This window comes from Zalophus californianus, chromosome 5 (genome assembly GCF_009762305.2).
Source record: "Zalophus californianus isolate mZalCal1 chromosome 5, mZalCal1.pri.v2, whole genome shotgun sequence".
In the NCBI taxonomy this organism is placed as follows: Eukaryota; Metazoa; Chordata; class Mammalia; order Carnivora; family Otariidae; genus Zalophus; species Zalophus californianus.
Genome location: NC_045599.1, coordinates 18,158,308 through 18,302,486, shown reverse-complemented (window position 1 = coordinate 18,302,486; position 144,179 = coordinate 18,158,308). Strand labels below are relative to the sequence as shown.

General features: G+C 40.5%; 2 protein-coding genes across 9 annotated transcripts; one reads left to right on the top strand and one right to left on the bottom strand.

Moving 5' to 3' along the window:
• The first annotated feature begins 42,024 nt into the window (after positions 1-42,024).
• Positions 42,025-112,603, top strand: CEP120 (centrosomal protein 120). Of its 8 annotated transcripts, XM_027605596.2 has the most exons (21): positions 42,025-42,134; positions 42,410-42,487; positions 46,137-46,293; positions 47,640-47,754; positions 50,095-50,236; positions 54,241-54,389; positions 58,714-58,911; positions 67,205-67,432; positions 68,670-68,886; positions 69,981-70,158; positions 72,987-73,136; positions 73,865-74,047; positions 76,089-76,185; positions 76,285-76,437; positions 76,961-77,050; positions 85,360-85,452; positions 86,766-86,927; positions 88,985-89,107; positions 95,175-95,273; positions 107,779-107,924; positions 110,477-112,603. In XM_027605596.2, the coding sequence occupies exons 2-21, from the start codon at positions 42,439-42,441 to the stop codon at positions 110,712-110,714; spliced, it is 2,967 nt and encodes a 988-aa protein (XP_027461397.2). In that variant the 5' UTR covers positions 42,025-42,134; positions 42,410-42,438; the 3' UTR covers positions 110,715-112,603. The 8 variants fall into 8 exon arrangements, with proteins under 8 accessions (XP_027461397.2, XP_027461399.2, XP_027461398.2 ...); XM_027605597.2 differs by having other exon boundaries at positions 42,120-42,487; positions 54,244-54,389; XM_027605595.2 differs by having other exon boundaries at positions 42,120-42,487.
• Positions 112,604-136,614: 24,011 nt separating this feature from the next.
• LOC113929500 (RNA-splicing ligase RtcB homolog) lies at positions 136,615-138,147 on the bottom strand. The gene is given in 2 exon segments (XM_035727753.1): positions 136,615-138,107; positions 138,109-138,147. Coding segments are annotated over 2 exon segments (1,518 nt in total). The 3' UTR covers positions 136,615-136,628.
• Between the last annotated feature and the right edge of the window lie 6,032 nt (positions 138,148-144,179).

The following is a 144,179-nucleotide window of genomic DNA, read 5'->3' as shown; positions in this document are numbered from 1 at the left end:
CAGACAAAGTTGGCTGGTAGTCTCTACCACTGCACCTGCCAAATCATCAAAGCGTAGAATAGATTAAGCGCAAATATGTGAGCCAACTTTCAAGGGCTAAGATTTCTTTTTCCTTTCACATCCTTTCTCCTCTCCCCCTCTTCCTACTTTAATGGAAATACCAATAGAAATTTGACAGTGATGGACAGTCTAGTGGCACCATAACAAAATTTGCAGGTCTGGTGCAGTGTCTCTGTCTCTAACTGCACAAGATTGGAAGAGATGATCCTTTGTATCCACTTGCACATATTCAGATGCACTATGGTGTCCAAGGGTGGTGGCCGCATCTTCTAAAATTGTGAAACTTTAAACTGTTAGCTCAGTCATCTGGAAGAGTCTAAGTGAATGTTGGCTTATGTGCTGTAGTTCCTAGCCACAGAAAGACCGCTAGAAGTTTCCAGTCATCCCCGGGAGCTGAATCAGAGAGGATGGATAACCAAAAGAGGAACATTAGCGATCTCTGAATGACTAGGGTAGTTCCTTATGGCCTTTCTTCTTCCTTTTACAGCTTATACAGAACATATCCTTCACTATATCATAAAAATCTCATTTTATGTTAAATCAAGCATCCCGGTTTTTCTGTGCACAGGTGATCACCATAGTACTGGAAGTCCTAGCCTCAGCAATCAGACAACAAAAAGAAATAAAAGGCATCCGAATTGGCAAAGAAGAAGTCAAACTCTGCCAGTCATTTTTAAACTAGAAATGTTTGCAAAGTGGTGTCAGTGCCTCAGTGATGGGGCAGTCCTAGTGGTTTTAAAAAGCTTGCGTGGGAATGATAGTCCTCTTCACTTGTACATATCGATTTTTGGTTTCGGGCTTGCCCTGCTGCTTATACAGCCTGGCGTTGATGGTAAGCAGGGGTCTCTCATCTTAATAGCTTTCCCTAGCCTTCATTTCAGGCAAGCTGCCTTGTTTCCAATTGCTCCATGCCAGGCTAACCCCTTATCTGACAATACACTTGAATGGCACAAAGTTAGAGACTCAGGGAACCTCTATGCGCATGTTAGGGAAACACTATACAAAGCATTCTTTCAACATCCCCAGATCCCTGGCGTTAAAGGGGGAAATGTACATTATTGAAGTACGGCAGTAAATAGAGTTCCGGACCCAGGTTATTAGGAATGCTTCGGGACATTGCCATTTTCTGTTAAAGGTGATTCAGAGATAAAACTCACAAAACTGGAAACACCACCAGATAGGACAGCAACTGAAGGTTAGCTGTACTTCGGGATATATTAGCAACTGCAACCATAAATTGTATGGCAGTATGTTCATGGTGAAAGGATGAATGGTGGGAGCCAGAATTCCTAATCATCAGTGTGTGGCAGATTAGTGGGGGGTGGGGTGAAGAGAGGGGCTTACAGCTTAGCCTTCCGAGTACCATCTACAGCCTGCAGCCAAGTGTACCTCAGTTAAGCTTGTAGAAACAGTGGGTCTATATATTTGTGCATATAAACATTATCTGTCAGGAAAAAAAGAAAAAAACAGTTTACTATTCCCCACTACCATGAAAGCCTTCATATTTTCCCCAGAGCTTTATGCATGTTAAATTCCCTTTCTTTTTCTTTTTAATTTAAATTCAATTAGCCAACATATAGAACATCATCAGTTTCAGATGTAGATTTCAGTAATTCATCAATTACATATAAATTCCCTTCCTGTTTGCCATTTTGAGTCTCAAAGAAAAAGGCTTCTAGGTAACATTAGATCAGTTGATTGCCTCACCTGATAAAACATTGAACTGAGAACGTTGTTACTAGTTGATATTATGGAGAAATTTAGTACTTTTGATGGAAAGTTGTTTAAGGAAGTAGACACATATGGGCCTGTCTTACCAGCCATGCACACATTTCAGACTTTTACTGTCCTCATTCAGCAGCATGCTAAAATCACAAAAGCATATGGAACACTTCTCTTTGTTTAGAAAATGTAGTTACTGAAAATAGTGCAGGAATTGCAGAAAAGGAGCATTAAAGGAAATTCTCTCTTACTGGTTGCTCAAAGAGGGTGTCAGGGTTTCATGAGCATCTTTGTGTAATCATGTAGGGGGGAATTCAGAGTCCTGGACGGAGCCTGAGGGAAGATTTGAGCCCACCAAGCTCACGTGAGGAACTGCTGGACGGCACTTCCGTGCTTCATTTGCAGGAGAGTTTCTCACTGAAGACGAAGGAGGGTGTAGGAACACAAGGGGATTTGGGCCTCAGTTATCACTATCTCCCGCCCCCCGCCCCCAGTCAGGGCCCCAAGTGTGAAGCTTATGGAGAAAGAGGCAGAAGGCATGAGGCATAAAAGCAAATTCCCTGAAGCATACCCTCCAGAGGGCAGAACATGACATCAGGAGGCGGGAGAGGTATTCCTTTCCAGGTGGAACAGACCACAGCTTCGGTGCAGTGGGAATCCAAGATTGGATGTGTCTAGAGATGGCACCCTTGGTAAGGCTAATCAGGCTACCACAGGGCCAAAAGCACATGAGTCAAATGATGCCCTTGGTTGGCTTAGGCCAAAGTGGAAGAATATGAGTTTTTTGTGAGCTCATGGGAACCATTACTGGAAAGTTCCAGAAATAAACTGGTGAGACTTTAAGTGATGCCAGAATTCCTGCAACCACAGGCAGGGGAATAAGCCAGTGTATTCACATGAATATTAGCTCATGTGCAGTCATGACCAAAGACAACATTTCATCAATCTTAAGAGATAGATACTATTGTTATCCATGATTTCTTTTAGATAAGCAAACTGAGGCACAGAGAAGGTGAATGACTTGCCTAAGATCACACAGTGAATAAGTGGGAGAGTCCCAGATCAGACCCACCGAGGCCGTTAGACCCCAGATCCCACTCTTGAACCCTTTATCCCACTGTCTTACCATATTAGCCCACAGTCCGAGAACATTCAGGTTACATATGTGGTTTTCTATTTTATTTTAGAAACATCCCCGAGCCCTTATATATAATCTAAGTAAAAATTTTAATTTTTAAAAATTTAAAAAATTCTCTCATTTTTAGAGACTGCTTCTACTACTATAAATTACTTAGGGTTGAGGAGGCTGGGTGGCTCAGTTGGTTAAGCGACTGCCTTCGGCTCAGGTCATGATCCTGGAGGCCCAGGATCGAGTCCCGCATCAGGCTCCCTGCTCAGCGGGGAGTCTGCTTCTCCCTCTGACCCTCCCCCCTCTCATGCTCTCTCTATCTCATTCTTCTCTCAAATAAATGAATAAATAAAATCTTTAAAAAAATTACTTAGGGTTGAAAGATTTCTAAATATAGTTTGATTTGAAAGATAATTTATTCTTTAACTCAGGGGGGGCTAAACACTGGTATTACTTATTCCTTAATTTGAGCAGTTTATCTAAACACTCACGAAAAACCCTCAAATCACTGAAGCAAAATTTAAAATATAAAGAGGTTCGGTGAGGAAGCTTGATGTATGGAATGAACCTGAAGTGAGACAGAACAAGTCCCATATTGATTCTTCGGCCGCACTTTTTACCATTTCCACTTGGATTTCTTCTCTGAGAGGTCCTATAGACGATAAGAAAGGAAAGAAGTAAAAAAAAAAAAAAAAATCACCAGAAACACATAAGCACTGTTGATAGTAGTAAGCTAGGAAATGATGGAGAGTACGTAGAATAAGGCCAAACTCTGGGGACTAGGGAGGCCAACCTTCTTCCCTTTGAATCATTATGCCTTCGGAGAGAAGGATTACACCTTGAGGATGGGATGTGCATCTGATGAGAGAAAATTCTGCCTGATCATTAGGAATGCTGGAGAGGTCTTTTAGACATAGTTTTTGTTGTTGTGCTTTGTTTTTTGTTTTTGTTTTTGTTTTTGTGAGTTCTGGTCTTTGAGAATTTAGCCTGTTGAGTGAAGACCATCATCTTCAACCTTCTCATTGAGGCTACATTTTGTGTTTGTGTGTGTAAGTGTGTGTGTGTGTGTGTGTGTGTGTGTTAAGAACACAACATGAGGGGCGCCTGGGTGGCTCAGATGGTTAAGCATCTACCTTCGGCTCAGGTCATGATCCCAGGGTCCTGGGATCGAGTCCCGCATCGGGCTCCCTGCTCCTTGGGAGACTGCTTCTCCCTCTGCTTCTCTCTCTTTCTCTCTCTCCCTCTGTCTCTCATGAATAAATAAATAAAATATTTAAAAAAAAAGAAAAGAACACAACATGAGATCGATTCTCTTCACAAACACTGAAACCCCCAATACCATATTGCCAATTATCGGAGCTATGTTGCATGGCAGATTGCTGGAACTTACTCATTCAGCATAACGGAAACTTTATATACTTTGAATATCAGCTCCTCATTTCCCCTACCCTCCAGCCTCTCAACAACCACTATTGCACATTTTGCTTCTCTGAGTTTGACTATTTTAGATACCTCCTGTATGTGGCATCAGGCCTTATTTCAGCTAACAGAATGTCCTCCAGGTTCGTCTGCATTGTCACAAATGGCAGGATTTCCTCCTTTTTTTTTTTAAGGCTGGATAATATTCCATTGTATGCATATGTCATATTTCTTTGTCCATTCAGCTGTCAAAAACAGTGTGGTACTGGCATAAAAACAGTCCAGTGGAACAGAGAGTCCAGAAATAAGCCCACACATACGCAGTCAACTGATCTTCGACAAGGGTGCCAAGAACATACAATGAGCTACTTTCTGTTTAAGCTTGACTGCAGGCTTAGGTGACAGAGGCCCAGTGAGTTTACGTTGCTTTCTGCCTTCCCGTGATAGGCAAAAGATTCAGGGGCCAAAAACCTGGTCTGGGACTAAACTCTGCTTTAAGTTTGAGCCTCCGCTCAGAGGACCTTGAACAGGGGCAGAGATCAGAAGGGAGATAAATACCAGTAAGTTCACAGTTTACTAATACGCTCCGTGCCAGATTTCTGAGTTCTTTTTTTTTTAATTTTTTTAAATTTTATTTACTTTTGAGAGAGAGAGAATGACTGAGAGAGAGAATGAGCGGGGGGAGGGGCAGAGGGAGAAGCAGACTCCCCGCAGAGCAGGGAGCCCAAATGCGGGACTCGATCCCGGGACTCCAGGATCATGACCTGAGCCGAAGGCAGTCGCTTAACAACTGAGCCACCCAGGCGCCCCAGATTTCTGAGTTCTGAGTGCCTCATCTACAAAATGATGATGGCATTATATATTCTACTTCCCAGAGTTGTTTTGAAGATTAAACGAGATGATGTACATGTAAGTTCTTAGAAAGCCATAAAGACCTTTTGTTTTTAAAAGCAGTTATTGGGGAGGCGGAGCAAGATGGCGGAGGAGTAGGAGACCTGGATTTCGTCTGGTCTCAGGAATTCAGCTGAATAGGGATCAAACCATTCTGAACACCTGCGAACTCAACAGGAGATCGAAGAGGAGAGTAGCAACAACTCTCTGAACAGAAAAGCGACCACTTACTGGAAGGTAGGACGTGCGGAGAAGTGAATCCGAGGCGATATTCGGGAGGATAGACGGTGGGGGAGGGGGCCTCCGTCGGCCGCTTCTGGCAAGTGATAGAGCCGCGGGGCACAAAATCGGAACTTTCAGAAGTCGGCTCCGCTGTGGGACGTCGCTCCAGTGGCTAAGCGGGAGGTGGAACCCTCGCGGGACAGCGTGGTCTCAGGACCCTCGGGGTCACAGAAAGACCGGGGGTGCCTGAGTGCGGCAGAGCTCCCAGGGATCGGAGCGGGGAAGCCGGCTGCAGAGATGGAGCCGAGGCGCAGGCTCTCAGCTCAGGGTTGCCGTAAACTGTGATCTGTGGCCCAGTCGGGCCACTGCTCCTCCAGCAGGGACCCAAAAAGCGGCAGATCCGGGGAGACTCCCCTTCCTCCCCCGGGAGGAGCGGCGCGGGAGCGCACCGCAGGGATCTGCTGGGTTTGGGGACTCCACACGGGGTCGGGTGCCAGAGATAGAAATGCTCGGTCACAGGCCGGGTGAGCACGGAGTGCGGCCGGAGGCCGGGGAGACGGGAGTGATTGACTGCTTTTCTCTGGGGGCGCACTGAGGAGCGGGGCCCCGAGTTCTTGCCTCCTCTGGGGCGGAGATTGGGAAGCTGCCATTTTCACTCTCGTCCCCCAAAGCTGTACCCAAAGCTGTACCGAGAGCTTGCAGGGAACAAAAGCTCCTGAGAACCCGAGCAGCTTGCTTAGCCCGGACCGACAAGGGCGGGGCAATTCCGCCTCCGGCAAAGACATTTGGGAACCACGGCAACAGGCCCCTCCCCCAGAAGATCAGCACGAACAGCCAGCAAGCCAAGACCAAGTTTACCGATCAAGGAGAACGGGAGAACTCCAGCGCTAGGGGAATACTGCACATAGAATTCATGGCTTTTTTTTACCATGATTCATTAGTTTTTCAAAGTTAATTTTTTTAACTCTTTTTTTCTAATTTCTCTTTCCCTTTTTCAACCAACATCTTATCAATCCCTTTTTTTAAAAAAACATTTTTTATTTTTCATTTTTCATTTTTAGAGTCATATTTTATCCCTTCATAGTAGTTACTCTTATTTTTGGCATATATATGTAAGTTGTTCTCTCTTTAAAATTTTGAGATACAGTTTCTTCTAACAGATCAAAATATACCCTAAATCACTAGTGTATGGCTTTGTTCCAGTCTCCTGCCTGATCACATTCTCTCCCTTTTTTTTTTAAATCTTCTTCTTTCTTTTTTCAAACAACTTCTTATTATACCAATTCCTTTTATAAAATCTTTTATAATTTTCATCTTTACAGTCATCTTCATCCCTTCATTGTATCAACCCTTATTTTGTACATATATAAGTCTTTCTTCCTTTAAAATTTTAGGAGGCACTTTTTTCTAACAGACCAAAATACGCCCAAAATCTAGTGTGTGGCACTGATCTATGCACTAGCCTGATCATATTTGATCATAAAATGGTTTTTTTGTATTGTTCTGTTTCAGTTTTTAATCTTTTTCTTTTTGTTTTTTTTTTCTTTCTTTCTTTTCTCTTTCTTTTTTCTTTCTTTCCCTTTCTTTTCCCCTGGTTTCAGGTCTTTTCTGATTTGTATAGAGTATATTTGCTGGGGATGTTGTTAACCTGTTAGCATTTTGTTCTCTCATTCATCTGTTCTCCTCTGGACAAAATGACAGGACGAAAAAAATCACCTCAGCAAAAAGAACAAGAGATAGTACCGTCAGCCAGGGACCGGCTCAATACGGACATTAGTACAATGTCGGACCTAGAGTTCAGAATCATGACTTTAAAGATACTAGCTGGGCTTGAAAAAAGCGTGGAAGTTTTTAGAGAAACGCTTTCTGGAGAAATAAAAGAACTAAAATCTAACCAAGTCGAAATCAAAAAGGCTATTAATGAGGTGCAATCAAAAATGGGGGCACTGACTGCTAGGATAAATGAGGCAGAAGAGAGATTCAGCGATATAGAAGACCAAATGATGGAAAATAAAGAGGCTGAGAAAAAGAGAGAGAAACAACTACAGGAGCACGAGGGCAGAATTCGAGAGATAAGCGATATGATAAGATGAAACAACATTAGAATAATTGGGATCCCAGAAGAAGAAGAAAGGGAGAGAGGGGCAGAAGGTATATTGAAGCAAATAATAGCAGAGAACTTCCCTAATGTGAGGAAGGAAACAGGCATCAAAATCTAGGAGGCACAGAGAACCCCTCGCAAAATCAATAAAAATAGGTCAACACCCCGACATCTAATAGTAAAACTTACGAGTCTCAGAGACAAAGAGAAAATCCTGGAAGCAGCTCAGGAGAAGAGATCTGTAACCTACAATGGTAGAAACATTAGATTGGCAACAGACCTATCCACAGAGACCTGGCAGGCCAGAAAGGACTGGCATGATATCTTCAGAGCACTAAATGAGAAAAATATGCAGCCAAGAATACTATATCCAGCTAGGCTCTTATTGAAAATTGAAGGAGAGATAAAAAGCTTCCAGGACAAACAAAAACTAAAGGAATTTCCAAACACGAAACCAGCCCTCCAAGAAAATTGAAAGGGGTCCTCTAAGCAAAGAGAGAGACTAAAAGCAGCATAGATCAGAAAGGAACACAGACAATACACAGTAACAGTCCCCTTACAGGCAATACAATGGCACTAAATTCATACCTTTCAATAGTTACCCTGAATGTAAATGGGCTAAATGCCCCAATCAAAAGACACAGGCTATCAGATTGGATTAAAAAACAAGACCCATCGATATGCTGTCTGCAAGAGACTCATTTTAGACCCAAAGACACCCCCAGATTGAAAGTGAGGGGCTGGAAAACCATTTACCATGCTAATGGACACCAAAAGAAAGCTGGGGTGGCAATCCTTATATCAGACCAATTAGATTTTAAACCAAAGACTGTAATAAGAGATGAGGAAGGACACTATATCTTACTTAAAGGGTCTATCCAACAAGAAGATCTAACAATTGTAAATATCTATGCCCCAACATGGGAGCAGCCAATTATATAAGGCAATTAATAACAAAAGCGAAGAAACACATTGACAGCAATACAATAATAGTGGGGGACTTTAACACCCCCCTGACTGAAATGGACAGATCATCTAAGCAAAATATCAACAAGGAAATAAAGACTTTAAATGACACACTGCACCAAATGGACTTCACAGACATATTCAGAACATTCCATCCCAAAGCAACGGAATACACATTCTTCTCTAGTGCCCATGGAACATTCTCCGGAATAGATCACATCCTAGGTCACAAATCAGGTCTCAACCGGTACCAAAAGATTGGGATCATTCCCTGCATATTTTCAGACCACAATGCTTTGAAACTAGAACTCAATCACAAGAGGAAAGTTGGAAAGAACTCAAATACATGGAGGCTAAAGAGCATCCTACTAAGGAATGAATGGGTCAACCAGGAAATTAAAGAAGAATTAAAAAAATTCATGGAAACCAATGAAAATGAAAACACAACTGTTCAAAATCTTTGGGATACAGCAAAGGCAGTCCTGAGAGGAAAGTATATAGCAATACAAGCCTTTCTCAAGAAACAAGAAAGGTCTCAAATACACAACCTAACCCTACACCTAAAGGAGCTGGAGAAAGAACAAGAAATAAAGCCTAAACCCCGCAGGAGAAGAGAAATAATAAAGATCAGAGCAGAAATCAATGAACTAGAAACCAAAAGAACAGTAGAACAGATCAACGAAACTAGGAGCTGGTTCTTTGAAAGAATTAACAAGATTGATAAACCCTTGGCCAGACTTATCAAAAAGAAAAGAGAAATGACCCAAATCAACAAAATCATGAATGAAAGAGGAGAGATGACAACCAACACCAAAGAAATACAAACAATTCTAAGAACATATTATGAGCAACTCTATGCCAGCAAATTAGATAACCTGGAAGAAATGGGTGCATTTCTAGAGATGTATCAACTACCAAAATTGAACCAGGAAGAAATAGAAAACCTGAACAGACCTATAACCACTAAGGAAATGGAAGCAGTCATCAAAAATCTCCCAAGAAACAAAAGCCCAGGGCCAGATGTCTTCCCAGGGGAATTCTATCAGACATTTAAAGAAGAATTAATACCTGTTCTCCTGAAACTGTTCCAAAAAATAGAAATGGAAGGAAAACTTCCAAACTCATTTTATGAGGCCACCATTACTTTGATCCCCAAACCAGACAAAGACCCCATCAAAAAGGAGAATTACAGACCAATATCCTTGAGGAACATGGATGCAAAAATTCCCACCAAAATACTAGCCAATAGGGTCCAACAGTACATTAAAAGGATTATTCACAATGACCAAGTGGGATTTATCCCTGGGCTGCAAGGCTGGTTCAACATCTGCAAATCAATCAACGTGATACAGTACATGAACAAAAGAAAGAACAAGAATCATACGATCCTCTCAATAGATGCAGAAAAAGCATTTGACAAAGTACAGCATCCTTTCTTGATCAAAACTCTTCAGAGTATAGGGATAGAAGGTACATACCTCAATATCATAACAGCCATCTATGAAAAACCTGCAGTGAATATCATTCTCAATGGAGAAAAGCTGAGCTTTTCCCTAAGGTCAGGAACACGGCAGGGATGTCCACTATCACCACTGCTATTCAACATAGTATTAGAAGTCCTAGCCACAGCAATCAGACAACAAAAAGAAATCGAAGGCATCCAAATCGGCAAAGAGGAAGTCAAACTCTCACTCTTTGCAGATGATATGATACTGTATGTGGAAAACCCAAAAGACTCCACCCCAAAACTGCTAGAACTCATACAGGAATTCAGTAAAGTAGCAGGATATAAAATCAATGCACAGAAATCAGTGGCATTCCTATACACCAACAACAAGACAGAAGAGAGACAAATCAAGGAGTCGATCCCATTTACAATTGCACCCAAAACCATTAGATACCTAGGAATAAATCTAACCAAAGAGGCAAAGGATCTGTACTCAGAAAACTATAAAATACTCATGAAAGAAATTGAAGAAGACACAAAGAAATGGAAAAGCGTTCCATGCTCATGGATTGGGAGAACCAACATTGTGAAGATGTCAATGCTACCTAGAGCAATCTACACATTCAATGCAATCCCCATCAAAATACCATCCACTTTTTTCAAAGAAATGGAACAAATAATCCTAAAATTTGTATGGAACCAGAAGAGACCCAGAATAGCCAGAGGAATACTGAAAAAGAAAAGCAAAGCTGGTGGCATCAGAATTCCAGACTTCCAGCTCTATTACAAAGCTGTCATCATCAAGGCAGTATGGTACTGGCACAAAAACAGACACATAGATCAATGGAACAGAATCGAGAGCCCAGAAATGGACCCTCAACTCTATGGTCAACTAATCTTTGACAAAGCAGGAAAGAATGTTCAACGGAAAAAAGACAGTCTCTTCAACAAATGGTGTTGGGAAAATTGGACAGCCACATGCAGAAGAATGAAACTGGACCATTTCCTTACACCACACACAAAAATAGACTCCAAATGGTTGAAAGACCTAAACGTGAGACAGGAGTCCATCCAAATCCTAAAGGAGAACACAGGCAGCAACCTCTTCGACCTCAGCCGCAGCAAATTCCTCCTAGAAACATCGCCAAAGGCAAGGGAAGCAAGGGCAAAAATGAACTATTGGGATTTCATCAAGATAAAAAGCTTTTGCACAGCAAAAGAAACGGTCCACAAAACCAAAAGACAACCGACAGAATGGGAGAAAATATTTGCAAATGACATATCAGATAAAGGGCTAGTATCCAAAATCTATAAAGAACTTACCAAACTCAACACCCAAAGAACAAATAATCCAATCAAGAAATGGGCAGAAGACATGAACAGACATTTTTCCAAAGAAGACATCCAAATGGCCAACAGACACATGAAAAAGTGCTCCACATCGCTCGGCATCAGGGAAATCCAAATCAAAACCTCAATGTGATACCACCTCACACCAGTCAGAATGGCTAAAATTAACAAGTCAGGAAACAACAGATGCTGGCGGGGATGTGGAGAAAGGGGAACCCTCCTACACTGTTGGTGGGAATGCAAGCTGGTGCAGCCACTCTGGAAAACAGTATGGAGATTCCTCAAACAGTTGAAAATACAGCTACCATACGATCCAGCAATTGCACTACCAGGTATTTACCACAAAGATACAAATGTAGGGATCCCAAGGGGTACGTGCACCCCAACGTTTATAGCAGCAATGTCCACAATCGCCAAACTGTGGAAAGAGCCAAGATGTCCATCGACAGATGAATGGATAAAGAAGAGGTGGTATATATACACAATGGAATATTATGCAGCCATCAAAAGAAATGAGATCTTGCCATTTGCAACGATGTGGATGGAACTGGAGGGTGTTATGCTGAGTGAAATAAGTCAATCAGAGAAAGACATGTATCATATGACCTCACTGATATGAGGAATTCTTAATCTCAGGAAACAAACTGAGTGTTGCTGGAGTGGTGGGGGGTGGGAGGGATGGGGTGGCTGGGTGATAGACATGGGGGAGGGTATGTGCTATGGTGAGCGCTGTGAATTGTGCAAGACTGTTGAATCACAGATCTGTACTTCTGAAGCAAATAATGCAAGATATGTTAAGAAAAACGAAAAAGAAGAAGATAGCAGGAGGGGAAGAATGAAGGGGAGTAATTCGGAGGGGCAGACGAACCATGAGAGACGATGGACTCTGAAAAACAAACAGAGTTCTAGAGGGGAGGGGGGCGGGGGGATGGGTTAGCCTGGTGATGGGTATTAAGGAGGGCACGTTCTGCGTGGAGCACTGGGTGTTATGCACAAACAATGAATCATGGAACACTACATCAAGAACTAATGATGTAATATATGGTGATTAACATAAGAATAAAAAAATTAAAAAAATAAAAATAAAAGCAGTTATTGAGGGGCACCTGGGTGGCTCAGTTTGTTAAGCGACTGCCTTTGGCTCAGGTCATGATCCTGGAGTCCCGGGATCGAGTCCCGCATCGGGCTCCCTGCTCGGTGGGGAGTCTGCGTCTCCCTCTGACCCTCTTCCCTCTCATGCTCTCTATCTCTCATTCTCTCTCTCAAATAAATAAATAAAATCTAAAAAAATAAAAATAAATAAAAGCAGTTATTGAAATATATGGCTTTATTTTTAATTAATAATCTTGATTATCTTTTTAAAAAAGATTTTATTTATTTATTTGAGAGAGAGAGAGCATGAGCAGGGGGCAGGGCAGAGGGAGAGGGAGAAGCAGACTCCCCGCTGAGCAGGGAACCCTATGTGGGACTTGATCCCAGGACTCCGGGATCATGACCTGAGCCAAAGGCAGACACTTAAAGGACTGAGCCACCCGGGCCCCTCCCAATATTGATTATCTTAATATAATAAGATTGTACATTAGTAGCAAAAGCAGGGATTTTCAAATATATTTTAGAAAGTGAAGTTCTTAAAACATTACGGCTCTGCACTCCTAGTCAAGCCAGGTGACTTTTTATTTCTGTATTTTTTATTCTTTCCGAGATTTTGAGGCTCTTGAGCTCAGGGAGTATCGGATTTATCTTTATTCTCAAGTCATGTCACTCAGTAGGAGTATGTAACACAGACGAATGACGATGCAGTCAATCAGTGATTCATTAATAGACACCAAGGTGAATATGAGACACAAATATGATATGACAGAATTTTCATCAAATGAAAAGCGTAGGTTCTCAAATAATTTAGAAGAGGACAGAAGTTTTGGATTATTTGTCAAAGTACTAAAGTAAATTAAATTATTCAATTCTGGTTTAATATACTTTGAGGAACATAAATTCTTTCAAGCTACTAAGATGCCTTTAGTTAAACTAAAACTCTAATTTGCTAATGGCACCCTAATGACCTTTAAGCATTAATGAAAACTGCCTTATTTATGCCTGAGGCTAACTCACTCGTCAGATGATTCTGCCCGGACTACAGGAATGAAGGGAAGGGTCGATCGATCACTGAAGGAGCAACTGAGCATCTGCCCAGTGCCCCAGGAGGGAGGATACTGACAAACACCTCTGAGAAGGAAGAGAAGTGAGTCCCAGTCCTGACTCCGCCACCAGCCAGCTGTATGACCTTGGCCCATCGAGGCTTGTTCCCTAATCTTGAAACTAGCAGCGGTTCTCAACCAAGAAAAACAAAGACATAGTAGAGGGGGGGAGCCTGCGTCTTCTTGAACACATTCTAAGACCTTACCATACTGACAGAAAGTACAAAACCTCCCCCAAGAAAATCTTGTATTTTGCTTTTGTTTCTGTGGTTCTTGTTATAGTGGGACCCTGGAGCTTGTGGATTTATTCCATGTAAAATGTTGAGAACGACCGGAACTCCCTAATGCATCTTCCACATTACGGTTCTGGGATCCAAGTCAACTGCCAAATATTTGTGTGGAAGGAGACAAAGCTGACCATGAGCCAGAACTGGTTCTAGTGATCAAGCCAAAGCCTGCCTCTCAAAATAATGAGCTTCTGAAGAGGCTAAAACTGTTTTTATTCTTACAGTGAGCAGCCTGCTTAGAATGAAAGAATAACTGACTTCAAGGGATGAGTCAAAGCTAATATCCACATCAAATGAATCTGCCATAGACAATTACAGTGGCAAAAATTAGAAATGATTGTCACAATTTTTCCCTTAGAGTTTAACCATTTGTGACAGGGTATTTCTTCAGGGTTACCCGCTGTATTTGACAGGATTACACTTCCTCTGTATAAAATGCTAAATGCTTTTTTTTTTTTTTTGGAAAAGAAATTAAACAAGATAAAATTCTCCCTTTCTGCATCTCATTGAGAAAAAGAGAACAAGACCATATGTTCCAGTTAACATAAAGAGACAATAGAGATTTTCTTTTCAACTGTCCTGTCAGATCTCTGATAGGAGACATTATGTCTGGGACAAGTTATCAAGGGAGCATCAGAAGTATTTTGTAGCAGGACATAAACAAAAGCTCAGCAAGCAGAAGGGAGAAGAAAACTGTGAGCACAACAGTAATAATGAAACAACGTAACATTTTACTAACCTTTCAAAATATGCAAGATTCAGGAGTGGCTCTAAGCTAGTGAGTCATTCTGCTGGGTAAAATCAGAATCAGAATATTTCCTAACAATTCTAAAGGCAAGAAAAACAGAAATTATAAAAACTTGCAATGATAGGAATATTAGAAATATCAAGGGGAAAAGAGCTGGTATTTGAAAGGGCACGACCTGAAGATTTTATATATATATAGCTTCTGCCATTTTATATTACATATTATAACAAATCTGCCTTTATCTTGAAGTAGACTAGCCTGGGTAACAAGTTTTACCTAGCTCTAATTTATATGAATAGCATTTTGGAAGAACAAGATTTCTAGAAGAAAACCATTTATCTATGAGCTAATGTTTTCAGGATGGGAAATTTTGTTATACATACTTGTTGGGAGACAATCCTCTGTGGGTCTTTCACATTTCTGCATGTATTATAAGCGAGGTACTGACTACCTTTTGTTCTGGTCAATATCAAAGATATTTGTCGAGAGAACACACTTGGAGAATAGAGAAAGTGTTGCCCTTTGGAGCAAAGGGCAGGTTTCCTTATAGCCCAGAAGAGAGGGATAGTATCAGCTGCTGGCAGGCATCATATCCAGTATAAAAAAGATAACCCCTCCCTCTAGAGCGAAGGCCAGGCATGCTTACTGCCCATTATAAAAGACCCTCTAGGTTCAGGGTCTTTCTCCTGCAGTCACCTGCGCTTTACCATTGTCACCTGGCCCTCTTCATGTTGTCCTGTGGGAGGTGGGGCTCGGAGAACCCGCCCAGAAACGCTTATACTCTGGCTATTGCTATAGCTACCCTGAAGCTCTGATCTGGGACTCTAGTGTTTTCCACCAGCATCCATGACAATGCGGCGGCTATCTTGTGAGCTAGCAAGTAGAGTACAAATCTCAGAACCGTCACGGTTCTTGACAGTACTCACCTCGGTAGTTACCTTGGAAACATAGTGGTCTCTTCTCTGGAGTTTTGGTAGGTAATGAAAGATTTCATGTGTTTAAAACGGATGATTTTTCAGGATGTGTAGTATAAGGACGAGATACAGGTGTCTGTATAAAATCGGACTGACCAAACCAATAGGCTCTCGCAGATTCAGAAATTCTATGCTGTCTGGGTCTGTAGAGCCGATGCAGCCTAGGGACTAAGAAAACTCCTTTGAGTCTGAGATATAGTCCAGAAGGCTGATGTGTTCATTTATATAAAAAATATTTCCAAGCAGATCAAAAGTTTGCTGGAAAAGGAAAGCACCGCCATGTCCCTTCTATATGCACATCCGGTGTAATAATTGCAGAGATAATGAAGTGCTCTCAAGGGTCAGTGTGGTCAAGTCTGATATATGCATGAGCACTTTAGGTCTGATTCCAGGTTGACCATTAATAAGCATTAGTCAAGGTCGCTCTTTTCCGGATACTGCTGAAGCACTACAAATATTACTCTAAAGGATTGTCTTTTTCCAGAATCTATCCAGACCGCTTCTTCTCTGTGGATGACTTTTTTTTTCTTCAGATGCACTGCAATTCAACTAATCAGGTTTCAACTTTTTATGTCACTATCACTTTCTAGTAATTCCATTTCATTGAAAAGAGCAACCTTTGCACATTGGCCAGACTTGGTTGTTTCCCGATCTTCTCTGTCACACATTGACAGATAATAAAACAACCAGTTTCACTGGTTGTGTTTTCACTCTCGGAGAGCTCAGGGTTGCTCCACTTAGTTTCTAAACATGTGGAATGAGCTGTGGTCTCTGTGGTTTTCATCCTTCGGTTCTCAGAGAGAGGTGCTTGGGCCGCCATCACCACCATCCAGCATCTGCTGGATATTTATTACAACTGCAACTTCTAGGAGTCCCCAACCCTGGTGAATTCAAAATTTTAGGGAAGCCCAGTAGTCTCTGTTTAAACGTGTTCTCCAGGTGATTCTGGTGCACGTTATAGAAGCACCACATTAGCTAAATCCCATTGGGTAGTTAGACTGAATTCCAGTGGGTTGTTAAAATTATTGAAAAGTATCCATTTTGCTTCATGAAAACTAAATTGGCCATCGAACTAGAGCTTGAAATTATTTTATTGTGTATAAAAGTTGATGTTAAACTTGATTGTTGGAGGAAGCTGAATGTAGTATGGTATCTCTCTGTACTACTTTTTTTTACAACTCGTTTTGAGTCTATAATTACTTCAGAATAAAGAGCTTTTTTAAAAAAAATTGAAAATGTCGGACTTTTAAAATGAAGAGAATTTTGCCTTTATTTGAAAAGAGTAACAGGGTGCCTGGGTGGCTCAGTTGAGCATCTGCCTTCGGCTCAGGTCACGATCCTGGGGTCCTGGGATCAAGTCCTGCAGCATTGGGCTCTCTGCTCACCGGGAAGTCTACTTCTCCCTCTCCCTCTGCTGCTCCCACTGCTTGTGCTATCTCTCTCTCTGTCAAATAAATAAATAAAACCTTTAAAAGAAAAAAGTAAGATGGCACATAAGTAAGAAAGCAATGATGCTCACTAAGCAAACTGCGTTATCTTGAAATCTCTCTTTTCCTCTTGTTCTTCATACCCATGAGAGAAAGAGAGAAATACATGAGTTCCCAAGACACAATGGCTACCTGGGAACTGTGTGACAAACCATATACAATTAAATTGATAGTCCTCTGATTTAAAAGTTGCATGGAATATGTGATTTTATTCACAGTTTTGCAATTTCTGGATATCAGAGTTTAATTCATAAATGTGGACACGCAAGCTTTAGAGATTTTCACTGACATATTATGCTTCAAAGGATAAAAATGACCACGTGTTAGAGATTGGCCTTTGTATTTGTTCAGGTCCTCTGAGAAGCAGATGCCAAGATGGGATGAGACAAGCAAGAAATTTATTCATGCAGGATAAAGGGGAGGAAGAAGGAGTGAGATGAGGGAGATAGCAGACGGCAAGGTAGGTCTAACCCCTGTGAAAGGTGAAGGAAAGGAAAGAGTATTGAGAAGAAGTCTCAGACGGAAGGGGGCTAAGTGAATGGCCACCCCAAGGGTGAGTCCTGCAGTGGAAGTTGCCTTCTGGATGAGTTCCGTGTCTGGCAGCAATATGTGTGCTCTACCAAGCCCTCTGTGCTTAGTCACAGGCTGGGGACAGCCCAGGGCCAGTGTGTCCTCAGCTCATACACTGAAGTGCTTCCAGAATGCTGTGCATCAACTATGCACCCAGCAGCAGGACATCCGACAGGTGCATTTTCATGGCTACCGGAGTTTTCAGCCAAGTTGTCCCGAAAGCACAAAATGCATAACTACAAAACCAGTATATTCTCTCCCTTTTCAAACTACGTTGGTATCTAGACATAGTGGCATCACGCCACGGATCTTCGAAGTCATCTTTCTCATCCTTGGAAATCTCTGAGATGAATTACAAAAAATGGTACGTATATTTTTAAAGTAATTCAGGGCTGAAGTTTTTGAAAATATGGGTCGAGACCTGAATATTGTAATATATCACGAGAAACAATGGGCTTAAGAGCCTGCCCATATATACAATGCACGATGCACCCATTGTAATTCTCATTCTACCATTCAGATGGTATGCTGTATACTACAGGACACAAAGGCACAAGCCAGGACAGGCAGTGCCTTTCAGAGCCAAGCTACAGATATTTTGCAGAGCTCTATGATGGGTCCAGAAGTTCACATAAAAGTCATTAATGACTTTTTTATTTTTATTTATTTCTTTTAAGATTTTATTATTTATTTGACAGAGAGAGAGAGAGAGAGAGAAAGGAGAGAGGGAACACAAGCAGGGGGAGTGGGAGAGGGAGAAGCAGGCTTCCCGCCGAGCAGGGAGCCCGAAGCGGGGCTCGATCCCAGGACCCTGGGATCATGACCTGAGCCGAAGGCAGACGCTTAACCACTGAGCCACCCAGGCACCCCTGTTAATGACTTTTTTAAAAAAAATTAATAGACTTTATGTTTTAGAGAAGTTATCGGTTTGTGGAAAATTTGAGTGGAAAGTACAGAGAATTCACAAATACCACTTCTCCTTGCTTCCCACCTCCGTGGTTTCTCCCATTATTAGTATCTGGCATTCGTGTGGTACAGATGATGAGCCAGTCCTGATACATTATTATTACTAACTAAAGCCCATAGTTCACATTTGGGCTCACTTCTCTGTGTTGTGCATTCTATGAGTTTTGACAAATGTCTAATGACATGTATCCACCATCATAGTAACATACAGAAGAGCTTCACTGCTATAAAATTCCCCTGTGCTGCATCCACTTCTTTGTCCCTTCTTCCGTTCTTTCCCAACAAACCCCCAGCAACGACTGACTTTTTTACAATCTCCATTGTTTTCATTTTTCCAGAAAATTCTCACGTAGCGGGAATTATATAGTGGGTAGCCTTTTCACATTGGCTTCTTCCACTTAGCGATGTGCGTTTAAGATTCTTTTTTTTTTAAAGATTTTATTTATTTATTTGAGAGAGAGAGAATGAGAGATAGAGAGCACGAGAGGGAAAAGGGTCAGAGGGAGAAGCGGACTCCCTGCCGAGCAAGGAGCCCGATGTGGGACTCGATCCCGGGACTCCAGGATCATGACCTGAGCCGAAGGCAGTCGCTTAACCAACTGAGCCACCCAGGCGCCCAAGATTCTTCATATCATGAAAGCTCATTTATTTTTGTCATTGTGTGGACGTACCACAGTCTCTATATCCATTCACCTACTGAAGAACATCTTGGTGGCTTCCAAGTTTTGGCAATAATGAATAAAGCTCCTGCAAACACTCATGTGGCAGTTTTTAACTCATTTGGGTAAATGCCAATAAGTTTAAAGGTTTGAACCATTCATATAAATACCAAGGAGTATGTTTGCAGGGTCACATGGTAAAAGTATGTTTAGTTTTGTATGACATTGCCCATCTGTCTTCCAAAATGGTAGTACACATTAATGACTTCTTTTTTCCCCAAATAAGAGAGCTATTGCGTGACCCATTTAAAAAACAAAAATAATCCCTCTGTGAATTACTTGCTGTGATTTTCTCCTGTGGCAGTGGAAGGAAATGATAAAGCAAGGAGGACAAATGGCGATTTTCTCTGTTGGACTCACGAGACCCCCAAACCTTTCTAGTACAAAACACACCTTTAATCACCAGTGGGACTTTCTGGAAAGAACTTAGTCATTCGTGGCTGTTTTCACCTTACCCTAAGCTATTAATTAACATCTTTTTGGCAAGTAAACTTTGACACTCTGGCCTGAATCAAAGCACGCATTTGCAAAACTTCATGAACAGCATTGTTGGTTGTTTCTAAATACATGTTCCCTGAAAAAAAACAACAGAAGGTAATGCTGGGTTGTAGGAAAGGTATTAATTTTCTTTTTCTAGCTTTTCAGCCAATGAGGATATATTTTAAATCCTTCTCCATCCTCTGAAAAAAAATCTCTAAGAGGAGAAACAGATGGTCTACCCCACCTAGCACACCTGTTTTATTGGTTACTCTTAGTCAGACAAAGCTTCAAACATAAAAGATTCACACTCATTTACTAAGAATAACTGCATAATTCTAAAATGCATGTACCTCTGCAGAGTGGGAAGGAACTGAGGGGTTTCCCATTTTTAAAAAAGTACCATTGTCATTAATAAAAAAAAGGTTTTTCCTGAAAGTGAGGAAAGATCGTCTGCTTTTCTGTTCAAACTCTAAAAGTAAAGCATATTCAGTGTAATAATTTGAAGAATGCAGAAAAAAACATGAAGAATAGGACAAAAACCGTGCCAGATTTCCGCACCTAGAGATAATCGCTCTTCGTATTTTGAATAGCATACTTCCAAGTGTCTCTCGATGTAGAGGATTATAGAATTAGGACAATACTGTGTAGGTTGTACCGTTATCTGTATTTTAAAATCTGCGTTGTGTTTTGTACATCTTTCCATGTTAAATACACATGCAATTACTCATCATTTTTTTGTTATGGCTGCATGGCATTCTGGTGTGTGACTATATCCTAATTTATTTATAAACCTCTTATTGATGAACCATTAGACTATTCTAAGGATTTAGTGTGATATTCCTATAAAATATTCTTGAGGATTTATTTTATTATCTTCCCGAGACATATTACTAGTGACATAATTATCAAGTTAAAGTTTATGTAGTTTTTCGAGATGGTTGTGTTTTGCCAGACTGCCTTCCAAGAGGTTTGTACTTACCTAAATCCTATCAACATTACAAAAGAGTTGGCATTTTCTCTCCAGCTCATCAACCATGGGCATTTGAGAGATTTTTTAAAAGTTCTTGTAGGTGAAAAATTATATGTCAGTGTTGTATCTACTTACATTTCTTTAAGTTTGAAGTAAAGGCTATTTTCATTTGCCTGCTGGCCATTTGTATTAATTTTATCCATTACCCATATTTCTGTTAGAGAATATTTTTCTTACTGACTAAAGATCCCACTATATATTAGATTAAGCAAAATGAATTTATTGAATTTCTAAAGGAGCTGCTTTTTCTACATTTATGTTTGGAAGCTGCAAATGTAAAATGTTATCCTTACATGTACAGACAAACCGCTAGAATTCTGCTAAGAGTAAAAAAAAAAAGGCAGTTTGCTAGGACAAAATGCTTTAGAAAGCTTTATTTTCTCCATTCAGGAGAGGGTTCAAACGACAGCTGCAAAAAGTAATTTCTAATAGCATTATGTAAGGAACTCGGTTAGTCGGGAGCAGTGAAAATCAAGGCAAACGAAAGAACACAAAACCAATCTAGGTCTGGTTCCGCATGCTCTTAGGCTACGGTCCCCATGAATTCTTGTCTAGCTCCCTAAAATGGTAGGATGCAGTATCTACTCTCTGTCTCATTTACACAAAAGAACCTGAAACTCAAGAAGTAAATGAGGGCAACGGGATGCTGCCTTTGTGAAAATCATGTAGCCACCTGTGTCCCCACTTAGGCTTTAATTAGGGGGATCACATCACATCATGTTAGGAGAGCAAGTCACCCTAAATGAATGCTTCTCCACTGTTTCCTGAGGAACGCGGTGAATTCAGACATCTGCTTAGCTAAGTCTCGCTCGAGGTTCTGCATTTTGCCAGGGGCTCTAAGAATGTGATGCAGAGGCAGACGAAAGGTTTTCTTACTCTCTCCAAGCCTTAAAAATCACCCTTCCCAGCTTGCAGACCAGAGTCAAAAAAAAGAAGAAGAAGATATGTAGTATGTAATACAATGTATGCAGATTTCTTACGTAGAAACAGGAGTAGAGACTTAGGTTTAAATTCTAGGTCATCGAGAAACAGATGTACAAGAGAATTTCTTAGACCATATCTCAAGGAGAGAGGAAGCATCTTACTTAATTTGGCCCTGCTTTCACCCCTTTCAGTGGAAAGAATGAGCTCTTCACTCAATGATACGGTTTTGACACAAAACACCTTCAAAGAAGGATCCTTGAAAGGCATGGGATCATTCACGTGCTCAAGCCACAAGTAAGGCAAGATGAAAAATGAAAGTGCAATTTTCTTCTTCCTGGAACTCTGTCTTTTAGAGAAAAGTTGGGGAGGGGGACCAAACATTTGTATAAAATCAGAATAAAATGCAAAATATGTGTGTGTACAAAATGCTATCTTGTTCACAAGGTCACTGCTGGTTTTATAAGGATATCTTATTTCCTAACTAGATTGACAACTCCTTTTAGTTAGGGATTTATCTCATAATTTTCTTGTATTCCCGCACAACATATAAAACAAGTATTTGTTAATAGATTGCTTTGCAAGGCTTTGGGCAAATGAGCTAAAAGCATCTACAGTTGTGTGACACAGTTTGCTTATAATTATGCCTTGAAGAATATATTATAAACTCCATCAAATAATTCTGCAAGACAGAGTTGATTTCAAAAGAATTGAATAAAGCCACATTTAATAATTTTCAGGGAGTATAGTGAATCTCCTAAAAACAGGCCATTATGTATTTTATATGTATCGAGTGTGTGTGTGTGTGTGTGCGTGTGTGTGCGCACACACGTCTGTCTGCTTTCCCTACCATGGTGGAAAATCAATTGTGGTCCCAGACATGATAAATAATCAACAGTATAAACACAGCATTTTGTAACAGTTTGATTCCCAGGTAAGAACACATGATGAAGAACCTTTATGTTTTCTGCAAAAACAACAATCAAAATGGCCAGTTGACCGTCAGTGATTTGTTCTTGCTTGACAGGCTGTCATTAGACATATCTCTAAAGCTAAACTGGAACTTCTAGTTTTGTTAGCCTCCCTTTGTAAGTACAACCCTTTATATTCAGAGGACCCAAGAGTGTCTTATGTTCCTGAAATATACACCCACACGCCCACACTTGCTTCTAGATAACAGCTGATTACAAGACATTTACTGCATGCATTTCTTTTTGTTACAGAAGGGTTTCATTTAGACACATATAAATCAGTTATAATCTGAAGTTGTTGTAATGATTTGCTTTAACGTCATTATCCTTTATGGACATTTCACAATGGATAAAGATATGGAATGCTCCATTAAATACAAAATAATCTTTAAAACACTGAAATACATTGTAAGCTATAATAGAATGTTTTCAATAAATACATGCAATAGTCTATATGTTGAATTATGCATTAACTATCAACAAAATATGTTGACTAGATTTGAACACCAAAATTCTAAAATAAAAAAAATAGACTGATTCTTATAACTATTACAGTATAATATTGTGAGAATTTCCAGACATGTTTTGGCTGTCAGGATTTCAGGATTTTTTAAAAAGATTTTTATGATTTATTTGAGAAAGAGAGAGAGAGAGAGAGAGAGAGTGATTGTGAGTAGGGAGGAAAGGCCGAGGCAGAGGGAGAAGCAGATTTCCCGCTGAGCAGGGAGCCAGATTTGGAGCTCGATCCCAGGTCCCGGAGGTCGTGACCTGAGCCGAAGGCAGATGCTTAACCAACTGAGCCACCCGGGAGCCCCAGGAATTCAGGATTTTTTAAAATAAAAATCTACAGGGCACACATTAAAAAAAAAAGTAGTGAAACCAATGAGTAGTATGATCTACTTTTGCCCAAACACTCCATTCTCTGTCAATTACATAGATTCGGTTTTTATGTTATCTTACAATAATTATAATGATATTAATATTTATTAGGCATTTATGTGCCAGGTGCTGTGCTCTACTGATTCCTTAAATTAGCACTGTGAAGTATTACCCCAGCCATTTTACAGATAGAAAACTGTGGATTAAGAAGAGTCAGTAACTTGCCCAGAGTCACAGAGCGACTTGAATGACCTGGCTGAGATTTCCATCTAGCTTCGCAGTCTATGCCCTTGGCTCTCATCATTGCTTCCAAAAAGTACTAATTGAGCATAAACTATGTGTCATGCACCCGGCTGGATGCTGAGGATAAAGCAGTCGACTAAAAAATTCTCGATCCCCTCCCCCCCAAAAAATTCTCGATCTCAATGGGGATTAGCAGGAGGGACAAAAACAGAAAGTTAAAAAAAAAAAAATGGCTAAAATAATCCCCTCTGTATGAAGTGCTGTAGCCCAGGCCTATATACGTCCTGGGGAGGTGGTATTGCTGAGTCAGATGTTTCTCCCCAGTAACACCAGGTCATTGAATTCAGCATCTCATTGATATTCTACTATCCCGCACCCTTGCAGGTTGAAGTAACAGAATACAGAAAAATCTTTGATTTGTATTGTTGGCCAGTGTATCATCTGGCTGGTCCCTTCCACCGTGAAGGAAGCTAGAGGGAAACATGCCTGGAGGGAGGATCCACACTCCGTATCAGAGGCTCGCTGCCTGCCTCAGGAGTCAAGCTTCCGCTCAACGTGGCCGGACTGCGTCTCAGATCCACCTGGTGGACACTTAGACCTTTAAAATTTGTACACCAGAACAGATGGTTATCAGTTGATAGAGACAATGCCTATCTCATTTATGGATTATTTTATGATTTTATGGTGGCCATATTTTGGAATAAGTTCCAATTACCTCTCGTGGCAAGGGCCACACCTCTGAGAACACCATCAGTCAGACTCATGGCTCCATTTTAACCTAAGACTGTTTCCTCCCTTCAAGTACACACTTCATGACATCAACAATATTCAGGATTTTTTTTTTAAGATTTTATTTATTTGAGAGAGAGTGCGCACATAAGCAGGGGGAAGGGGCAGAGGGCGATGGAGAAGCAGACTCCCTGCTGAGCAGGGAGCCCAAAGTGGGGCTCCATCCCAGGACCCTGGCATCATGACCTGAGCTTAACCGACTGAGCCACCCAGGCGCCCCTATAGAATTGCTTTTAATCACTTGACTTGAACAGGTACCTTGTACTTGCATCCCTGGATGGCCCCCAATACATAATTCGCATTAGTAGCCTTCAAAATACCCATTACCTCCTGGAGAACCAAACCCAAATGGTCTCCACGTGTGCTCTAGACAACACTACCTTTATAATATTCCAGGAAACAAGCCACAGCAGTTGCACGAAGTCTCTTTTAAACTTCGTCCCACTTGGAAGATGCCTTAGCGTGCTAGGGCTGCTGTAACAAAGTACCACAGACTAGGCGGCTTGAACAGCTGAAGTTTATTTTCTCATGATCCTGGAGGCTAGAAGTCCAAGATCAAGGTGTTGACATGGTTGGTTTCTTCTGAAGCCTCTTTCCTGGCTGGTAAGTGCCTATTGTCCCTCTGTGTGTTGGGCTCTGTGTGGGTCCTAAGTCTGTCTTCTTGTAAGGACTCCAGTTATACTGGAGTAGGGCCCACCGTAATGACTTCATTTTAACTTAATTACCTCTTTATAAGCCCTATCTCCAAATACGGTCACATTCTGACATACTGAGGGTTAGGGCTTCCAACATATGAGTTTGGGGGTGGCCGGGGTGAGAGCAAATGACAGGGAATAACAGCAACGTTTACAAGATATGAGAGCATTCCCTAGCCAATCTATCTTTCAGTTACAGCGTATATAGGATTTTACGTTAAGTCCTCAACTCCTAATACCTCCTAAGGTTGGCCCACAGGTGGCATGGGGATATTCTCCCTACCCCTTTACAGGGGAGGGCGGCTTCCTCCAGCACAGTGTTTGCTAGAGAGGGGTGTACGCCACTGGACGGGAAGCTAGGTGGTATAAATAACGTTGAATCACATAGTGAAAGTGACCGAATTCCCTTGCCGTTCTGAGGAAGTCATCTGGCAGTCTGAGTTCGTTGGTAATGTTTTTAACACCAGCTAATTCCTCCCTACCCGTTGCTCCTCCCCGCCCTCCCCCCTTTTCCTAAACAAACAGAAATCAGGCCTCAAGCTCAAGAGCCTAACTGAACAGCCATCCCTAACTAAATACTATTTTTGTTACATGTTAGTTTTCATTGAATGCATGAGGTCACCCACCATTCCATTTGTGGCAATTCTGTTTTCCCGTTAAATTCACGATTTTTTTTTTTTACACAACATCAAGTCTTTAAGTTAAAAAAAAGGTGACTCAGTTGAAAGAAAAATATTAACGATTGTGCTCGCGATAGGTGCAAATGGAAAGATCGGGAAGGCGGTTTACAAAGGATCGAAAGTCTTAATGCCCTCCCACGTAAGATGAGCACAACTAGTGGTCTTCCGGTGTTTGAGTTGTCCACGAGGGGGCGCTCCCTTAGAGCAAAGGCACTTCTGATTCCAACTCGAGCCACCACTGTCAGTTTGGTGGTCAACGCTGGTTTCCAGGGTCCTGCTCCCCTCCCCAGAGTGACGGAGATAGTAGGGGCACAGCTGTCTTCCCCAGCTGTTCTCCTGAACACCCGCATACCCAGGATCTAAACGAATCGCTACCTGCAGGGCAGGGGCTCCGCCTCTGGATCCTCTCCCTTTGGCTTCAGTTTCCAGCGTTGACATCGGTAAGGCCCTCGCCTTGGTAAAGGAGCAGCTCATAACAGAAGCTGAGTGCAGACGCGTGTAGACAAAGCAACATTTCTGGCTTGGATCTGAAAACTTCCAGGAAATCCCAGCCTGTATTCGATTCATCATTCTTTCCCAAGCTTGTTCTGTCTCTTTGCCACACTTTCGTTTTACAGTTTGTGGTTTTCGTTCCTTGCTTCCCTACCAGATTTCTGATTTAACACTAATTTTAGTACTCAGGTAGCTCAAAAAGGAGCTTGGTATATGTTGTGTTTGAGACCTGGCTTTGTAAACTGTTTTATCTGCAAGAGTAAGATATTTTCTTATTTGGTTAAATAGTCTTATTTATATGATGGTTTTAGAAGAATTATTAATCCCTGGGGGAAATGTATTTTAAACAAAGAGGACAGTTTACAAAATAGCATTTCCGGTAAAGTACTACTTTTTAAAAAGCACTCTATACGCATATTATATATAACAATTAATTCATATGTAATTGGAAAACTATGCAATAATGTTTTTTTTTAAAGATTTTATTTATTTATTCATGAGAGACAGAGAGAGAGAGAGAGAGAGAGGCAGAGGGAGAAGCAGGCTCCCAAGGAGCAGGGAGCCCGATGCGGGACTCGATCCCAGGACCCTGGGATCATGACCTGAGCCGAAGGCAGACGCTTAACCATCTGAGCCACCCAGGCGCCCTATGCAATAATGTTATTAATGGTTCTTTAGCTGAAGAGATTCTAAGGGTTTTTAATCCTATTCTTTACACTCTTCTATATGTTCTCAATTTCCTACATTTCATTTTTATTTTGTTTAAAATTATCAAAATATCATTAAATTTAAAACAGACCTCATGTGGGGGAAATAAACAAACCAAATGGTCTATTCAAATGTTTCCAGGATGAAGCTTCTACCATCTAAGGGTGATGGACCCACTGCTGTCCAGGCCCTTTGAGAAATTTCTTTTGCCCTCTGCTGAGAAAGGGATGAAAATGCTATAGCTAGTCCTGAACCGTTTTCTACCAAGAGACACGTTCTTAGGTGAGATACAGGGTCCACAAAACAAAACAAGTTTGGCTGACTTTCTTAGCACTAGGTTAGGTGAAATCTTTCTTTCTTCCTCAAAGAGATGAGAAAAACAGTCATAGCTTTTGTCACAGGATTTGTGCAAGCAAAAGACAAGTGAAAAGAGACAGGCAGCAAGAAAGAATATCAATCACCAGATACATTATTTTATTTCTTTATGGACCATTTATTTCACCCCCCCTCCGCATCATAAAGCTTTTTCCGTGGCAGTGGTTCTCAATCTTTTGAACCCCTATCAACCAGCAGATCCAACACGGTTCCAAAGTGTAACTAATTTTCCACGAGGCAAGCAAGAGAGCCTCATACAGACGCAAATCCGAATGGGGAGTGATTTTACTTAGATAAAATTATTTCTAGTTGCTTCTGATACGCGCCCCCCCCCCACTTCAAGAATCACTGCTCTATAGAATTTTGTTGACGTTTATTGAATATTTATTAGGTCAACATCACCTATAAAAAAAGAAAAGCTTTGCTATCTTCTGCTAAACATTGTTAGAATTCTCCCTTCACCCTTCCTCACTGTGCCCTAACTTTTTGTCATGTCTCCAAAACCCACGTGCTTCAGGGAAAGGTGACTTCATCTCCAGCCTGGGAGCTAGGCCTGGTTGATTTAAAGGTAACCTCAAGCTGTGATCATGAAGACAGCATGGTACTGGCACAAAAACAGACACATAGACCAATGGAACGGAATCGAGAGCCCAGAATTGGACCCTCAACTCTATGGTCAACTCATCTTCGACAAAGCAGGAAAGAAGGTCCAGTGAAAAAAAGACAGTCTCTTCAACAAATGGCGTTGGGAAAATTGGACAGCCACATGCAGAAGAATGAAACTGGACCATTTCCTTACACCACACACAAAAAGAGACGCCAAATGGATGAAAGACCTCAATGTGAGACAGGAGTCCATCAAAATCCTTGAGGAGAACACAGGCAGCAACCTCTGCAACCTCAGCCACAGCAACTTCTTCCTAGAAACATCGCCAAAGGCACAGGAAGCCAGGGCAAAAATGAACTATTGGGACCTCATCAAGATAAGAAGCTTTTGCACAGCAAAGGAAACAGTCCACCAAACCAAAAGACAACTGACGGAACGGGAGACGATATTTGCAAATGACATATCAGATAAAGGGCTAGTATCCAAAATCTATAAAGAACTTACCAAACTCAACACCCAAAGAACAAATAATCCAGTCAAGAAATGGGCAGAAGACATGAACAGACATTTCTGCAAAGACCTCCAAATGGCCAACAGACACATGAAAAATTGCTCCACGTCACTCGGCATCAGGGAAATCCAAATCAAAACCTCAATGAGATACCACCTCACACCAGTCAGAATGGCTAAAATTAACAAGTCAGGAAACGACAGATGTTGGCGGGGATGCGGAGAAAGGGGAACCCTCCTACACTGTTGGTGGGAATGCAAGCTGGTGCAGCCACTCTGGAAAACAGTATGGAGGTTCCCCAGAAAGTTTAAAATAGAGCTACCCTATGACCCAGCAATTGCTCTACTGGGTATTTACCCCAACGATACAAATGTAGGGATCCGAAGGGGCACCTGCACCACAATGTTTGTAGCAGCAATGTCCGCAATAGCCAAACTATGGAAAGAGCCTATATGTCCATCCACAGATGAATGGATAAAGAAGATGTGGTATATATATATACACACACACACACACACACACACACACAATGGATATTATGCAGCCATCAAAAAATGAAATCTTGCCATTTGCAATGACGTGGATGGAACTAGAGAGTATTATGCTAAGCGAAATAAGTCAGTCAGAGAAAGACAAGCATCACATGATCTCACTGATATGAGGAATTTGAGAAACAAGACAGAGGATCATAGGGGAAGGGAAGGAAAAATGAAACAAGACGAAACCAGAGAGGGAGACAAACCATAAGAGACTCTTAATCTCAGGAAACAAACTGAGGGTTGCTGGAGTGGAGTTGGGGTGGGAGGGATGGGGTGGCTGGGTGATGGACATTGGGGAGGGTATGTGCTACGGTGAGCGCTGTAATTGTGTAAAACTGATGAATCACAGACCTGTACCCCTGAAACAAATAATACATTATATGTTAATTAAAAAAAATTAAAAAATAAAGGTAACTTCAAATCCTTGCAACAGGGACTGGTTTAGGAATAGGGCCTGGGCAAGTCAGCCATGGCATTTCCCCAGCCATGAGATTGTTCAGGAATGAGCAACGGCCAAGGTGAGCCAATGGATGTTGGCTGGTTGGAAAGAAATTTCCTTTCTGTTAGGAGAAAGCCCCCAGAAGAGACAAGTTCCTTCTCTGAAAGGCATTTTGTTCAGCCTTGAAGCATAGGACTGTTTCGGACAGGAAAATGAAACAATTCTAATTGAAGAACACAGATAAGAAACTCACAGGGACTACACCCACCCTGATACCCCTCCTGCTGCTAAAGCCCCAGTTGCAACCATTCCCTTAGTCTGTAACCAGTGGGGGTAAACCTTTCCATTCCTTGCCCCTGAAAGCATACCAATACTGATACAATGTACACAATATTGAAGAATTCCTCAAAATGTGGGTTCATAATTCTAGTGTGAACTGAGTTTCACTTTATAGATTGGAATGAATAGACTGCTTTAGTCTCTAACTATCGATTTCAGTTAATCCCCTTAAATAGCATCTTAAATATTAATACTAAAAGTTTCCATTAAATACAGCATAATAATACGGTTGGTTATGAGATGAGGGCTTTTAGCAATCACAAAATGCCAATGATCGTGAAGCAAATCTCAATAATAGGATTTGTGCTTAAACTATGTTTTACCTATAATGTCCTTGAGATCTAATCTTAAAATATCGGTGCTGATAAGTGATTAAGATACATTTCTTTGTGAATAATTCATGTATCAGATCAAGTTGAAGAATTACACTGAAGAGAGATTTCAATAACCATTTATAGTATCACAAAAATAATCCTTATGTTTTTTAAAGGGATGTCTTTTCAGATAATTCATTCATTCCTTTAAGTTTATTGAAATATTTTAAAATAACAAAAACTATAAAAATAAAAGCAGGTCAACGTAAAAAAAACTCAACTTTTTCTCTCTTTAGTGAAATCACTTCATATTTTGTTCCATAAATTGTGTGTCTAAGAAATCAGTACCTTTAAGTATGTGGGAAGGACAGGTGATAAACAAACAAGCAAGCAAACAAAAAACCGAAAAACCCAAACCCAGATGCCAGGTAATCTACATGAGTCTTTGCAAAAAGAAATGTAACTGCATTGACAGCGTAAGTTTTTGAAGATTACTTAGGTGCCAACATAGTTGTGGAAATGCTATGCTCCATTTCAGTAGGGAATCTTCCGCCCTTCAAAGATGCTTATTTTGAGGTTTCCACTTTTTTTTTCTCCATTAAACTCAGCAGTATCTATGCTGCAGACTACAGATGCGTAGGCACTTTGGCATCCATCCTCCATTATTTACTTATATTTAATTTGCTAGATTCTTACATTCCCACACATCATAATAGCATGTGGCCACAGAGGAAATAAAGTATTCAGGCTGGCTGAATATTGACCATCTAGACTTAAACTGATTTCTATTTTGCTGACATGAAAAAGTAGGAAAAAGAAAAAGCAACGCTGAAAGAGAAAGCTCTTAAATTAAGGGGAAATGTATTAAATTAACTCTATTTTTTTTGTTGTTTGTTTGTGGGTAGAGGTTCATGCTGGAGACTTTAAAATGGAAAGCTGTATCTGATAGAGTCCAAACAGCGAACCTGAGCTTATTTGGGGGTTCTATTTCCAAAAACTGAAAACATTTTAATACAAAAAGACTTTCTTTTAGGGGTAGGACCTGTAAAGAAAATATCTCAATGAGTGAACTTTTAACCAAAGTGAATAACATGTCTGCATACGTTATTATCTTTGGATAGAGCCAATGTTGATCTGAGAGGACTGGGAGACAAAAAAATATAGAATAATTTTGTCTCCCTCCCGGTATCAGATTGAAGTACGTTGCTTGTTTTAAACGGATTTGAAGTTAATGCGTCCGAGGAACTGCTATGAAGTTCTACCTTTTCGAAATGATAACATGAGGCACCCATACTCATGAGAACCAGGCTGAGTCGGGAGAAAGCTAATTGATCTAGGCAGAAAAGCTTTAGGGGAACGACAAGAGGAAAAGAAACGCCAGCATGTGTGTAAGATGAGCCCTCCCTAGGCTCTCTCTCGTCTCAGAAGTGGTTAACTATTTGGATAGGATGATAATTGGGCCCATTGCAATGCATTTGTTATACCATTTAATGCTTTTTAAATGGAAGGAAAGTGGAATATCCGATCACTTTTCCTAAAACTTAAAAGCTTACTTTAATTAAAAAAAAAAAATCACCAGTGACTTTGACGGAACGTAGATGTAGGATAAATTTATTCAAGCCTTCTGATTAAGTTCAGTGGGAAATTTTCCGAGAGAGACAGTGATGTGAATTTGGATATTTGAAATTTAAAGACGCCCCTGGGACTCTGATGGTGCCTATGGTTCTGTTTTGGTCCAATTACGAAATAGGAGAAAGTCCTTGAAAACTTTTGAGGTCTACATTTAAAAAAACTGAAGCTTAAGAGTTTGACAAAGGCAGAAAGCTGCTGGCCAAATCTAAAAAAATAATACAACATTTTATTTTGAAGAAATGAATATTCCAAGAAAATGTTTAATATTCTTATATTTTTACTTTATAATAGAGGATATTAGTCAAATATATCACGTGAAGCCAGGTTTAAAGTCCATCTACTGGCTAAAACCCATCATAGTTTTGCCCATTTGTGCAACAAATATTTATTGAATGCCTATTGTGTGCCATCTACTATTCCAGACCCTGGGGATAGTGAGTTGAACAAACAACGTCCCTGTCTCATGGAACTTAATTAATAGATTATACGTTGTTGGCACTTGTGCTATTAACTTAATGAGTTGTTAATTTAAACAACGATATGGGATGCAATGTACCGAAATAGTTCTTTTTATCTTTACCCTGCTCAACAGATATCATTTTGGTGTGTTCATATTCCTTGACGGAGATAACAGAAACTGGTTTATTAGTAAACGTTGACTGGATGGTGGACAAAGCTGTAACATCCCATGTCTCGGTATGATGCAAATGTTATCTAAGTAAGAATTATTAGAAATGGCTGACAGGGGGCGCCCGGGTGGCTCAGTCGTTAAGCGACTGCCTTCGGCTCAGGTCGTGATCCCAGGGTCCCGGGATCGAGGCCCGCGTCGGGCTCCCTGCTCGGCGGGGGGGGGTCGGGGGGGGTCGGGGGGGGTCGGGGGGGGGGGGTCTGCTGCTCCCTCTCCCGCTCCCCCTCCCGCTCCCCCTGCTTGTGTTCCCTCTCTCGCTCTCTCTCCCTTTCTCTGTCAAAATATAAATAAAGTATTTTTTTAAAAAATGGCTGACGAATACATACCTGTGCAAACATACTTGGAAGATACTTCTCATTGTATTTCTGGGCATTGGCTGAAGTTCTGCAAGAGTCTCGATTTTTAAAATATCTTTCTTTGTTATGTAAGTATCCTTATCATTCCCTCATGAAGTAATCCTCTTTGTTTATCAGATTTCTGTGGCACTGCCGATGAGAATGCTAATGAAATATACAAGTTTCATATTTTATTTCTCTTTTTTCCTTTTCTTTCCTTCAATTTTTCCTCTTTCTCTTCTTGACACTTGTACAATAATCATATTTTTCAAGGTTAACCTTCTCATTCTCATCCCTGATATCCCTGTAAAATCATCGGCATATAGTACATCTTAACCTTCAAGTTTTTCCCAAAGTATCACCATAAATCTTTCTTTTCTCCTCTAGTCCAATAAATCACTTCTTCTCATTTTGTTAGCACCTTTCTGAAATCAAATAGACTGCAAGGTGTTTCCTGATGCATCAGAGAATGGCTGGCACAGTCTGAACAAGACAGTCTCGTAGCTACATTTCTTAATCTGCACCAAATTACGTATTCACCTTTGTCCTCTCTACACGTAAGTCTTGTATCTCTTACTGTCCATCACTGGTGCAGATACAATTCTAACATTGTTGTAAATTTGGTTTAATTTATTTAATGAGAATTTCTTGAGCCTCTGCTACAAATTTGCTCAAGACACTCTTCTAGGCACTAGGAGTATAGTAACGAACAAAATAGACATGTTGCCTAATTTACTGGAATTTGCTATTCTTGATTTCTCGGAGATTACATATTTCTGGCTAATATTAGGATAATCCAGTCAATGTTGACCTTGCAGATTTTTAGCTAAAAGTAAAAAAAAAAAAAAAAATCACTGCTTCTTACCTTGTAATCAACTCTTGTCTGGAACATTCATCATTTTATGATAAAAATTTGTAACAATTCATAGAGTACACTAGCGTTCTGGTATCACAGTAGGGGACCTCACAGCTAAACATCCAACCATTTTCATCTGAAGTAACTAGAATATTCAAGTCAGCTTTCCTGAGAACTTCCTTCACCTTATTGAAATAACAACAACTTCAACGTATGAGTAGGGAAATAAATTTAATCTTCTCCAAACCCTTGGAGCACTATGTGGTAGTAGGACATTCCCTCCCTTTAGATATTGCCTTTCTCCCTTTCGTTACCGCGAATAGTAAAGCAAATCTGGTTCAAGAATGTCAGTGATGAGCCGTTCAGCAAGTCCACCAAATGACCCCTTAGCTGAAGAAGAGGCTTGACATTGATGGAGTTTGGGTGGGGAAAAGGCTGAAGGTGTAGTCCAAAACAAATTTCTTTGAAGTATTAAGTTTTTTCTTTTTAAGTCACGCAAAAATGTCTTTTGTATCCATATGGCTTCATGTTTTAATTTCTTACCATCCACTAACATTGTTGTTCTCCCGATAGGATATAGGAATTTCTATTCCAGTTTTCTGGCACAGCTCCATGGGCTCAGGTCATACTTTCACCCCAGTTTGAAATCACTGGGTTAGCTTCACACAAGCTGTCAGATGACCTGGCCTCTCATTATTATCCAATTGTTCCAGTTATTCAACTTCACATTATCTCATGTGTTAAAAAGTAATGAAAGCCCTGCTTTTCTTTCCACAGTGTTACTGGGAAGATTGGAAGACTTGATAGGATATTATTATTTTTAATTCTTTTTAATTTTTGTAATTTTTTTAAAAGATTTTGTTTATTTGAGAGAAAGAGAGAGCACAAGCAGGGGGAGGGGCAGAGGGAGGGGCAGAGGGAGAAGCAGGCTCCCCACTTAGCAAGGACTCCAGGATCATGACCTGAGCCATAAGGCAGACACTTAACTGACTAAGCCACCCAGGCACCCTAAAGATTTTTATTTATTTGAGAGAGAGAGAGAGAGAGAGAGAGAGAGAGAGAGAGCGCGCATGAGCTGGGGGGAGGGGCAAAGGGAGAGGGAGAAGCAGACTCCCCGCTGAGCAGGGAGCCCGATGTGGGACTCGATCCCAGGACCCTGGGATCATGACCTGAGCTGAAGGCAGATGCTTACCCGACTGAGCCACCCAGGCGCCCCTATTTTTTTTTTTTTTTTTAATAATTGGTTTGTTTAACATTCTGTGCTTGGGTCTGGGTCAAGTACAGATATAAAATGGTTCCATTTTTCTCTAGTTACTGCTTCTAACTGTGCTCCACTCAGTCTCTTCCCATCCCTTAATGACAGCTTGATCATAACTTTCTGATCACTTCCAGCTATTAATGTATCAGTTCAGTCCAATTTAACCCATATTAAAAGGTCTCCTCGTATCTGTTGGAAATCTCATCTCTTCCCATTTTCCCTGTTCAGCAAAGTTTCTACCTACAGGATTTGAGTGGGGAAAGAAATGGGATCCACTTTTTCACCCTCTCTCCTCCCTTTCTTTTGAGACCCTTATTCCTCCCAAGAATTGGGATCCAAGACGGAGAACGGCTGCAAATATCCCTAACTTCACAGATGCAGGTGTGGTCCTGTCTCATCTGTTGCTCTTTCTCTGTTCAAGATCTGTCCCGACTCTCATGCCCTGTGAGTAGCTCCCAGATAAATGCTGTTTCTCCTGGGACACACATGGGAGTTACAGTTAGAGACAATGTTGGTGGGGTTGGCAGGGGGAGCTTCCCAGCGCAGTGTGTTGTGTTCTGAAAGACCTGCCCTCACTCAGTCATTTTTGATTCCTCCTCCTCAACTGCTTCTGGAACCAGATCAGTTTCCATCTTGGAGTTTACCCCATAGCTTCTCCAGGCTGCAGCCTCCTCACCTGGTGACCTGGCCTCTTGGACACCAGAATGGCTCAATGGATGTGACCTACCACCATATTCTTTTCATCCACGGGAATCTCACACATTTTTGACACAACAAAATATGATGTAGGCTACTAATCTCTCCCCCCCCCCTCTCTCTCTCTCACACACACACAGCCTCTTTTTTTTCTCTCTCTCTCCTTCCTATTTAAGTATCTATAGTGAGCTGCTGATGAGCAAGCCCATCCACCTCTGTGAGAGATTCCTGTTGACTCACTCCTTTTTACTTGGCCTGGGCTGAGGAGGGGGAGCACCTTCCCCCTCTACAATGGGAAGGCCCTCAGGCTTATCACTAACCGCTCCTCAGCCGATCAGATTTGAACATAGTGTTAGGTGGCCACTCAGCTGATGGCCGTGCTGAACCATGTGGTCATCCCCTCAAAGCCCAGGAGAGGCATCTGGGCCTTAACTGTCTTGGGTGCTCTTCAGAATGAAGGAGACAAGACACCTCTTTGTCATCCTTTCAGTCACGGGGGAGAACTCCAAGGCAACAAAGTCCCCATCCAACATCCTGTTCCCTGTTAACACTAGCTAGACTCTGCCTGGAAGTGGACACATTTTTACAAATGAAAAATTCTGTGTTGGCAGCAAAAACACAGACAATAATTTAGGAAGGACAATTTACTGATTTATGCAACGGCCAGGGGATATCGGCTTTGCTATCCCACTTGGGAAATGGGGTGACTAAGCGTGCTAGCTGCTGGCTGCGGGGGCTTGTGTTATTGCTCAGGGATGTGGGTGAGAATTTGAGGAAGCCTTCTGTCTTCTCTGAATCCAGGCCATATGTTTAGAGCCTTTCTCTGAGTTCATTTGGTGGGGGGCGGGGGCGGGGGGTAATGGGTAATGACTGTTGTTGTCATTTCTGGGTGTTCATGGTGGCCATAACACAGACAGGCAGGAAATAGTTTTCTACCCTTAGGGTGTACTTGTTATATCATCATGAACCAAAACCCATTGCACCAGAGATATCTTACAGTGCGGAAGACTGTGTTCCCGTTTGGTGGGGTCAGACTTCTGTGAGCCAAAACCCCCAGAAGCCTGGGGAATGTCTCCTCCAGACAGCTGATAGGCAGACCCCAGCTCTTCCTCCACTATTGGCTTCCATGTTCCAAAAGGCAGCTTTTTAGAAGGGGAAAGAAATCGACACACATGAGACATTACGTAATAGGTGAACAAAGTCCCATAATGTCACAGAGTGTCTCTCAATGACACTGTGTCCCAGTGGCAGGGCTTTCATCCCAGCATGGAACATCTGTTGCATCCTTGAACCCCTAAAATTAAGTCCTCTCAGGGTGCCTGGGGGGCTCAGTCGGGTAAGGGTCCAAATCTCGAACTCAGCTCAGATCCTGATCTCAGGGTTGTGAGTTCAAGCCCCGTGTTGGGCTCCACGGTGGGCCTGGAGCTTACCTAAAAAAATAAATAAATAAAATGAGGTCCTCTCAAAAATCTGCTGCCTCTAGGAGGCAGTCGCTCTACTAATGACCTGGTCCTTCCAAAGCGAACCTGAGCAGCGCTTTCTGTTGGCCTGCAGCCCTTACCCACAGTTGCAGAAGTATCTCTAGCTCTGTCTGTTCTCTATGGAGTAGGAAGTGTTCTCTCACCCTCTGCTCTGTGCCTCGCCTCAGAGAGAGAGCCACTGGGACATACACCACGATTTGGTCCCTCAAAGCCTGTCCCCGCCTAAAGGAACCCCAGGAAGCTTACTGCACAAAGAAGGAAGAGCAAGAAATGTTGCTTTTCTTCAGACTCTTACATTCGACAGGAAGCTTCTCCGGTCAGGCAGAAATTCGGTCTCAGTCATCCCTGGGGTTCCCCACTGCACATATAAACTGTTGTGCAAAGGTGTCTGGGTTCCTACATGAAGCAAATATTTGGGGAGGGCTTGCAGGGTTTTGCCCTTCCTGGTCACTCGTAAGTTGTCCATCATCCAAGCCTCCAGGGTCTCTGGACTTCTAGTGAGTTTGCTGATTCTGTGTCAGATTAGGGGCATAAAAACTTGTGCCAAGGGTGATAAATGGGGGCCTAGGTCTCCCTTCCCTGGGGATCCCACAGGGCTGGTCCCTGCTTCTGCCCTTCCTGAAGGTTCTGCCAAGGAGTGGAAACGGGGGACCCCGGCACACTGTCCTTCATTCCTCTCCTTCCCACTTGGAGGCGATCTCTTCTCCTTTCTGGACTCCTGTCCTTTCTCTGCCCTTCAGGAATACCCATTAGAACCACCTTTCTGAATTCAGGCCAGAGGTAAATCCAGTGGGGTTGGAAGCTTTGGTTGGGTCCTGCAGTGTTGTTGCTCTTGTTTGCTTTTTAGCTGAAATTAATAACCAGCATTTATTTTTTTTAAAGATTTTATTGATTGATTGGTTTGAGAGAGAGAGAGAGCAAGAGAACAAGCAATGGGAAGGGGCAGAGGGAGAAGCAGACTCCCCGCTGAGCAGGAAGTCAAAGGACCCTGGGATCCTGACCTGAACCAAAGGCAGCTGCTTCACCAAAGGAGCCACCCAGGTGGCCCTGTAACCAGCATTTAAAAATCAAATGGGTGAGGCACCTGGGTGGCTCCGTCAGTTGAGTGTGTGACCCTTGATTTAGGCTCAGGTCACGATCTCAGGGTCGTGAGATTGAGGCCCGCGTTGTGCTGCGTACGGAGCCAACTCCCTCTGCCCTTCCTTTTGCTCTCTTTCTCTCTCTCAAAATAAATAAATAATGAAAAAAAATCAAAGGAGTTCATATTAAAACCTATAAATCTAGCTTCTTATGGAAATTTAGAAAAGCCTGGCTTTTCCTAGCTGGCCATAAGCAGCCGGGCAGAGAAGGGCTCTCCTTTGGGCGCGGTGCTCTGCTTCTGCGCAGGTGCGGCCCCGCATGCGTCGCTAGTTAATAGCACCCACCTGACCTGAACGAGTGTGTGACTTTGGAGAGCCCAGCTGTGGCCTTTCCCAAGAGCCAGGGAGAGACACTGTTTTGGGGGGATATCACCCTTAGAACATAAATATAGGCCAAGGTGAGGGAATATGAAAAAGCTGGTTTTCTTTGCAGAACCAAAAAAGAAACAAATGACAAAATGATACATCTGTCCACATCAACAATCAAAATGACTCCCGCATTCAGAGATTTCATCATGGCACGAGCTTCTCACTGAAGTAATGCCAATGAGTCTTCAAAACCCCTATTAACCCTGTTTCACAGATGGGAAAACTGAGGTTCGGAGAAAAGCGATGGGGCCAGGTCACAAAGTGGAACTTGGAACACAGGTCGGGATGGCTCTTCACTACTGGGCTAGGCTGCCTCTCTTGCAGCCTAGCTGCAATGGACATTAGTGACCCTTCTTCGGGCGAGTAAGGGCACCCAAATTCATTGCCAGGTTTAATGATATCAGATGTCGGGTTGAAAGTCCAGTCATGTTGACACTGAGTGAGTAGGACTCCACTCTCCCTCCCTCTGCCAGAAGGAGAGAGGTCAGAGTCTGGACCATGCTCTTAGACATCGCAGCTATTCAGTAAATGTGCTCATGTTGTTACTCCTGATAGCTTATCTGAAATTGTACTAAGTGCATATGTGTGTGTGAGTGTATATGTGTGTGTGTGTGTGTGTGTGTGTGTGTGTTTAGTGAGAAGGGGAAAGAAGAGGGAAGGGACAGAGGCAGGAGAACATAGCTGCTGATCCTTCCTATCTTGGGCCATAAATGTTGCTGGAAAGATAAGAAACTAGAGACTTACTATAACTAAAGTGTTTTTCAAAATGTAACATAGCTTCAGAAAAAGAAAGACTTAACATGAGTCGAAATCCTTTTTTTGTTCTGGGTTTTTTGGTTTTTGTTTTTTTTTTGGTAGAAATCCATAGAAACAGAAAGTTACCTGATAGGATAATCTTTTAGGTGTACAATTTGAATCTGCATGTTTATAATGAATCTCACCTTGTGTATTAGACAAAATTTGTATATCTTATTAGCATTTACATCAGTAAATTTAGGCTAAAATATGATGATTTATGCTAGAACTGAAGTTACTACTGTTTAATATCACACATGAAAAAAGTAGGTTATAGAATAACATATAAAGAGGATATAGCTGCTGGTGGACTTATAATTCAATGTCTAGGTGGGATATATGGGAAATTTTATGACATTAACTTTGTACAGTATGTAAAAAAAAAAGAACCAACTAAGTTGATAACTTCAGAAGCTGTGATATGATTTTGAGAGTAACAGTGTTGTTCAGGGGAGTCCAGATAAAAGGAACTTTATGAAAATTTTACTTTCTTAGTTAATTTTAATGGTTTGTCAGATTTTTCGTCTCTGATTTGAAATTATTTTCTGACATTCAGTGATGGTTTACAATCTAGCTTCTCAGCCTGAAATGTCGTAAAACAAAACAGTGAGGCGTCTTGATGGCAATTTCTTAATTCTTTTACAGCTCCTAACTTAAGGTCTGTTACTGTTCATATAAAAAGATAATAACTAAATGGCATTTAGTACGTTTAAGTCCTGAACTAAGAAATTATGTATACTACTATTGTGTAGCTGAAATTGAGGCTCGGGGAGGTAAAGTGATTTGTCGATGGTCACCTATTTAAAACATAAATGGTAGAATTAGGTCCCAAACTCTGACTCCCAGGGGTTTTTTTGCTTTGGAGATCCTTGGTCTCATTGCTTTAGCTCCTTTTGTCTAGGGTTTAAACTAAATAGTGTTTTACACCACAAGAAGCTCGTATTTGGCTTGCTGTTGTTGATCTGTTTGCTGATCATCGCAAGTATTGTCAATCTGGACATCTTCATTAGACTGCTCTACAGGTGATATGTTAAATAATGACATTGGTCTTGTATCAACAAAATTTAGACTGTGGTAAACTCCACAGGATACATGACCAATTTCTTTAATGAAGAGTTTCAAGGGGGAAAAAAAAAGAAGTGAGTACCTCTACACGAAAAGACACAAAAGGCAGATCAACCAAACACACTGTGGTTTTGGAACCTCTTTGCATCCTGATTTGCACGAAACAACGGAAAAATAATTATTAGACAATCGGGGAAATTTGAACAGTGTACAGTTAAAGGTTTTAAGGAATTATTTTTAATTTTTTAGGTAAAATACTGCAATTGAGGTTAAGTAATATATCGAGATAGTCTATGTTTTAGAGGTACATATTGAAAGAGATGAGTTGATACGATGTTAGGGACTTCCTCCAAATTAACGGAGCAGAGGAAGATTGGTCTTTAATCGATAATTGTTGAAGCCGTGTTTTGGGTACTTGCTGGTTCACGGTATTATTCTATCTACTTTTGAGTCTGTTTGACATCTTACGCAAAAGAATGCATTGTTCAACGATGAACCCAAAGTAGATCATTACTTTGGCTTTATATTGCATAATGCTCATCTCAGGCAGCTCCGAAGGGGACGGAAAGGGTCTTAGAAGTCGTGTAACCCAACGTGCACATCCTTCTTTCCTTTTGGGCACAAATGGGGGTGGGGTGGGGATTGTTTTTTCCTCCTTACTCACCCCCTCTACCCCGCCCGAGGTCCAGTTTCAAGCTACCTGACCTCCAAAGGATTTCTAATCTTTCCTAAAATAAAGCCTGAAGGTTTGGGGGGTGGGGAAATGCCTTGTTTCATTTGGGTCTTGATGGTGCTAATTAGTTACCCTGTTGTCAGGGGGCCGTAGAACCTATGCTTTTAATTTCCCTGCCCACGTGACAATGTTTTTGTTTCAGGGTAATTTCTAAAGTACAGGAAATTCTCGGAGAGTTTACGTCACCGCCAGCAGGTACAGTAATTACCGTATTGACGCTACTTGTTTTCAAAACGTGAACGATTGCGGGGCGGCGCGAGTCTTGGGGATTTTTCAGTTCAGTCTTAAGTCGTGATTAAATCACGCTGTGATTTAGTTTTGAAGCGGTCGTGACGCTGGGGATCTGAACGGAGCCAACTGTGTGTGTGTTTGTGTGTGTGTGCGCGTGTGCGTGTGCGTGCGCGTATCCTCCATCTCCATTGCTGTATTTCCCAGGTCTGTGTCTAAGGGGAGGAGAAGCAGAGAATACACCACATTCACACTCCTCCTATGGGCCCTGCAGGAAGCGTTAGCGGCAGTAGTGCGCCTGCGCAGTCGGGGCCCGCCAACGCGCCCGCCTTCCCCCGTCCGGCTAGCAGGGGGCGCTGTGAGGCAGTGGACTCGTCTTCTCCCTAGGGCTCTGGAACATAGCATAAAAGGGCAGGAGGCGAAGCGGGCGGAGGGGCGTTCTATCCGCGACTGCCTTGGTCTCTATCACCCTTTGTCCTCCAGCTTTTCCCCGGCACTGGGCCTGCGGGCCTGGTTGCTAGGCGGAAGCGGGGCGCGGCGGCTGCCGCGGCAGCTGCCCGGGCGTTTGAAAAGCGGCAACGCAGGCGGCAAAAGGTCCTCCGGCGGCGGGCTCGCCTCTCCCTGCGGACGGGCCGGGCGGCCCAACGGCCGCGCGGTCTTTGCCTTTGCCTTGAGTCGGGGCAGGGCTAGGGCTGGGCTGGCGGCCCGGGGCCAGGGAGTTCGGTGTGGTGCCGGCGGCCGCAGGCCCGGGCCGCGCAGCGGGGTCCCGGCGTCGGGAGCCGTGGGCGGGCGGTGGGAGCCCCGCCGGGAGCCCTGCTGGTGGTCGCGGGACTGCCGCATCTCACTCGGGTCCCTCTTCCCCCAAGCAGACCCCGCCTGCGGGCCGCCCAGCGCGACCATGGTCTCCAAGTCCGACCAACTGCTCATCGTCGTGTCCATCCTAGAAGGTGAGCGGCCCGGGGCTTGCTTTTTGCAACTGCTGCTTGCCGAGTTGTACCAGAGTGGCGTGCGACCCACTCCTGGTTGGCCTTAAGGACCTTTGTCATCTTTGCTTTTGCGCTCCCCCCGGACTTGTTCACAGTTGTAGTTAGTAAGGGCTGTTAGGCGATTGATTTAAAAACCTCTCGAGGGAGCGTGAGAGCTATTAGGGATAGGTGGTATTTAGCGTGCGGAGCCGGAGCCCCAGGGAATGTAGGAGAAACGCGATTTCCATCAGAAGCAGCATGTCGATGACTTTTATATGTGAGCCGAGTGTGCCTGCAAAGCGCGTTCTGTTCAGCGGCCTCCCGGTGATCCCATTTGTGAGAACTTTGCTTAGAGTCGAATACGGATTTCCTGCAGTCTGAAGTATTGCGGAGGCCATTCCCTTTACAAGCTTTGATAGGGGCCTTAAAAAACTAGAGTTGTCAAGACGGTCTCTTGTACGTGCCTTGAGGTTCCGTTGGTTGAATAAGTGACATTTGTTTATTGGAAGCTCTTTGAGTGTCAGGCACTGTGCTGGGAATGGAAGGAGACAATAGCCCTAGTCCTGAAAGCTCGGGGTATAGCCTGAAGAATGTGTATAATTCAACAGGGTGTGGAGGAAAGAAAGACAAGCCCTGGGGACGATTTCCCAGGAGAGGGGACATTGATTTGGGTCGTAAGGGATGATGAGGTTTGTGTGAAGGGAAAAAAGGAAGGGAGGGCTTTCCGTGCAAAGGGAAGAGCAAAGAACACTTAAGGTATGGAAAAGCAAGGCATAGTCTGCAATTTCTTAAATTCACTGGGGTTGGAGAGTAGGTGGCAGAAAGTGGGGGCATAGGAATTGGTAGGTAGAGTGAGGATAGGTTATGAGTAAGGTGACAACAGTCATCTTGAGTGGGCCAGAGGAATGGCTGGCTGGCTTTTTTTTTTTTTTTTTTTAACCACCTAGTGGAGGTAATTTGTGGAGGCCTGGCACTATTTGGGGGATAAGAGGGAATGAGTTGTAATGAGTTTTGGAACAGAAAACTGAACAGAAGCTGTAAAATGTTGGGGTATTTTTAACTGTTATTTTACTGATTGTTTAAAGACAGAGGATTGAAATCCCCTTGTAATTTGGTTAATAAAAGCTTTTGGGCTTGGTACTTGCTCCCTGTAGCATAGCGGCAAACCGAAATACAAGGCACTCTCTTTCCCTTCATGCATGTTATTAGGCTTCTGTCTTCTTGGGGAGATCAGATTCATCTGCAGGACACGCTATGTCGGAATGCTTTCTAGTATTAGAAATACTGGATGTGGGCCGTAAATACAGGTTTTGGGGGTGAAGTGGGGATGATGGCTTAAGGGCTGTGAGTGGTAAGTAAGGATGGAAGAAAGTCCTTGCTGGAGGTTAGATAACCCAGGCCATTGAGGGAGTAAGCATGGTGGGTAGAACGGTGAAGAGGCCTGCAAGATGCCCAGGGTCAAGGGAGGTGACCATTGAATAATCTGGTAAAATAAGCTTGTGTAGCCGGACTGAATAGACCTTGGGGGATTTTGAAAGCCAAGGGCTTTAATGTTCTAAAAAAGAGGGAGGCAGCCAGTATTCCTAAGCAGGAGAGCATCATTTGCAAGTTTCGTAGAGGTGTGCAAGGAAGGGAATCTGGATTCAGGGATGTCAGTTAGGTGTTGCCACAAACATGACTACTCCTGGAGTGTGGACCTCCCTGCAAACCGTCTCCTTTTGTTTGTGTTTCCATTCATCATAACCATGTTGTTGCCTCAAGCCCAGAACCTGAGAGTCCTTACCTTCCTGGGTTCCTTCTCCATCCCAGCCTTCCAAGTGGTCACAGGGTATTGTTGGTTTTATTTTTAACAGAATACTAGGGGCTTCATGTAAACTTCTGAATGAAAATTTTTCCACTTTGAGCACGCTGCTTTGAGGCCCTCTAATCTCTTGTTATCTTTCCAGTAGTCTGGTGAATGGTTTATTTTTTTCCTTTTCGGAGAATATCTACTGCTCACATTACTCTCTAGGGTAATCTTTTGCAATGCAAATCTAATTGTCTTAAAATCCTTTGGTGTCCTAAAGGATAATGGTCTATACTTTTTAGAACAGGATTCATGGCCCTTTATGACAGACTGCTTGCCCACCTTTTCAGCTTGGTCTCCTCTCCTGCCCTATGTTCCTATGTTACCAGCTCTTTAGTTATATTGAGCTGCTTGCAGTTTCTTGCCTGCACCTCTAGAAATGCCCTTTATTCAAAAGAAAATGAGGAGATTTCTACCATGAACAAAATTGGGGCTATGTGCTGGATTCTAAGGATGAAAAAGACAAGGTTTCTTTTTTTTAAGTATTGTCTTTGGAATGAGGCAGGCACCTGTTCGTTCCGGTACATATTTTCTCTTCTCAGGCCAATTGGAGCTTATAGTTTAGGGTAGTGGGACTGAATATAAAGGGGTTTTTTTTGATATCGCTGAAATTCATTTGGGGAAGCCTGTGATCTTTCAGAGCAGCTCAAAATGATGTCCAGAGAGAGGCCTTTGTGATTGCTAATTGGGAGAGCCGTGTGCTATGTGGTAGGACTACTAAGTGGGGAGTTTCAAATGAGCGCTTCAGGTTGAAAGTCACAGGATGGCAATCGAGATCTCTCTGAGCCCTTCCTTACGAAGTGGCTTGTGCCAGGGTGAGTAGGAGCTGGGATGTATTTATTTAACAGGGGTGAACGCTCGTCTCACCAAAATGCCCCTCGCCTGACCTGTAAACAGGTGGATAAGATTCTTGTTCTTTAGTTCTTGAGCTTCCTGTACCCTGTGTCTTCAGTTTGTCAGTTCCTTCAGGGCAAGTACTCTGGTTTACTCTTTTTGCATCCCATTGTTTGACATGGTTAATACCTGACTCTGCTGTACCTTCAGTGACCAGTGAAGGAATGGAGTCAGGCGGTACCAAATTTGATAACTTAAAAAATTGTCCTTGAAATTTGAATGAATGAATGAATACATATGTCTGCTTTTCTCTGGCTAATTTGCTGAGTATTCTTGACTGTGTTAACAGGAAAATTAAGATGCAGGTTGATGGGTTTTTGCTAATTTGATTATTTCCCGACTCTCTGGATGACTTCACTGTTCTATATTAATAGCCGCTAGTGTAAGATCTAAAATTGGTGGAATCATGCTTTTAATTGTTTAATTCTAAATGTCACTGAGATGGTGACTCAAGGACAGCATTGACATCACATGGGAAATGCAGCCTCTCAGGCCCACCCTAGACCTAGTGAACTAGAATCTACATTTTAACAGGATCCCCAGATGATTCTTGCACGTTAACCTTTGAGAAACACTAATTTACAACTTGTATGTGTGAGTACGTGTTAGTAGGTAGTTAGTGGAATATATAAGTCAACCAGATGCAGAACAATCCTGTGAAGTGGGTGTTAGAATGTCTCCCCAGGTAGAGGTGAGAAAACTGAGGCCTAAGAAGGGAAGTAACTTGTCATAAGACAGTCAGCTGGGTGGTGGTCGAGCCCAGCCACTTGAGCTCTAGAGCCTCAGTTTCTAACCACTGCACCTAGCTTTTTTTTTTTTAAAACCACGTGCTAAAAGATCATGTTTGATTTTTATATACTTCTGATTAACTTGTATAGTCTTTTATTCCAGGTCGCCATTTTCCCAAGCGTCCAAAGCATATGCTTGTAGTAGAAGCAAAGTTTGATGGAGAACAGTTGGCTACTGACCCTGTGGACCATACCGACCAGCCAGAATTTGCTACCGAGTTAGCCTGGGAGATCGACAGGAAAGCCCTCCATCAGCACAGGTGATTGTTATTTTCAGTTCCTTCTGCTCTGTTTTTTAGGTCCCTAGAGACGAATAAATTTATGTCTTACTAGATTAGAGTAACAATGATAACATTTGTTGAGCGGTTTTGTAATGTGTTAGGAGATTTTCAAAGTACTTGGCAGTAATAATTCACTTGAGCATCAGAACAATCCTGTGAAGTGAGTGTTAGAATGTCCCCCCAGGTATAGGTGAGAAAACTGAGGCCTAAGAAGGAAAGTAACTTGTCATAAGACAGTCAGCTGGATAGTGGTTGAGCCCAGCCACTTGAGCTCTAGAGCCTCAGTTTCTAACCACTGCCCCTAGCTTTTTTTTTTTCCCCCGTGATGTCTGAGAGACTAGATAGTCTAGAAGGGAATAGATATTCTAGAAGGGCTGTAATGATGCTTACCCAATATTAAGTGTTGGAATTCATTGTAATTTCTATTACTTCGTTTATTATATACTTAACCTGGCTTGCCAAGGATATATAGAGACATGTATGTAGTAATTACATAAGAGACTCTTTTTAATTAATTTTATACTTGATTTTGGACATAAAAACACTTGGTGTCAATACATAAAACAGGCTTAAAGTTAGAATGTCTTATTTCATGAACTCAGATGCCTAGAAATAGGCAAGATCACAGATACTTGTATTTTAAAAAGCATTGAAAATATTTTTTTTCTGGGAAACACAAAATCACTTCATTCATTGCTGTGACTTAGGACTAGAGCAAATAAAATTACAAAGTTAAAAAATGAATGTCAGGAGAAAATTGTTTTTTTCTATGGCTAAATCAGTCCATGGATTTGTCTGGGGATTTGAAAGGGTAATAAATTCTTAGAGTAGATCAGAATTGTGTTTTCAGTGACTTTTGGAATAGTCTGTGATTTGTATGGTAAATAATTCTTAAGTTTATTTCATTATGTTAGTGACAAAAAGAGCTTTAAGCATATATGTGTATTTGTGGTTTTATGTGTGTGTGAGAGTATAAGGAAAGCATTTTGAAATCAATCTTGAGGATTCATGGTAGTTTTTTACTTTAAAAGAGTTCTGTATATTATAGAAGCTTGAAAAACACTGCCCTAGAGCATCGCTTCTCAGATGGGAGAGACCAAGATTTTTGACGTGGTTTGAATATTACTTGGTATAAAGATAAAGAGGCATAATTAATAGTTGATGTCAATTGAAGAATTTTTCAGAAAATGTGGAATAGTTTTCGGTTATCCAACAAAATTATAATTGTCTTGAGAGTAGTGGACAGCTTTTTCAAAGCTAACAGGACATCAGTTCAATATTAAGCAGAAGGTACTTTATCTCTAATGTAAATTGTTACCTTACAGGTTGCAGCGTACTCCAATCAAACTGCAGTGTTTTGCCTTGGATCCTGTATCTTCAGCCAAGGAAACTATAGGTTACATTGTTCTAGACTTAAGAACTGCTCAAGAAACAAAGCAGGTACTAGCCTTTCGAGTTTTGGTACTGATTCTGTTAGTTGATGATTTGTAGCAGATACCAGATTGCTGGAAAGGAGGTGGAACACTGGACCTGAAAGGTCGGGGGAGTGGCGGTTGGTTTGAGTCAGTGTGGCAGTTCTTACGTTTCAGTCCCTTCTTTGACCTGGAACTGTCTTTCTCAAAGAAAATTCTCTCTGAGCTCAAACATATGGTCACGTTGCTGTTACCTGGAGCTTGGCGTGTTCACCTGCCGAGCTTTGTTTTAGCGATGAGCGGTAAGCTCCCTGCAGTGTTGCTCACTTCAGTGAATGGCCCCCATTCCTCTTCCAGGCGTGCAGGCTAGGAGTCCAGGAGTCCTTCCCCACCCCTCCCTCTGCAGCCTCCACAGCCCCCCTTTTCTAGGTGGTTTGGGGCCTCCAGCCGCCCCGTCCTGATCCAGCTCCTCGTCTACATTCTCACTGTCCTTTCTTGACTTGGCTGTGGTAGTAGTCTTCCGATCGCTTTCCCTCTGCCCTGCTCCTTGTGTTCTTCGGTAGTCGTCGGAGCAAGTGAACTTACGGCAACGTGCTCAGGTGACCGAAACAGTAGGCACCCCCCTGCGCCCCCCGCGGACACACACGCACACAAAGAAGGAAAAAGAATTCAGGGTCTTGATTCCTAGGTCAGTACTTTCTGTCACCGAAAATGTCTCTTCTATCTTTCTACAATCTCTTCTAGCCTTTTTTTTATGTTACTGGCTTTGGAAATGCTTCCTTTCAGTTTTTGTTAATAACTTGCTTTTGTCACCACTCTCTTAAGAGAAGAAAGTAAACACACACACACACTTGCCATTTGAAGTCCGTTATTCTTGATTGGAATCCTAAATTAGGATTCTGTGAAGAAAATGGATCTGTTACCAACATTTTCGCTGCTGGTAGCTATGATATTTACAAATGAGCCAGTTAGCCTGAATTTGGAATCCTTCAAAAGAAACTGAAATTTTAAAATGTTTTAAAAGAGGATCTGTTTCTCCTCCCTCCTTTGGTGTGCCTCAGCTCTCTGCACTCAGGTTCTAAAAAAGGTTTTCTTTCTGGAGTCTTAGCCCCACAACCATGTTTGTGCCCCTGATGTTTCACTTAACTAGCTTTACTACAACTTGAGCAAGACACTTCTGCAGTGGCTTTAGTTACAGAGAAGGTAGATTCTCTTAGGGGGAGGGTACCTGGGAGGGGGTCACGCCTGTAAATGCTCTTGACGTTCCCTGCCCTGCCCCCGGTCCTATATGACACTTTGTCATCATAGTTGCTTTTTCTCTCTATCGGAGTTAAGAAATGTTTCAGAATCAAGAGTTTTAGGAAAGTCAGATGTTGTCTTGCTTATTCTCTCGTGTTTATTAGCAGAGATAATTTGAATTGGTGAGTAGAATATATGAAGTTCAAAATAAATTGATTCTCCGTAAATGAACATAAACTCAGAAAAACCCAGATTTGTTTTTCTAAGTTATGTAACGGAAAAATAGACAATAAATTTTCTGAGTCACTGAAACTCATTCTCAGGCTCATACTTAAAATGACAAAATATCTATGATAAAAAATACTTGAGTTTTTGCTTTTAAAAAAAAACCTTGGGTGTGGATTTTTTTAAAGGCTATGGCCTAGTTAGTCCTATTTTACTTATCACACGTAACTTGATACAACATGGCAGCTTTTGGTTTTGATCTGTTTAAGCACTGGTTTCTGTGGCTTTAGGTAATAGTGGTCAGAGTAAGAATGCTCTATCCATGAATTACAGTGGTGCCCCTGCAGGAATGAAACACGTGGCCCTGGGCCATCATAGTACAGGCTGGCTTGAGTAGTACAATTTCTCAGAATTACTGTGGTGAGGATGTTGAGGTCATTTAGGATGCTTGATGCTGTGACAAAGTCTTTATATTTCAGTCAGGTGTGTGGATCATAACCTAGAACTCTACCTCACGTCTCTGCTTTAGTATTTTGTTAGTGCTTTTTTTTTTTTTTTTTTTTTTGTTAACACTAGCTTTCCTTTACCCTCATTTGATACATGCAGAACAAAGCAGAAATGGGGGCAGGCAGCAAAGGTATGCCAGCAAAAGTGAAAAATGAAGGGTAGGGAAGAGGGAGATTGGTAGTCTAAACTTCTTGTTTTTTTTTTTTTTTCAAGAGGAAGTTCAGTTAGCTTCCTAAGCAGGATTAAATTCTTTGGAGGAAAACGTGAAAAATATTTTAAAAGAGGAGAAAGTACTGAGGAACTACAGGAGATATATTTGGAACCTTATAGGACATTGCCCACTCTTGTTGATTTCCTATTAATTATTAAGGTGATTTTGTTTTGTTTTACTCTTCAGGCTCCAAAATGGTACCAGCTGTTGAGTAATAAATACACCAAGTTCAAGGCTGAGATACAGATAAGCATTGCTTTGGAAACAGATACAAAGGCCCCAGTGGATAGTTTTAAAGCCAAAGGAGCCCCCCCTCGAGATGGAAAAGGTTTGTGCATCATCTCAAAGGACATTCTCTGAAAAGTTGTAACTCTGGACTGTGACTTGAGGAATGGTGAGCGGTGTGATAGGGAAACACAGAAGTGTGAACTGATTTTACTCGAGTGCATCAGACACACATTGTGAGATTGTTACACATGAAACACTTGCTGCTCTAAGCTCTTGTTTACAAAACCAAGAAATAGAACAAGATACTCTTTCATTTGGTCTATAACAGAAGAAAGCAGAAGTTTTTTTTGTTTTTTTTTTTTAAAGATTTTATTTATTTATTTGACAGAGAGAGACACAGCGAGAGAGGGAACACAAGCAAGGGGAGTGGGAGAGGGAGAAGCAGGCTTCCCGCGGAGCAGGGAGCCCGATGCAGGGCTCGATCCCAGGACCCTGGAATCATGACCTGAGCCGAAGGCAGACGCTTAACGACTGAGCCACCCAGGCGCCCCAGAAGTTTGTTTTCTTAAAAATTGATATTTAGGAAAATTTTCTTCCTAGGATGAGTGCCCTGTTCTCTCTTCCCTCACCTATGAACAGCACCTTCATATTTTTTATGCTGGGCTCACAAGCGTAGACAGATGCCCTCTGTCTCCATACAAGGTTATTCTAATACCATCGCGGTATTCCCTGCACTGCGCCTTTCTATCCCTGTGACTGACTCGTTCCGTAACTGGAAGCCTCTACCTCCCACTCTCCTTCATTCAGTTTGCCCTCACCCCCTTCCCCCGGCAACCATCAGTTTGTTCTCTGTGTATTTATAGTTATGATTCTGCTAGGAATATATTTGGCATCTTCTGCCAACAAAGACAGTTTTATGTCTTTATTCCTGCTCGGCATGCCTTTGTTTCCTTTGTTTGTCTTACCTCATTAGCCAGGACTTGCAGTATGATACTAAAGAACACTGACGAACGGGGATATCCTTGCCTTGTTCCTGTCCGGTTTTTGTGGACGTTCTTCATCACATTGAGGAAGTTACTCTCTATTTGTAGTTTGCTTAGGGTGTTTTATCATTACTGAGGTTTGGATTTTGTCACATGCTTTTTCTGCATCTTTTGATGCCATCATGTGGTTTTTCTTTAGCCTCTTGTGATGGATCATAGTAACAGATTTTCCAGTGTTGAACTAGCCTTGCATACCTGAACAAAATTGCATTTGGTTGTGGTATACAGTTCTTTTTATACATAGTTGGATTCAGTTGACTAATATTTTGAGAATCTGTGCTTGTATGTTAATAAGAGGTAGTGGTCTGTTGTTTTCTTTTTGTGTAATGTCTTGGTCTGGTTTTGACATCGGGGTAATGCTGGCCTCATAGAGTGAGTTAGGGATTATTACCTCTGCTTCTGTCGTCTGAGAAAGGTGACAGAGAATTGGTATATCTTCCTTGAATGTTCGCTAGAATTCACCAGTGAAGTCATCAGGGTCTGGTGCTTTCTGTTTTGTAAAGTTATTGATTCAATTTCATTAAAAGATACAGGCCTGTTCAGATTGTGTGAATTTTGGCAGATTTTGTCTTTCAAGGGAATTGGTCCATTTCATAGAGGTTATCAAATTTGTGTGTATAAAGTTGTTCTCATAGTATTCCTTCAGTATCCTTTTAATGTTGATGGAATCTGTAGTGATGTCCCTTTTCTGAAAATTGCATTTTCTCTACTTTTAGTAACATTGGCTAAATGCTTAATGGTTTGATTGATGTTTTTGGAGAGCCAGCTTTTCATTTCTTTGATTTTTTTTTTTCATTGATTTCCTGTTTCAGTTCCATTGATTTAAGCTCCAGTTTTTATTGTTTCTTTCCCTCTGCTGGCTTTGAATTTAATTTGCAAAAATTTGCTGCTCTTTTTCTATTTTCCTGAGATAGAAGCTTCGATTTTTGTGGTGTTTGTTTTGCTTTTTAGCATGCCTTGGAATTTTTTGTTGAAAGGTGGAGACGATACACTGGGTAAAAAGAAAATAGGCGTTTAGTAACCTAGAGGTAAAGTGTCGGGAGAGGAACCTTCTTGCAGTCCCGTGACTGAGTCTGTGTCTGGGTGAGCCTGTGCGCCCGCACTGCTTCAGCTTGTCCAATCATAGATGTAGGGTGTACATTTTTGGCATGATGAATATCACAGAAGCAGTGCTCTTTTGTCATTTCATCTTTGCAGGTGGCGTACAATTTGGACTCGTCCTATTACTGATGATACAATGATACTCATTTTGGTTACTTGATTAAGGTGTAGTGTGTATCTGTTCTCGACTGTAAATTCTTTTTTCCTTAAGTAATGAATATTTTGTGACTCATTATTAAAAAATTGTGAAAATACTCATTCCTTATCAAACCTTCAATTTACTTATATTGTATAAGTGTGGACTTAAGAGTGTTCTCTTTTTGTTTAATGGGTTAAAATATTTATCATTGTGTGTCCCAGATTTGTGCAAGGAGAGCCCCTTCAAGCTGCTTCTGTTTCCCTTAGCCTGTCTCTATAATTCTTGGAGCTTTTTCTTGGTTTCTGGCATAGGAATATGGTACAGGCTGATGTTGTTCTTTCCTGTCTCAGCCCCGGATTCAGCTGTTTGTTTAGGGAGCCCTGCTTCCTTTTAGCCAAGAAAGATGCTTAGGAGTCAAGGTCCAGGTGCAAGATATGCCAGTTGTTATTGGGGTGTTCTGCTCCCAGGGCCTTCCAGTGAAAATAGCGAGGGAATTGGTGCATGTATACACACACACACACGCACACCAGCCCCCATTACATATATCCCTGTTATATCTGTGTCTGTCCATACATCTAGTGGACAGCGCACATCCACAGTGCCACCTTCAATCTCCCCAGTCTTACACAAGCTTTATCCTAGTTGCTGTCCCTTTCCAAGCCTGTAACTCCCTGACACCAAGAGACCTGTCACAGTTACTCTTTTCCCTTCTAAGCTCTGCTAACCTTACTGTTTTTGTGGCTGTCTTTATTAAGGTGATTGTCAGATGTTGTGTAAGGGCTTTACTTTCATTGTTTAATTTGATCTTCTAAACAACATTATAAAAGCTTTGCAGAACAAAAAATGGAAACAGAAAGAAATCATATTTCAAAAACCGGTTTCTGCCATAAAACTGGTAAATGGTCCCCCCCCCCCCAAAAGAAAACCCAAAAAACTGGTAAATGGCAGAATTGGGATTGGAATCTTGGTCTGTGTTACTGGAGCATCTGTGCGCTTAACTGTTATGCTATATTTAGCCAGTGCTGCAGGAAGTTCATTTCTTCAGGGTTAACCCTGCGTGCTGCCCCTCTCCCCCGCCCCCCTTCAGAGTCCGAGCTGTCCTTTCAGCAGCCTGACTGCTTAGGGAAACGTTTGGTTTTAAACTCCTTTTCAAGCCAAAGGTACAATTTCTCAGGCTGCAAAGTAGGAATCTGGAGAGGATTGCTTATTGATGGGGGATGCATGTATCTGAGGTGTGCGTTCTATCACTTCTCTAAATTGTTTCATGCTTTCCTCTTAATCTTGGAAAACTATCCCACCGTTTGATCGTGGCATGGAGCAAGGCTGTAGGATCGGGCCTCTGCCCCACGTCTTCCTGCGTGTCAGTTCTCACCCGGTGATCCAGCACACCACGCGCCCCCCTCCCCTCTCCCACCGCGTACTTTCTCTTCCCAGGCTTTGTTGTACAGTTCCTTCTGCCTGGAACACTGTTTTCTACTCCCTTATTCTCTGTTCATTCACCTTGCTCTTCTTAGCCACATTGGGCCGATGTTTCAGTTCCCAGTTTAAATTCACTTCCTTCGGGAAACCTATGATGCCTCTTCTCTGCAGTTTATTCAATTTTAAAATGTTACTGTAGTTCAAAATAGAAAGAAAATGGTGGTTAAATCAGGTTTCTTGGGAGAGTGTGTTAAAAAAAAAAAAAAAAAAGAAACCTTACTGAGGTACTAACTATATCCGTGAAAACTGCCAAGCAAAATACAAAGCATGACCGGCTTTCAAAATCTTACAGTGGTTTATGGCAAACTATAATGTAGTTTAATTGTGGTTTTCCCCATAAAGTAGCTGCCAGCCTATCTGGACTTGACCCCAAGGACATTGTGGCAGTCCTGAATGAGGAAGGAGGCTACCATCAGATCGGACCAGCAGAGTATTGCACTGACTCCTTCATCATGTCGGTGACCATAGCGTTTGCCACCCAGCTGGAGCAGGTGAGACTTTCCCTCTGATTAGTGATTCACAAAGAACTGTGAACATTGATTTTTTTTTATATTAAAATTTGCCTTTTAGGTATTAAAAAGATTTGCAGGTGGACTTTTTTTACTTTAAAAAAATGTAGAAAAGTGTTTTCACTGCAGGAAGTATTTCTGCTTTAAGAAAAAATAGTATAAATTGGTATGATTTTAGTAGTAAGAGGAATAAAAATTAAAATCTCTTAGGATTTAGAAGAAAGACTGTCCATAAACACTGTTTGCCACTGTGTGGCATGGTAAGGACTGGTCTGAAAGGATTTTTTTTAAAGTATTGAAAAAGTGACTTTTTGGAGAATTGTCCAGTGTTGGGAACACTTGGTGTCAGTCATACTTCAATAGGTATCATCTGAGATTAGATTTTACCTTATTTATAAACTAACACATTTGCCAGTTACCGCTTCTTGGATGGTGCCAGGAGACAGAAGGTTCTTGGGTCAGAGACAAAGGACTGTACTACTCTCAGCACAGCACACACAGCATCCACATCTGCATACCGCCTGCTGCCTCCCTCACCCCATGTCCCAGGGGTGACACAGAGGGGCCAGTGGCCACCCCACACGGAGTAGGTTTGTATCACAGCTGAGGAGCACAGAACTGGGGGACTAGACCACTTGCATTGTAAACAGTCCTGGTCTCTCTCCAGGAAGACACTTAATCCCTCGAGGTTACCAGCTGCACAAGCAACCCTGGGAAGTAGCCTGGGGGAGAGTGGTCTGGGCATTGCGATCTCGGTGCCCTCAGCAAGAAGTGCAGGGACACTTAGGGCCCATGCCAACATTGCCTCATCACAAAAATGGCTCATCACAAAATGAGCTCTTATTCCATCGTCTTTCTCAGGATCAAGCCCAGTTTTCTCGACATAGTGGTCTGTAGCAGCTGAAATAAATTAATAATTTCAAAAATAGAGAATATGGCTTATGACTTAAATTTTATCTTACTATTACCTTTCTTAGAGCTACAAAGCTCCCAAACAGTCCACATTTATAAGTGAAATACCTGTTAGTGACCATGTAGTGGTCACTTCCAAGTGACTTGGAAGAGTATCAGGTAATGATTTTTCTCAGGAAATATTTATAATTTTGTCATACCAAATTCATGCTTTTGCCTTTCTCCATCAGTTTCTCTCTTTCTTCAGAAAGCCGTGCTTATGGATTGCCCCACCCTAGTATGCCATTCTGGCTGGGGGAAGGTCAGATGTCCACTGTCGCCATTAACCACATCAGGGTACTTGTTAGATAATGAGGCTACTATATTTTTACTGCGTTACTCAGTCGATACAAGGCATTTTACATTACCACTTTATTTGTAATTTTTTTCAACTCTCTAGGGAGGCATAATTGTTCCTCATCATTTACTGTGTGTCCTGTGAAATAGGCCTTATGCTAACTAATGTGTTTAGTCCTCTCTCTACTTTAGGGGATTATTACTTTCATTTTCAAGATCAGGAAACCATTTCTTAGGAAGGTTTTATAGCTAAGTAAATGGCCTGTGTATTTCTGGACATAGAGTCACTTCCCTTACTCTCTTGTTCCAGTTTTAGGCTCTCTTCCCTGTTATGCGGTTTTGGAGTAAGATGGATGTGCGTGGGGCTCACTTTCTCACTACTTACTCACTGCTTACTAGCTGGGCTCCTGTTCCACTTAGGCAGCATAACCTTTCTGAGGCTTGAGTTTTCTCAGTAGTAGAGTGGTGATAATACCACCTTTCCATATAAGGATGAGGGATGAGATAATATAACCAAAATGTCTACCATATAGTTTGTATGTGTGAAGCTACCTTTGTACATTAAAAGCTTGTTGGGAGTAATTGACCTATTGAATCCACAACTAAAACTAAAATAGTTCTTGGTAATACGAGGTGACTTACTGGGACCAGTCACTCAGTTTAATTTTTAAAAACTCAAAAACCGGATTGATAACTGGCTGTTGGCTCTCTCAGCTAAAAAGGAAGCCAAATAGGTCTCTCTAAAGAGTAAACGGAATTACCATGGAACCCAGCAATGTCAATGCTAGGTGTGAATCAAAAGAACTGAAAACAGGCATTCAAGTAAAAACGTGTACAGGAATGTACATAGCAGTATTCAGTCTCCAAACGGTGGAAACAACCCAGCTGTCCATCAGTGGATGAATGGATAAACCAAACGCATAGCCGTGCAATGGAATATTACGCTACTGTAACGGAATGCGGTACTGACAGGTGTGTAGTGTGGGCAGACGTTGAACGCATGCCAAGTGAAAGAAGCCAGACACACAAGGCCACATGATGTGTGATTGCATTTATATGAAATACACTAGCATAGGTGAATCCATAGAGAGCCAGAGCAGATTTGTGGTTTCCTGGGGCTGGAGGAAGTGGGAAATGGAGGCTGCTTCATGGTTGTGGTGTTAGTTCTGGGCATGATGAGAGTGTTCTGGAGCCAGATGTGGTGACCAGTGCATGCACGGCCTTGTGAATGTATTCAGTGTTACTGAGGTGCACACACTTTTTAATGGTTAAAATGGTACATTTTCTGTTAGGTGTATTTTACAGTAACTAAAAAACACAAAAAATTGAGCCAATAGTCTTCATCTTTTGATATTGTTTAATATTTGTTTGCTTTTTTCATTATTTATAGACAAGCCAAGGGTTTTGTAAATTAGCCATTTAGTTTTCTCCTCAAGCTAGTGAAAGGTAATGTGAGAAAGCATCAAGCAACAAATAAAGCTAAGAAAAAAATACCTTTTCAGATGCACATCAGTGACTTAGGACATAATGCTCTCATGTTGTAGAATGGAGGAATGAGTTAGGAGAAGGAAGACTGGATGGTGATAATCTTGCATTGCTCCTTTTCTTAAATATTGAATGTGGAGGGTTAAAAAAAAAATACCTTCCAAATACAAAGATGTTAAAGGATTTTGAAAAGAATCTTTTCTTGGTGGGAATTAAAATTAAATATACTATGAAATATTTCAGGGCCACCTTAATTCTTAAAATTTTTATTGCGTTCTGATTATGGAAGAAACCAAAGGAGAAAGGTCTTATCTAATAAAACTCAGAAATAATCCCTGGTAAGGATACTATACTTTTGCCTCAGGCAGAAATTTTCCCATTCATATAACAGCTGACCGTGCTGGGTGGTGGAGTTGTACAATTGAACATGTATTCTCTCTTTCCATCTTTCTAAGAACCCTAAAAGAAATGGAGGTACAGAGCGATATAGTAATTTGTCCAAAGCTTCACAGTAAGGCGTTGATGGAACCAGGATTGGGGCTTACTCCAGAATCTGTTCTTAACAACTGTAGGTGTATAAGTGCTGGCTCTCTCTAGATAAATTACTTGATTGAGACCTACTGAAACACAGCTTAATGTATGGGGTTAGAGTAAACATTTACTTCACATATAAAGATGTACTTTATATGAAACACTGTCTTACTTTACGCAAAATAAATGACTGTTGGATATTTACTGTATACTGAACATGGGGCTGTTTTATTCTAAGTGCTTAATTCTTTTATTTCCCCGAACTCCACAAGCTGTACTGTAACTCTGCTTGGCCTGACACTGTGTCTCAGATAACGGCCCTGTCAGGATATCGTTATTGAGCAGCCCTCTTGTGTGATAACTAGAATATACTTAGACCATCTCATATTGATGAATACAACAACTGTTTAACAACGTGCTAGTGAACGCTTAGAGTCTATTAGATATTTTATGGGTGAGGAATCTGTGTCTTTGCCATATGTGGCCATGAAACTATGAGCTTTGAAAAATAACACTCCTATTAAAGGAAATACCCTTTTGCAGCTTTCGTTTATAGGTTTCCTGGTTTTGACAGAGTGGCTAGAAAGCCTTTTTCTCAAAGGCCTGGACTAAGGTGTTATATTGAATAGCTTGGATTACGGTTGTTTAAAACCCTCCTCTTGTGAAGAGGGTGGCAGGGTAAGAATAAGATGAAATAAGGTATATGGAAATAAAGCTCAGTTTAAAATACTTGACCAGTTTCTTCTAAAAGAACTTGCACGTACTTGTCCATGGATCAGTCGAATGAAAAATAAACTTGAAAACAACAGAAATCTCTAAAAATAATGGTAATCTCTGGGCTTTTCTGAGGTAAACCTTGAAAAATTAAACCAGTCATTTGGTTGTAACTTTTCGGAGATTTAGAAATTTTGAGTGAACAATTTTAAGACTTAGAAATAAAAAATTCAGCATTTTAGCAAATATCTTGCAATTCGTCAGGCATGCATAAGTATGTAGAGTGGCTTACACATTAATACTCTTTTCTTTTTCCTTAAATGTTTAGTTAATTCCATGTACTATGAAACTTCCAGAAAGACAGCCTGAGTTTTTCTTTTACTATTCTTTGCTGGGAAACGATGTTACAAATGAACCCTTCAATGATTTAATCAACCCAAACTTTGAGCCAGAGAGAGCGTCTGTTCGAATACGTAGCAGCATAGAAATTCTTCGTGTTTACCTGGCTCTTCAGTCTAAACTACAGGTAAGTATTGCAGAAAAAAAATTTTTTTTTATTAGAGATGATTTTTTTTTTTTAAGCTTCAGAGAGGTACCTAAACTTTTATTTCAGTAGTGAAGAGCATCTTTCTGCCACATCTTTTAATTGTTTAGGAATTATCCTGACTTGTAAAGACCTAGCATAACTGTTACTTCAGACTTTTAGGAGATCTTCTTCTTTACCTAGTTATTATGAAAAGAGGTGTATCAGTTGTCAGGCTTTATAGTAAAAAAATGCACCTGGAATCTAAAGCTGTGGGCTCAGGGAAAATTTCATCATTAATTAGTGGGCATAGTAGTTATACACACACAGATCACATGATGGATTTCAGAATTTATATACCTTATTGCTATTAAAAGTAAAGAAATAACTTCCTAAAGCCTGCCCTTGAATTGAGTACTTTTGTAAAGTAATTTTTTATTGGACTCTCCTTGAAAGTACTTACCTGGTGAGAATGACTGTTTTATTTTTTATTACAGTTGCTTTTAATCAGACGGAAATGGGATAGTGAAATAAAGGATTAGGTCGTCATTTGTTTAATGCGATCAGTCATGAGATTTTGCTTGCAAAGTTGGGTGGGAGGTGGGAAGGGGCATGAAGAAATTATAGTAGAAGTAGGGGGTACCTGGGTGGCTCAGTTGGTTAAGCATTTGCCTCTTGATTTCAGCTCAGGGCATGATCGCGGGGTCGTGGATCGAGCCCTGCGTGGGCCTCCGCACTCAGCAGGGAGTCGGCTTGATGTTCTCTCTCTCCTCCTGCTCCTCCTCCCCTACCCGTGCCCTGTACTCTCTCTCTCTCAAATAAATAAATTTTAAAAAAGAAATTATAGTAGAACTAAATTTTGGAGGTGGTTCTGATAAACCCAAGAGACTAAATAGCGAAATACTCTATAAAATGATGAACTGCTTTTTTTTGCTGCATTTCATCTTTTCACATAGTTTTTAGCTTTCTAAACCTCTTGGAATTTTTTTCTATCTCTGACATACCAATCTTTACTGAAGTAATGATTTCTTTCTTAGTTTAATTCTCGTGGACATTTAAGTCCTAAAAATCCTTTCTTTTCAGCACACCAACAATATCATACCTAATAACATTAAAACTAAGTGACAGGTCATTGCCGACATTAGAACTAAAATAGTTTCATGTTGTGATTGCTTTTTTAAAAAATATTATTATGTTAGTCACCATACAAACATCATTAGTTTTTGATGCGGTGATCCACGATCCATTGTTTTCATATAACACCCAGTGCTCCATGCAGTACGTGCCCTCCTTAATACCCATCACCGGGCTAACCCATCCCCCCACCCCCTCCCCTCTAGAACCCTCAGTTTGTTTCTCAGAGTCCATAGTCTCTCATGGTTCGTCTCTCCCTCCAATTCCCTCCCCCTCACTTTTCCCTTCCTTCTCCTAATGTCCTCCAAGCTATTCCTTATGTTCCACAAATAAGTGAAACCATATGATAATTGACTTTCCCTGCTTGACTTATTTCACTTAGCATAATCTCCTCCAGTCCCATCCTTGTGGATGTAAAAGTTGGGTATTCATCCTTTCTGATGGCTGAGTCATACTCCATTGTATATATGGACCACATCTTTATCCATTCATCTGTTGAAGGACATCTCAGCTCTTTCCACAGTTGGGCTTTTGCTGCTATGAACATTGGGGTGCATATGGCCCTTCTTTTCACTACATCTGTGTCTTTAGGGTAAATACCCAGGAGTGCAAATGCTGGGTCGTAGATTAACTCTATTTTTACATTTTTGAGGAACCTCCACACTGTTTTCCAAAGTGGCTGTACCAACTTGCATTCCCACCAGCAGTGTAAGAGGGTTCCCCTTTCTCCACAACCTCTCCAACATTTGTTGTTTCTTTCCCTGTCCATTTTTTCCATTCTTACTTGTGTAAGGTGGTATCTCAGTGTGGTTTTGATTTGAATTTCCCTGATGGCTAATGATGAGGAACATTTTTTCATGTGTCTGTTAGCCATTTGTTTGTCTTCTTCAGAGAAGTGTCTTTTCATATCTTCTGCCCACTTTTTGACTTGATTATTTGTTTTTTCGGTGTTGAGTTTGAGAAGTTCTTTATGTATCTTGGATACCAGCCCTTTATCTGTAGTGTCATTTGCAAATATCTTCTCCCATTCTGTGGGTTGCCTCTTTGTTTTGTTGACTGTTTCCTTTGCTGTGCAGAAGCTTTTTGTCTTGAAGTCCCAAAAGTTCATTTTTGCTTTTGTTTCACTAGCTTTTATAGATGTATCTTGAAAGAAGTTGCTGTGGGTGATGTCAAAGAAGTTACTACCTATGTTCTCTAGGATTTTGATGGATTCCTGTCTCACATTGAGGTCTTTCATACACTTTGAGTTTATCTTTGTGAATGGTGTTAGAGAATGGTCGAGTTTCATTCTTCTGCATGTGGCTGTCCAATTTTCCCAGCACTATTTATTGAAGAGACTGTCTTTTTTCCATTGCATGTTTTTTCCTGATTTGTCAAAGATTATTTGACCATAGAGTTGAGGGTCCATATCTGGGTTCTCTTCTGTTCCATTGGTCTATATGTCTGTTTTTGTGCCAGTACCATGCTGTCTTGGTGATCACAGTTTTGTTTTTTTTTTTAAAGATTTTATTTAATTGACAGAGGCACAGTGAGAGAGGGAACACAAGCAGGGTGAGTGGGAGAGGCAGAAGCAGGCTTCCCGCTGAGCAGGGAGCCCGATGCAGGGCTTGATCCCAGTTTTGTAATACAGCTTGAAATCAATCAGGCAACGTGATGCCCCCAGCTTTGTTTTTCTTTTTCAACATTTCCTTGGCGATTCGGGGTGTTTTCTGATTCCATACAAATTTTTGGATCGTTTGTTCCAGCACTTTGAAAAATGTCATTGGAATTTTGATTGGGATGGCATTGAAGGTATAGATTGCTCTGGGTAGCATAGACATTTTAACAATGTCTATTCTTCCGATCCATGAGCATGGAATATTTTTCCATCTCTTTGTGTCTTCTTCAGTTTCTTTCATGAGTGTTCTGTTGTTCCTAGAGTATAGATCCTTTGCCTCTTCGGTTAGGTTTATTCCGAGGTATCTTATGGTTTTTGTTGCTATTGTAAATGGAATCGTTTCTGTAATTTCTCTTTCTACAGTTGCGTTGTTAGTGTATAAGAAAGCACCTGATTTCTGTGCATTGATTTTGTATCCTGCCACATTACTGAATTGCTGTATGAGTTCTAGTAATTTGGGGGTGGAGTCTTTTGGCTTTTCCACATAAAGTATCATGTGGTCTGTGAAAAGAGAGAGTTTGACTTTTTCTTTGCCAATTTGAATAGCTTTTATTTCTTTTTGTTGTCTGATTGGTGTTGCTAGGACTTCTAGTACTATGTTGAATAGTGGCAAGAGTGGGCATCCTTGACGTGTTCTTGATCTTAAGGGAAAGGCTCTCAGCTTTTCCCCCATTGAGGATGGTATTTGCTGTGGGTTTTTCATAGATGGATTTTATGAACTTGAGGAATGTTCCCTCTATCCCTATACTCTGAAGAGTTTTAATCAGGAAAGGATGTTGTATTTTGTCAGATGCTTTTTCTGCATCAATTGAGAGGACCATATGGTTCTTCTCCCTCCTCTTATTAATGTGTTCTATCACGTTGATTGATTTGCGAATGTTGAACCACCTTGCATCCCGGGGATAAATCCCACTTGGTCGTGGTGGATGATCCTTTTAATGTATTGTTGGGTCGTATTAGCGAGGATTTTGGAATCCATATTCATTAGGGATATCAGTCTGAAATTCTCCTTTTTGATGGGGTCTTTGCCTGGTTTGGAGAGCAAGGTAATGCTGGCCTCATAGAATGAGTTTGGAAGTTTTCCTTCTCTTTCTATTTTTTGAAACAGCTTCAGTAGAATAGGTATTATTTCTTCTTTGAATGTTTGGTAGAATTCCCCAGGGAATCCATCAGGCCCTGGACTCTTGTTTTTTGGGAGGTTTTTGATCACTGCTTCAATCTCGTTACTGGTTATTGGCCTATTCAGGTTGTTGGTTTCTTCCTGTTTCAGTCTTGGCAGCTTATAGGTTTCCAGGAAGGCTTCATTTCATCCAGATGGCTCAGTTTATTGGCATATAGTTGTTGATAATAATTTCTAATAATTGTTTCTATTTCCTTGGTGTTTGTCGTGATCTCTCCCCTTTCATTCATAATTTTATTAATTTGGGTCCTTTCTCTTTTCTTTTGGATAAGTCTGGCCAGTGGTTTATCGATCTTATTAATTCTTTCAAAGAACCAACTTCTAGTTTCATTGATGTGATCTACTGTGTTTCTGGTTTCTAATTCATTGATTTCTGCTCTAATTTTAATTCTCTTCTAATGCGTGGCTTAGGCATCGTTTGTTGCTTTTTCTCTAGTTCTTTAGTGTAGAGTTGGTGAATTCGGGATTTTTCTATTTTTTGAGTGAGGCTTGCATGGCTGTGTATTTCCCCCTTAGCACCGCCTTTGCAGTATCCCATAGGTTTTGGACCGATGTGTTTTCATTCTCATTGATTTCCATGAATTGTTTAAGTTCTTCTTTGATTTCATGGTTGATCCAAATATTCTTGAGCAGAGTGGTCTTTAGCTTCCAAGTGTTTGAATTTCTATCAAATTTTTTCTTGTGATTGAGTTCCAGTTTTAAAGCATTGTGGTCTGAGAATATGCAGGGAATAATCTCAGTCTTTTGGTATGGGTTGAGACCTGATTTGTGACCCAGTATGTGGTCTATTCTGGAGAAAGTTCCATGTGTGCTCGAGAAGAATGAGTATTCTATTGTTTTAGGGTGGAATGTTCTGTAAATATCTGAGGTCCCTCTGGTCCAGTGTATCATTCAAAGCTCTTGTTTCTTTGTTGATTTTCTGCTTAGATGATCTGTCCATTGCTGAGAGTGGAGTATTGGTCTCCTATAATTAACGTATTGTTATCAATATGACTCTATTTTGGTTAACAGTTGGCTTATGTAGATGGCTGCTCCTGTGTTGGGGGCATAGATATTTACAACTGTTAGATCTTCTTTTTGAATAGACCCTTTAAGAATGATATAGTGTCCTTCTGTGTCTCTAATTACAGACTTTAGTTTAAAATCTAATTTGTCTGATATAAGAATTGCTACCCCAGCTTTCTTTTGAGGTCCAATGGCATGGAGGATGGATCTCCATCCTTCACGTTCAGTCTGGATGTATCTTTAGGTTCACAATGAGTCTCTTGTAGACAGCATATGGATGGGTCCTGTCTTTTTATCCAATCTGCAACCCTGTGCCGTTTTATGGGAGCATTTAGGCCATTCACGTTGAGAGTGATTATTGAAAGATATGAATTAATTGTCATCATGTTGCCTGGGAAGACGTTGTTTTTATAGATTGTCCCTGTAAATTTCTGTTGTATATCATCACTCTTGGGGTCTTTCTCCTTTTATAGAACCCCCCCTTAATATTTCTTGCCGGGCTGGCTTAGTGGTCACATATTCTTTGTTTCTGCCGGTCGTGGAAGCTCTGCATCTCTCCATCCATTCTAAAGGACAGCCTTGCCGGATAAAGTATTCTTGGCTGCATATTCTTCTCATTTAGTACCCTGAATATGTCTTGCCAGGCCCTTCTGGCTTGCCAGGTCTCTGTGGATAGGTCTGATGTTATTCTGATGTTCCTCCCTCTGTACGTAAGGAATCTCTTCCCCCTAACTGCCCTTAACATGGTTTCCTTGGTTCTAAGATTTGCAAGTTTTACTATTACATGCCAGGGTGTTGGCCTGTTTTCCTTGATCTTGGGAGAGGTCCTCTCTGCCTCTAGGATGCAAATATTTGTTTCATTCCCCAGATTAGGGAAGTTCTCAGCTACGATTTGCTCAAATACATCTTCTAGTCCTCGCTCTCTCTCCACCCCCTGCAGGATTCCAATTATTCTGACATTGGAACGCTTCATGGTGTCACTTATTTCTCTGATTCTATTTTCATGGAGTCTGAGTTGTTTTTCCCTGGCCTCCTCTTTTCCCTACTTATCTATTATATTGTCTTCCAGGTCGCTTATTCGTTCTTCTGCCTCACTTACCCTAGCTGTTAGATTATCTAGATTGGATTGGATCTTCATTGATAGCATTTTTAAGTTCTGCCAATTCAGCTTTCATTTCTGCCCTTAGAGACTCTATGTTGCGATTAATTGATTTCTCCATTCTAGCCATTGTCTTCACAATTGCTACCCTGAATTCCATCTCCGACGTCTTGGTTAGATCTGCATCCATTTGTAAATCTGCAGCATAAGTCATAATCTCTGAGTCTTTTCTATTTTGGGGGTTCCTCCTCCTAGTCATTCTGTTGATGGGTGTTTGAGGGAATGTATAGAGTCCAAATTATTGACCAGAACCCAAGCAAGATGCACCTGTTTTCTTGGGACCTTAGGGTTGCTGGCCTCTTGTTTTCCCAGCCTGTCTTCTGGGGGAGGGGTCTGCCATGCTGTTACTCAGGCAACCCTGTTTGGGCGGAGCTGCCCTGCCCCCCTGTGGCGGGAGATGGGCTCCGCGAGAATCAGTTTTTGGGGCTTTTGTTCTCTGGCAGCTTTCCCTGTTGGCCTTCTGCATCTGTTCCGCGAGTCAGAGCAGAAGAGACCGTTTCCAACCCTCTGCCTCAGAGCAGAGAGACCGCAGTCTGTTCTTCAGTGAGCTCTCCAGGCCATACCGTCTCTGTTTCTGTCTGTGCTGCTATAAACTGCAGCAGCCTGGGTTGTGCACCCCTCTGCAGTGCTCCCAGTCCTCACCTCCAGGTTAGGGCAGGTCTCTGCTCTTTGTCCTTCTAAAATCGCCAGTCGCCCCCAGATCACACGTATGACCCTGCCGCTCCGGGTTTCCGCCCGCTCCTGTCCCGCTGCTACCGGTCTGCGAGTCTGTGCCCCGTCCCCAGCGGGCGAGGCTGTCACTCACTGGCAGTGTAGGATCCCCACGGCCAGGCACCCTCCCGCTGCCGTTTATCTTCCACAGAATCACGGCTCCCAGCTTCATACCTCAAAACCAACCGCCTGCGATATTCTGTTTGTAGAGATCCAGATCTTACATCTCAGGCTGGTTTCGTGGGTGCTCAGTGGTCTGGTAGATATCCAGCTCAATTCCGGGGACCGGTTGAAATAGGGTCCCTTCCTCCTCCGCCATCTTTCCTAACCCCCTCATGTCGTGATTGCTTGTTGTGATTGCTTATCGTGAGTTTGAATGCCATGTTTGCCCGTACAGTAAGGTAAAATCCTAGAGTAAGGTAAAAAAAAAAAAAAAGGTTTATAGCACATAACCTGAACAGCCATTTTTTTCCTGTGCTTTTTTTTTTTCTTAAAGATTTTATTTATTAGAGAGCACAAGCAGGGGGAGTGGCAAGCAGAGGGAGAAGGAGAGGGAGCCCTACACAGGGTTTGATCCCCGGATCCTGGGATGATGAACTGAACCAAGGCAGATGCTTAACTGTGACTGAGCCACCCAGGCGTCCCTAGAACTGTGTTTAAATTGGGGTGCCTGGGTAGCTCATTCAGTTGAGCGTCTGCCTTCCGCTCGGGTCATGATCCCAGCGTCCTGGGATCGAGCCCCGCATCAGGCTTCCCTGCTCAGCGGGAAGCCTGCTTCTCCCTCTCCCACTCCCCCTGCCTGTGTTCCCTCTCTCGCTGTGTCTCTCTCTGTCAAATAAATAAAATCTTAAAAAAAAAAAACCTGTTTAAATTAATGTTGAAATGGAAATAGAAAAAAATGCTTGAAGTATTAGTTTTCTGTTTACATTCACGTATTCATGATACAACTGGTGAAACAGCATGGTAAAATATTAAAGTAACCATAGCTCCTGAAAGAGAGAAGGGTGATAATGTATGAGTATACAGTATTGAGAGAAAAAGTGAAAGAGAATGGCTTTATTATTGAGTTCTTATTATTTTTATATATATTATTATAACATATATGTATTACATATTATATATATTTTATATATATTATTTATATATAATATAATTATATATATTACATATTATATATTATTATGAGTTCTTTATTATTGAGTAAATTTTGTGCCTTATCAACAATTTTAACCATCAAGTATAAGATGGTTAATCTTTTACTCAAACAGACTCCATGCTGAGCGTGAGTGTGGAGCCCGACGCGGGGCTTGATCCCACAGCCCTGAGATCATGACCTGAGCCAAAACCAAGAGTCGGATGCTCAACTATTGGCGCCCCTTTCTGTTAAGTTCATGTGTTTAGGAGACAGGAGAGACTATTAAGCCTATTCGGATTTTCTCTTTCACATTAGATCCATCTTTGCTGTGGAGACCAGTCACTTGGAAGTACAGAAGTACCCTTAACTGGACTACTGAAAAAGGGGAGTACAGAAATCAACCAGCGCCCTGTCACAGTTGAGGGTGCTTTTATTCTCGACCCTCCAAACCGAGCCAAACAAAAGCTTGCACCTATTCCTGTGGAGCTGGCCCCCACTGTTGGTGTGTCTGTGGCTCTGCAGAGAGAAGGCATAGACGCCCAGGCAAGTAGTGACCGCCCATCCCCTCCTTCAGCTTCTGCGGTGTCACTTGGGACTACTCATAAAAGTTGAACTTCAAAAGAGTTACCTTGCGTAAGAAATATTAATTAGTGGCCTACATTACATGATACTTCCTTTCTGAAAAGTACTGTGGCTTCCCAGCTATACTTTATTAAGTGTTTATACAGAGCCTTTACATACAGTCTTGTCTTTTTTTTTTTTTTTTTAAAGATTTTATTTACTTGAGAGGGAGAGGAGAGAGCACGAGCAGGGGGAGGGGCAGAGGGAGAGCAAAATGCAGACTCCCCACTGAGCAGGGAGAGCATGACTTGAGCTGAAGGTAGACACTTAACCAACGGAGCCACCCAGTGGTGGTGAACACCACGCCCCCTACCCTTTTTTTAAAGATGCATTTATTTTTAGAGAGGAGGGGGCAGAAGGAGAGAATCTCAAGTGGATTCCCAGGTGCCCCCGTACAGTCTTCTCCTGTAGTAGGAACTCTTCGCCCCCGCCCCCAACTCATGGTCAGTCACTGCCAGAAAAGGGATCCCTGTGAATGAGAATGTTGTTGGACCTAGTTTCTGGGAATCTGCATTAATGGTAATTGTTTCGGTTGACCCTGCTTGAGCTAAGACAAAAGTTCTTGGTTCATTGGTGCTTTGTGGTCCTCATAGTCTCTTTAGGCAACAGAGATGGGTATTCGTTTGGATGTATATACGTTTTTTGATTGTACGTAGCCCCAGAATCAACTTTAATGTACTGTTATTTTGAAGAACTGATCTTTATGTAGGTTATGGATTAAAGCTGGAAAAACCGAAGTGGGAGTTTAAGTATATGCATATACATATATATTTTTAGAAGAAAGTTGAACAAAGGAGAGGAAGAAAATCATGTTAGATATGTTTTTGTTTTAGTAACAGGCCTCCATTGTGTTTATTTCCCTGGTAATAACCATTCCCAGGGACACCTGGCCTGACTTGTTATATCAAATATACCTTCTTACAAGTTAGGATGCATTTTGATACTCAGCTCTGGATATCATATTTCCTTCCTGTTCATCTTCCTTTTTCTGGTCCTAGATGCTATAAGAAAATTTGCAAATTATGAAGAAAAATAGACTAGGAATATCCAAACTGGGAAAGGAAGCTTTTATTTTTTTAAAAAAACAACATCACATTTTTTGCTTAATTATGAAGGAAAGTGCTTTGCAAATTATACTTTATTTAAAAATTGTTTTTAGTCTTTAATTGAATTAAAGACCCAGAATGAACATGAGCTACAGCATTCAAAGAAGCGAGTTTTAACTCCTATAAAAGAGAAGACACTCACTGGGCCAAAGTCACCAAGCATGTCCCCTGTTCCACCTCAAAACCCATCACCTTCCACGAAAGATGATGTAACAGGAAGTGAAGTGGAAAGCTTGCAATATGATAAGGACACAAAACCAAATCCAAAGGGTAAGATGTTCTTTTTACAGATTTTTTTAGGTGTACATTTTGTAGCCATCGAATTAATGATTAAGAGAGTTTTCACAGTTTATAAGTAAATTGTGAGCCTTTTTTTTTAAGAGCCAAAATGTATAGTGATATAAAAAATTTCAGTTTAAATTGAATTAAATTTAAATTGAGTCTATAACTTCATCATAGAACTTGGTAAAAGGTAAGAGAATTTTTCAATTACTTTTACTTTAGAAACAGTAGCTTATTGAGAAGAAATTACAGCAAATAGGTCTTTTGAGCATATTTTTAGCCAGTAAACACTTAAATATTGTGAATTCATTGAAATTTTAGAAGAGCTACTGCCTACTGTAATAATCATTAGACTCATTTTTGATCTTACAGTTAAGGGAGAGACTGAGAATGATTTTATCTGGTTTTACAAACTTTTCTCATTGCTGCATAAGGATCTGCAGTTACATTTCCTAGTGTAAGTAATTAGAATAGTGGTGGATTAGGAGTCAGAAGTTAAGATGCAAGTGATCACTTGGTCACTGAGTAGCTGGAGGACTTGGACTACTTGCTAAACATCTCTGGTCTGTAATAGGATTGGACTAGATAGCTCTTTTTGTTAGACTGTGTCATATGTGCCTAAAATAGCCAAAACTACTTCTTAAAAAGTGATGTAATTCTTATCTGCTCTAAATCTGAGGATAACCCTTCAAATACTCAGTTACGTGTAGCTGCCTCTTGGAAAGAAGTTGGTGCCTGCCAGGCTGATGGCACACATCACAGCGATGCTAGTGTATGCTTTTAGGTTTTGCAGTCTGTGTGAAGAGTAAGCTCTTTTTCACACAGCTCTAAAACGGGAATGAAAGCCTACATCATTTTGGGTAAGTCCCTTGAAGTTGATGGCTCAGTTCATATGTTTACGAAAGCAAGTGATCACTCACTGTTCCTTGCTTGAAGGTAAATGAGAGTTTTTTTTTTTTTTTTTTTTTTTAAGGAAAGTGCCATGCTTAATGTAAATGAGGTGTCTGTAAGTGATATAAATAACTTAAGAGAAACTGTTACCAAGTGGCATTTTTTCTTTGGAATTTTTATGTTCATTCTAGCCATCAGTTCTTCTGCACCTGCCTCGGCGGTCCAGCCAGTGCCCGCATCCCACGCTTCAGAAACAGCCTCCGGACAGAAGATTGCTGTGCCAGCGACATCACATCATTTTTGCTTTTCAATAGACTTAAGGAGTATCCATGATTTGGAAGTTGGTTTTCCAATCAACTGTATATTAAGGTGTGATCCAATTTTGTCTCCAAGTACTGTTTTTTGAAGAGCACATGCCTTTCCTCTCTTTGGAAATTGCAGAGGGAGAATTATCACCAAAGAGGTTCAAACAGTTGTTAAACCCCTGAATGGAAAATGGGGCCAGGCTCTATCCTCATGACTTTGAATTTAAACCAGGGCAGCATTGGTGGTAGGAGAGCTAATATTAACTGTAGGTATTGATGACAATTTATTCATCCTCCTTTGTAAAAACAAAACAAACAAAAAAAACAAAGTGACTCTTGAACTGAAAAGGCGTTGTTTCTAGAAAAGGTATCCTAGGTCAAAATAAGGGAGGTGTGGTATCTGACTTTTCTCTAAGACTTCATTATAATGGGGGGGGTTGTGTCCTAATACCTACCCTTGGTAACTGAGACCGTAAGAACCATACTTAATGAACTGCAAGTGGAATGTGTTCACCCTGTCCCATATAAAAAATTGAAATACATATATATTTCAGCCAGTTAAATGGCTTTACTCACTAGCTTGTTTTTTTTTAATTTTTATTTATTTTTTAAAGATTTTATTTATTTGAGAGAGAGAGAATGAGAGCATGAGAGGGAAGAGGGGAAGCGGGAGAAACAGAACCCGCGCTGAGCAGGGAGCCCGATGTGGGACTCGATCCCGGGACTCCGGGATCATGACCTGAGCCGAAGGCAGTCGCTCAACCAACTGAGCCACCCAGGCGCCCACACTAGCTTGTTTTTAACAGTAATACATTTTCATCAACTTTTGGCTGAAATGTATATTAAATGTAATAAAATAATGTGTTTTAGTTTGGAGTATTTAGTTTTTCCTTATAAATTTCTTTGGAGCAAGCATTAGCATTTCTAATAAAGTTGTTGCTCCTTATGTGGTTAAAATACAAAAATCTTTCTGTCATTTGGGATTGCCAATGGCAGGAACGTCAGCCACTACACAGCGCTCCCTGCTGGTATTTAAGGCATACCTGCTTTAGATGCATAAATTAACTCCTTGTATCTCAATTTTTCAGTTGTTAGATTCTTATCAAGCTATTGCCAAAATCCTCTGGGCTTTGATGTGAATAAGGGACAGAATCAAAGGGACCCAACCCTGAGTCTGATTGTGAATTCACAGAACAGGAGTCTTTCTGTCACAGCTTAAGTTTTGCTTTTTACCTCTTGTTAGAGGCTGAGAATCATTATGAAAATGTTAGTTGAAAATTGAGGGCCAAAAAAGGCTTTTTTCTCACAAACAAAGCTTTTCTCAAAGAGTTCCTAGAACATCTCTTAAAATGGCTTTGGAAGTAGAATTATTACTTACTTTCTTCTTTACCTTTTGTCTTTCTCCCTCTGTTTTTTAACTGACATCTCTTTACCACTGCCAGTAGAGAATGTGATCTTAGGCTACTTAGAGATGCTGTTAGCCAGAGTGTAGAAATACTGGGATGATCTAAAATTAGAAGCTGTGAGGGGGAAGCCTTGTACCAGCCCACTTAGCAGGCACTCCTTGTAGTTTTGTGGTTCATTCTTGTCCTACGGGCCATTGGTTGACTCATGAAGTGCCTACATTATCCAGCAGTGTGCCTGGTATTAGGGGTTTATGGGCCACGTAAACAAAGAGTTCAACCTTGTGAAGAAGACAGATTGAGGAAGAAGTCAACATGGGAGGGAGGCCAGAAGTCTAGCTGGCAAAGAAAAGGGGGAGAATATCGTAAACCGAGGGTACAGTTATGATTCACTTACACACTCTGCATAGAATTCACTTGATGATAAGAGGCATTGCTTCTGTCTTGGAGTCATTTTATGGCATTTTTAAAAACACTGTTTAACTTTGAGTTTGATCAGTTTTATGGTGTCAGGCTCCCATGAACTATCATGAAACTGTAGTTGGCAACTGCATAATGGGATTTGTGAGATGACCTGATTTCAGTGGCTGTGTAATTATATAGGAATTGAGTGAATGCACAGGATTCTTGTTGTAGGAAAAGCAGTTTTCACTAGTAGGCTTTAAGCTCCAGTTTTCCTAATGAATAACAGGATACAAAATGAAATTTAAGTGAGCATTACGTTGTCTTTATATTCGGCTTTAAATACAAAGTGAAGTTCTGCAGTAGTCAGGCATCCTCCCATTGAATCCGGTGTGGTTTCTGTGATGACAGGAGGAGCGCTGTTACTCATTGATTCATCTGCTTTCATCCTTGATTCTCAAAGACAGAATACCATGAGTACACCCTTTTGGCGCTGACTAGGAGTTTTTCTAGCCCATTAACATCAAGACATTATTGAATAAAGAAAATAAGTTTTGAAATTAAATTCAGCAGGTATTTCTTGAACGTTTACTATGTACCCCAAACTGCTTATTTGTTGCTGGAAGGGCACGGATGCAAAAGATGGGACCCGTGCCCTCAAAGAAATCCTAAACCAGTGGCGGCTTGATCTTTTTCTAGTGGCCTCACTGTCGTTCCTAAGTCTTATTGTTACTTAGAACGTATCAAAGTGATGATCTCTTCTTACTTGGTGTCATTGCCTTCAAAATACCAGAATTCTTCTTCCCCAGAAGGTCATTCTAGGATCACTTGTAAAGCAGCTTTGGGAACCAGTGCTATACCCGTCATGTGTTTTCTCTGGAATTGCTCTCATTTTTATATCAACACTGACCGTGTTTGCGGTATTTTAAAGTTGGTGTTAGGACTAAAGCCACTATGCATTTGTACCATTTACCAATTTTAAAAAATTGTGTTTCATTAAATTCATACTATATTTAAAAAAAACAACACAGACTAGAAGTCTTACCTGTCAACTGTGTCATAGGACTTTGTTTTCCTTAAATTCTAGGTACTCCTATCCATTCTTTGGTAGTGCGGCTCCTATTATGACTAATCCTCCTGTAGAAGTTCGCAAAAACATGGAAGTTTTTCTTCCGCAGTCTTACTGTGCATTTGATTTTGCAACTCTGCCTCATCAGCTGCAAGATACCTTCTTAAGGTAATTATATGTACGGTGTGTATGATATTAAGTCACTCTTGAAAATTTATATCTTGCTAACGAAGGGGACTCCTGGAGTTGTAGATTCCTAGCAGTCAGTGCATTTGAAGACCTAGAAACAAAGGTACTAAGAATGTCTGTGATGTTTGTCCTTCCGCTATCAAGTTTTATGTGGTAATGGAGGCTCTTTGTAGATTTTCATATCTTGTCTTGCTTTGGATGGTCTTAGACCTGTGTTAGTACAATCTATGAGTAAAGAAACTTTGGAAAGTAGTCTTGTTTTTTCATAATATGTGAAGGTAAATACGAGCAAGCTGTTCAGTTTTTATTCTTGATTCACCAGTTGACTGTAGTGTATTACTTGCTTTTTCTGATTTGTCATCTCTGACAAATAAAATGGAGGTGTTAATCCAGCTGTCTGAATTGGATTTGTGAAGAAAACTGAAATCTGAAATGTCTTTTTACTTTCTCAGGGTATCACAATTCAAATTTGTATATTAATTTAAAGGGAAGAAGGAAGAATAAAAAAGAATAGTATTTGAAGGGTTTTCTTTATTGCACAGAAAGAGGTGTAGAAAATGTAATAGTATTTTCTGTTTGTTACCTGTGGAGCTGAGCCTTTGTGATCCAGGTAACAAGCCATCTTTGAATACATTTAGGGACCTCAAAGATGTTAGGGACCCAGTTCCGAGCTCACAGAGATGAACACTGGTTTCTCTTTTCCTCAGGATTCCATTGCTGGTTGAATTATGGCACAAGGATAAAATGAGTAAAGATTTACTTCTGGGAATCGCCAGAATCCAGCTTTCTAACGTCTTGTCTTCGGAAAAAACTCGCTTTTTAGGTTCCGGTGGTGAACAGTGTTGGCGTCAAACTTACAGTGCATGTGTGCCTTTCATAACCGCACAGGGGTAATGCATTGCCCAGAACTGGTCTTCACTGGCTGTTTCTTCTCAGTAGCTGGTTACAGCCTTGTACTCTCCTGTCTTTGTTCTCCTCTTTCTTCTTTGACCGATGGGGGCTATATTCTCACTTGCTCTTTAGCCTTCTTTAGCTTTCAGGTACCACTGATACCCATAATACTGTTAACACTTAGGTCTTAAGTATTTCCCTCCCCCTCTTAAGCCTGACAATTGTAAATTCTGGCTTTTTTTTTTTTTTTAGTAAGTCAAGGTCAGATTTATAATGTATCGTTACGTTGTCTTGCATTGGGAATGACTGTTGTTCTACTTGACAAATGTTTTAACTTTTGCTTCAAATCTGATTTCTGAGAAAGTTACAAATGTTTGGCACTTTAAAAAGAGAATTGTTTTTCTGCCCTGGGATTTATTAATGCCACAGTGAAAAACTGAAGTTCATATGTCTTACACAAAGGACATCTTTTGAGTGATCTTTTTTTAAATTTAGCAACAGAAGTTTAAATAAACTTTAACATTATAAATCACATGCCTTGATTTTTGAAGCGTAATTAAAATGTAGAGAGAAATCCAGCGCAGTAAAAAGCTGAGATCTAAAAGTCGTACTGAAATCCCTTCCCTTGCTCTTGCCCACCTCTAGCTACTTGCAGACACTGAGGAGTTGAGTAAAACTTTGACTCACTTGGAGGATCTGGGAACAGGTGTTTTACAGTATCAGATATCCTGCTGAGCTGAAAATTCTTTTAAAATACCATTCTTGGGGCCCCTGGGTGGCTCCGTCGGTTAAGCGTCTGCCTTCAGCTCAGGTCATGACCTCGGGGTCCTGGGATGGTGCCCCGAGTTGGGCTTCCTGCTCAGCGGGGAGCCTGCTTCTCCCTCTGCCTGTGCCCTTCCCCCCTGCTTGTGCTCGCGCTCTCTCTCTCTCTCTCTCTCTCTCATTCTGTCAAATAAGTAAGATCTTAAAAAAAAAATACCATTGTTTGGTAAGTAGAATATCATGAAAATAATCAGATCATTACTAGTTATTTTAAATCTGTGGATTATGAATATTAACTTTTATTGCCCTGCTCTGCAGACAGAAAAGTTTTAGGAGACCTAGGTAAGATAGTGCTTCATTTTGCTTCATTAGTGTCTTCTAAAAGCTGTGAGATTAGAAGAAAATGTAAAAATTGATTATTAAGGGTTTGCTTGTGTGGGTTCCGTTCACTGAAGTTGTGTTTGACCAAGGATTTATGGAATAGATTTGATTTAGACAAAGCTACATTTCTTGTAGCCAAGATTGTATTTTCCTCTAACATTTTAGTAAATGCTCCTTTGTAGTTCTCTGGTAGAGAAATCCTCGTTATAATAAAAATTATATATAATTAACCAATTTCCAGGAATTATCCTGAAGCATCACTCACATCCCGTAAAAGATTTATGTACAAGTGCTTCGCCCAGGAAAAAAGTGGAATAAGAATTTAGAATAATCTATATATAATCAAGAGTAGGGAAATTGTTTTTTTTTCTTAATTTTACTATATAAATTCATTAGGATATTTTACAGGCATTAACACACACATTCTACATCAGATATCCTGCTGAGCTGAAAATTCTTTTAAAATACCATTCTTGGGGCCCCTGGCTGCATCAGAAAAATGCTCCAGATGGAAATGGAGAAAAAGGGACAAAATGGTTTGATCGTAACATGCATGAGTGCATGTCCCTGCACGTACATAAAACAGAGGAGAAGAAGGAAATGAAAGTTTAGCAGTAATTACCTATGGGCATTAAGATTTAACATTTCTCCACATCTGCAGTGTTAGGGGTCATTTCTTTTAGTAAATGTGGGTATGGACTAATTAGAGTGTTTATGCTCAATAGGATCCTGTATGTAGAAGGTCTTGAAGCCTGTAGAACTTAACTGCAGTTGGAGTAGCAAGAGTGTCAGGTACAAGAAATGTGACCTAGTCACTGCTAGAGCTTTGGGGAAATAAAAGGAAAAATAATAGAAGGGTTTCCATGAATTTTAAGATATTTCTGATTTCACCTGCAGGTCAAACAACAGGATAATGGATCTTTCTTATACAGTAACTCTAGAAGATTATGGACTAGTAAAAATGCGTGAGATTCTTGTCTCTGATTCATCTCAGGTCAGTATCACTGAGAGTGAAACCTGACTCTTCACAGTGGATCTCATGTGCTACATGTGTGAGCGTACTGGTTTCAGTTTGTTTTCGTTCATGTCTCAGGGTTTAGCTGCTGTGCAACAGAAGCCATCTTCCGTTCCTCCAGCACCCTGTCCTTCAGAAGTCCAGACAGAGCCTCGAGAAACCTTAGAGTACAAAGCAGCCCTGGAGCTAGAAATGTGGAAAGAGATGCAAGAAGACATTTTTGAAAATCAGGTTACTTTGTCTACTGACTACATTTCTTTCTTCTCCGTAAGGCTTTTCTCTCTCTCTTCCATGGGTACCCTACCCAGTTCCTCTGAATATCAAGAATGCTTTACTCTTACAGAAAAACAATATAAAAATACTCGTTAAATGACAGCTGGGCAGAAGCCATGCAAGAAGGATTCCCCTAAACTTTCTCCACGACTCTGGGGCAGAATTAGGACTGAAGGTTAGAAGTCGGAGACTGAAAACTTGAACATTTCTTTTAATTTCAGGCCCTCATGTAGCATACCCTCCTGGAGCCTGGAATTATCTGTCTGGAATCGAGAGAGTTAGAGAACAGGTCTTACGTTAGCTTTATTCTCTTATGGGCGTTCCTTGCCTCAGGCCTTCTCTTTGTTCGGTTTAGGAATAAAAGGGAATTCCTGAAAGATACCTATGGGTGAACAGTATTAATTCTTTACCACCGAACAACTGATTGGTGTGTTGGAAATACTGATGTGTTTTCTGTGACTTTTTTGTCTTCCTCTTGTAGCTAAAGCAGAAGGAATTGGCTCATATGCAGGCTCTGGCAGAGGAATGGAAGAAAAGAGACCGAGAGAGAGAATCGCTTGTGAAGAAAAAGGTAATAACTTCTATAGAAATCAAAGGTGGAAAGGAAAAATATTAATGATAGTATCTTGTACATGCATAAAGAAAATCTGTGGAATATCAAAGTATAGTGGTTATACTGGCTTGGATAAAGTGGATGAATCAGTCAGGAGTAGGAGGAAGGCCTTTCTCTTAAGGAAAAGTTTGGTGCTTTTTCCATTTTGAACCCTTCAAATGTATTATTCTTTTGAAAAATGAATATTCTAGGAAAAAAGCCTACTTCTGTATGAAAAAAAACAAGACATCTAAGTATATATAAATGTTATAATTTGTTAATAAAAAAGCATCAAAAACTTATAAGCTCTTTTTAAGAATTTAATTCTGGAATAAATGACATCTTTAAAAATAAAATGAGACCATCTGATCCTACTCCAGAAAGCAAAAGTTCAATATTTACTTATTTACACTCAAGTTATTGAGTAAAACAAAAACCCTGAAAATTAGACTTGTTTCAAGTATTGAAATTTAACTTTCATATTAGTGGTTAATGATGTATCTATAGATGGGAGGAGACAACCAATGGCAAGATGGTTTGCTACACTTGACCAAGAGACAGGAGCAGGGTGCGGACTAGAATATTCTTGAAAGTTACTTTCTTTTCTTCTCTGATTTCAACCATTTACATTTAATGGGTAATTATTGACATGGTTGGGGTTTTTTGTTTTTTTGTGTGTGTGTTTGGGTTTAAATCTACTCTGGTTTTCCATTTGTTCCATCTTAGTTTGTTTTTTTGGTTTTTTTTGTTGTCTGTTTTTTCCATTTTTTGGATTTATGACTTTTTTAATGATCCCATTTTATTTTTACTATTATCTTACTAGCTGTACCTCTGTTTTACTGCCCTTTTTTTTTTTTTTGGTGGTTGCTTTAAGGTTTAAAATATGTAGCTTTAATTTATCATAATATGCTTCCAAGTGCTATTCTACCACTTCCTGCGTAGCGTAAGAAGTTTACAATAGTACGTGTCCAGCATATGTCTTTGTGTTGTTACCATCATAGATTTTGCTTTTACATGTATTGCCCTAAAATGTATTTTTGCTTTACAGAGTTAGTTTTTAAAGAAGTAAAACTCTGAAGCAGTAGTCCTTTTTTATTACCCAAATACATTTCTTTGAGTATGGGTCTGATGGCAATAAATGCTGTCAGCTCTTATGTGAAGAGGTGTTTATCTCTCCCTCATTTTGAAATACATATATTTTCACTGGGTATAGAATTCTCGGTTGACAATTTTTTGTTTTAATCTTGAAAGTTGTTTCATTTGCATTTTGATTTGTGTTGTTTCTGATAGAAAATTTGCTGGCCTTTTTACCTTGGCCCTCTATCTGTAATGTCTTTTTTTCTCTGAACTGCTTTTAAGATTTTTTTCTTTACCACTGGTTTTCAGCATTATGATTTTGATGGGCCTTGTGCTTCTGTGTGTGTGTCTGTGTGTGTCTGTGTGCGTGTGTTCACCCTGCTTGGAGACTTTGAGCTTCTTGATTATAGGGTTTCATCACGTTTGAAACAGTTTGGGTTTTTATTGCTTAAAATTTTTTCCTGTGTCTTTCTCCTCTTGTGCTTGGATTGCAATGTATGTGTAGCTTAGACTGCTTGATATTGTCCCAGTAAGAAGTGAATTATTTAAGTTTTTTTTTTTTCCTTCTCAGTGCTTCATTTTGGGTATTTTTTATTGCTGTGACTTCAGGTTCACCTGTCTTGTCTTCTGAAGGGTCTAATTTGCCATGAATCCATTTGAACGTAATTTTTCATTTCATATACTGCACTTTTCATCTTTGAAAGGTCCTTTTGGGCCTTTCCCCTCCCTTTTTTTTTTTAACATACTCCAGTTTTCCTCATGTTCATGTTTTCCTTTTCAGTATCTACACTACATTTATAATATGTTATCTACTAGTTCCAACATCTGTATCATTTTGAGGTCTCTTTCTGTTGTTTTTTCACCTGGTTATAGGTTACATTTTTCTCCTTCTTAGCATGACGGGTAATTTTTTGTTAAGATACCAGAAATTGTGAAGTTTACATTGTCAGTTGCTGGATCTCATTATGATGTGAAGTTACTTGGGATGAGTTTGATCCTTTAAAGTTTGGCTGGGGTGAGTTGAGAACATCCCGTAGCCCTGGGCTCCGTAGCAGTATGTAGATGCCTGGTTTGTCACAGGGTCTCTCCCCTCAGGTAGGAATGCACACACCTCTCAGACCTGTATGAGCTCTGGGAATGCTTCATCTTAGAGCTTTCCAGTGGTAAAGTGCCCAGCCATCGGGGTTTCACCTCAGACTGGAGCAGACTACTCTGCAGGTCTCAGGTGCTCACTCTCGCCGCGTCTCCTTCCTCTCCCCACCAGCTTGACTCGCTTCATCCTCTTCAGTCTGTCTCTTGCCTCAACTCAGCCAGATTGCGAGGGTCTGCTGGGTCCCCCCTTCTCTGAGCTAGAGTCTAGAAAGTGCCTCCAGGAAGTCCTCTCAAGTTCCTGTTAGGGCCTCATTTGTTTCTGCCCTGTCAGGGATGATGGTCCTGGGCTGCCCATTCTCCAGTGTGTGAAAGCAGTTGTTTTGTGTAGGTTGTTCCATTTGTGTTGTGGGGTGGGGGGGGGGGGGGGCAGGGCAGTTAGTCTTCTATGGGTAGACCGAGCAGAAGGCCCCCAAGCCTTTGACTTTAAAGTATCTGTTTCAACTTTATCTCCCTTAATTCTCAACCATTAAAAATTTGAAAAACCAGTGAATTAAAAGAAAAATAATAGGACCACTCTAAAGCATCTGTTCTTAAATACTCAAATAACTGAAATTAAAAAATTTAGAGGCCTTCACACATACTTAAACTTTATAGTAGTTGTACTAAGTGTGACTTTTATATTAAGTAGCATTTACAGTTCTCCAGTATCCTTTATGAATTGCATCTGAGCCATCAAATATTGAAAGTTTTTTAATTTTTCTCTTTCTTTTTCTTTTTTTAAAGATTTTATTTATTTGACAGAGACGGAGACAGTGAGAGCAGGAACACAAGCAGGGGGTGTGGGAGAGGGAGAAGCAGGCTTCCCGTGGAGCAGGGAGCCCGATGTAGGACTCGATCCCAGGACCCTGGGATCACGACCCGAGCCGAAGGCAGCCGCTTAACGACTGAGCCACCCAGGCGCCCAAAAGTTTTTTAATTTTTCATTTAGCTTTTAAGGCAAGACGAGTTTATTGTTGAATCATTTTTTAAAGTGCTGTTGAAGAGTTTTTCAGGGTTGAGGTTTGCAAATGTCAAATCCTGAAACATTTTTTAGTTAATAATTTTGACAAATCCAACTTGCGCCCTAATTGAACTTTCAAAAAAAAAAAAAAAAGAGAGAGAAAACAGTTTTTGTGTAATGAGTTGGAAAAAAAAATGATTTCTGGTTGGTTGTCATTTTGTGATTATCTTTTCAATTGGCTTCCAATATATACAGATTCTTCTACCATTTCAGCTTGAATTGACAAGCTCCTGATTAGTTAATAAGAACTCTGCTTAGAAAATGGAATATGATATCTGTCTAGTAAATGGCTCAGCTATTTATTTGAATTAGTCATGTCAAAAAGTAGATTGGATGTTGCCATTTTATTTCAACCTAAATATGTTTGAGAGTTACAACTCATCCAGTGTAACATGTGCTCTGTCTTGCAAGAGTATGGTCAACTAGGATGAGATCTGTTTTTCTAAAACTTGGTAAGTTACTGTAAAATTGAGTCCGTTGGGAGAAAAAAGCAATTTTTTCCTCAATAGGATGAAACCTTTTCAAGCTAAATTCTCTGAGGATTTAATCTCACCATACTATTTTTAGGTCTAAAATGTATGAGCCTTTTCGGTTCATTTATTTTCACTTTATTTACCTGTTTTCTTCAAAACAATATGTAACTTCTTCAACAGTTAGAAAGTTTACCTGAAGGAGTCTGGATAATACTGGTGGAACATTATGCAGTCATTTAAATTTCATTTTATTTCTGCTATTTGGCACAAAATAATTAGTTAATAGTAAAATGGAACTCATCTGCTTATTATGAGGAACTTCTATCTTGCCTTACCAAAAAGATGCTAACTAGCTCATAGCCCACCAATTCAGGATGTAGTGGTGAAAGGAGTATATGTAGTAAAATAAAACCATATATAATTAGATCTCAAAGATACTAGTATTTCATAATAAGTTACTATTTTAAGCTTATGATAGGCACCTAATGATATATATCTTTTTTTGGTCATCTTTTGGGACCATTTTGGAGGCATTATTTTGTTACCTGAAAAGGAGCAGATTGTTTTTGTGGAAATTTCTCTGTTTGAAAAAATAGTTTATTCTCTGGAGTTACACATAAACTTTTCCCCCAAATAAATGAGGCCTTAGTTAACCTTGAGACAGATAATATAATGATCTGTCTACCACCCACTTGGGGCCTTTGGGGTGAAGTGAAATATACTAAACCTTTATTTCCAGAAACCAGCATATTGCTCATGACCTGGTTACAGACGGATATGCTAAACCCAGGGATTGTTAACTAATGAATGTGTCTTAAACTAATTATGAGTAGGATACTCTGGTCCTGTTCTTCTTCATAGCTGAGATAATCATGTTTATTCTGTCTTGTACGTGACTTCCCATCAGATAGCTAAAGATCGCTGTCGTGTACCCACAAAGAAGGAAGACCTCAGTTGTACATAAGGGAATAGTATGAGGAAGTGTTTCATGGATAAGATTATGCTTTTACTTGGATAAAGATTAGTAGATACTACCAGGTGGACTCAAGGGACATTCCAAAGAAGTTTGAAATAGGCTTGGCATTAAGAAAATTGCACATAGGTTGATGTGGAAGAAGGGAGGAGAGGGTATGCCTCAAGAAATAAGGCATAGAGAGGTTTATGGAATGTAAATGCTCTTCTGTTCCATTTTGAGGAGGTTAGACTTGATCCCGCAGACTTTCTCATCCGGGGTTTCCTGAGATAATTAAGTCCTAATGCTTGCCAGCATCCACTGTAGCTAATGGATTAACTTGATCCTATGCTTCTACATTGGTAGAGAAGACAGAGAAAAAAATTACTTGAATCATTTTTTTATGTTCTGTGGTTCAGCTGATAACCCAGCTTGGGAAAGGTAGAAATTTGAGAAACTTATTTTTTTAATAAAGTCTTACGTAAGAGAACAAGGAAATGAGATTTTCATTTTTGAACAGTCATTCTGGTGGAAGTATAGTGGACAGAATGGAAGAGGGTGAAGCTGAAGTCAGGAAGACCAGGGAGGCGGTAATATCTGTGAAAGAAGAGGAAGGCTCAAAAGAGCAGTGATAAGGTGGTAGAGAAAAGGGGAACGGGAGTTAAAGGGAGTGAAGGAGGTTTAAGATCTGAAGCCTTAAGGGATACTCATTGGTACCCAACGCTGCTCCTCCTTCTGTCCCTAAGCAGTTCACTCCCTCTCCAGAACGGTTCTCAACCAAGCCTTCCGCATCCTTACCCAGTTTGATCTTTCCCTTTCTGAAACCCTTCCTTTGCTTGACCTCTCCTCCTCTAACCTTCCTACCGTTCTGCCGAATTCACTGGTCTCCCCTTCCCAGTTTTTTCATGCTGGATCATTTTTTTCCCCTCAGCCTCTGCTGGGTTTATTGGCTTGCCCCAAGGCCCAGTCCTTGAAACTCTTTTCTGTTTTTACATTTCTTCTGGTGTTGTCCTCCACTTTCTTACTGTCATATACAAGTTAAATACAAGTATGCATATTATATATAGTATATGTGTATTATATACAACACGTATCCACTTGCATCCCCTGCCTCTTCTCTGGACTCTGCACTTTGCTGTTGACACTGCCCACTGACTGTCTCATAAGCAACTCAAATGTGACCTGAGAACAAGCTCTGTATCTCCCTCCTGTATAAATTTGTTCGTGTTGATTCCCCATCTTAATAAGTGGCGATGCCTTTTACTCAGCTTCTCAGGCTACAAGGCAAGTTATCCTTGACTCTGATTCTGCATCTAGTTTATTAGCAAATCCTCGTGGCTCCACACTGCATATGTATCCTGGAAACGAACCACTTTGAGCCACCTCCTTCACAACTTTATGTCTCGCCTAGATGACTTCTCTCCTAGTTACTACTTAACTCAGCACCCCTTCCTCTTTCCTGACCCCGGTAGCTGGTTATATCCGTATCAGCCAAGAGGGAGGCTTTTAAACCAAAAGTCAGACAGTGCATGCCTCTGCTAAAACCTGTCATGCTCTTCATGGCACATAGAATAAAACTCACATTTTGTACCAGGTCCTACAAGGCCTTAGGTGACCTGTCTCCTAGCTTACTCTGTGACCTCACTGCTGTCAGCGTCCTGCTACAGTCTGTTCTTACCAACCTGGCCTCCTTGTAGTTCACCAGATGTGCTAAGCCACGTCCCCTACCTCAGGATCTATGGAATGTCCTTTTGTTAGAAGTACTTTCTGGTCTTTGTTCAGGATAATCCGAGTGCTGCCTTCTCCTATCATTATGTCCAAAATACGCCTTCTTCCTTTGCTCCTAGCCACTAGCTAGACATTCATTCTGCTTATTTTCATCCTGGCATTTACTTAGGATTGCATTAAATATCCACTTCCTTGTTCAAAGTTGGTCCTCCTCAGAATATAGGTATCACAGAACTTTTCTTTTACCCACACCTGCTAGGTTTTCAGGAGATATTTATTTAAATGATGATGATTTCCCGTTTTTATACATTTTTAAGTTTGAGAGACCTAGGGAGTATTGGCATAGGCAGCAGATCCTTGGGCTTAGAGGTCCGAACCTCTGGAAGGGGTTTTGACTTGGCAGGCTGGATTTGGGAGTGCTCCGTATACGTGATGGTAGGTGGTTTGGGTCATCCGCAGAGGTCACGTAGCAGGAAAGGAGACCTCCTGAGACAGGGCTCTGGGAACGCACACGTTTGCGTTGCCAGAGGCAGAACATTGGAATTCTGACTCACCATCCTGTTTCCCTCTCTCTGTAAGACTTTATAAGGAGGTAGGGCATACTTAGTTGTTTTTTTGTTTTGTTTTTTAGGTAAACCAAAAGTAGGTGGTTAACAGAATTCTTATGTAAGTGATCATGATTGGTTGGTATGTCGGGCCTAAATCACTGAAATAAAGTTTAACAAGGACAAATGTCAAATTCCGTAGTCATAGCAGTCTTCTGGACAGTAGTTATGTGGGTATAGTTATCCTAGGTTTAAAAACAAAAGTCTTGGGGGAATTTCTTTGACACAACAGATGGCGTGATCAGGATCCTGAAATAGCACATGCGATTTTAGATGAAGTTAACGGACTTGCTGTTCTTGTCTCAGGCAGGCGACATTCTTTGGCTTCGGAAGTAGTGAGATCATATCGGGCTACCACATTTTTTAAAAGACTTAGTCTAGAATCTAGACTCTAGATTAAATTAAGATATTAAGATGTGAAAATCAAAATACGTGAATAATAGCGAGAACTTATGTTTATCTTGGAGAAGAAAAAAGACTAGGAGGCTATATGATGGGTATCACCAGATGCAAATATGTGCAGATAGAGTTTTTTTTCTTCTGTCTAACGGGTACAGGTAAGGTTCAGGAGGATCAAACCAAGGTCCTACTGACTACGGGAAAACGAAGATTAAGATGCGGCCTGGGATCTGGAGACTAGATGGTGAGGACAGACACACTGGGTCAGAAAGTCCTAGTAAAAATGATCGGCTACAAATGAAAGACAGGAAACTATCGGATTCCCACATGCTGTGTAGGCTGAGCTAGCAGACCTCTTATTCTGAATGGGACTCACAGGGTCAAAGAGCAGAGCAGGACTGCAGGCCCGTAGCAACCGGGGTAGTAGCCCAAGCAGGGAGCGTGGTTTCAGAAGCGATCATGGAACTGCAGGAAAGGATGAGATCTGAACCAAGAGGAGGGCAGACTTGGAACTGACTCGCTGATCTAGCAACAGGATTCGTTCTAGGGGAGGAGCGTAAGTGATGAAGGGGGGCATCCGAGAAATACCAGAGTGTTGACCAAGGCAGATTTTAAGGAGCTAGATGTTGCCTGAACATAGGATTTTACTAGCAGTCTGATTGTCCAGTGGGAGAAAGAGCTTCCTCGGGAAACTGAATGTCACTAGAGAGAGCCAAGCAGAAGCGAGATGGGCTTCCTTCCTTAGAGTACCGGGAAGAATTTCTGCTCTGAATTGGTGGATGTAATTCATGATCTTCCTATTCCCACGTCTTGTGTTTCAGTAAGTTATAACGTATGCGTCGTTGAATTTGTTCATGTTTTGAATTTGGGGAAAATGTAATTTTTCTTTTATCGTACTTTAGGTGGCTGAATATACTGTTCTAGAAGGAAAACTTCAAAAAACCCTAATTGACTTAGAGAAGCGAGAGCAACAGCTTGTCCTTGCAGAGTCAGAGGTAACTGTATTCCTCTGTCGTACGTCATTTCCCAGAATCTGTGTTCTAGGTCCATACTATTATTTTATTTTTCCTTTATGCCCATATAAACTCCGTTTCATGGAAGCTGTCTTACAGGCATGATGGAGAAAACTGTTCAATAATAGGTCAGAATGTGAGGAATAGATAGCGAAATATTTGTTATTAGAAATGTTGATTGTTCCTCAGCCAGCTTTGGCTGATGTCTGCAGTTGTAGAGACTTCTGGTTAAGTTCCCCACTATGGGGAAGGGAGAGAGAGTTGCATGCACTACCTAGAGAAACAGAGAAAATGTAGCACAGGCTCAGTGGCCTAGCCTTCTGACCTTGTTCTCAGTAAGAAAGGAATACTCTTCTTGGTTGCCCATTAGAGGTTAAATCCGAAGGATGGATGAAAACTTCTGTTAGTGCTACGCCTAGTTAGCAATTTTGTTAGGTTGTACTAAATTTTACCCTAAATGTTTATTTAAATTACTACAAAAGTCACTTCAAAATAATTAGAATTTACCCCACATTAAATGTATATGCCCCTTCCCTAACCCCGCGTGTTTCTCAGAATTTTTCTCAGCATCTCTCTCTAACTTTGTCCTCACATTTTCTGGAGTTTCTAAGTTGATTTGGAAACAGGTATAGTTAAGGTCAAACATCTAATACAAAGGCTCAGTCACCTTCTGTATTACTAGGCAGAATGTAAGAAATTTTGTGGTTTATTTTTAGTAGGCTCCATGTTTTAGTAGGCTACACCCTGAAATCAAGACCGGAGTTGAGATCAAGAGTCGGCTGCTTAACCAACTGAGCCACCCAGGCGCCCCCATTTTTTTTTTTTTTTTTTTTTAAGGTTTATCTATTTGAGAAAGAGAGTGTGCATGAGCAGGGGGAGGGGTAGAGGAAGAGGAAGAAAGAATCTTAGATGGTGTCAGACGCTTAACTGACTGAGCCACCCAGGCACCCTCAAAATAGAAGAAATTTCTAAAGAAGAAACGAAACTTGGGCATATTTGCTTAGATAATACAATGGATTTTATTCAAATAGGAAGTTTAAGTTATTAGGGCCTTTTCAATTGAATTTATGCGAGTCATATATGGAGTTTGGGATATACTTTTTATATTAGAATTAAATGATGGATTAAAATGTAGAATTTCAGTATGTTTAAACATTAACTCCAGTAACGGAAAAGGATATGGAGATAAATTTGTAAATCTTCCAAACATTGACTGTATAGAAGGATAATAGACTACTGAACAGTGTCACATGGCCAAGAGCAAGCCCACCTCTTACAGACGCACCTGTTGTCAGGTTCAAAGAGAGAGAAAGGAACTGAAATTAGAACGTGAACGGAACCTGCAAGAACGTCAGGACTCTATCCGGAGGGCCAGAGAGGATTGTGTTCATCAGGTCGAACTAGAAAGGTTGAAGATGAGACAGCTAGACGAGGACAAACTCCGACTGCAGCAGCAGGTGGGAGCTCGAGCTTCTCTGTATTCACTGACAAGTGAGAAAAATACACAGTAAATCGAACCTGTTGATCATATTGATTGCACCGAGATTCAGATCGACTTTATTAAAGTCAAATCTTGTTTTTCTAAATCAAAGCTAAAGATGACGTTGGGATAATGTTCCTTCCCTTATCATTATTCACATGACAAAGAACTAAATTTGACTCCACAAATTCTTTTTCTGACAAATTTCGTTGTGGCCAATACATTGTTCATGGACTGTTATGTAGAGGTCTCATGTAAAAGATGAACGATCGAGTGGTAGAAGTGGGCAGTCGGGATGGGCTTCACCGGTTGTGCTTCCCTTCTTCCACTTCTTAGGAAGATCGAGCCTTCTAGAATAGAGGCTTCTAACGTGCATTAGATTCACCAGGGGCTCTTTTTGAAAAACCCATTTCTACCTTGTCCCAGACTGATGTAATTAGCTTGCATCTTTGTGGGAAGCACCTTTGTGGCACAAACTGGTATTTTGGAAAAATTAACCCCAGGCACTCCTCGAGAACATAGTCTGAGACCTGGGGGAAACTTGGCAGGGGAGTGAGGAGGGAGCTGTGGGGCAGCCCACATGTCTGGGAGCTGAAATTGCTCAGCCCTTCACTGGGAACATTTCACAGTTTATATAAAAGAACACATTCTAGGCCCTGAGTCAGAACTAGGTTCCATATACTCAGCACACAGTTCTAACTAGACAGGTAGAAAGGACAAAAAGACACCCTGTCAGTGAAAGGTGATCAGGTATCTTTATTACAGTATATAGAAGCGAGTCACACAACTCAATCCATGTTGTTTATGGACCACTTAGCCAAAGAAAAAGAGCCCCTTACGCCTCATAGCTTACTTCTGTGCAACCTGATTGGGGCCACAGTAATGATGATGATGTCTCTGGATGGTGGAAAAAATAACAAATACGAAGTCTGGTAGCTTTTGTTTAAAACAGAAATAAATGTGACAGAGATGCTTGAGAAAGGTTCTAATTCAAATTTAAAAATAAAAGTTCAGCTATTCAGAGAGGTAAACTTCAGTCATACGAAGAATTTTCAGGTAATGGAATACCTCATTACCTAAAGATGCTAGATAAATCCTAATTAGAATTATTTGTATTTACTGGCATGAAATAAGAATTTATTGTTGACAAGTTCCATTTCTGTCACAGATTTTCTCAGTATTTCAAATTCAGTTAAGTCTTATGTCTTACAAGATAAATGGGTTTGTCCAATGATTGGTAGTCATAGTGTTACATGTTTTTTGGAAGGTATCTTTAACGGTGCTTGTTTTCATTTGATTAAAAAAAATCCCAGATCAAATCAAAAAGAACATTTTTATATCCTGTGTTTTTGGGTTGGGGGGTTTGGTAGTTCTGAATCTGTTCAAAGGGGAGTTATATATGGACTTGAGTCAAGGCGGTCTCTCTCTCTTCTGAATTTAACGAAGCATTTGCTCTCATCAGAGCATTATTCTAGGGGATGAAGAGCTCTGGATGCTACTCATGTCTCTGCTACGTCCTGGCTCTTAGGCACTGCCCCCATTATTGAGCTGCTGCAGCCTTTACATTTCTTAGCCACACAAATGAAGGGATTGGGCCAAATCATCTTGAAATGACTTTAACTTGCAATGGTATTTGAATTATGGAGTTCTGACAGCTTCAAATAATAAGAAAAAGAAATACTGCACCAAAAGTTTTTGTTTTCCTCTGTAATTAGCTGGTATATCTATAATGCACAATATTTTCTTACATGTGACATCCTAAGTATGTAGTATCAGTATTTTTATAAGGTGAATTTCATTTGCTATCTAAAATCTACCAGGAAGGTTCTGGTGATACTGGTTTTATAACAGATTTCGTATTCTTAAAAAGTTGTTGTGTATTAATTTTCATTACACCTCAGGGATTTTCTAAATTTTCTATAAACATGCCTTAGCATAAGGAAAATATGACACTGTTGCATCAAATTCTATAGTATTGAACTTAGCGTATCAGTGTTTCTTAATGGCTGTACTTTTCTTCTTTTTTCAATACAGCTTACTGATGCTGAAAATAAGTATAAGATTTTGGAAAAAGAGTTTGTTCAGTTCAAGGATCAGCAAAGCAACAAACCAGAAATCCGGCTACAGTCTGAAATAAATCTCCTCACCTTAGAAAAGGTACCCATGTCAGATTATGGCAATTTAATTCTAATAATTTATAAAGTCAGTAAGTATTACTTGAATATAAAATGCAGTAACATTTCACTGTAGTGTTCTGATGTCAACTAAGAACAGAATTCGAGACACATGACATCGTCAGTAGTTAAATTTCTTGGCTTTTATCCGTTTTCTCAGTTCTGGCTTAAACTGATCAGAGTTGTTGGTTGCAAACCACATCAGTGACTAGCTGTAGGAACAAAGGAATCCCCAAAACTTTCAGGAAGGCTACAGAACAAGTTTCAAAGTAGGAGCAAGAACCAGGGGCAGCACAGCATGGCCTCGCCTGTCCTCAAACCGTCTTCTCTTGCTGCTGTCACGGCTGTGTCCTTGGATTTCTGTAACCCCACTTCTGGTGCCGGTCTTGCCGTCGGGAATGCTCTCTGTGTATCACTGTCCTTAACAGATTCAGCATCCCGGACTGGAGCATTCACTACAAGCCCACACTCTCCTCTTAGCCCGGAAGCGGGGATGTCCATCCTCTTCTGTTTCCTGTGGTTGGAAGCCAGGTCCTCTATTTATCTGGGGATTCACCACCAACAGGAAGTATGTTCTGGTTCCTACTACATAGGAAAATGACACAGGTTATAAATGAGAAAATAATCTGTAGAAGTTAAAGGCCACTAGGGGGCACCCTCAGAAGATTGGCGGACAGAAGTTGGGAAGACGCCAGGGTAGTTCTTTCTTCTCTGTGTGTCTTTGTCTCTGTGCTTCTCTTACTTCCTCGGGTAGTAGGTGTACTTTATGGTCCCCTGTCCTACCAGACAGCCCGTCTCTCAGCTTGCCTTGGGCCATCCCCACTGGGGCTCTAGCTCACTGGACACCCCCTGGCTCTGGGTTCTGGGGATTCAAGAGCTGCTCCTCCGGCTACTTCCTTCTGGAGCCCCTCCTACCCCAGAGAGGTAGGGACTGGCTGATCCTGCTCACCCCGGCGGCGGTGGGGGGGGCCCTCACCCGATCCCCTCCGGCATTTCTGCTTTTCCATTACCTGCATCACCAGTTGCCTGCATTAAGTTAATCTCTTTTGAAGACCTAGAGTGGTGTCTGGTTTCCAGGCAGGATGCTGATGGGCAGAACTGATCTTTCATTATCCAGCAAAGATGTATGTTCTCTGACACTGCGCTAAATGCTATTATGAATGATTAAAAAACTTTCAGGATAGAGTCAACTAAATGACAAGTCATACAGAGAGGCAGGGAACTTACCTAGATAATCAAAGTGAAAGGAAGATGATGACTGGTACCATCTAACTTTGTGTTACTAAGAGCCATGAACGTAAAGGGGAGACAAAGCTCCTTCTAGTGAAATCGTGAGACTGGATATGGAACCTAAAGGACACATGACCTCTTAAGGGGTGACTGTGTAGGGGAGAATATTCCAGAAAGAGGTATTCAGGCAGGTATTCTGTTACGTATTTCGGTAGTAGCTTGACTAGAACCTAATCATTATTGTCATAGTTTCAAAATAAAAATGGGACTGCTGAGAGAATGCTGGAGATGTAATCTTTGGTCCTATGAGGGGGCGGACCTTAGATGGTAAGTTAAAGGACTTGTATTTCATCTGGTAAGAAAAGTCAAAGGTTGCTGTCAAGTTAACCACATTGGCTTCACGGATATTAAAGAACGTGAAGAACGTTCAGGAAGAACTTTCTGAGGAGGTGGAAGTTGTAGAGAATGCTGGTTCTAGACGTATTACACTTGAGGTGCTAGCCAGACAACGGAAGTGGAGCAGCTGACTGGTTAAAAATGGGAAGTACAGGAGGAAGAGAGAAAAGGGCTGGACCTGCAGACTGGGGAGTCAGCCTTAGATGCAGACGCAGGCGCCTGAGGTGTGCCGAGGGAGGACCCCTGACCGCTTCGGGAGCAGCACAGCCTCAGGGACGAAAGGTGAGGGGGGGGGGGGGCGAAAGAGATTCAGAGGAGTAATAACAGTCTAGTGCCCAGAAGAGGACGATTTCTGAGAAGACGTAGTAGAGGTCATCTCTCACGAAGGGCAGGTCAAGAACGGTGGACGAAGGGCCATGGCTTTGGCAGGTAAGAAATCACTAACTTTGAAGAAGCCAAACTGCAGGGGCTTATTGAAAAGTTTGGCACTGGAAAAAACCGAAACAAAATATAACCCAAGGGCTTCACACTGCTGAAAAAAATCTTATATGGTGGTAGAAAAATCTACAAATATTTTCGTGTAAAAACAAGAAGAAATTCAGCTTTAAGAGAGGAGGGGATGAGTGGTCCATGAAAGAGTTTTTCTTGGGAAGTAGAGACACTATTTAAGAGGCAGAAAGGGGGTGAGTACATAGAGAAGTTGGAGACAAGAATTAGACTGTGGTTAAAAAAAAAAATTTTTTTTTTTTTTTTTTACCAAAGTTGAAGCAGATATTAACCAGTGTGTCTCTACAGCCTGTCCATGGCTGTGCCGTCTTTGGTTCCTTTTCTTCCCCAACGTGGGCTTGACTGCCCAGCGTGGTTGATGCTGCTGCTTACGTATCGGGGCAGTCTTTGCATTTTTCCATTTGATTTGCTGAGCTGTTCATTTGTCTACCAGTGAACTTGAATTCAGCCGGACATTCTCAACCCGTTTGGATAAAAACAAGTGTTCAGCTATTCCCGTGTTGACAACTACAAGTTCTGTGGTACCTGCCAAAGACAGCTAAAGCGCACAAACAGAGCCTCAGCCCATCTCACAGGTCCTGTTAACGCAGGTGTCAGGATTTTCGTTTTACCATTTTACCTTCAGAGACTACCTGTCTCAAAGTCAGAACAGAAGCACTATCTTTTCCGAATATAAACTTGACACTTTCCAGCTTAGACATATATTTTAAGTGATTTTCAGAATCCCTTTTTCCAACTATACTTCTAGCGAAAGGATGAAAATCACTCGACATATTACAAGTGAAAACAGGGCCATGAAGTTAAGAGCAAGAGGGGAAAAATGACTAGGTCAACTGCCCCTGCACCAGACCTAAAGAATTCATCCAGCATGTGTGAGTGTTCAATAAAACAAGCCGCCTATGCTCTTATGAAAATTCTTGGTAAGTTTTTTTTTGGAGCCAGAAGAGGGCAGAATCTTATTTCTTATTTCTGCATAATAACAAAGACCTAAAAGCACAAAAATGAAGACATAAGTGAAAAAAGTAGCTGATTCCCTATATAATCTTCTGGTTATGTCTGACTGAGCTTTTCCTTTCTGATTATCCATTCTCTTGAGTGTAAAAGAAGTATTTCCATTTTCACGAAATGGTGTATAAATAAGGTACAGTTTTACCAAATATAATTCCTGATTCCTTTTGTTATCTAAGAAGCCAGTAATAGTTTATGATTTGCTTTTCGGTAGGAGTCTCTTAGATGGCTCAAAAATAATTCGGTTTTTAAATAAATGAAATATGGAAAATAATTTAGTAGGACAGACTGAAGATGAAGATAAACGCTGAAATTTTCTTATTTAAGATCATTTGGTAGCTACTGCTCATCCACCCCTGTCTTAAGGCAAAGGGAAAGAGGAGAGGAAAAAGAGAAGAGAAAAAGCACATTATCCTTTGGGACCTCACTTTTAAAGAGTTTGTAATGAAATTACAAGGAGATGACTCAGCCTTAAGTGATTGTGTGTGAATCAAATACCAGGGAATTTGATAGAAACTCTTTGCGATTTAGAAAATAGTAGTTTTAAGACGGCTTCATGGAGGGGTAGCTGAGCCTGAAGCTTCAAGTTTTAAGTTAGAGTAAAAAAAGAAGTAACTGGCTCAGGAAGTTAATGGCCCAGGGGAGGTGGTATACAGGACACGGACCTGGGGACTGGAGGAGAGCGTCTTCTGTTGAGGAAAACCCAGGAAATAGGTTCAGCAAGTAGGACAGAAGTGAGATTTTTGGAACACTGTGAAACCTAGACAGAGGAGTATAGGCTCAAGACTGCAGGCAAGTAGCAGTGATGGCAGATTTTTTTTTTTTTTAGCAGAGAGGAAAGTGGGATATGTAGAGAGAAAAAAGAGACCAGAGAAGAGGAAAAGAACTTGGACCAAGGACATGGCAGTAGGAAAGGAAAAGAATAAAAACCACCAAGTTTTTCCAGGGAGAAATCAAAGATGAGCTTTGATTTCTGACAGACTCAGACTAGGAAGTAGGGCATCAGAGACAAAGCCAGTGCCCTCCGTCTCGTAGCGAATGACAGCTGCGGGCATAGAAATATTCGGGAGATGGGAGCAGCAGGGAGCACGGGTCTCTCAACTGACTCTAGGTCCTGATGTGAGTTTTCACGCCGGAAGTCTGTAACTGGGCTCATGATCTAAGGGTACAGGCTAGCTCAAGCCTCAGATCTACTCAGAGTGAGATGTCTTAACTCGAGGTCTGTGAATGCCCTGGAATTATATCAGATCTTCAGTCGTGTGCATGTTTCTGGGAATTGGGTCCATGTGTTTCTTCAGAATCACAGAGGCACCTATATTCTTAAAAAATAAAGGTAGGAATCATTGATTGGGCCAAAGGAATGAATTAGAAAAGTGAGGTTTGTATCTGAAATTTGCTAACTACAGTTTTTTTATTTAAGCGTGAATAACTACACAAATGGGAATTATTTTGATAATCATGGCGAAACTGATAAGACCTTATCCCGCTTTTTCTGTGGAGTCAGTCCCCTGGGTATATGTGACCCCTCTGGTTTCATCCCTGTCCTAACCCTCATCCTTGGGCCCATCCAGACGGCTACACCTTCTCCAAGACCCACGGACACGATCGCTTTTATAATTAAATAGCACCCTTTTATCTCAGAGCTGTAAAAAGATTTTCGCTATTCCTCTGACTGATGCCCTATTGTTAAATTACCAAGTAATACGGATAAATTTGGGGGGCATAAGCAGAAGAGCTCATCTTTGATAATCTCACAGTTACTCACCTTAAGGCGTGTAAGTCTCGTTGTGAAATGTCAACACCTTTAAATCCAAGCACCAGGGATTTGTGAAGCAGAAAAGACCGTGACTCCATGAAGTCATATATTACTGCAGAGAATGTTCTGGTCTTTGGTGAAGGGAATTTGGCCATCAGCTTTTCCTTACATGAAAATAAGATGAAAGTTTTCTGGCGTTTGAACTTTGGGAGAGTGCCTTTGGTTTTGTTTTCCTGCAAAACACGAGGAGTTGTGTATATGGGGAAAAACTAGACTTGATATAAAAAAAACTTAGACCTGTTTAGAGTCACAGTATTTTACTGTAATTCAGGCATATTATTACATTATCACTTAAATAGTAAAACTGTCTGTTGGCTTCATGAATTTGTTTGGTACTTGGTTTGAAACACTGAGAGAGTACATTCCAGAACATAGCCAAGTTGGCTTCAGTTCATGCACAACAGATTGCCTGCTGCAAGTATAAATAACCATTTTTTTTTTTTATGGAATCACTTTCATGTTTTTCTTTATATATTTGAGGAAAAGTAGAAAATAAGAGTTAGATGAGTGTTATTAGGAGCATTATTTTTCCTACTCTCGGGTTTATTTTAACATTCTTAAAATATTTTTCACTTTGTACTCTTTCTTAGTAAACTGCTTTCTGATAAAATGTTTCACTGTTTTCAGCATTTTCTGATTTTTGCCAAAATATGAAAGTATCTCTACTAGCTCTTTTTGTTGTAAGACCAAGTTCCATGTCATGATAGGCCTCCAGAAGGAATAACTTGGTTTCTCAGATTTAGAGTGCCTGCTGAATTGGAATGCTAACAGTAAGAACTGCTTTTTGTAAAAAATTAATGTGTTTTGCACTCTCTACACGTTTTAATACATTTATAGTAACTGTCTGGAGGTTAAGACTGATTCAGTTCCTTTTAGTATAGGCTGTTAGGCAGTAAAAATACGACTATATTTTAAACAAGAAAATGTTCATGTGCCATAATATTTATAGTAAATTATATAACAGTTTTAGATGATGTCGTATGTTACACTATATAAACTCTTTTCTTAAGCCAGACTCCTTGTATATATTATCTTTCAGTGATTGTACACAGTGGTATAGTGTTTCACTTGATACGATTTTAATCACTGTTAGGTTGAACTTGAAAGGAAGTTGGAATCTGCAACTAAGTCTAAACTGCATTACAAGCAGCAGTGGGGACGAGCTTTGAAAGAACTTGCCAGACTTAAACAGGTATGTAGTTTATAGCTGATGATGGATTGTTCATTTTATGTCTTTCTGTCCCTTGATTCTTTACAAGTATGTGTATTTGGCAATATGTCTTATGTTCAGATGTGTCCATTTCAATTTCCAGGGCTATTTCTGACATTAGGAGGTTAGGGGCTTTTTTAAAGATCTTAATTAGAAAAAAAAAATGAACTTTTTGGTCTTTTTTTTTTTTTTTTTAAATAGCCAACTATCCTCCCCAGAAGAAAGTGGGAATAATTTATTTTACTTTCACTTATAAAATGCCCATTTTTTTTTTTTCCTCTTAGTATAAATTCCTTCCACTGAAAGTACCGTTCAGGAGAGAACTTGAAGAAAAACTTAAAAAATTTAACATGTCCTCCAACCGAAGAGTTTATTTTAAATGTTATTCCTAGAAGACATAGTCATTTATTCAGCGAAGAAAAGGAGAGACAATTTTTGCATAATTTTACAAGAATTTAAAAAGTGATAGTGGTTTCCTGAGTTCTTCTTACGTTACTTTTCTTCCCCCTCCTTCTTGCTACTTGATAACAAATGCCATAAGCCTCAGGAGAAATTAGTCTTATTTTGGGGTGCAATTTCCTCAGATGATTAAGATCAAGTAAAATGTGAGCAAAGTTTTTTAGACTCCCAACCTACTTGACCTCACACTTTCAAGGCTCAGTAATGGTTAGCTTTATTCTAACTTCTGCCTTTTTTTAACAGTTTTATTCTGATTGAAATTTGGCACATAGGGCCTTTCAAATTTGTATTCTTTATATCTGTCTCCATGACCGTTAAATGCTATTAAACATCTTTGTTGTATCGTATTTATTGCTGCCCGCCCTCATAGAGAATTACGTCCAAGACTACAGGAGAATTAATAGTACTAATTTGCCTTAACGTAGCTCCTAGAAGCGTTGAGATGACACAGAATGACCATGAAAGTTCACAGGACTAAGGATAGATGAGTGTAAGTGGGGGCCTCCTGTATTCAAGCTACTGCCCTAGATTTACTGATGTAGGTAAAACTTAAGTCTTTCCCTCAGGGAGCTTGCAATTTAGTAGTAGGGAAGAAAATTACAAGTATAACATTTATATTTAAAAGAGCCCTGAGAAGCACCATCCAGAGTAGTCCGGAGAGGAAAGTACATCTATTTTATAGCACTTAAGAAAGGTGTTGGGGAAGAGGACGTATTTGAGATAGACCTCTGGTGAGTGGCTTGTGATTGAGGAAAGTCGTGAGGGAAATGCTGGAAATAAAATCACTGAAATGATTATGGCAAACAGGCACCAAGTTGGAAAGCATAGACTGTACTTGGACCCCAGAGAAGGACCCCTTGTAGTGGTCATTTTGGGCGATAAGGACTGGAACTTCAGTGGGAACGGGACACACAGATTCTTACAAAACAAAACAAAACAAAAAACATAGTTTTAATGTGGAGTCGATTTTAATTTTAATGTGGAGTAGAAAGTCAAAGATGATGCCCAAGGCTAAAGCCTTACCATCTGGAAATAGTTTTCCAGTACAGAAATGCAGTATTAAGATGAGAAGGAGATAGGACTTGCAAAGTTGGACATTTTAACTTTTGCAGAGAGAAATTCAGCAAGCAGTCAGAAATAGGATCCGGTGTAGGGAGGCTGATGGGGCTTGAGAACAGAGCAAGGACTCCCTTGCAGAGGGGAGAATTGAAGCTGTGGCAGACAGAACTGAGTATCCTCAGGTTTGCAGAGGACAGAGGAGAGCTGATCGTGGAGGCAGCAGCTAGAAAGAGGGTGATCATGACCATGATTTCCAGCTGCTCACTTCTTGTCATTTCATCCTAACCAAGATCCCTCTGCAGCAGGTAATTTTATTTCCATCTTCCAGACGAAAGACACCGAGACTTCGAGAAGTCGAGTCAGGTGCACCTGCTCACACAGATCATGAGTGAGCAGGTGAGGACTGGAGTCCAGGCTCTTTCCCCTTTTTTCATGTTATCTTTTTATTCCCTAGAAGCCAAATAATGCAAGAATTTCAAGAAGAACAAAGGGAGCCAGGGAAGGCTTTAGGGATTTCTGACAAAGTACTGAGGCACAAGTCACGGTCTGGCCCATCCCAGCCAGGAAAGTGGCATCCCTGACATAGATAGGCGAGCTCTGATGGTGAGAACTGAGTGACTTTTGAGCGGGAAGAAGCTGAAGCCACGATGCCAGGGGCCTTAGGTTACATACGGTACAAGGTGGAGAAGCCCGAGGAATTGGGAACAAGGAAATGATGTGTTGGGAGTAGCTGTTAAAAGTGACCGGATTCAAATTCTCTCAGAGGTGGTTTAGAACACGTCCTGAGAGGTAAGGTGAATCTTGGCTCTACCTCTTGATTTTTTCACTGTACAAAGGAGGAGACTAACTTCTCCTCACAGGCTGTTCTGAGAATTGAATGAGTAGTGGTTTATACAGCGTTTAATACAGGTTTGGTACTGGGATATGCTCAGTACATGGTTAACCATTGAAAGGAACTGAGCCCTAAAACTGTTGTGGAGTGTTCTTGGTTTTAGTCAGCGGGGATCTAATTGGTTGGTAGCTTTGGATATTTTTGGGGACAGAAAAATATTGGAGGGATTTGGTACTACGGTGTTCTAGTCAACAGTTTCAGATTTTTAAGTCTACAGAAGCAGCGGATGTGGTTATATAGTAATAGCAACAGGGAAGTGGGTAGGATATAGTTTGAGTAATAACAGTACTTCGTATTTACATGGTAGTTTTATCGATGTTCTTTAGAAAACTGTATAGAAGGGGGAAAAGAAATCCTTAACGTGCAGATACACCAGAGAATCTGTAGAATGTCCTAAAGACTGGGTATCCAGAGATGAGAGAGCATGGAGTCTGTAGTTCTCACTTTCCCTCTTTCTGTCAGCCTGTCCTTACCGGGAGCCTGTGGTGCCCCTTGCACACGAGTGGATGCTCCCCACAGAGCGGCGCGGTCTCATGGCGAATCCCGCGTCCAGCTGGGAGGACTGGTAGTTCTCCAGGGTCTAGCAGCGTGGTGAGATATCCAAATGAGGTTAGCCAAAATAGAAAAATAAGTGTTAGAAAAATAAGAGGACAGTGGGCTTACCACTGTATTTTATCCCTCAAAGCTAAGGGGAAAATGTTTGAAAGACAGTGTTTGAGATACCACGATCAGATTTGCAATCATTTCCAGTCTTACAACCCGGAGTAGATGGGGAAGACATGGGAGACGGTGCCTGCAGCCGAAGAAAAGTGACATGGTGAAGGCTCAGAGATTCAGAGAATGGTAATTCAGTAGAAGCCATTACCAAATTCAGTACTGAAAAGGCAGAAAAGTATCAAAGTATTAGCCGTTGATTAGTGATGACTCTTTTCTCCAAAGGAAATGCCCTAATTACTGAAACAGAATTTCATTAGAATTGTCTCGAAAAGGCTGCCACCCGCCTGCCCTTCCTTCCTAGCACAGGCCTCCTTGTACACTTTTGCTGTTTTCTTGCTCTTCCCGTTTAATTCCTTCTTTTCTGTTTACCCTTTCTTCCTCTGTCTTTTCTGCCCTCTTGCCTAAAAACCATGGGCAAAGTAATTTTGGTGTTTGTTCCTCCGAACAGAGAGGTTATCATCACAAAAGTCAGATGCTTCCCTTGGAGTTAGTGTCTGTATTAAGAAGAAAACAGCCCTACATGACTGGCTCACCTCTGAACTATTTGCTCAAGAAAAAGAGTCTCCTTCTTTGAGTGCAGTGATCTTCCCTGCAGCGTAATTCTGTTCCTTATCCCACAAACTTTCTGCTTTGGAAACACCACTGTAAACAAACTTTGAGGTCACTAGGCATCACTGATGGTCTACAGACGACTTTTGAGGTTGGGCACTTAGGAAGAAATGCGAGAGCCATACTGAATTGTGCTCTGCCACTAACTGTTTGTTGCAGGTTTAAAATTAATAACTTCATCAAATAGGCACAATTCATACGTGTGAAAATACAATTTTTTTAGAACTTTTTATTAAAAACACATTTATTGTGTTTGAATATAAAATTGGAATCCTCTCTCTGCTTTTGTTCAGAGGACTGTTTGTGCAACTTCTTGTTTAAATTGGATTAGTACCATGTTAATTTTACATTGCCTCTGGTGAATAGCCACGGGGCGGTAATCTCTGCCAGTAATTTGTCACAGCAAAATCCTCTGGAGGGCCATCCAAAACATTTGTGTAGCACGGATTAGACGGGGAAAGCCATATCTTAGATTGTTAATAAATGTTAATGACAAAACCCAGCTGGTAAAGCTTGGAAATAAGATCTAATGCTTGGTGCCTATTGCCAAAAGAATGTTTAAACAGATTTCCATTACTCAAAGGTGACCCAGTATCGTCAGTTTGTGAATTAAAAAATCATACTCTTCCAACGATTTAGAAAAAAAAATCTTTTCCTCACAACCATAAAAATCTGTGTTTCCAAGCTGTAATTTTGTGTTGTTATTGTTGGTCTTTGCAAACGGGGAAGACAACAGCTGTAAAATAGAACATTAAATGGGTCCGAACTTAGAAAACAAGGAAATGAGCCCCAGACATTCTGGATTTGATATCTTTGCTACAGTGTGTAGCACAGATCTTTAAAGAATTCTGATTGTTAGACAGTTAAGGGGAAATTTAGTTTCTTTTCCCCCCACGTCCACGAAGATACACTGTAGAAAAATTTTTAAACCCAAACACTTGAGTTTCCTTGTTCTACAGTTACTCAAGGTTGTCGCTTTAACTTTTGTTTTCTAAATAATATGTTTAATAACATTTCTTGTCACCCTAGAAAATAATTATCTAGGTAGAATAAAAGCCACTACTTCTTAAAAAAAAAAAAAAAAAATCATTAAGAGGTATGAATTTGTTGGTGGAGAAAATTTAACATTTTCATTATGTCGGATCCATTAAAACTAGGTACGTTTGTTCCCAGGACAGGAAACAGAAGGAAGATTTGGGGTAGCCTGTGGGTCCCTTACCATATTTGTGCACAGTAGATCTGTTTAAAACTAAGCCCTGATGTATTTAGTTAAAACAACACAGACTTCATTGGCTGACATCAGCACTATCTTGTCCAGCCTCCTGCTTATCCACTCGGGGTAATTAATTTGATTAATTTATAAGTAATTTAGCCAAGGAGGGGATGTAAATCTTTGTTTAAGAAAACAGTTGGAGGTCCAAGTCTTGGTTAAAAACTGTGTCTTGAAACCATCCAGGCCCTCCTACTGACTTGTCAGCTCTGGGTTATTTTCAGAAAACTTGACTTGAGTTCCTTAGTTTCGTTGTAAGTTTTTCCCACAGACTTACATGGTATGTGTGAGTGGGAGAGTCAGTAGTGGCCACTTTTTAGCCGCTGTTTAGTCTAGTGTATGCATGTTTACATCTCCTCTCTGGATTTATAGGCAGCTAAGGCAAAATAAAGATTATACTCACTTGATGGAGGAGCCTTTAACCCAGAGCACCTGGCAACAGAGAGGATTTCTTTCTCTAACCTCTAATTTTTGTGCATGCGTGATGATTATTAATGCCATATACTTGAAGAAAAATGCGAGGCATTTAAAGGCTTTTCTTCAATATTGGAGAACTAGAATGTTTCCAGGTTCATAAAGTGACAATTTTATAGAGTGAGCTAACATCATATAATTGGCTTTTAGTATTTCTTTTCCTGCTTGTAATTATGCTTGCTTAACTGTAAACAAATGCAAATTTTGCCGCACTGCATAACACAGAAACTAGTAATCACCAGTCATCTTATCCCCTTCTCAGCTAGAGGTAACAATTGGGTATATTTTTGTTGAGCTTTCTTGTCCTTTCTTTTTTAATAAATTAACTTTTTAAAAGAAATATATCCTAATGGTCCAAAGAGGAGGGGGGGGGGGGGGGAAAGGATTCTTATACACCCCAACCACCACCTTCTATTTTAAGAAACAGAGCATTATCAGTGCTTTAGAAGCCCTCCATGTGCCTTTTCTCTCAACTGCAACCCCTCCAGAGGTGACGGACTACTTGCCTAAAGTGGGTATTTATTCTTCCTTTGCTTTTCTTTTGTGTGTTTTTGAACTTTATATATAGATGGAATCATTCTGTTGTCTACCTTATATGAGTTAAAATTGCTTTTTAAGATATAGCTGTAGTTCAATTTTATTGCTTTATAAAATATATGAACATAGCACAATTTATCCAGTCCTTTTTCAGTGATTTTTTTTTTTTTTTAACTTAGAATGAGACAACACTGAAAATCTTTGCCTGTGTCCCAAGTTTCTCTAGAGTTTATATCAAAAAGTAGAGTTTCTGGTAAAAGGGTTCACTGGTTTCTTCTGCTTTGCTAAATATGGCCAAATTACTTTCCAAAGTGGTTGTACAACTTTTCAGTTCCCAAGAGTGCTGTGTAATTGTTATTCTTCAATACCATGTCCAACACTTGCCTATTATAACATGTATTCATTTTTTCCAGTTTGGTGGGTCTGAAATAATACCACTTTGTGGCTTCAGTTTTCGTATCCTTGATTACTTCTTTGGAGCATCTTTTCATTTCTTTATTAACCACTGGTGTGGTTTCACTGGGGAATGCCTTTTTATGTCTTGGGCTCAGTAGAAGTCAGTCAAAGGTAATCCAGATTTTCAAATCACCAGAAGCCAAACTTGAAATTACTATCACTCTGTTGTACAAAATAGGTGATAAACGATGGAGAATTGTAGTAAAGAATTGGAATCTTTTGAATGGTACAGAAATTCTAGAACTGAGAAGTATTTTAAATGCAGGGTAAGAATTCAGTAGGTGAATTAACAGCATATTCGATATAGCAGACCCAGGGATGTCTCAACCGAAGTCAGTAAAAAGCATCCAAAGTGAAAGGGGCGGGGCGGAGGGGTGGGGAATGGATGGAAAATTTAGCCAAGAACTTGAGCGTCACAGGGGATAGAGTATACGAGACTGACTCCCTTTTGTGTGTAACTGAGACCCTGTCTTAGTCTGTTTGGGCGGCCATAACAAAAGACCACAGACTTAACAAACAACAGATCGGTTTCTCAAAGTTGTGGGGGCTGGAAGGCCAAGATCACAGTGCTGGTGTGGTCAGGTTCTATGTTTAGGGAGGGCCTGCTTCCCAGTTCATAAATGCCCACCTTTTATCTGCGTCCTCATGTGGTGGAGGCACCAGGGAGCTCTGTTGGACCTCTTTGATAGGAGCAGTAATCCCATTTATGAGGGCTCGCCTTCATGACCTAATCACCTCCCAAAGGCCCCATCCCCTAACAGCTCAAAACGGGGATTAGGTTTCATTACACACATTTCCCCAGCTATCCGAAAGTAGAGGGTTCCTGTAAAACTTCTTGGAAGTCAGAATGGTGCAGAGCAGAGAGTATCCCCAACTTTCCCCCAGTTGGTGTTTCCCCACTTTGCTTTTACAAAAGACCTACATTAGTATGGTGATGGCTTTTTTTTGTAGTAGGGGAACTCCTCTTTAGATTTGTTTAGCAGAAACCATACTAATGCAGGTTTGTCATAACAATGAAGCAGTGTAATACCAACTTACAAAAAGGTGGGAAACCTGTATGCATTTGGGAGAGACACAAATATTAAGCCTCGAGCAAGCCCTCAGGAGACAACAGAATGAGAGAGAAAGCCGTATTTGAAGAGATACTAGGTGCGAATTCTCTGAAAGTGCAAAAGGTATCAGTTTATAGATTGAAGAATATTTATGAACTCTAAGCAGAATAAATACAAAGTAAAACATACCTAGATTCATATTAGTAAAATTGACAAAAAAGCAATGAATACTGTAAGGGATGGGGGTACAGGTAGACATGGCCTTCATGGGAGCAACAATCCAGACAGATGACTTTACAACAGCAGCGAAGGAATTCATACGATAAGAGAGTAACATCCGTGAAGTACTGAAAGAAAATAACTGCCAACCTCAAGTTCTGTATGCAGTGAAAATGTTCTTCGTAAGTAACAGTGACCTAAGACTTTTCAGACTAACAAAAATTGGGAGACTTTGTCATGGCAAACCTAGAGTAAAAATATAAGGTGTTCTTCAGGCAGAAGGAAAACAATCCCAGACGAAAACAGGAGAATAAACAGCAATGGGAAATAAATATCTGACTACATACAGTTATTGATGGTAGAAAACACTCACAGCATTTGTTGAGTTTGATATACGTAGAATTAAAATTCATGACAAAAACCTAGAAGGACAAAGTAGAAGAGAGATGGAGGAACAAATAGAGTTAAAATGTTTAAAGTATGTTCCGTTATTTGTGAAGTATGTTCCATTATTTGTGAAGTTGTCAAAGTCCTGATCTGTATTATTATTTCTTAAAAAAGAATAAAAATGACTAAGAAGCTGAACGGGGGGGGGGGGGGGGTGCGGTGGGAGTGCACGTGAAAAGACAAAGGATTAATCTAAAAAAGACCAGAGGAGAGAATAACATCAAAAAGATGGAACAAGTACAGCGTCCTAACATGTAAAGATTTAAACCAGTTAAATGACCAAGTGCTTTAAATATAAATGGACTAAATACTGTCATTAGAGACAAGTATTACATGAAAAACTAAAAACAGCAGCAGTATGCTACTTAGAAAGGACACAGCTTAAAGGTAAGGATACAGAATGGATAAATTTGAAAGAGGGAAAAGTATGTGCCACATTAATACTAATCACAAGAAAACCAATCTAGCACTACTTTTGTCAGGCAAAGTAGACTACAGGGCAACACCTGTCTCTACACTATCTAGTGTGCATCATCATAAAAGGGTCAATTCACCTGGAAGATGACAACAGTTCTACCTGTGTATGCACCTGGCAACAGCCACAAATTTATATGAAGCAAAAAAATCAGAACTAAAAGGAGGCAACCCTCTCAGGTCCCCCCTCTCTCTTCTGAAGCTTTCTATCGCTCAAGAAACTTTACTATTAAAGGAAAAATAGACAATAACGGTACATTTTACCATAACTCTCCAAGGAAGTGATAGAGCAAACAAGAACATCAGTAACGATTTAGAAGATTTAAACAACACAACCATTGGTACATATAAAATATTTTATAAGAGAAATCTAAAATGCACATATTCTAGTACACATGGAACATTTAGCCACATTGCTCACGTGCAAGATCACACTATTCTCAACAAATTTCATAAGGTTGTAATTGAGTGTATCTTATGTCCACAGTGAGATTAATCTAAAAATTAATAATGAAAAGCTCATATCCCCAAATGATTGAAAATTAAGTACTTCACTTTTAATTGCCCATAGCTAAACTGAAAACCACAAGTGAAAATAGAAAATGTTTTGAACCAAAAAATAATACAGCATATCAAGATGGGAGATTTAATGCAAACTGTGCTTAGTGGGAAATTTTATAACCTTGAGTGCACTTAAAAAATAAGCAAAAAATTTATTCTTTAAATATCCCTTTCAGATGGTCAGTAAGAATAAGAAATTAAGGCAGTTAGAAGAAAGGGATGAATAAAAATTAAGGAAATGGGAAAACATACAACAAAATCAACAAAGCAAAACGTTCTTTTCTTGAAAAGACCTCCTTCATGGCAGAGTGTTCAAGGACAAAAAGAATATGCCCTAACTTCCAACATCAAGAATAAAAAAGGGGGACACAGGGCTGCGGATCTCATAGTCATTGAAAGAGGTAAGAGAATGGTAATAAAAACTTTCTGTAAACGTGAGAAACGGAACTTACAAAACTGACACAAGAAGAAATAGAAAATACTCACTGGATAGCTGTTCAGGAAATTGAATCTGTAATGAAAAACTTTCATATAAAGGCTCTAGGCCTAGATGGCTTCACATTTGAATTTTAGTAAAAATTTTAGAAATACCACTAATTGTAGACAGACTGTTCAGAAAGTAGAAGACTGAACACTCCTCTTTTTAAAATGAGACTAGCATAATCTTGATTCCCAAATCTGACAAGGACAAGAACAAAATAAATTGGACAGTCCCAGGAACATTGATAAACCGCTTAGAACAATCACAACAGGGTTTATTAAACAAAAGCAAACATGGTGGTTTACCACCTTAAGAAAACAAAGGAGAAAAAAATCAAAAGGGTAGATTAGTTGGAAAGGAGAAAATAAAACTGCTATTATTTGTAGATGACACACTTAGAACACCAAAAAGTATCTACAGATGATCTAGAATTGGTGAGTTTAGCAAGTTTGCTGGAAACCAAATGTCAGTGTTAATTCTCTATACTAGAGCCAATTAGAAAACGAGAACTTAAAAACTCTGCCATTTACAGTAACATCTCAAAAGAAGAAATACCTCGGAGCATATTCTAAGAAAGTTGTTACCCTTAGTATATAGAAAAGTCTGAAACATTCAGTGAAATTAAATAAGACCTAAATAATTGAAGAAGTAAACAGTGTTCACGGATTACAGAATCAGTATTGTAAAGATAATGGTTTTGGCCAAGGCGATCTGAAGATTAAGCATAATCATCATCAAATCCCAGGGGCCTTTTTTTTCCCCCAGCCATAGAAACAGATTTATATGAAAATAGACTGTCACTTATCAGGATTTATTATTTTAAAAGTTACAGTATTAAGGCGGTATGATTTAATGCAAGGGTAGAGAAACATCAGGTTAGAGGGTCGTGAGTGGTGTTACTGCCAAGCAGCAGGAGAGGATATTTTTTTAGTAAATGTTGCCATGTCAGTTGGAGCGCTTTGGGGGCGGGGGGGGGGGGGGGGAGATAAGAAACGATCTCACACTCAAGTGTATACGTATGAATTATTGATCTAAATGAAGCTTCAAGATGGTATAAAAGAGCATCTTCATACAAGAGTCTCTTCAAGACTGAGGCAGGCAAAAAAATTCCTTAAATTGGACATAGAAGGCCCTAGCTAGAAAAGCATAAATTTGGACTATGTTAAAATTAAGTAAGAAACACCATTACAGAAATGAAAAGGCAAGACAAAACTAGTGGAAAAGATTTGCAATTTAAATAACCAACAAAAGACTTATCCCTGTATATATAAGGTACTATAAATATATCAGTAAGGAAAAATGCATAACCAAGTAGAGCAAAGTGCCAAATGGTTGAACAGGAACTTAACAAAAGAAGAATGCCATTTAAATACTAAACCATGTTCAACCTCATTAGTCTTGGGAAAAAATGCAAAATAAATTTACAGCGAGATACCGCCACATAAACCTATCAAAATGGTGTAAATGCAAAAAGAATTATATTACCAAGTAGTGGTAAGAATATGGAGCACTGGAATGCTCATAGGGAAGTATAAATTAGTACTACTACTTTGAAAACAGTGCTTATTAATACTGAAATTCTCCTACTCTGGGGCCCTTCTGTTTGAATCCTAGGTATATACCCAATAGAAGGGCATACAAACATGAGCCCATAGACGCGTACAGTAATATTTACATCAGCACTAGAGAACAAAACTTCAGACTAACCCCGAGTTCCTTCCACAGCGGAATGAAAAGATTGTACGTTCATCCAGTGTAATACTATGTAATAACGGGCAATCATCAGCTTTACCGAATACAAATCCATCTGCAAAACAATGTTAACCTAAAGAAGCCACACGTGAAGTAATACCTAGAATTCCATTTCTGTGAAGTTCAAGCAGTCACATCTTATTTGTGGCGTTAAAAATTAGGGCAGTAGTTATCTTGAGGAAAGGAGGGGTGGTCAGTGGGCCGGAGGAAGCACAGGGCGCTTCTGTTTCGTGATCTGCATGGAGTAGTTTGCTCTGTAAAATCTCACCACTCTGTACACTTCTCATGTGTAAGAACTCTGTTTACCGTTATTCAAAAGTTTATGTTGAAAGACAGAGGACGACATATACCTACTGATAGAGCTGTCCCCTTTGGGGCTTTGGTCCTAATGAAGGCAGAGCACCCGTCCCTACAGAAATCTGTGCAGAGAACCACGAGCTGACTCTGTTCGATGATGGGGTGTTTGCAGCCCCGCCTGTGGTACCAAACGCATCTGTTACTGAGAGAGGGGTTGACTCAATCGTGGATATCCACTCCGGGGACGGTTGCACATTTATTTTAAAGACAATTTGTCCTACGTTCAGGTTCTCGTGTGAACGTAGAGAAGAGAGTAGAAAGGTGTATGAGTGACCCGAGGTGGACGAGGAATTAATGATCAGTGCAGAGACTGTTCATTCGGTTTTTCGCAGTGTATCTTTGTATAATAAGCCATTTCTTAGATGCTTTTGCCACTGGTCCTTGTGACAACTCATCGGGTTGCCAGCAGACTCTTCCTCCCGTCACCTCGGGTTCTCTTACGGTATCTCGCTAACCTCAGTCACTGACCGTGCCTCGGACTGCTGTGGCTGGCAGCAAGAAGACGAGACTGTTCAAGAGAACCTGGCCCTTTCCGGACAGTGCGCATCTCGGAATGAGAGCGCATGGCTGTGTCATGGGTCCTGTCTAACGGGATTATGATCACAGGTCAAGGTCGTATGAAATATATTTACTCCTCACATTCGAGTTCTGCCTTGTTTCTTTCTTTCCAGCGGGAACAAGAAAGTCAGATGGCTCGTCTTAAAAAACAGCAAGAAGAACTGGAACAGATGAGGCTCCGTTACCTGGCTGCTGAGGAAAAAGATACGGTGAAGACTGAGAGACAAGAATTGTTGGATATCAGAAATGAATTAAACAGGTATAACAACCAAAAAATGCCCTTTTTCTCTCCCCTACAGAAATGGGAGTTCCAGTAGGAGAACCTACCATTGTGTTACAGACATGGAAGATGTTAGAAATAACATGACCCTTGCCTCCTAAAATTTTGCTGTCACATACCTACAGCATTGTTTTCTTTTTTGTGGTTTTAGTTTAGTTTAGCATATAGGTATTAAGCTTCTGCTGTTTGCTAAGCACAGTTTTGGTGGCTTAAACGCAGATAGCCATTTGGCTATCACATTTGCAGATTGTGCAAAATTGAGTCTTACCGTTAATATCTTAATAAATTAGGATTTAGCAAGGACTTAAACCACTGAGTACATTAGAACTGAGAATCCTCTGTATAAATTATAAGGCAGACTTCATAAGTGATGGGGAAAACAGGAGCAGACCGTTGATGTGAGGAAGGCTGGGAGGACGCGCCTCTCACAGGGCCATCGGTGGAGGTGTTCACAAGTCCGCATTGGTTCCACCACACCTGGGTGTTCGTACCGATGCGCAACACGTTTTCAGGTCAGTCGGCTTCCTAGAGAGCTTCCAGGGGAATGTGACCAAAACGGTGGTCGGGAGAGAGGGAAGTTGAGCGTGAGAACTCCACGACAAAGCTTCGGATAGCTGTCCTCAGGTATCTGCAGGGCTCCCAAGCTAAAGAGAAGTAGGTGCCCCTCTTGCTCAGGAGCGTCGCCAGCAGATGGAAAGGATAAGGCTACGTACCAAGTTCGGTATAAGAAGGAACTTTCTACAGAACACTTCCACAAAGTTGTAGGTTCCTCGGGACAAGAGTGTGCAGGTGAAGTCCAGACATAGTGTCCGTCAGGGCCGTCAAGTTTCCCTTGTTAACTTTGTCGGGTTTCTTCAGCTGCAAGGTTCTGAAATTCTACTGTGAGCCTGATTGGCGATTTGCATTTTAGTAAAGATGCAGTAGGGACCATCTGTCACTGGTGTAAAAGTTCTGTGTGTCCTTCATGCATCAGGAGATGAACAAGAAAATGGCTAGGCTTTCTCATACATAGTTTGAGGTTGTATGTTACTAGTTTGCACACAGGACCTCCTTGTCCAAGAAAGCTCTAAGAATTAAAGTAGAGGGAACATCCACAGGGATTGCTCTAATTTGTACCCCTGTCCCGTTAACCACTTGATTGCCACCCGAGTCCCAAAGCACAGTGCTTTGACTGCTTAGGTTTTTTTCTCTTAGAACAGATGGCGATGTCTGATGGCCATCTTGGACTGGGTAGTTCAGTTTCATGTTCTTTTGTGGGGACTCTTAAGGGATCATATGAATAAACCCAAGTATCTACCATCAACAGTCCCACACCCTTCCCGGGGCCAAGTCCTCCCTGTCTGTGAGTGCAGGACTCTCCTCACTGGCTCTTCTGCCTCTTCCCCACTCTGCATAAATTCCGAAGTGGATTTGGTCCTCATGGGCATGCTTATCCTGAAGACCATTCAGAAGCAGGGGCTTAGACTCCACTGCTTCATCCTTCCCACTTATGAAGATAAAATTTAGCAGTAGTTGCAAATTAAAACATTTTTGTAGCCACTTGCATAAAGGAGTACGAAGTTCTCTCTTAATTGAACACACTCACTTAAAACATACTCCACTGTCCAAAGTTGGTGTTATGGTCACTGAGGAAAGTATAGTAAGTATACTCAACATCTGCAAGGCCACGTGGCTAACAGTATGCCATTGGAAACACCCAAGTCCCAGTCTGGTACCTGCTGTCCCTTCTCTGACTCCTAGATGAGGCGTCACAAACATACAAAATCTTAAAAGGTCCATGCCGTCTGAACCAGGCATTCACATGGAAACGATGTCACTTTCTACGAACACTTGGTGATAAAAGCTCTGTAATAGTAAAGAGTTTTCCTCTTCAGTCACTCCAGTATCCCCAGCACCTAGCACTGTTGGGTACATACAGGTATTTGTTGAATGACTTAAGGAAATTTTGTTCAAAACAACAAAAACAAAGATTTACCAACAACCTAAAGACCAGCAATAAAGGGTGATTAAAGAAGGGTACATCCAAGTGAAGGAATGTGGTGAAGCCCTTTAGAAGACGCTGAAAGATGTATGAAAACATTTTATAAGTGGGGAAAAAAGCAGTATACATACAGCCTTGCCTCTATACCAAAAAATTGACGAATTTTTTAGAAAAATATTTAAGGTACATACACATTTTTAATTGAAAAGAAATGCAGAAAATTACTACTTAGATTGGTTATCTCTGGATAAGATCATCACGATTTTTGTGTGTGTGTGCATTTCTAGAACTGCTACAGTTTGTGTCTATTTTACAATTAGAAAAACAAGTATTGTTTTCAAAACTGTCTGTTACGGGCATGAGGACTCTGGCTAGCCAAGCGGAATACTGGTTTTTGTTATCTTCCTGAAAATAATGCTACAGGCATAATTTCCCATTAAATCATTTTTTGAAACGGTGTTTTGTTAACTAAAAAAAAAAAAAAAAAAAATCAAAAACCACAAGAGCACTTGTTGCCTGCTTAGAGTGGCGTTTGTTCTTGACTTCTCAGGTTACGGCAACAAGAACAGAAACAGGACCAGGATTCCAGAGAGACTGCGAGCGGAAAGATGGACAGCCCGCGCGGCAATACCCTGGAAGGAGGTTTGGATGATTATTTGACTCGACTCCTGGAGGAAAGGGACACTTTGATGAGGACGGGTGTGTACAGTCACGAGGATCGGATAGTAAGTGACCTGGACCGACAGATCAGGGAGGTCCTGGCAAAAAACAGTGCCAGTAATGAGTAACGTTTGGAAAATCTTTACGGAGACTCCAGGCCCAAATTTTAATTTCATTGTAAACGCCTTGAAAGAAGGGAAAGTGGATGTTTTAAAACCAATTTTCAATTTTTTATAAGCAAAATTTTGTATGTTACTGTACAGTATTTATTTGATTTTATTTACCTTATGCTACCTCTCCCACTCTGGTTTTACTTGTAATTGCATTTTATATACTCATTTTAGGTGACTTTTCAGTGTTTCTCATAATTTATAGTTCCACAGCTAACTTTCACAACAGCTTTTCACGAGATGTGTCCTTAGAGAAATGACTGCAGTAATTTCCAGTTGTATAATTTTTCATGTTGAGCCAAAAGAGTGTGTGTTGCACTTTAAAAATGCTGCGTCCTATTCATTTGACTACAGCTATATCTCGAAAGTTGAGGCCAATTGTAAACAATTTTATTTAACTTACTTTAGACAGCCCGTGTTTTTAACTTGTAACATTTGCAAGTGACAAGTTTGAAAACAGAAAGCAAGATCAAGGCAGAGAAGCGCTAGGCTCTACTGAATGACAAACTAGGCATTTATTTAAATAAAGTTAATACAGAATAAACTTGTTTCAACACCCTTTGAATTTCCAAATTTTCACCGTGCTCCTAACTTTCAGGAAGATGAAAGTCGCAAGTTTAAAAAGGAGCTCATCTGCCCACTAGTGCCCAAGATTGTATTGTTTTGTTTCCTTGAAAAAGAGGGATTTTTTCATTTTTTATTTTCCCGTAACAGTAATGCTAGTTCTTAACCCAAAACCTCTGTAATGTAACAGGCAGAAAGACACAAAGGCTTCTGCTGAGAAAGTAGAGTGAAAAACGTTTTTACTCGCCCTAATTTTAATCAGTTGGTTTTTAAAGTATTCGAGATGAAGTCATTGGATTTATGTAGTGCCCTTCCCTGCGAACTTCTGAGAATTCCTGTACATCGTCTTGTTCATAGCCAGCGTTTGCCCTCGGGGCAACACTTCCCACCTCCTTTTCCAGAGTTTGTTAGCAAATTCACAGATTAGGTGAGGCTTAAAGTATAAGTAGTTTAAAATTTCTGATTCCCAAATATAATACATTTAAGGATATTTTAGGAAATATATAGTGTTTACCGAGAACTTCCCTAAAAGCAGAAGAGGCAGTTTGGAAACATGAAAGTAATTTTCTCTTGTTTTCAAGGAGGTGTATTTTTTGGGGGAAAGTAAATAAAGCCCCTACACGCATTCTATGTTTTATTTTGTTTCCGTAATAGCCAAGTATTAATCTTCTAAAAACCACCCAGCAGTAAATGACAGAGAAGGAAGTTACTGCAGGAGAGGCTAACGACTCTGTGAATCACAGCAGGAATGTGAAATATTAATTATGGTTAGACGTTTCTCTCACTGATTCTCCTGCCACACACATGGACCGGAGGTATTTTCGTTTCGGGAGGTCCCTGGGGAAATAGGGTGCACTGTGTCTTCGCTTGCTTTGCGTGCTGTGCGTGACTCTCTTCCAACACTAGAGGGGGCCTCAGATTTAGAGAAACAGAAAGGACCTTTCCTATCGGGTGTGTGGTTCACTTCGCCGTCTGTAGGGCCATCCTCTGGCTCTGGAACTTCACCAGTACCAATCAGAATCCTGTGCCACGGCGAGCTCCTGAGCGGTCTGTTACGTCTGCTGCTCCACAGGGCAGGCCGGTGGCCGGCGCCCCCCGTCGCGTTGTGGTTTGGGTTTCGAGGGGCATACGTTGCCCGTACCTTCATGGGTCTGAAAAGTGGGAACATGTGAAATTCTACCACCTTTTTGTGGTCCTTCAGCAACAGCCATCTCGCGCGTAAGGGTCATTTCATGAATGGAAAGGTCCTGTCCGGGTCGGCGAGTTGAGCGTCCGCGCAGCAGGTGAATGAAAGCGGGGGGTGGGGGGGGGGGTGGGGTGGGCTCAGTGAGGTGGCTTCCTCATTCCTACACCTAATGGCAGACCTTTCGCCGGATATTTTCAGGGGAAATAAAGTTTACCTCTAAGATGTTTATGCTTCCTTGACACGGAGGAAGCCGAGTCCGCACGTCTGAGGCCGGTGCATCCTGCGTGCGAAGGGTGTAGCAGGTCGACCAGGTCAAGGCGGTGCCCTGTCAGGAAACCTGGCGAGTTCCTTCACCGCTGCAGCCCAGGAATTTAGACCAGACCTGGGTTCCCGTTTGCCAAGGGGGGAGTCTGAGTCTGATTTAAGGACGTACTGGGGCACTGCACAAACATCCGGGGCAGAGAACAATCTAGTCTGACCACATGACTTTCTTGCCCACTTGCTGTTCTGTCCAGAAGCTGCCCAGCCTGAATGCCAGTTCTCAGTTCCCAGAACATACTGCTTGTTCTTCCAGTCTGAAGAACGGCCCTCTGCTAGCTACGTGTAGAATTTTAAAATCTGGCCTCTCCGCTACCACTGTGTCTACCTTCACGGAATAGCTGACTTGATTCTTTTTATAATTCACAACCATAAAACTCACCTTTTTAAATAAGGGTACAATTCAGGGGTTTTTAGTATATTCTCACGGTCATACAGCCATCACCACTATGTGATTCTAGAACATTTTCATCGTCCCCAAAGGAAATCCCATAGGGATTAGCAAGTCACTCCCCATTCTCCCCTCTGCCCAGCCCCCGGCGACCACTAACCTACCTTCTAGCTCTGTGGCTTTGGCGATTCTGGACATTTCATGTAAATGAAGTCCTAGAGTCTCTGTTTAAAACCAGAAATAAGAGAAAACCCGAACTACTTTTCTATAAGCAGTTCCTATGGTAGACAACGTTTTATCACATGTTGAATGAAGGGATACAGAGATGCAGAAGGCCAAAATAATGGCGTAATGTGTGTCAATCTGGTAAGAAGATAGCTCCATTCTTCCTGTCAATTGCCTACCAAAGCAGGGATGAGCACTAATGGTGAAAGGTGAAAAATGTTCTGCTGTAACGTCTCGGAGCATTCCCGTGGTGCTGGCGATGATTACTGGTCCAAGGCTCCTGGCATCTTACCAGAATTGCACACCGTCCCCACGTTCTGCCGAGGTTGGCAATAAGGAGAAGCATGGTTAACCACAGAGTAAGGTCAGGGAGGACAGAGGACAGGTCCAGCCAACTTCCTGCCACATGCCAGGACTAAAATAGCACCTGCCACATGCAGGCACTCAAAAGTTGTTGTATCCATAAAGACATAAGAAAAGACTGTGTATGGTCTCCAGTCAAAAGACATAAAAAATGAGCCACGATGGAGATGCTGGAAAAAAAACAAAAACAAAAACAGGCTCTCCCGACCTTAACACCCAGGTCCTGCTGAAGTCGACTTCTTTGTTGCACTGTCATGCTTTTAAAGATTGTGCCTTGGGGCGCCTGGGTGGCTCAGTCGGTTAAGCGTCTGTCTTCGGCTCAGATCATGATGCCGGGTTTCTAGGATCGAGCCCCACATCAGGCTCCCTGCTCAGCAGGAAGCCTGCTTCTCCCTCTACCCCTGCCCCCTCCCGTGCTCTCTCTCTCTCTCTCTGACAGATAAGTAAATGAAAAATAAAATAAAAATTGTGCTTCAAATGCTTGGAGACAGAAGGAGTACAAATTACCAGGGGCTGGGGCGGGGAGTGAGAATGAGTGCTGAGTGGAGACAGAATTTGTTCAGGATGATGAAAAAGTTCTGGATCAGGGATAGTGGAAATAGTTGCACAGCCCTGTGAATATATTTAAATGCCAGTGAATTATGCACTTAAAAATGGTTACAATTTCATGTACATGTATTTTGCCACAATTTAAAAAAAAAAAGCTTGCTTCCTACATGAGTGGCCTGTCAAGCCATTCTGGAAGATCCTATCTTCTCATTCCTTGACAGCAGGAATGGATCAGACGCTTCATTAGATGTTTGTTGTACCTTTGTTAACAAAATCCAGAGTTACTGAAAATTGATGGCTACTTTTCCATTCTGACTTCTAACGGTGAATTGCAGGATCCTTGAAACTTGCTGTAACACACCCGTGTTTTACAAAATTAAGGTCCTGTTGTCGAACAACAAAAACCAAGACCAGAAAAACCCCACAACAGACAATGTTTCATTGAGCAGACAGTCCAGACCATGGACATAAACCGGATAGAGAATTTTTCACAATGGATTTCAAGTTGCCGAAAGTAGGCTTTGTAGTCTTATTGTTGGTTGGTCGTCTTACCAAGCAATGAAGTGATTTGTGCGGGAGCACTGGATAAAGTCTGCTTGAATAATTGTTCCTAGGGTACGACGCGAAAGTGTAAACCCATCTTTGATGGGTTTTGGCAACGATAACACAGGCTCTGGAGCCCAGACTTTTCCAGCATTCCCTTTCCTGCTTCCTGCTCTGGAGCACTTCTTATGCTTGCTTCTTCCTCCCCTCTTCCCTTGGCTTCCGTGACTCAGGGAAACCAAGATGTCATTCATCTATCTTTGTGTACGTGGGAAATTCAGACAGAATTGTGTAAGCACCTGCATTTTTCACGAAAACCAAAAGAACTAGAGTGTTCCCTGATTGTATTCTATAACCTCAATTTGGCATCAAGTTCGAATCCACTCGTGTTAGGAATGTAACTGTAGAAAGGCTGCGATATACTTAAATCTCATTTTATTTGCTTCTCGGGGGGTTGTCTTCATGTTTTTGTTAGAAATGTTTTTACAGATGGAGGCTCTTCAGATATAAAGTTGCTGAAGTGGAGACTCAGAAGTTTAGCTTTCAAATTAAAGAGCAGTGGAAATCTGTTTAGAGAGATTAATTTATAGATAAATAATTTACTGACTGATACATTAATGTACAAGGATCCCTAGAGGCTTTTAAAGATGTAGTCATTATATTCTTAAGGTTTCTAAGAATGTTAAACCTGTCATTCAGAACCGGAGAGAACTAAAATAAAGGCCCATTTATAATTTCTTCTTGGAAACATTTCATCCACAAATCCATAGACAAATATTTTTTCTTTTCCAAATAACCTAATAGTTGGACAGCACAATCCTTTTCTTGATTAACATGTTAACTAGTCAAAAGCACGCAGATGCATTGGATGAATGCTGAGTTTTCCTCAATATTTTCTATTAAAACTTGGCTAGAGAAAAAGAAATATTACTGCAAAATTTTACTTTGACATTATTGTAAATTTTAGTGAATGCCAACCCAATACTGAGAGAGTCTGTGCTTGGTAGGTTTGCAGTTATTTTAAGCTCTTCTTCAGCAAATTCTCCTCTTAGTAAATAGACTGAACAGGATTAAAGCATCAAAGAACTAGTTCCCTTGCTCTGACTTCTTTCTGTAGCCTGAAAAGGCAACATTTGTTTGCTAACATTTCCATCTGTTTGCTTGACAGAAATTCTGGATTGTCAAGCAAGACTGGTACTGTATTCCTTGAGTTCAGTTCAGATTTTGTGCAAAATCTGATGCCCTGAACAAAGTACGGCAAATCAAGAACTCGAGGCATAAATACTGAGCACCTATCCTTAGTCATGCTGTTTAGATTGGGTGAGCCAGTGTAGCCGACTCGTGTGTTCACCTGATCGTGCCCTTGAGGAAGGAGATTTCGATTCCTGACTTAGCTTCATTGTCGGCAGATGAGACTAATGGTCTTGTCTTGGTTTCTGACAGATGTTTATCTAGGTAACTGAAATTCGTAAAATTTCCACGAAGAAAACAAAGGTACCAAAGTAGGAAATAGTTTTATAAATAGTCTTCAGAAGTAATTTAGCCCACAGACTCTTTTTGCCCATAAAAATTGTATTGGCCAGCCCCCGCGTGGCCTTCCATCAGTCGCTCTGTTGTCAACCCACACTTCTCTCTCTGTGCGTGTGTGTTTACCAGGAACAAATGACACGCAGAATGTATCTTTTAAAAGATTCTTTTAAAAACCCACAAAAACTTGAAGCAAAGGAGAAAGAGAAAGAGCAGGAAGAAGAGCTCACACCCCAGTTTTGTCCTTTGGCCCACCTTCTCCCTTTCTAAAGGCTGTAAGGTACCAGCTGGCTCTGCTCTTCTTTGCCTCTTATGTTATGGTTGGGACCGCATTATCACCGTCCAGACCCACGAGATACCTGTGAATCCAGCCGCGCCCATCTGCAGGAGTAGCAGACCTCAGCCTCGTCTGTTGCTGCCTGAAGCCCCCGCCTTGAAACTTGCTGCATTCACACAGCCACATACCTCCGGTACGTGCCCTTCCTGGGCACGTCCCTCGGGCGTGTCCTCCTACCAAATGAGAGAGAAGAATCTGCCCATCCTACTGAGATCAGATGAACTGAGGTATTCATCATGACTGTATATATTTTTTATATTGATATGTTATGTTTACATACATATATAAACTGTGGAACGCCTTTGTTTAGTATGAAATTCTATTTAGTTACATATTAATGGCTCATGCTTTCTTCCTCTTACGGTATCTTCGAGATTATACCCATTACCGTTATTAGCGAACAGCAGTAGGTGACAGTGGGCCTCCTGCCTTCACAAATCAACAGCAAATGGACAAAAGGTCATTTCTGCATTTTTTTCTTCTCCTCATCTCTTGTCTCTACTCACTGTTGGACCTTTGCTGTGATGACTGCCTCCTAGCCATCTAAGGGGACAAAAAAGTTCCCTGTCACAGCATTATTAATAAAAGCTCTAATAATGCTTGTTTAGGTCAAAAGAGACTCTTCTCAGATTGTGTCAGAGTATTTTGATACTAAGAGTAATATCAAACCTGTTGCAAACACATGCTCAGCTTAGTCATAAACTCCATCCACTTAGCTACTAGTCACATGGCAAGTGCAGAGTTAACTATGGGAGAAGAATGGAAAAAACACAACCTGTATGTAAGCCTGTGCTCCGAAAAGCTGGTGGCCGGGGGGGGGGGGGGGGGGGGCGGGGAGGGAACGTGGCAAACTCAGAATCTAAGATGGCCTTCAGATCCATGGGGTCCAAAGCTTTGTATAGAACATGGCGATAGGCAGTTTGGGGTACAAGTGAGAAAAAACATTTATCAGAATCCAACATTCATTCCTGATAAGCCCAGGAAACTAAGAAGGGAACTTCTTGATAGAGAACATCTATAAAAACCCTGTGGGTAACATACCTCATGGGAAGAGGTGAGGAATTTCCGTAAGATCAAGAACATAACAGCATCTGTTCTCAGTATCTCCATTCGACATTGTATGGAAGGTTCATAACCAGTTAGATAAGGGCAGAAAAGATGGCGGCAGAGTAGGAGATAATAGTCTTCATCCCCCAACAAAAAAAAAAACATGTAAACAACTGTCCGTGAATGAAAATAGCCCTGGGAGGACTCAGGAGTCCAATTATAAACCTATAGCAACCCCGTAGAGCCAACAAGAATAACCACACACAAAGAATCCCTAGGAAGACTGGCATAGCTGAGGCATCTAGAGACAGCCAGGAACAAAATATTTTAATATTGTAGCAGTGGTGTGTAAAGAATTTAGTATAAAGGTTAAAAGACAAAAGTATTAAAAATAATTACAGGTACAATAATTGATTAATGGATGCACAGTGCAAAAAAAAATGTCAATTGTGACTTCAGAATCAGCATATAGGGGGAGAAAAGGATGGGGGTTTTTCTGTATGATCCAAATTGTTACCAGTTTAAAACAGACTGTTATATCCTGTGTAAGCTTTGTGTCAAAGCAAAAATCTACAGTACTTACACACAACGAAAAAGAAATTAAGGCATATCACTACAGAAAATCATCAAATCACAAAGGAACAAGGCAACTAAAAAAAAACAAGACAGTTAATTGTCAGACCTTACATCTATAATTACTTCAAATGTAAATGGATTAAATTCTATCAAAAGACAAAATGGCTGAATAGATTAAAAAAAAAAAAAAAAAAGACCCAACTATACGACGCCTTCAAGAGCCTCACTTCAGTTTTAAGGATAGAAATAGGTTGAAAATGGAGGGATAGAAAAAGATAATTCTTGCAAATGTAAACCAAAAGAGATCAGGGGATAGATACAGTGCTATCAGACAAAATAGGCTTTAAGTCAAATACTGTAATTAGAGAAAGAAGGTCATTATTTAATGAAAAAAGAGGTCAATTCATCAAGATGATTTGGGATAATAAGTATATATTCACCCAATATCGGAGCACCTAAATACGCTAAGCAAATATTAATAGAGCTGAAGGCATAAATAGACAGCAAAGCAATAATAATAAGGGACCTCAGTACTCTACTGTCAACGTTGGGTCTATCACCTGGACAGAAGATCGATATGGAAACATTGTATTTGAACTACACCACAGACCAAATGGAGCCAACAGACTTATTAACACCCTACCGTTCAACAGGAGCAGAACACACATTCTCCGCAAGCACACACAGAACACTCTCCAAGGTAGATCATATGTTAGGTCAAAACAAGTCTTAAAGAAGACTAAAATCATATCAAGTATCTTTTCCAGCCACAACAGTATAAACTATAAATCACTATCAGGAAGAAAGCTGGACAATTTGCAAATATGTAGAAATTAAACAACACACTCCCAAACACCTAATGGATCAAAGAAGAAGTCAAAAGGGAAATAAAGAAAAATGAGACAGACAAAGAAGGAAACACAACACACCAAAATGTATGGGATGGAGCTAAAAGAGTTTTAAGAGGGCAATTTATAGCAGTAGAAGCCTCAATTAAATAAGAACCTCAAATAAATGTGCTACCTTGATACCTCAAGGAACCAGAAAAGGAAGAAAAAACTACCCCAAGGTTAGCAGAAGGCAGGAAATAACAAAGATCAGAACAGAAAGAGAGAGTAAAAAGACAAGAAAGAAGATCAATGAAATTAAGAGCTGTTTGTTTTAAAAAAGATAAAATCGACAAATGCTTAAACTATGAAAAATGAGAAAAGACCCAAATAAAATCAGAAAGCAAAGAGTCAGCATTACAACTGATACTGCACAAATACAAGGGATCACAACCAGACTACTCAACAATTATGTGCCAACAAATTGGATAACCTAGAAGTGGACAAATTTCTAAAAAAATAAAACCTACCAAGAGTGAACCGTGAACAAATAGAAAATATGAACAGACCAATTACTTACTTGAAAGGATACCGAATCAGTCATCAAAAACCTCCCAACAAACTAAAGTCTGGGATCAGACGGTTTCACCGGTGAATTCTACAGAACATTTAAAGAAGAATTAATACCAGTCTTTCTCAGACTTCCAAAAAATTGAACACTTCCAAATTCCTTTTATAAAAGGCCAGCATTAACCCTGATAGCAAAAACAAAGATACCACAAGAAAACTGCAAGCCAGTATCTCTGGTGAACCTAGATGCAAAAAAAAAAAAAAAAAAAAAAAGTCAACAAAAGACTAGTGAACCAAATTCAACACCACGTTAAAAAGACCATACACCCCAATCAAGTGGGATTTATCCCCGGGATGCTAGGAGGGTTCAACAAATATAAATAAATGTGATATACCACATTAACAAAACGAAGGACACAGATTCTCTGTCACAAGAGATACTAAAAATGTATCTACCCTATGATCCAGCAATCCCACTTCTGGGTGTTGATCAAAAGGAAAAAAAATAGTATCTTACAGAGATCTCTGCACTCCCGTGTTCACTGCATCACAATTCACAATATCCAACATGAAAACAACCTAAGTGCCTGTCAACGAATGAATAAGGTGAATGGGATATATACGTATATATGTATATACGTACACAATGAAGTATTATTCAGCCATAAAAAGTACAAACACTATGGTATCACTTGTAAGTGAAACCATAAAAAAAACCTGAACTCATAGAAACAATAGAATGTCAGTCAGCAGGGACTGAGGGTTAGGAGAAATGGAGAGGTGTTCAAAGGGACAAACTTTTAATTTTAAGATGAATAATTTCCCAGGATATAACGCACCACATGGCAACTATAGTTAATAATACTGTACTGTATACTTGAAATTTGCTCAAATAGTGTATCTTCAGCATTCTTACCCACCCCCCCACACACACGGTAACTGTGAGGTGATGGATATGGTAACTGGTATGGTAATCACTTCACAATGTATCTATGAAATCATTGCACTGTACTCTTTATATACAATTTTGTCAATTGTAACTCAAACTGGGAAGAAAAAGAAAGTCATCCAAATTATAAAGATATGAGTATCTGTTTACAGATGACGTAATTAATCACCTAAAAATATCCAGTGGAATCCACAACGATACTATTAGGACTCGTAAGTTCATTTAGGAAGGTTGAAAAACCCAACAAGATTAATATGTAAAATATACAAATATCAGGTGTATTTCTGTGTGCTACCGATAATCAATCCCCAAAGCATAAAAACATGCAACACTTAGGAATAAATGGGACAAAAATGTCAAAAGACCTACACACATGACACTGTAAGTAAAGAAACATGATATTCATAGGCTGAAGAGTCAATACTGTTAAGGTGTTACTTTTCCCCAAATTGATCTATATAGGTTTAGTGTAATTCCTATCAAAATCCCATCATGTTTTTTGTTGAAAAACTGAATCTAAAATTTATATTGAAATGCAAAGGAAGACCCTGAACTTACCTCCTTCACCAATGCACCAAATGTACACCTTTTAGTATAGAGGAATTCCTCCCGAGGAAGAACAGAAGGCTCACTGAACAGCTTCAGAACAACAAAAGAGAGACCCCACAGAGAACAGCAAGAGAGATGGAGACACAGTAATGGGGAGAACATTCACCCCTGAGGCTGCCAAATGCAGCGGGGAAGGATACTGAGCAGATTTGGCTGCACTGGGGCATAGCAAAAAACCCCATGGTCTAAAAGGGTAAAAGGAATATCAAAAAACCAGCATAAGACCCTGCCAAATGGCAGAGGAACTGTTGGAAATCTCTCTGGATCAGAGGAGCTGGTAAGCACCACAGCTTGCTTGCCCCCTCCACCTTCACGGTGTGGATGGAAGTAGGGTCTGGGTGCCCAGGCTGGCCTGCCACCTGGGGGAGTCCTGAGTCCCTAGCCCACACCAGCCCAAGCCATCCCACCAAGGTCACCTCAGCATAGTACACACTGGAACATCCCTGGTCAGTACTCACTACAGCTCTAGCTATCTTGCCAAGGTGACACAAGCACCAAGTACCCCAGAACACTCAGATAACTGACTGGGGCACCCCCCAGCACACAGCACTCCAGGATACCCCAGCCTGTCCCCACTTGGCTCCAGTCCTGCTGCCAGGGTGCCGCCTGAACTTAGCATCCTGGGACACCCCAATTTGCACCCACAAGAGCTTCAGCTGTCCTGCCAGAGTGTCCTTTATGCAGAAAGCCCCAGGAAGGCCCTGGCCCATGCCCATCACAGCTCCAATCATCCCACCAGAACAGCCCCAGCATGGATTGGACCCTCAGCTCACACCAGCCACAGCTCCAACCAGCCAGCCAAAGTCACCAGCCATACACAGTCGACACAGGGGACCACCATACACAGGATTGCTCCTCCAAGTTTAGGAAAGTACCTGTTTTTCCTAATTTATAGAAACAAGCCCAGAAAGTCAAGCAAAATGAGGAGGTAACAAGAAGGTGGGCCAAATAAATAAGCAAGACAAAAGCTCAGGAAAAACAAAAGAAACAGAGACAACCAATCTACCTAGTACAGAGTTCAAAGTAAGGGTTATAAAGATGCTCACCAGCCTGGAGAGAAGACTGGATGAACTGGAGAGAATGACTTCAAAAAAGAGATTAAAAAAATATTTAAAAATAACCAATAAAGGTTGAAGAATACAAGAACCAAAATGAAAAATACACTAGAGGGACTCCACAGATTAGAGGATACCCAAAAATGGATCAGCAATCTGGAAGATAGGGTAATGGAAAGCACCTAAGCTTATAGTAAAGAGGCAAAAAAAAAATTAACAAGGATGGGTTAAGAATCTCTTGGACAATATCAAGTGAACATTCACATTATAGGAATTCCAGAAGGAAAAGAGAGAGAGAAAGGGGCATAAAACTCATTTTAAGACATAGTACCTTATCTAACCTGGGGAAGGAAATAGACATCCATGTTAAGGAAGCATGACAGTACCAAACAATATGAACCCAAGGAGGTCCACACCATGATTCAGATTTAAAATGTCTAAGATTAAAGGGGCACCTGGGTGGCTCAGATGGTTAAGTGTCTGCCGTCGGCTCAAGTCCTGATCTCCAGGTCCTGGGATCAAGCCCCAAGTTGGGCTCTCTGCTCAGCAGGGAGCCTGCTTCTCCCTCTCCCTTTGCCTCTCCCCCTGCTTGTGCTCTCTCCGTCTCTCTCTCTCAAATGAATAAATAATATCTTTAAAAAAATAAAATGTCAAGATAAAGAGAATTTAAAAAACAAGAATTTAAAAAGCAACAAGAGAGAAGCTACTAGTAAAGTACAGGGAAAGGGTGCTTGGGTGACTCAGTCAGTTAAGTGTCTGACACTTGATTTCAGCTCAGGTCATGAGCTCAGTGTGGAAACTGCTTGATATTCTCTCTCTCTCCCTCTGCCCCTATACACCTCTGTCTCTGTCTCTCTCTTAAAAAAAAAAAAAAAAAAAAAAAAGTACAAGGGAAACCACCAGAAGACAATCAGCTGATTTTTCAGCAGGAACTTTGCAGGTCAGAATGGAATGGCATGATATATTCAAAGGGCTGAAAGGGAAAAAATCAACACCAAGTTAAACTAGTCTTAAAAGAATTGTTAAAAGGACTTCTTTAACTGGAATAGAAAAAGCCCTAATTACAAGAAAATTACAAAAGGAAAAAATATACAATATACAATAAAAGTAGTGGAGCCATCTCTTATAAAGCAAGTATAAAGGTTAAAATACAAAAGTAGTAAAACCTGTTATATCTAAAAAATTGGTTAAGGGGACTCACAAAATACAAAGTTGTAAAAAAAAAAAAAGACAACATATACATAAAACATGGAGAGGGGAATAAAAATGAAGTTCTTTTAGAACACGTTCAAACTTAAGTGACAATCAATTTAATATAGACTGCTATATACTTAGGATGTTCTTATGAACTTTGTGGTTACCACAAATCAAAAACCTGTAACAGATACACAAAAATTAGAAAGTCAAGCCTAACACTAAAGAAAGTTGATAATCACAAAGAAAAAGAAAAAGAACAGAGAAGAACTACAAAAACAACCAGAAAACTATTAGCAAAATGGCAGTGATTACGTTAAATGTAAATGGTCTAAATGCTCCAATTCAAAGACATATATGGGGTGACTGAATGGATTTAAAAAACAAGACCCATCTATATGCACATAAAAGAGACTCCCTTCAGACCAAGAACACATACACCCTGAAAATGAAAGGATGGAAAAAGATATTCCATGCAAATGGATGCAAAAAAACAAGCCCTGGTAACAATACTTTGCACAGAACAGACTCAAACCCAAAGAAGTACATTAGATAATAATAATGAGATCAATTAAACCAAAGGGTGTAACAATTGTCGTTATCTATGAACTCCAACAATGGAGTACCTAAATACATAAAGCAAATATTAACAGACATGAGAGGGAAAATTGACAGTAATACACTCACAGGAGAGGATTTGAACACCTCACTTATGTCAATGGATAGGTTATCCAGACAGAAAATCAATAAACAGTATCCTTGAACCACACGTTAGACCAGATGTACTTAAGAGATACCTACAAAACATTCCATCCCAAAACAACAGAATACACATTCTTTTCAAGTACACAAAGAACATTCTGCAGTATAAATCAGTTAGACCACAAAGAGTCTTAATAAATTTTTTTTAAAGATTTTATTTATTTGAGAGAGAGAGAATGAGAGATAGAAAGCACGAGAAGGAAGAGGGTCAGAGGGAGAAGCAGACTCCCTGCTGAGCAGGGAGCCCGATGCGGGACTCGATCCCGGGACTCCAGGATCATGACCTGAGCCGAAGGCAGTCGCTTAACCAACTGAGCCACCCAGGCGCCCGAGTCTTAATAAATTTAAGAACAAAATATATCATGCATCTTTTCCAACCACAACATTATGAAATTAGAAAGCAATTACAAGAAAAAAACCTGGAAAAAATACAAACACATAAAGGCTAACCAACATCCTACTAAACCACCAATGGATCAACAAAAAAAGCCAAGAGGCAATTAAAAAATACCTGGTGATAAATGAAAATAAAAGCACAAGGGTCCAAAATCGTTGGGATGCAGCAAAAGCTGTTCTAAGTGGGAAATTTATAGACACAGGCTTACCTCAAGAAACAAGAAAAGTCACAAGTAAACAATCTAACTTTACACCTAAAGAAACTAGAAAAGAACAAACAAAATCCAAAGTTGGAAGGAAATAATAAAGATCAGAGCACAAATAAATTAGAAACTCAAAAAACAGTAGAAAAGATGAATGAAAACAAGAGCTGGTTCTCTGTAAAGATGAACATAATTGATAAACCTTTAGCCAGACTCATCAAGAAAAAAAAGGAGAGAGGATCCGAATGATTAGCAATTAAAGAGAATAACCAACAACTCAAAACAAAACAAAACAAAAAGCCCACAAAGGATTATGAGAGACTACTACAGAAAACTATATGCAAACAAACTGGACAACCTAGAAAAAGTGGATAAATTCCTAGAAACCTACGATCTTCCAAAACTGAATCAGGAACAAATAGAAAATATGAACAGAGCAAATATAAGTAGTGAAACAGTTGGTTTCACTGGGTCTTTCAAAAAAGACCCAAGGGGGAAAAAAAAAATCCTGGGCCAGACAGATTCACAGGAAAGTCCTACCAAACATTTAAAGGAAAGTGAGGGGCACCTGGGTGGCTCAGTCGTTAAGCGTCTGCCTTCAGCTCAGGTCATGATCCCAGGGTCCTGGGATCGAGCCCCACGTCGGGCTCCCTGCTCTGCGGGAAGCCTGCTTCTCCCTCTCCCGCTCCCCCTGCTTGTGTGTACTCTCTGGCTGTCTTTCTCTCTGTCAAATAAATAAAACCTTTTTAAAAAATAAATAAAACCTTTTTAAAAAAATAAAGGAAAGTGAATACCCATTCTACTCAAACTATTCCCCAAAAAAAACAGAAGAGGAAAGAAAGTTTATAAATACATTCTGTCAAGCCAGCATTACCATTATACCAAAACCAGACAAAGACACTACAAAAAAAGAAAACTACAGGCCGATATCCCTGATAAACACAGATATAAAACTCTTCAACAAATTATTAGCAATCCACCTTCAACAATACATTAAAGGGATCATTCACCCCTATCAAGTGGGATTTATTTCTGGGATACAAAGATGGTTCAATATTCATAAATCAATCAGTGTGATACACCACATTAACAAAGTGAAGCACAAAAATCACATGATCATGACAAATGATGTAAGAAATGCACTGAACTAAATTCAACAGTTTTTCAGACTAAAAACTCTCCACTGAGTTCAGAGAGAACATATGTCAATATAATAAAGGTCATATATGAAAAATCCAGAGCTAACATCACCTTCAATGATGAAAAACAGAGAGCTTTTCCTCTGAGATGAGGAATAAGGCAAGGAAGTTTACTCTTGCCACTAGTATTAAACATTGTACTGGAAGTCCTAGCCACAGCAATCACACAAGAAACAACGGGCGCCCAAATTGGTAAGGAAGAAGTAAAGCTGTCAGTATCTGTAGATGACACATAAATAGAAAACCCTAAAGATTCCACCAAAAAAGTACTGGAATAAATGAATTCAATAAAGGTGCAAGGTACAAAATTAATATACAGAAATCTGTTCTGATTTTGTACCCTAATAACAAAGTGGCAGAAAGAGAAATTAAGACAACAATCTCATTTGTAACTGCACCAGAAATAATAAAATACCTAGGAACAAACTTAACCAAGGAGGTATAAGACCTGTGCTCTGAAAATGATAAAATATTGATGAAAGAAACTGAACAGGACTCAAGCAAATGGAAAAGACCTACTATGCTCATGGATTGGAAAACTTACTGTTGTTAAAATATCCATACTATCCAGAACAATTTACAGATTCAGTGCAATCTTTACCAAAATAGCATTTTTCACAGAACTGGAACAAATAATAGTAAAGTATATATGGAGTCACACCAGATTCTGAAGAGCCAAACCAAACTTGAGAAAGAAGAAAACTGGAGTTATCAAAATCCTATATTTCTAGATGCACTATAAAGCTACAATAATTAAGACAGTATGGTACTGACACCAAAATAGACACATAGATCAATGGAACAAAATAGAGATCCCACAAATAAACCAATGATTTTATGTTCAATTATTCTAAAAAAAAAAAAAAGGCAATATGCAAATGGAAAAAGATCGTATCTTCAATAAATGATGTTGTGAAAACTGGACAGCTACATACACAAGAGTGAAACTGGATCACTTTCTTACACCATACACAAAATGAACTCAAAATGGACTTAAATACCTACATGTAAGACCTGAAACAAAATTCCTAGGGAAAAAAACAACAACAGAGTAATCTGCTTGACATTTATCTTAGCAAATTTTTTCTAGGTATGTCTCCTTGGGCAAGGGAAACAAAAGCAAAAATAAACCACTGGGGCTACATCAAAATAAAAAGCTTCTGCACAGCAAAGGAAACCATCAACAAAATGAAAAGGCAACCTAGTAAATGGGAGAAGATATTTGCAAGATAAAGGGGTAACATCCAAAATACATAAAGTACTTAGCTCAACAGGAAACAAATAAAAATAATCCAATTTAAAAGAAGTAGAAGACCTGAATAGACATTTTCAAAAAAAAGTCATACAGGTGAAAAGATGCTTAACATCCCTAATCATTAGAGAAATGGAAATCAAAACCATAATGAGATACCACCTTACACCTTTGAGAATGGCTAGAATGAAAAAGACAAGAAATAACAAGTGTTGGTAAGGATGTGAAGAAAAAGGAACCCTCTTCAACTGTTGGTGGGAATGTATATCTGTGTAGCCGCCGTGGAAAAAAACAGTATGAAGGTTTCTCAAAAAATTAAAATCAGAAATACCGTAAGATCCAGTAATGCCGCTACTGGGTATTTACCCAATGAAAACACTAAATTGAAAAGATATATGTACTCTTAACCTTTAATGCAGCATTATTCACAATGGCCAAGAAAAGGAAGCAACCCAAGTGTCCATCCACAGATGAATGGATAAAGATGTGGTGTATAAAACGTAGTGTTCCGAAGGGGCACCCACACCCCAATGTTTACAGCAGTAATGTCCACAATAGCCAAACTATGGAAAGACGCCAGGTGTCCATTGACAGATGAATGGATAAAGAAGATGTGGGGTGTGTATACACACACACGTATACATATATGTATATATATAATCCGTTGCTCATATATATGAACAATGGAATATTAGTCATCAAAAAAATGAAATCTTAACATTTGCAACATGGATGGAACTAGAGGGTATTATGCTAAGAGAAATAAGTCAATCAGAGAGAGACAATTATCATATGATTTCACCCCTATGCAGGATTTAAGAGACAAAACAGAACATCATTGGAGAAGGGAGGGAAAAATAAACTAAGACAAAATCAGAGAGGGAGACAAACCATAAGAGACTCTTAACTATAGGAAACAAACTGAGGGTTGCTGGAGGGGAGGAAGGTGGGGGGAACGGGGTAACCGGGTGATGGGCATTAAGGAGGGCACGTGATGTAATGAGCACTGGGTGTTATATGCAACTGAGGAATAACTGAACTCTACCTCTGAAACTAATGATACACTATATGTTAATTAATTGAATTTAAATAAAAGATGTGGCATATATACCTACTCTGGAATATTACTCAGCCATAAAGAAGAATGAGATTTTGCCATCTGCAACAACATGGATGGAAATAAATCCAACAAAGACGATGTGATTTTACTTATATGTCAAATCTAAAAAAATAAATAAAAAACAGAAATAGACCCACAAATACAGAAACTGATTGTTGCCAGACAGGTGGGGGCAGTGGGATGGGTAAAATGTGTAGTGGGGAGTGGGAGGTACAGGCTTCCAGGTACGGAATGACTAAGTCACAGGGATGAAAGGTAGAGCACTGGGAATACAGTCAAAGGTACTGGAATAGCGTTGTATGGTGAGAGATGGTGGCAATACCTGCGGTGAGCCCAGCAGAAGGTATAGAGTTGTTGAATCACTATGTTGTACACCTGAAATTAATGTAATATTGTGTGTCGACACTTTAATAAAATATATCCAAAATATGTAAGGAACACACACAACTCAACAGCAAAAATAACCCCAAATAATCCAATTTAAAACCAGCAAAGACCTGAAGAGATGCAGGTACGTGAAACAGGTGGCCAGCAGGTACATGAAAAGATGCTCGACGTCACTCATCATCAGGGCAATGGAAATCAAAACCACAATGACCTATCACCTCACACCTGTCAGAATGGCTATTATAAAAAAAGATGAGAGATAACAAGTGTCATCAAGATAGTAGAGAAAAGGGAGCCCTCGTGCTCTGTGGGTGGGAATGGAAGTTGGTGCAGCCACTGTGGAAAACAGTATGGCGGTTTCTCAAAGAATGAAAAACACAACTAACCATATGAGCCAGAAATTCCATTTCTGGGTACACACCCAAAAGAAATGAACTCACCGTCTTGAAGAAGTATCTGCACCTGCATGTTCATTGCAGCATCACAAGAGCCAACACATGGAAACAACCTAAGGGTCCATCAATAGATGAATGGACAAAGGTATTATATACAACGGGATATTATTTTGCCACGAAAGCAAAGGAATTCTGCCATATGCAACAACATGGATGAAACTTGAGGTTATTATGCTAAGTAAAATAAGTCAGACAGGGAAAGACAAATATTATATCATCTCACTTATATGTGGAATCTAGAAACGTTGATGTCATATAAACAGAGAAGAGACTGGTTGTTGCCAGGGGTGGGGGAAATGGAGGAAGGTGGTCAGAGTACAAACTTTCTGTTACAAGATAAGTAAGTCCTGGGGATGCAAGGTACAGCATGGTGACTAGAGTTAATGACAATGTCTATTTGAAAGTTTCAAAGAGTGGATTTTAAATGTTTTCACCACCCACAAAAGGTCATTACGTGAGGTGATAGATAAGTTAGCTAACCCTATTGCAGTAATCATTTTGCAATATACAGACATACATCAAATCATTACGTTACCTTAAACTTACAGTGTCATATGTCAATTACATATCAATGAAGTAAAGGAGTTCAAAACTTTAACTCAAAAGAGTTCATAGATCTAAAGGTAAAATCTAAGACTATAAAACTTCTAAGAGAAAACATAGGAGAAAATTTGCGTGGTTTTTAGTTAGACAAACATTTCTTACATATAAGAACATCAAAAGCCCAATCCACAAAAGAATAAATTAAGTATTAGAACTTCACCAAAATTTAAAACACTGTTCTAGAATAACAATAATAATACAAAAAAACAAACCACAACTTGGGGGAAAATACCTGCAAATTACGTATCCCATAGAGGATCCGTATTTAGAATATATAAGCGACTCTTGCAAGTCGATAGTAAGAAATTCAGTTTTTAGAAAGATAAAACATTTGAACAAACGCATCACTAAAAAAGATACATGGATAGCCAGAAAGTGCATAAAAAGATGCTCATTATTATTAGGTAGGAAAATGGAAAACCACAGTGACATACTACGACACAACAACTGGAAAGGCTAACATTAGACTAAATAAACTGGCAATCCTTCCGGGTGTTTACCTCGGTGTCTTCTCCCGGGTGAAATAAAACGTATGTCCCTACAAAGACTTGTACATGAATGTTCATAGGACCTTTATTCGCAGCCACATGGGAAACAGAATGTTCATGAATAGAATGGGCAAACTGGCATAGCTATACAATGGAATAGTGCTCCACAATAATGAGTTTCCTGATACATGGAACAAGGATAAATCTCAAAATCATTATAAAAAGTGTATTCACAGGGGCACCTGGGTGGCTCAGTTGGTTAAGCATCTGCCTTCGGCTCAGGTCGTGATCCCAAGGTCCTGGGATCCAGTCCCGTGTCAGGCTCCCTGCTCGGCAGGGAGTCTGCTTCTCCCTCTCCCTTTGCCTTTCTCCCTGGCTTGCACCTGCGCTCTCTCGCTCTCTCTCAGCCACTCTCACTTTCTCCAATAAATAAATAAAATCTTGTAAAAAAATGTGTATTCACAGAGTAAAAGAAGTGCAACAAAAAAAGGAGCCCACAGTTCACACCTGTGTATATACAGAGTCGGGAAAGCAAAAATCAATCTAAAGTCATAGAAAGCTGATCAATGGTCAATTGGTACTGGGGTCAAGGGGAAAGGAAGGGACAGAATGGAGTATTACAAAGTGGTACAAGGAGGGGCACCTGGCTGGCTCAGTCAGAACATGTGACTCTTGATGTCAGGGGTTGTGAGTTCGAGCCCCACGTTGGGTATGGAGATTACTTACAAAACAACAACAAAACAAAGTGGTACAAGGAAACTTTAGGAGTATTGGATATGATCGTTACTTCAATTGATGTGACGGCTTCCCCAATTTACGTATTTCAAAACTTTTCAGATTGTATGCTTTAAATATGCACTATTTATTTTATATCAATTATGTCTTGATAAAATTGTTACACTCTTTTTTTGAGATTGTATTTATTTATTTGACAGAGAGAGACACAGCAAGAGAGGGAACACAAGCAGAGGGAGTGGGAGAGGGAGAGGCAGGCTCCCCGCCGATCAGGGAGCCCGATGCGGGGCTCGATCCCCGGATCCTGGGATCATGACCTGAGCCGAAGGCAGACGCTTAACGACTGAGCCAACCCAGGCGCCCCAAAGTTGTTACACTCCTTAAAATTCTGATATTAAAATAAGAGCTGCCAAAGTATTCTTGGTTGTCTGTTCATTTGGAATCAATTTTCAATCTATTACTTAATATAATGATAATGTGTTTGTTTGGCCATATTAGGGCATATCCTTTCCCCTTTAAGTGGACTAAGTAACTAAGGGTTAGAATTTCCATATTGGAAAATGTTTATCTGAACCCTTTTTAAAGATAAATCTGTATTTCATGTATCACAGCCCCCTTTGCTTTTTGAAACACAAAATACAGAAACCGAGAAATCTTTTCCTCTATGTCACAGATGACAGGGCCAGCCTGGATGGTAAAGTACTGTATGTTGCAGTTAGCTGATACTACGTACAGGTTTCTGTTTGCTTTTCTGCACAAGGAATTTCAGACTGTTGGCAAAATTACCTTCAACTCCAAAAGGAAATACGTAACTGAAGTGATCAAAATGGGAGAAAAAATCTAGACTGGCGAATACTAATCCCAGAGAAAATATTAGTAAGGATATTGTCATAATCAGGTATATTGTGAAGTGGCAAAAAAGCTCGTTTATTACCTCCAACTACTGTGGTGGTCATGTTACAATATATGTAAGTCAAACCCTCATGCTGTAGGACTTACACTTACAAAGGGATGTATGTCAGCTTCTTCTCAATGAAACTGTGCGAAAAAAATTGAATGCAATGGCAACACAACGCATACATATTTAGTAACTTTAAACTTGAGCACAGGTATAACGCTGATTAAAGGAAAAGGATAATGTTTATGTTTTCCCCCCATTTTAATGCACTGTTACAACTCAGAATAGGTGTCATGTCAAAATCATGTCTTTGGACCTGAGAATAAATTCCCTTCTGGAAAATCGTATCATTCTATGACATTTTAGAACCTACAAATACCTTGCCGATCATATAATTTAAACCCCTTATTTAATTACATTATTAATAAGTGCCTCTGAAAGGAAATAATCAGTTATTACTTAAGATTATACAGATTTAAGGTTCTTTCCTATCCCAGGGGCAATGACTAGAAACAACTTCTTGGATATTCTTCTCAAATTTTAACACACAAGCACACATTTAACCTACTTAACAGCATCGCAAGGAATCTAGAGAGTTGTGATGACTTGCAGTAAATCTCAGAGATAGTTCTCTGCTGGGACTTAAAACCTATCTTCTTTTTTATTATGAAGCATTTTAAATAATGGCTATAGATACAAATTTAATAAACCCTTTTTTTTTTTTTTAAAGATTTTATTTGTCAGACACAGCGAGAGCAGGAACACAAGCAGGCGTGGAGGCAGAGGGAGAAGCAGACCCCCCGCGGAGCAGGGAGCCCGACGCGGGGCTCGATCCCGGGACCCTGGGATCACGACCTGAGCCGAAGGCACACGCTTAAGCGACCGAGTTCCCCAGGCGCCCCAAATTTAATAAACACTCTTAAAGGCACCACCTAAATTTAACAAGTATTAACATTTTATTTTTTTCATTTTCGCCTGTTAAGAGAAAATCCATTTGGCATGCCTTTTCTTAATCCTATTAACCCCCATCCATTCCCCTCTGACCATTCTCCTGAATGTTTACTTTGCTGTTCACATGCCTATCTTAAAAAAAAAAAAACAAAACAACTCATTACATCCATGCATTCCATAAGCAACCTGTAACATCCTTTTATGTGTAACAGAATGTTCCATAACGGAATTGTAGCTGGTTGGTTAAGCAGGATCTATTCAATAAAATATAAGCATGAATCCACTTCATTTTTCTACACTCACTTCTTTTACTCTGCTAAATCTCTCCTGTACTTACCTACATCGTGGACAGATGCCAGAACTTTCTAGTCATTTGAGGCTGTTAGAATTATGTTTAAAATTCTAATTTCATTCTATTTGAATATAAGCTCTTATATTTTTATGGTACTTCATTAATATATAGTTTATATATAGTAAGATCCACAAACATTAAGGATAATATTAAGGATGCCACTGTGTAATCAAATACACAATATGGGGACGCCTGGGGGGCTCAGTCAGTTAAGCATCTGCCTTCGGCTCAGGTCATGATCCCAGGGTCCTGGGATTGAGTCCCACATCGGGCTCCCTGCTCCACGGGGAGCCTGCTTCTCCTTCTGCCTGCCATTCCCCCGCTTGTGCTCTCTCTCTCTGAAAAATAAATAAAGCCTTTAAAAAAACACACACAATATAGTGTGTAAATTACATAAAAGCCTTGTTACATATGTATCTACCCATGCAACCACCACTCAGATCAGGACATAAAACGTTCCGATCACTCCCAGAAAGTTCCCTCGCGTACCTTTGCGTACCTTTTAAGGCAGCATCCCCTACCCACCCCCCCAACAAAATGGAAATACTATTCTGACTTCTATCATCATAGCTTCATTTTCCTTATTCTGGTATCTCATATAAATGGAATCCTACCATTCAGTGTAATGTCTGACTTCTTTCACTGACGTCATGCTTTTGAAATACATCCATGTTGTTACATATATCAGCAGCTCATTCTTTTTCTTTTTAGTACATTGAGTGGTACTTTGGTGTGTGAATTTCAGTTTGTCCACTCTTCTCTTGATGGGTTTGTGTTATTTCTAATTCTTGGCTATTATGAAGAAAGCTGACATGAACAACGTTTACAGTCTTTTTGTGGACATCTGCATTTAATTTTCTTGAGTAGATGCCAACAAGTAAGACTGCTGACTCATAGAGCACTACACATTTAACTTTACTATAAACTGCCAAACACTTTGAAAGTAGTTGTCACATTTTACACTCTTAACCACTGATATATGAGGATTCTAGTTACCACATTAATGTCAACATTTCGTAGGGTCAATCTTCATTTTATCCATTCTGTTAGGTGGGTACAAAGTATCTTATTGCAGTCATTTCCTATACTTTTAAGTGGAAAACCCAACAGGGTTAACAATTACTGTTGCTTGCGCATGCACAGAGTGTATGTATCTCTAGAAGGATGCCCAAGAATCTGAGCATGCGAATTTTCCTTTAGTGAGGGCTGATGAGCCCCTAATTCATTGGGACACTGCTGTGGCAAGTAGACTTTTCACCCTGCAACCTTTAATTCCTTTTCAAAGGAATTACACATTATAAATGTATTACGTATTGAAAAAATAATTTTTCAGATCACTCCATTACTCCATCATGAACCTCCAGCCCACTTCTATCCCAGAACTAGGTTTGTGAGTTGGGGGATTTTTAGGGGATGGTCAGGTGAGTTTCTAGCAACCTCCACCTCCTTCCTCTTCTTGGCTGTACCTCTTCTCATAGACCCGAGGGCATGAGAGAGGGAAGGTAAAGGGACACACTTCTCTGGCTGCGAGCGTATCTTCCGCTTTGGGGGTGTTGCAGCTTCTCTAACGTGGCTGGCGTGAAATATGTCACACCGCTGTGCAACCATAATCCCCAATCTCCACAACTCTTTTCATCTTGCAAAACCGGAACTCCATACCCAATAAACACTAACTTCCCCTTCCCCTGGCAGCCAGCTTTCTACTTTCTGCCTCTGTGAGTTTGAGAATTTGACTACCGTAGCTCTCTCTTGTAGGTGAAATTATACAATAGTTGTCCTTTTCTGACAGGCACATTTCACTTAGTTATAGTATCCTCAGGGTTCATCCCTGTTGTGACATAGGTCAGAATTGTTTTTCCAACGGAAGTTAGTATTTGATCTGGTAGACTCCATAGGGCACACTGACCTCCCTTAAGTGGGTGGGCACCATCCAATCCATGGCACGCCTGAACACACCAAAAGGCAGAAGAGGGAGAAATTTGCCCCTTTTTGCCCCCGCCTCACTGTTTGAGCTGGGACAGGTCATCTCATCTTCTACGGAGACTAGGATTTCTACCATTGGCTCCCCTGGTTCTGAGAGCTTTAGGCTCAGACTGAATTACACCACCGGATTTTATGGGACCCCAGCTTACAGATAGCAGATGGTGGGACCGGTTAGCTTCCATCATCTAGACTCAATTCCTCATAATAAATCTCCTTTTCTTCTTTTATCTGGAAGCTTCTATTAGTTCTTTCTCTATGGGGAATCCTAACACAGTAGTTATTCTATTTTTCTTTTTTTTTTTTTAACAACATATTGCAACTTTATTGGATTTTTCTATTTTACTGGCTATTTGGACTCAACAAAGGCCTTAGTAACCTGTCACTTTAACATCCTCAGGTGTCACCGTACAGAACACAAAATCTGACTGGATGGCACCCGTCAACCTGTCGAGCAGAACAACCGTTAACATCACAGCTGTGGTCATGTAATGCTTTTATAATAATTCAATCACAAACATATTCAGTATCATGTGCAGGTTTTCTGCTGCTGCAAGACCTCATCCAAACCAGGCCTCATTAATGACAGGTCCCAAAAGATGCCATGTGCAGGTAAGGCAAAACTCTGCCTCATATTTAGGATAAGCAAAGTAGCAAGTCTATGAAAAATTACTTTTGAGCCCCTATTCCTATACCTCCATACACATTCCCTCCTCAACGTATCCCATTATCCATTCATCTAACATCCGGATAGGACCCCGTGGGTACTTTCCAAGTGAGAGTGGTGTTTAGGGTTTTGCTGGGTTCAGGGGAAGGGGCTGGATGGGTGGATGAATGGACAAACCAACAAAGGGAGGAGGGAAAGGAAACATTCAAAAAAACTTATTTACTAGAACGCGCTTCATCTCAGACTATAAACCGGGCTTGCTGTAAAGAAGTTCATTCTGATGACTACAGGCTTCCATGAATGAGTTAGGCAGTATCTTGATCTAACCCCACCCCCTAACATTTTCCTAAAACCTGTGGGACAATCAGGGAGGAAGCACAGACATCCCTTTCCAAACGAGGGCAATGGGACTCGGTAATGGAAGGTAATGTTACCACCCTGGCTCCTGAGAGCAGCAGCTGCCCGCCAGCCATTCGGGGGCGGGCAGTTACAGCTGTGCACGTTGAGCCGGTCGGGTCTCGGGTGTCTGAGGGGCGTTTCCGTCCACCTTTGTTCCATGAGGGGCAGTGGTGTTTGGCAACTACGGTCAGCGTTCTATCCTCTGATCACGGCAATCGGTCTCAGTTTAATGGCCTTCTTGCTGATTCCAGCATTGTGGCAGGTGTTCACCACATCTGTCACGTTCTTATAGGACTCGGGAGCCTCTTCCATAACCAATTTGGGTGAGGCAACGTGGATTGCGATTCCCATATCTGCCAGCTTGTCCAAGACATCCTAAAAATCTAAATTACGACGAGATTTTGCTCGGGACAGTGCACGGCCCGCTCCATGACAAGTTGTTCCAAAGGTCTCAGTCATGCCCTGTTCAGTGCCAGTAAGAACGTAACTACAAGTGCCCATGGTGCCGCCGATGAGCACGGGTTGTCCAGTGAGTTGGTAATCAACAGCAATGAGGGGATGGTGAGGGGGGAAAGCTCGGGTGGATCCCTTCCTGTGAACCAACAGTGTCCGTTCCTTTCCGTCCACCACAGGCTGCTCTACTTTGGCAATATTGTGAGAAACGTCATAGATCACATGCAGGTCCAAGTCATCAGGGGTTGTGTTGAAGACCTTGGCAAAGGCCTGACGGGTTGAGAAGGTCATGGAGGAGCGGTTGACCCAGGCATAGTTCCCAGCAGCTGCCATCCCCTTCAGGTAGTCCCGACCCTCTGGGGAAGCGATCCGAGCACAAGCCAACTGCCGGTCGTTGACTATAATCTTGTCTCTCTTCATGGCTTTTTCCATAGCTACCAGTGCATCTGTGGCTACTCGGTGGCCCAGGCCTCTGCTTCCACCGTGGATCATCGCACACACCTGTCCCTTATGGTCGATGCCCATTTTCTTAGCTGCGTACTCATTGAAAATCTCATCCACAACCTGGATTTCTGCATAGTGGTTGCCTGCTCCCAGGGTCCCCAACTGAGGAAGTCCTCTTTTCTTAGCCCTCGCAGAGACCTTGTTGGGGTCGGCCTGCAACATCCTTCCGTACTCCTCACAGTGCTCCTTGTCCTCAGCCCAGGCATAGCCTTCCCTCAGGGACCAGTCCACACCCATCTCCAAGGCCTCCTCCAAGTCTTTGGCACTCATGGGAATGACACCTTTTGATCCCACCCCGACAGGAATGTGGTCAAACATAGCTTGGGCAAGCTGCTCCTTCACAGGCTGGACATCACTTTCGTCTAAATTGGTTCCTAGCAAGCGCACACCGCAGTTGATGTCAAATCCAACGCCACCTGGGGATACCACTGCTTCAGGGTCACTCATATCAAAGGCTGCCGTATTCCCAACAGCAAACCCATAACCTGAATGGACATCAGGAAGCCCAATAGATCGATGAACAATCCCAGGCAGGGCTGCTACACTGCCAATTTGTTTCGTGGCTGGCAGGAAGCCACCGACACCACCACCCCGACAGGCATTCCTTAATTCTTCAAACGTTAATTTTTCCAGAGCATCATTCACGTAGAAAACTCCTTCAACCTGCAGGTTGGGCGCGAAGCCCTTCTTGATTCTCCAGCAGTTGTTATTGATCTTTTACCAAGAACTGCAGCTCATCATTATAACTACGACTCATGGCGGTGACAACGGTAGCAAAAACTGCCCGCTCCGCTTTGAAGAGATGCTGCGGCGCTGTCCCGCTGCCTGAAGCCATTATTCTTTTTTTCATTTGTTGAGGAAACACCATACTGTTTTCCACAGTGGCTATACCGTTTAGTAATCCCAAAACAAAGCACAAGTGTTCCAATTCCTCCATGTCCCCGCCAGAGTCTATTTTATGTTTTGTTTTTATAATGGCCATCCTAAAGCATGTGAGGTGACATTTCATTGTGGTTGTAAAAATCCCATCACTGATTACTGCTGTTGGCCATCTTTTCAAGTACTTACTGGCCATTTGTATATTTTCTTTGGAAAAATGTGTCTTCAAGTCCTTGCCATTTTTAATCGGGTCGTTTGATTTTTGTTGTGGTTGAGTATTTTTTTATATACATATCTGGATATTAACTCTTGTCTGATAGGATTTGCCAATATTCTCCCTTATTCTGTGGGCTGCCTTTTCTGTTGAGTATGTCCTTCCCGCAGATGTGTTTAATTTTGATGTCCTCCAATTTTATTTTTTCTTTCGTTGCCTTTGCTTTTGGTGTCATATCCTAGAAATCAGTGGCAAATCCAATGTTGTGATCATTTCCCTGTATCTTTTTTAAGATTTACTTATTTTAGGAGGAGAGCATGTGCGTGAGCTGGGATAGGAGCAGAGGAGCAGGGAAAGGGAGAGGGAGAAAAGAATCTCGAGCAGACTCTGCGCTGAGCATGGAGTACCACAGGGGCTTGATCCCACAACCCTGAGATCATGACCTAGGCCAAAACCAAGAGTTGGAGGCTCAACTCAATGAGCCACCCAGGGGCCCCATCCTGTATCTTCTTCTAAGAGTTTTATGATTTTACCTCTTAATTTTAAGTCTTTGATTCCAATTTGACTTAATTGTTGTATATGGTTGAAGATACAGGTCCACCTTCATTCTTTTACATGGGAATATCTAGTTTTCTCAGCTGTTTTTGTTGAAAAGATTGTTATTTCTCCAGTAATGATCTTGATACCATTGGTGGAATCAATGAACTATATAAGTGAGAGTTTACTTCTAAGCTCTCTATTCTATTCCATCGGTCTATAGGTCTGTCATTGTGCTAGTACTACATTGTTTTGATTACTGTAGATTTATAATAAGGTTCGAAATCAGGAAGTATGAGAACTCCAACTTTGTTCTTCATTTTCAAGGTTGTTTTGGCTAGGGGCACCTGGGTGGCTCAGTCGGTTAAGCGTCTGCCTTGGGCTCGGGTCATGCCCACAGGGTCCTAGGATCTAGTCCTGCGTCAAGATCCCTGCTCAGTGGGGAGTCTGCTTCTCCCTCTTACCCCTCACCCCTGCTGGTGATCTCGCTCTCAAAAAAAAAAATTTTTTTTTAAAAAGATTGTTTTGGCTATTTTATAGGTCCTTTGAGATTTCTTATGAATTTTGGGATGTTTCTCTATTCCTAAAAAAAAAAAAAAGGTCACTGGGATTTTGATAGGGATTGTATTAGAGCACTTTTAGTAGTATTGATATCTTAGGAATACTCTAATTCATAAATATAAGAGGTCTTTGCCTTTATTGATGTCCTCCTTTCTTGGAGCAATATTTTGTAGTTTTGTAGTACAACTCTTTTGCCTCCTTGGTTAAATTTTTTCCTAAATATTGTTTCTGTTGTTATTGTAAATGGAACTGTCCACTTCCTTTTTCATCATTAATTGTTGGTGTACAGCAACACAACTCATTTTGCCTGTATATTTTGTATACTTTAATTTGGCTGAACTCATTCATTAGTTCTAATAGTTTTCAGAGAATTTTTTGAGTTTTCTATATATAAGATCAGGTCAAGTATGAACAGCAATACTTTTACTCCTGGCAAGAATTTCCAGTACTACGTTGAACAGAAGTGGTGAAAGTGGGCATCCTTTTCTTGCTCCTGATCTTAGAAGAAAAACTTAATCTTTCACCATGGAATAAGACATTAGCTCTGGGTTTTCCATATAAGGGCTTAAAAAAAAAAACTTTTTATTTATTTATATTAGAGAAAGAGAGAGCATGAGCAGGAAGGGGGGGTTGGGAAAGGGCAGAGGGAGAGGGAGAAGAGGGCTCCCCACTGAGCAGGAAGCGCAATGAGGGCCTCCATCCCAGGACCCCATGGGATCATGACCTGAGCCAAAGGCAGACGTTTAAATGACTGAGCCTCCCCGGCCGCCCCCGCTTAAGAGCTGTTTTTATGTTGAGGTAGTTTCCTTCAGTTCCTAGTATGTTGGTTGTTTTTATCATGAAAGCGTGTTGAATTTTGTCAACAACTTTTTCTGCATCCATTGAGATGATTTTTTTTCCTTTGTTCTTTTTAAGTGGTGTATTACATAGATTCGTTTTTATATGCTGAATCATCATTTCATTTCTGGAATAAATCCCATTTGGTCATAGTTTATAATCCCTTTAATGTATTGTTCAATTCTGTTTGCTAGTAATTTGTTGAGGGTTTTTTTTGTGTCAATGCTTTTTTGGAGATCTTGGTTTACAATTTTCTTGGAGTGTCTTTGTCTGGTGGTGTTATTAGGTTAATGCTGTTTCACTGCATGAGTTTACCACCCTGTTCAATTTTTTTGGAAGAGTTTGAAGGTGATTGCTCTTAATTCTTTAAATATTTGATAAATTCACCAATGAAGTCATTTGGTCCTTAACCTTTCATTAGATTCAATATCATTACTAATTATAGGTTTACGCATATTTCCTTGTGGTTCATGATTCCGTCTAGATAGGTTGTGTATTTCTAGGCATTTCTTTCTTTTAGGTTATCCAGCTTATTTATGCAGATTTATACCACTATCTTATAGTACCTTTTATTTATATAAAAATATTAATGTCCCTTCTTTCATTTCTGGTTTTATGTATGTGAGTCTTCTTTTCCTCTTCATCTTGCTAAAGTGTTCTCAATTTTAGTAACTTTTTAAAGACACATGGTTTGCAAATATTTTCCCCCACTCTGCAGGTTGTCTCTTCACTTTGTTTCTGGTTTCTTTCGCTTTAAAGAAACTTTCTAGTTTATCCTTAATTTTGTTGCTTATGCTTTAGGTGTCATATCCAAATAATCATTACCAAGACCCATAGCAAGGAATTTTATTCCTATGTTTTCTTCTAGGAGTTTCATTTCTCATCTTACATTTAAGTCTTTAATTCTGGGGAGTGGCATGAGCTATAGCTCCATTTTTATTCTTTTACATGTGAGTATCTAATTTTCCCAGCATCATTTATTGAAGAGACTATTTTTTTTCTCCACAGAGTTTTTTTCCTGACTCCTCTGTCAAATGTTAGTTAACTATATATACCTGGGTTAATTTCTGGAGTCTCAATTCTCTTCCATTGGTCTATTTGTTTTTATTTCAATACCATACTGTTTTGGTGAGTATAGCCTTATTGTATATAGATGGAAATCAGGTAGTAGGAGGTCTCCTACTTTGTTTTTCTTTTTCAGAATATCTTCGGCTATTCCTGGTCTTTTGTGGTTCCATATAAATTTTAGGAATCTTTTCTCAACTTCTGTTAAAAAAAAATGCCATTGGAATCTTGACATTGCGTTGAATCTATAGATAGCTTTTAACAGTATTGACATTAAAAAAAAAAAAAGATTTTATTTGAGAGAGAGAGAGCGCGCAAGCTGGGGAGAGAGGCAGAGGGAAGGGGAGAAGCAGACTCCCTGCTGAGCAGGGAGCCAGACGCGGGGCTCGATCCCAGGACCTTGGGATCATGATCTGAGCCAAAAGAAGACTCTTAACCGACTGAGCCACCCAGGCATCCCAGACATTTTGAGAATATTAATTTTTCCAATCCATAAACACATACATCTTTCTGTTTGTGTCTTCTCCAATTTCTTTCATCATTGTTTTGTTTCTGATCTTGAAGAAAACCTTTCAATCTTTTACCACTGAGTCTGATGTTAGCTGTGGGCTTATCATATACAGCCTTTGCTATGTTATGTTCCTGCTGGCCTAATTTGACAATACTTTTTTTCATAAATTAACATTCAGTTTCGTCAAATACTTCCTTACACCTACTGAGATATTCATGTGATTCTTTTCTTTCATTCTACTAACGTGATGTAGCATACTGATTAATTTGTTAATGTTGAGCCATCCTTACATCCCCATGATAAATCTCACTTGATCATGGTGAATGATGCTTTTAATAAATTGCTGAATTTGGTTTGCTAGTATTTTACTGAGAATTTTTGCATTTATATTCATCAGAGATAGTGGCCTGTAGTTTTCTTTTCCAGTAGTGTCCTTTTTTGATTTTGGTATCAAGATAATGCTGGCCTTACTCAATGAGTTTGAGGGAATCCTCCTCTCCAATTTTTTGAAGAGTTTGAGAAGGATTGGGTTAATTCTTTACATGTTTGCTGAAATTCCCTAGTGAAGGTAACTAATTCTGGGTTTTTGTTAGGCAATTTTTTTTTTCATTACTGATTCAGTCCCCTTACTCGTAATTGGTCTACTCAGATTTTCTATTTCTTCCTGATTCAGTCTGGGTAAATTATATATTTCTAACAATTTTTATATTTCTTCTAGGTTGTCCAGTTTGTTGGCCTAGAGTTGTTCATAGCAACCTCTTATGATCCTTTGTATTTCTGTGCTGTTAACTTATGTTTTCTCTTTTTCATTGTTATTCTACCTAAGAACTTATCAACCTTACCTTTTCAAAGAAACAATTCTTAGTTTAATTTTGCCTAGGGTATTTTTTCTTTCATGTATTTGTGCTCTAAATCTTTACTGTTTCTTTCCTTGGGCTAACTTCAGGTTTGATTTAGTCTAGCTTTTATAGTACCTGAAGGGGTAGAGTTAGGTTTTTTATTCAGGATCTTTCTGCTTTCATAATGCTGGTATTATTGCTAAAAACTTTCCTCCTAGGACTGCTTTTGCTGCATCTTAAAAATTCTGGTATGTCGTATTTCCTTCTCAATGTCTCAAGGAGCTTTATTTCCCCTTTAATTTCTTCTTTGATTCATTGACTGTTCAGTTAACTGTTGTTTAATTTCCGTGCGTTCATGAATTTTCGTTCGTTAGGTTTCATTATTGATTTCTAGTTTCATGCCATTGTGGTCAAAGATACTTGGTATGATTTCCATCTTTCTGAATTTCCTAAGACTTGTTTTGTGGTTTAACATAGTATTTATTCTAGAAAATGTTCCATGTATGCTTGACAATACAATGTATATTTCATTGTTGGATAGAATGTTCTGTATATGCCTGTTAGGTCCATTGGGTCTTTAGTTTTATTCAAAACGACTGTTTCCTTTTGATTGTCTGGATGATCTATCCATTTTTGAGTGGGTACTAAAGATCCCAACTATGATGGCATTACTGTTTATTGCTCTTATTGGCTCTGTTAGTTTTTGCTTTATCTATGTATGTCTCTGATGTCTGGTGCATAAATATTTACAATTGTTTTATCATCTTGATGGATTGGCCCCTTTAATATTATCTAATGACCTTCCTTGCCTCTTTTTACCATTTGTATTTTGTGTGATCTAAGTATAGCTACCCCTGCTTATTTTTGTTACCATTTTCTTGAAATGACTTTTTCTAATCCTTCACTCTCCGTCTATGTGTATCTTTTAAGGCTGAAGTGATTCTCTTGTAAGGAGAATATCACTGCATTTTTTTTTTTTTAATCCAACCAGCCATTCTATGTGTGTTGACTGGAGAATTTCATCTGTTTAGGTTTGAAGTAATTATTCATATGTAGGGACTTAGTATGGCCATTCAGTCAGTTGTTTTGTGGTTGTTTTCCAGACCCACTATTCCTTGGTTCTTGCCTGTTGTCCTTTTTCATGTTTTGATGTCTTTTGGTATTAATATGCTTTAACTTCTTTATCGTATTTTTTAGGTAATATTTTCCCCTGTGCTTACCATGAGACTTACATAAAACCTTAAAATTATAACACTCTTTAGTATGACAACTTATCTTCAATGTATTTCCTAAACCTTACACTTTTACTTCTCCTCCCCCTGCCTTAGATTTTTGTAGATCAAGTT

Excerpts from the sequence above, each read along its gene's own strand:
- CEP120 (XM_027605596.2), top strand. The coding sequence starts at position 42,439 with ATGGTCTCCAAGTCCGACCAACTGCTCATCGTCGTGTCCATCCTAGAA. Across the intron at positions 42,488-46,136 it reads CGTCGTGTCCATCCTAGAAG|GTCGCCATTTTCCCAAGCGT; the intron begins GTGAGCGGCCCG and ends CTTTTATTCCAG. Across the intron at positions 58,912-67,204 it reads CTCTTCAGTCTAAACTACAG|ATCCATCTTTGCTGTGGAGA; the intron begins GTAAGTATTGCA and ends CTTTCACATTAG.